Raw genomic sequence first — 144,179 nt, 5'->3', positions numbered from 1 at the left:
CGCCTAAAGCAGTGTTGGAACTGTCGGTGACAATGGAAAAATTTCTGTGATACAAGTGGTGCGTTCAACGAGGCATGTTTCAAATTAACAAATTCAGACTGTTCTTGGATATCCCAGGACCAAATAGCGTTTTCACCCGTCAATTGGCATTATCTAGCGGTGTCTAAAGTAGAGTAATGAATAAATTTACGAAAAAAGTTAATTAATCCCAGAAAGCTGCGTAGTTGTTTCTTCGTCATAGGAACAGTAATGTCACGTAAGGCAGGCGCAAATTGAGACGCGTATAGCACTTGTGACGTGACACGACACTATAGCGCGACACTTACGTGCCGCACGAGTCGCGCGGGTTCAGCGCATATTGCGACGCGTACACCATACTTCGCACGCGCCGACTGGCGACGCTCTACGCTGACAGAACCGAAGCGCGCGACCTGTTATCTTTCTCAAATGATTTTACAGAAACTATTCGCTGAAAATATATGATTTTTGCCTTACTTGTAACGTTATATGTCAGCTTCGTGACGAAGTGCCCACAACTCTCTAATGACCATTCTTATTGTGATATACACATTTTAGCAAGAAACTACGCAAAACTCAAAAAGTTTGCAACGAAAATTAGGGGTCGCTATGATTTTGCGTTTGGTGCGTATTACACCATATGTTGCTGCGTATGAAATTTAGCTAACATGCTCAATCTGCCTCCGATCTCGAGAAAATGCATCCCATGTAGCGCGCTCACTTCTGATTTCACGCCCGCGAGAATGAAATACTCGCAACATCTCTCATATCTCCTAAGCCGCTCGAGACATCGAAACGAAAGTTTGGCAAATGATAGCACACAAGGAGGGGAGTGTTTTGTCAATTCTTAAACACACGGAACTTTTTTTATCTAGGGCGATATATCGGTACTTATACTTCCCTTTTTATTTATTTCACTCCAGTGACTGTAATTTTTTAAGAGTTATCGACAGCAGGCGAAACAAGAGCTTCCTAGTATGAAAAAAAAAACATAAAATTTCTTCTTTTATGTTACTGCAAACTGACACTATGAGGTTTTTCGTAAGCTATTGAGCTCTGTGATTGCCAATTACTTGTTCAATGAGGCACTCCTTTCGGAATTCTGTCTCAATAGCTGCTGTGAGATGAGTTTGGCAAATTATACTGAGACAAAGGAAGTACAATTAAACCATTCACCATGAGAAATATTCAGATAGTGAAGGGAGACGAAAGGTAGTCATGGGTGACTGGAATTCGGCAGTAGGAAAAGGGAGAGAAGGAAACGTAGTAGGTGAATATGGATTGAGGGTAAAAAATGAAAGAGGAAGCCGCCTGGTAGAATTTTGCACAGAGCACAACTTAATCATAGCTAACACTTGGTTCAAGAATCATAAAAGAAGGTTGGCCGGCCGCGGTGACCGTGCGGTTCTAGGCGCTTCAGACCGGAACCGCGAGACTGCTACGGTCGCAGGTTCGAATTCTGCCTCGGGCATGGATGTGTGTGATGTCCTTAGGTTAGTTAGATTTACGTAGTTCTAAGTTCTAGGGGACTGATGACCTCAGATGTTAAGTCCCATAGTGCTCAGAGCCATTTGAACCATAAAACAAGGTTGTATATATCGAAGAAGCCTGGAGTTACTGACAGGTTTTAGACAGATTATATAATGGTAAGACAGAGATTTAGGAACCAGGTTTTAAATTGTAAGACATTTCCAGGGGCAGATGTGGACTCTGACCACAATCTATTGGTTATGAACTGTAGATTAAAACTGAAGAAACTGCAAAAAGGTTGGAATTTAAGGAGTTGGGACCTGGATAAACTGAGTAAACCAAAAGTTGTACAGAGTTCCAGGGAGAGCATAAGGGAACAATTGACAAGAATGGGGGAAATAAATACAGTAGAAGAAGAATGGGTAGCTTTGAGGGATGAAGTAGTGAAGGCAGCAGAGGATCAAGTAGGTAAAAAGACGAGGGATGGAAGAAATCTTTGGGTGACAGAAGAAATATTGAATTTAATTGGAGAAAAGAGAACCACTTCTATGAATATCAAGAGCTTAGATGGAAACCCAGTTCTAAGCAAAGAAGGGAAAGCAGAAAGGTGGAAGGAGTATACAGGGTGTTACAAAAAGGTACGGCCAAACTTTCAGGAAACATTCCTCACACACAAATAAAGAAAAGATGTTATGTGGACATGTGTCCGGAAACGCTTAATTTCCATGTCAGAGCTCATTTTAGTTTCGTCAGTATGTACTGTATTTCCTCGATTCACCGCCAGTTGGCCCAATTGAAGGAAGGTAATGTTGACTTCGGTGCTTGTGTTGACATGTGCCTTTATAAGTACGACACAACATGTGGTTCATGCACGATGGAGCTCCTCCACATTTCAGTCGAAGTGTTCATACGCTTCTCAACAACAGATTCGGTGACCGATGGATTGGTAGAGGCGGACCAATTCCATGGCCTCCACGCTCTCCTGACCTCAACCCTCTTGACTTTCATTTAAGGGGGCATTTGAAAGCTCTTGTCTACGCAACCCCGGTACCAAATGTAGAGACTCTTCGTGCTCATATTGTGGACGGCTGTGATACAATACGCCGTTCTCCAGGGCTGCATCAGCGCATCAGGGATTCCATGCGACGGAGGGTGGATGCATGTATCCTCGCTAACGGAGGACATTTTGAACATTTCCTATAACAAAGTGTTTGAAGTCACGCTGGTACGTTCTGTTGCATTGTGTTTCCATTCCATGATTAATGTGATTTGAAGAGAAGTAATAAAATGAGCTCTAACATGGAAAGTAAGCGTTTCCGGACACATGTCCACATAACATATTTTCTTTCTTTGTGTGTGAGGAATGTTTCCTGAAAGTTTGGCCGTACCTTTTTGTAACACCCTGTATAGAGGGTCTATACAAGGGCGATGTACTTGAGGACAATATTATGAAAGTGGAAGAGGATGTAGATGAAGATGAAACGGGTGATATGATACTGCGTGAAGAGTTTGACAGAGCACTGAAAGACCTAAGCCGAAACATGGCCCCTGGAGTAGACAACATTCTATTAGAACTACTGACAGCCTTGGGAGAGCCAGTCCTGACAAAACTCTACCATCTGGTGAACAAAATGTATGAGACAGGTGAAATACCCTCTGACTTCAAGAAGAATATAATAATTCCAATCCCAAAGAAAGCAGGTGTCGACAGATGTGAAAATTACCGAACTATCAGTTTAATAAGTCACAGCTGCAAAATACTAACGCGGATTCTTTACAAACGAATGAAAAACTAGTAAAAGCCCACCTCGGGGAACATCAGATCGGATTCCGTAGAAATATCGGAACACGTCAGGCAATACTGACCCTACGACTTATCTTAGAAGAAAAATTAAGGAATGACAAACCTACGTTTCTAGCATTTGTAGACTTAGAGAAAGCTTTTGACAATGTTGACTCGAATACTCTCTTTCAAATTCTGAAGGTGGCAGGGGTAAAATACAGGGAGCGAAAGGCTATTTACAATCTGTACAGAAAACAAATGGCAGTTATAAGAGTCGAGGGACATGAAAGGGAAGCAGTGGTTGGGAAGGGAGTGAGACAGGGTTGTAGCCTCTCCCCGATGTTATTAAATCTGTATATTGAGCAAGCAGTAATGGAAACAAAAGAAAAATTAGGAGTAAGAATTAAAATCCATGGAGAAGAAATAAAAAGTTTGAGGTTCGCCGATGACATTGTAATTCTGACAGAGACAGCAAAGGACTTGGAAGAGCAGTTGAACGGAATGGATAGTGTCTTGAAAGGAGGATATAAGATGAACATCAACAAAAGCAAAACGAGGATAATGGAATGTAGTCGAATTAAGTCGGGTGATGCTGAGGGAATTAGATTAGGAAATGAGACACTTACAGTAGTAAAGGAGTTTTGCTATTTGGGGAGCAAAATAACTCATGATGGTCGAAGTAGAGAGGATATAAAATGTAGATTGTCAATAGCAAGGAAAGCGTTTCTGAAGAAGAGAAATTTGTTAACATCGAGTATAGATTTAAGTGTCAGGAAGTCGTTTCTGAAAGTATTTGTATGGAGTGTAGCCATGTATGGAAGTGAAACATGGACGATAAATAGTTTAGACAAGAAGAGAATAGAAGCTTTCGAAATGTGGTGCTACAGAAGAATGCTGAAGATTAGATGGGTAGATCACATAACTAATGAGGAGGTATTGAATAGGATTGGGGAGAAGAGGAGTTTGTGGTACAACTTGAGTAGAAGAAGGGATCGGTTGGTAGGACATGTTGTGAGGCATCAAGGGATCACCAATTTAGTACTGGAGGGCAGCGTGGAGGGTAAAAATCGTAGAGGGAGACCAAGAGATGAATACACTAAGCAGATTCAGAAGGGTGTAGGCTGCAGTAGGAACTGGGAGATGAAGAAGCTTGCACAGGATAGGGTAGCATGGAGAGCTCCATCAAACCAGTCTCAGGACTGAAGACAACAACAACAACAACAACTCACAAACGGTGATGCTTTTTCGAATGAGAAAAGATTAACAAGTCACACAAAAATAGATTGCCAATTCCCTTTGAATTTTGGTGGAATCCACGTAACCCATCGTATTTTTAACACTGAGCGACTGGAATGGAAACTTACCAAAGGATTTTATTCCTTCTCTTGATCTGAGCAGTATTAAAATAACGACGAGCGTTCTTTCAGGGGGAATGATAGGCACATGCCAGATACTGGTTACTCACCTACTGCTTGGCAAACTGACAATGTGTGATCACGAATGAAATAGTTGTTATTGAGAAAATTAAACAACTGATCTGTCGCACAACACAATGGTCAGTGTATTGTCAGCAGCGGAGGATAATGCGCGCGACAGGAATGCCCTGTGAGTTGGAGTTCGAAAAACATTGTCATGAAAGTAGATCTGCCTTTGTCAGCAATACATTTGAACAAATAAAATATATCTAATCAAAACACTCTTTTAGGATATTTCTACTTTCGTAACAATTCCGACCATTTCCTTCATTTGTGTAGCCTGTTGTATAATTAGTTTATTAATGCTGATAATGTGCATGCAACAATTGAAATGGTTTTCCTCATCATGGCGAACCAATTAAAACATTGTTAATTGTGACTGCTTTTCGACTGTTTCTAGCTTGCAGTGAAAATGTGATGTTCACATGCATGTAGAACAGTGTGTCGTATTACATTATTACATCCATATCAGAGTAATCACAGTGAGACTTCTATACTTCAGATCTTGGACGCTTTTTACCGGGAGCTCAAAAGGATCACACCTGTAGAGATTATCCCATTCTAAATTTTTGTAACAGATCGTACAGATACGTCAGCATACTAGGTAATGAGAAGATAACATTATAATATTCCTTGCTTCCTTATTCACTACCCTCTGTCCCTTCTTGCGATCTGAAAACATCACTGAGGCATATGATACAATTCCAGCGGCCAATGACTCATCAGTAACTGAAGTATGCATTTTTCTTGACAGAAGAAAAACAAAACAAAACAAAATTATACAGATATGTTGTTGTTGTTGTGGTTTGATGCAGCTCTCCATGTTACTCTATCCTGTGCAAGCTGCTTCATCTCCCAGTTCCTACTGCAGCCTACACCCTTCTGAATCTGCTTAGTGTATTCATCTCTTGGTCTCCCTCTACGATTTTTACCCTCCACGCTGCCCTCCAGTACTAAATTGGTGATCCCTTGATGCCTCAGAACATGTCCTACCAACCGATCCCTTCTTCTGGTCAAGTTGTGCCACAAACTCCTCTTCTCCCCAATCCTATTCAATACCTCCTCATTAGTTATGTGATCTACCCATCTAATCTTCAGCATTCTTCTGTAGCACCACATTTCGAAAGCTTCTATTCTCTTCTTGTCTAAACTATTTATTTTTCTTTAAATTCAGATGAAAGATTGTGAAAAAGTTAATTTAAAAAAAGATTATTATTAAAAGATTTTTTGAAACATTTACATGGGACTTAATATAACAATAGTACAAATTTTCTTGTAACAAACTACATACGCGCGGCTGCTTTTACCTTATATTACATCGCTCAGGCAGCGCCTTCGCTCCCCACGACCGGCCGAGGCAACTCCATACACACACCTGCTAGCTACTACTACTACTGACACTGCTCTTAACTGCAGCCAACACTGCTCTGTAGTCTGAGATTCTCTTATAGCTTACATATCGCAAGCAGCGCGTGAGCAGTCCATCGAAATTACATCTGCTCGAGTGCGCTAGCAATAAATTACTTAGTCATGGACCTCTTACAACGTACAGGATACTCCACTGAACAATTGGATGTAGGGTGCTTGGGATCGGAGAAGCCACCTTAAGGAGATAATAGGAATAAAATAACATTACTGTGTATTATTTTATTATATTGGTTACAGTTAACTGCAAATACCACCATTAACACAATGAACGTACAATTTGTACTGTATCTTACAAAGTGGCTGAAACTGACGGCCATCAAGCTCAATGCAAGCATAACATCAGCGAACAATATTCTGACGCGCTTTGACAAATATCTCTGGTGTGTTTCGAATCAAGTCATAGGCAGCTACAATTGTGGCAACTAATTCTATCTCCGTATCCATTGGGGTCTCATACGCTTTAGGCATCCCCATAGAAAATAATCAAGTGAATTGAGGTCAGGTGACCTCGCAGGCCATGGAATAGGATCTCTGCTTCAAATCCAGCCACCAGGAAATACAGCACTGAGATGTTTGCGGACATAAACACTGAAGTGAGGCGGTGCACCGTCATGTTGTATCCATATCCTCACACAAACTGCCAACGGTACGTACTCAAACAACTCAGGTAGAACTCTTTGCACGAACCTCAAGTACAGGTGGCCATTCAGACTTCCTAACAATCAGGCTCGTCCTTTTTCCTTGCAGGAAATGGAGAATGCACACCCCTGTAAACTTTTACTCATTCTTCCTCTTCTTCTTTTGCTTTTGCATTTGTCCCACAGTTCTCGCAGGGTCGGCATTGCTACAGTCGGATTTGGCATGGTTAATTGAAAGGGGTGGCTGGATGCCCTTCCTGCCGCCACTCCATACCCCCCAGGATGGAATCAGTATACCCCAGCTGTCTGCGTCTGGTGTAAACCATGAAATAGTGTGAACGTGTATCAAATGTTTGCGAGTCGTGTAACTGAGGTGAGATGTGGCGACCAGTCCGGTATTCACCTAGCGGGATGTGGAAAACCGCATAAAAACCACATCCACGCTGGCCGGCACACCTACCCAAGTCGTTAATCCGCGAGGCGGATTCGATCCAGGGCCGAGGCACCTACCCAAGTCCAGGAAGCAGCGCATTAGCGCTCTTGGCTAACCTGGCGGGTCATTGTAAACTTGTACGCATGGTAGCTGTAAATAAGCTGGAAAAGAGTAATGCTAGACAAAGCGGTTGACAAGTTTACTTCCATGTATCCTTAAGCTAGCTTCTCCGTCCTTAGTTTCCCTATCTCAAATTGTTCAGTTACATTTTTGCACGCTCTAACGAAGACACTCTGATAGCTTATCATCCTGTACTTCAGTTGACCTATTACCAACTGAAGTACAGGACACAATTTTTATGAATGTCCATGCTTTCACCTTCGCTAATAGTAGTATCAACTGAAGGATAGAATACTAGTACTAGCTAAAGCGAAAGAAGGGATAAAGGGAAAATTTGTGTCCCGTACTTCAGTTGAACTATATAGGACAACTGAAGAATAGGATAGCAGTACTAGCGAAGACGAAGAAAGCGACAAACATAAAATGTGTATCCTGTACTTAAGTTGACCTATATAGATCAACTAATGAACAGGATAAACCTACATATGCCAACTGAGGTATTCCATGCCAACGTTACGTGTGTCGGTTTTTTACTTTCGCTAGTACCGGTACCCATTCTTCAGTTGACCTACATACTACAGGATACGGGTCAACTGCGGAGGAAACAACAGTTGGAGCGACTCACTATCAGACAAAGGTATTTGTACACAAATTATTTAAAATTACCACAAGCGACAAAAAGCGTTCGCAGTATCTATCTCTTAATAACATTAATTTATTTTTATTTACGATTATGGCTCTTTGCCACACAAGAAAACCTATCTATTATCCGCGGCTCGAAAATAAAGAAACTGATACCTATTACTAAAATACGACGTCTTTGGCGAAAGCGACGAGTTGTATCCCATTCTTCAGTTGACCCGTATCGGAATCATCGCATCAAGACACTAAGCGAAGTCAAATGGAATTGCAAGTGCTTAAAATGCAAGAAGAATTGCGAAAGCAAACAGAAGAACCACAAGCGAAGTTAAACATGCAGGGCAATAGAGAGTCGGCTCTGCGATTAATAGGGCAAAAATGAAATTCGACGAATGAAGGGTTAGAAGAATATGTAGCAACAGTCAAGCCGCTGGTGAAGGTACACGGTCAATTATAGTGTCAGATTCCACCCGTCAGCTTTGAGCACTGACATATCTAAGGCAAAAACACTACATAGAGGTGATATCTGAAAGCAGCTGATCATATTCTTAAAAAAAAAAAAAACAAATGTAATAAAGCTGCTATTACAGTTCACATGATTATTTACTTAGCCACGAATTGTATCGAAAAGTATTGAAGGTGACGAAAATAAATAAGAACAGAAAAAGAGAAATATACATGTCTGAAATAAATTATTATCGTAATAAATGCTAGTGAGAAAATCACAGAGAATCTTTAAGTCCATTACAGCATATCACATGGTGAAGTAGTAATATTATGAAACAGCATTAGTTTTTAATAGTGATTATTGAATCTAATGGGACTATCGCGGAAAAGTGGTGGTTCCGAGCGTAGAGGGACTAAAATGTAACACAAAAACCGGAAAAGTGAAATAAATAGTGGTAGATATATGAAACGTAAAAAAGAACAGTAGCATGAAATGTGGAAAAACTGACACAGAAATCCTAAAAGAAAAGCCTCTACACAAGTAACAAAAATTTACAAAAAATAACAAATACTGGAATCGGTAACTAGAATTAAGCTGTATAGGTTAGCTCTGATTACCGGTTCCAACCATTCTGTGTTTCATTATTTAGATCGTTTTTGTAGCAGGGGTGTGCACGGAAATGTAATAAGATTTGTGCATTTGTAATCGCTCGTTGAACTCTGCGAAAAAGTAACAAATATTTGAATCTGTAACCGGAATAAACCATATTGTTAACACTATTTACCGAGTCGAGCCATTCCACTGATCGTTACTTTGTCAGTTTTTGCAACAAGTGTCTGACTGTTAAAGATTTCTACGTTTGGTATTATTCTCTTCACTACTAAGACAAAGAAAAAAAAATCTTGGAGTTAGTACCTACAATACCTGTTACTTTTTCGCAGTAGTTCATAGGTCAATAAGAACTCAAGAAATCCTATGAAAACCAGGTTCACACGCTTACTGCAGACATGTCCAAAACTATGAATCATCGAATGGCTGGAATCGGGAACTAGAATTGACCTCATGTACAGGTCAGTTCTAGTTACCGATCCCAACAAATAAATGATTCATTATTTAGCTCGTCTTTCTGGCAGGTGTGTAAACTGAAAAGTAGTAGGATTTCTAGATTTGTAATTGTTTTCTAAAATTCTTAAAAAAATGACAAATATTGGAATCGATAACTACAATTAAGCTACATAAGAGGTCAATTATGGTCACCGATTCCAACCATTGCATGCTTCGTTATTTAGATCGTTTTTGCAGCTCGTGTGTACACTGAAATGTGATAAGATTTCTGCACCTGCAATTTCTCTCTGAACGGCTGCGAAAAAGTAACTAATATTGGAACCGGCAACTGGAATTAACGTTTATAGGTCGATTTTAGCTACTGATTCCAATATTAGTTACTTTTTTGTGAACTGTTGTTATTAGTATCATCATCATCAGTTTTCTGCTATATTAGCAGGTCCTTTGCCTCTTCATTTCCTGCGATCCATTGCTTCCTTCTTAAGGCTGCTGTATGTTGTACCGTCCATCATGTCATCCAGTATCTGAAGTCTCTTCCTTCCTCGCTTCCTTTTTCCTTCTAAAACTGTTTTTATCAGTCCGCCATTCTTTCTTAAAATATGCCCAATCTAATTACGTTTTTCTTCTTTTTATTACATGTAGTAGCTGTCTTTTCTCTCCCACTCTTCTCAGTACCTCTTCATTTTTTACTCTATCCATCCAACTTATTCTTTCCATCCGCCGCCATGTCTACGTCTCAAAAGGCTCCAGCCTTTGTTGTCTTTCTTTAGCAAACCCCATGTTCGGAGCTATACAGAAGAACATTCCATACAAAACATTTTATGGGTCTTTTCCTCAGTTCTCTGTCCAGACTGCTGCAGAAAATTCTCCTTTTATTACAAAATGCCTCTTTTGCCATTGCTATCCTTGTCTTAAGTTCTGTGCTGCACTTCCAGTCGGTGTCTATCCTGCTTCCAAGATACTTAAAATTTTGTACCTGTTCTAATGTTTCTCCATTCGAATAGGTGCAAAATTTTGAGTATCTTGGAAGCAGGATAGACACCAACTGGAAGTGCAGCACAGAACTTAAAACAATGATAGCTGTTAGTATACTGCTTTTTTAAAGGATTTCTGTCTCGGTTTTTCCAAACTTTATGCTACTGTTTCATATTCCTTATTATTTACTTCATTTTCCCACTGTTTGTTACATTTTGCCTTGCCCAAAGCCACCACTTTCCCGCTATAGTCTCGATAGATTCAGTAATTATTATTATAAATCAACGCTATTTTATAATATTACGCCTCCACCACGCGCTATACTCTAATGAAATTTAAAGGTTCTCTGTGCTTTTCTTACTCGCATAAATTACGACAGTAAGTTATTTCACACACACACACACACATATATATATATATACTTCTCTTTTACTATGTCCTTATTGCCGGCCGGAGTGGCCGTGCGGTTCTAGGCGCTACAGCCTGGAACCGAACGACCGCTACGATCGCAGGTTCGAATCCTGCCTCGGGCATGGATGTGTGTGATGTCCTTAGGTTAGTTAGGTTTAATTAGTTCTAAGTTCTAGGCGACTGATGACCTCAGAAGTTAAGTCGCATAGTGCTCAGAGCCATTTGAACCATTTTTTTATGTTCTTATTTATTTCCGATATCCTTAATTCGTTTCGATATAATTGGTGGCTAAGTAAATAATCGCGTGAGTTATGACTGTAATTTTATTGTAAGCTACATTCCTTTGTTTACGGATATCATACGCGCCTGGTATGACATCATTACTCAAAGCTGACAAGCGAAATAGGACAGCAGACTTTAATGATGATGAAGTCCCATACATCTCGACAGAGCGTAGGGGACGATGCGGGAGACCCGCACCGTCGTACTAGGCAAGGTCCTAGCGGAGGTGGTTTGCCATTGCCTTCCTCCGACCGTAATGTGGATGAATGATGATGATGACAGAACAACACCCAGTCATCTCGAGGCAGGTGAAAATCCCTGACCAGGCCGGGAATCGAACCCGGGACCCCGTGCTCGGGAAGCGAGAACGCTACCAATGTAAAAGTCCCACAATTATTACCAGGTAAACCAGATTTACGGTTTGCCATGCTAGATCTGGCGTTCGTGCAGAATGGCCTGACCGATGATTGCACGAAGTTCGCGGTGACGGTCAATAGTGTATATGCAACATCAGAAACTATAGCATCAGATGTCTTATTGAAGCCGCCACCGGACCGACAATACTTCCACCTGACGAAAATGCTAATCAGCCTTCTGTGCAAACAACGGCTGTACCAAGTGCTACGTACTGTTACAACCTCCGAGCTCAGGGGTTGTAATATGTCAGAACGGCCGAGAGCTATGGTCTGGGAGAGAGGGATGACTTACGCCGTAGCGTGCACAGTGTGTCACTGACTTTATTACACCGAAGGAACACAGCAGGTCTTCTGGTGGTATCGGCGATGGTGCCGCACGCCGTGCCAATGCAGGAATCCGCAGCATGGCGGCTGGTCGCACAGCCTTGCTGTCGTAGCGTTACTACTCACGCAACCGTTGTGGTCCGTCGTGTGCGTTACTGGTGCCCGTGTACCAGAATGCGGCTAACTGCTCCCTTAAGCGCGACTCGTGGAACTCATGTAGAGCGCTGAAGGGAAGCAGCCGATCGCCGTCGTTGTACTCGTAGTATGCCTTAGCTGCTACGGCCGTCCACCCAGGGCAGCTCGTTCACTTCACGCAGACAGTTCTGCACCCAGGAGGCCGCAAGCTCGCGCCCTGGACCCGCCCCTGCCGACGGCAGCTTGCAGTCCGCAGGATGATGCCACCCAGAGAGCGGAGGCCAGCAGCCCTCTCGCTCCTCGTGCCGGTGTGGCTCCAAGATGATGCGCGCCCCGCCACAGCAATGACGCGTCCGTGCAGAGGAGGTTCGAGGTAGCTGCAGTGGGCCGGTTGGCCGCCGATTGTTGTTGTTGTCGTCTTCAGTCCAGAGACTGGTTTGATACAGCTCTCCATGCTACTCTATCCTGTGCAAGCTTCTTCATCTCCCAGTACCTACTGCAACCTACATCCTTCTGAATCTGCTTAGTGTATTCATCTCTAGGTCTCCCTCTACGATTTTTACCCTCCACGCTGCCATCCAATACTAAATTGGTGATCCCTTGATGCCTCAGAATATGACCTACCAACCGATCCCTTCTTATAGTCAAGCTGTGCCACAAATTTCTCGTCTCTCCAATTCTATTCAATACCTCCTCATTAGTTATGTGATCTACCCATCTAATCTTCAGCATTCTTCTGTAGCACCACATTTTGAAAGCTTCTATTCTCTTCTTGTCTAAACTATTTATCGTCCATGTTTCAAATCCATACATGGCTACACTCCATACAAATACCTTCAGAAACGACTTCCTGACACTTTAACCTATACTCGATGTCAACAAATTTCTCTTCTTCAGAAATGCTTTCCTTGCCACTGCCAGTCAACATTTTATATCCTCTCTACTTCGGCCATCATCAGTTATTTCGCTCCCCAAATAGCAAAACTCATTTATTACTTTAAGCGTCTCATTTCCTAATCTAATTCCCGCAGCATCACCTGATTTAATTTGACTACATTCCATTATTCTCGTTTTGCTTTTGTTGATGTCTATCTTATATCCTTCTTTCAAGACACGGTCCATTCCGTTCAGCTGCTCTTCCATGTTCTTTGCTGTCTCTGACGGAATTACAATGTCATCGGCCAACCTCAAATTTTTTATTTCTTCTTCATTGATTTTAATTCCAATTCCGAATTGTTCTCTTGTTTCCTTTACTGCTTGCTCAATATACAGATTGAATAGCATCGGGGAGAGGCTACAACCCTGTCTCACTCCCTTCCCAACCACTGCTTCCCTTTCATGTCCCTCGACTCTTATAACTGCCATCTGTTTTCTGTACAGATTGTAAATAGCCTTTCGCTCCCTGTATTTTACCCCTGCCACCTTCAGAATTTGAAAGAGAGTATTCGAGTCAACATTATCAAAAGCTTTCTGTAAGTCTACAAATGCTAGAAACGTACGTTTGCCTTTCCTTAATCTTTCTTCTCACATAAGTCGTAGGGTCAGTATTGCCTCACGTGTTCCAACATTTCTACGGAATCCAAACTGATTTTCCCCGAGTTCGGCTTCTACCAGTTTTTCCATTCGTCTGTAAAGAATTCGCGTTAGTATTTTGCAGCTGTGACTTATTAAACTGATAGCTCGGTAATTTTCACATCTGTCAACACCTGCTTTCTTTGGGATTGGAATTATTATATTCTTCTTGAAGTCTGAGGGAATTTCGCCTGTCTCATACATCTTGCTTACCAGATGGAAGAGTTTTGTCAGGACTGGCTCTCCCAAGGCTGTCAGTAGTTCTAATGGAATGTTGTCTACTCCTGGGGCCTTGTTTGGACTTAGGTCTTTCAGTGCTCTATCAAACTCTTCACGCAGTATCATAGCTCCCATTTCATCTTCATCTACCTCTTCCATTTCCATAATATTGTCCTCAAGAACATCGCCCCTGTATGGACCCTCTATATACTCCTTCCACCTTTCTGCTTTCCCTTCTTTGCTTGGAACTGGGTTTCCATCAAAGCTCTTGATATTCATGCAGGTGGTTCTCCTTTTTCCAAAAGTCTCTTTAATTTTCCTGTACGCAGTATCTACCTTACACGTAGTGAGATATGCCTCTACATCCTTACATTTGTCCTCTAGCCATCCCTGCTTAGCCGGCCGCGGTGGTCTCGCGGTTCTAGGCGCGCAGTCCGGAACCGTGCGACTGCTACGGTCGCAGGTTCGAATCCTGCCTCGGGCATGGATGTGTGTGATGTCCTTAGGTTAGTTAGGTTTAAGTAGTTCTAAGTTCTAGGGGACTGATGACCACAGCAGTTGAGTCCCATAGTGCTCAGAGCCAGAGCCATCCCTGCTTAGCCATTTTGCACTTCCTGTCGATCTCATTTTTGAGACATTTGTATTCCTTTTTGCCTGCCTCATTTACTGCATTTTTATATTTTCTCCTTTCAGCAATTAAATTCAATATTTATTCTGTTACCCAAGGATTTCTATTAGTCCTCGTCTTTTTACCTACTTGATCCTGTGCTACCTTCACTACATCGTCTCTCAAAACTACGCATTCTTCTTCTACTGTGTTTCTTTCCCCGATTCTTGTCAATCGTTCCCAAATGCTCTCCCTGAATCTATCTATGACCTCTGGTTCTTTCAGTTTATCCAGGTCCCATCTCCTCAAATTCCCACATTTTCACAGTTTCTTCAGTTTTATTCTACAGTTCATAACCAATAGATTGTGGTCAGAGTCCACATCTGACCCTGGAAATGTCTTACAATTTGAAACCTGGTTCCTAAATCTCTGTCTTACCATTATATAATCTATCTGAAACCTTCCAGTATCTCCAGGTCTTTTCCATGTATACAACCTTCTTTCATGATTCTTGAACCAAGTGTTAGCTATGATTAAATTATTCTGTGTGCAGAATTCTACCAGGCGGCTTCCTCTTTCATTCCTTCCCCCCAATCCATATTCACCTACTATGTTTCCTCCTCTCCCTTTTCCTACTATCGAATTCCAGTCACCCATGACTATTAAATTTTCGCCTCCTTTCACTATCTGAATAATATCTTTTATCCCATCATACATTTAATCAATCTCTTCCTTATCTGCGGATCTAGTTGGCATATAAACTTGTACTACAGTGGTGGGCGTGGGGTTCGTATCTATCTTGGCCACAATAATGAGGTCACTATGCTGTTTGTAGTAGCTTATCCGCATTCCTGTTTTCCTATTCATTATTAAACCTACTCCTGCATTACCCCTATTTGATTTTGTATTTGTAACCCTGTGTTCACCTGACCAAAAGTCTTGTTCCTCCTGCCATCGAACTTTACTAATTCCCACTATATCTAACTTTAACCTATCCATTTCCCTTTTTAAATTTACTAATCTATCTGCCCGATTAAGGGATCTGACATTCCGCGCTCCGATCAGTAGAACGCCAGTTTTCTATCTCCTGATAACGACGCCCTCTTGAGTAGTCCCCGCCCGGAGATCCGAATGGGGGACTATTTTACCTCCGGAATATTTTACCCAAGAGGACGCCATCATCATTTAATCATACAGTAAAGCTGCATGCCCTCGGGAAATATTATGGCTGTAGTTTCCACTTGCTTTCAGCCGTTCGCAGTACCAGCACAGCAAGGCTGTTTTGGTTACTGTTACAAGGCCAGATCAATCAATCATCCAGACTGTTGCCCCTGCAACTCCTGAAAAGGCGACTGCACCTCTACAGGAACCACACGTTTGTCTGGCCTCTCAACAGGTACCCCTCCGTTGTGGTACGGCTATCTGTATCGCTGAGGCACGCATGCCTCCCCACCAACGGCAAGGTCCATGGTTCATGGTGGGTGGCCGCCGATATCCATCACCAAAAGCTCGTCGTGGTTGGCCTGCAACTTAAACAATCGTCATCCTCTCCGGTTCTAGACAAGGACAAAATGCGAAACGACTGCCCGACTTGAGCCTCTGGGCTCGCTTATTGATGTGTCTTTTCCCTACGCCTTTGAGAGCTCTTCTCAAGGGGACAAGTGGAGTGCTCTTTGATAATTACATCGTCAGCTTTCCTCAGCCCGCTTCGGCCCCTACGCAGAGGTCGTTAGGCGCTGTTGTAACTGCAACGTATGGGTTCTTCACAGCACGTCGGTGCCCTGTACTTCGCATTTTTGTACAGTGCGCGCCGATCCGTGCCTTCTAGTCTGCGAGCGGTGTCGTAAACCTGCCTCCGCACAATCGTTTGCTTGATATCAACACTGCCCTCGCCTGCCATCCAATGTGCCAACCGGTCCTTTAACTACTGCCTTCCAGTAACAGCTACGCGAGATTTGCAAGAATTCCCCAAATCCACTCCTGTACTTATTCGTGGCGCAGCAGTAGTGAGCAGATGAAGGACAGGAAATCTTCGGAATTCTGGCGTCACTTACGGGGAATTGAGTAAGAAATGTCAGATGTAGCGTTACGGCAAGTGTGGACGGCTCAACTTCCAGTAACGGCCAAAGCGGTTGTGGTCTCGTGTGAACTAACCAACGATAAATAGCTATTTGCAGTAGCAGGCAGGCTGGACCTAGCTATCACATCGAGTATGACGAAAACGACCAGGGAAGGCGATGTCTAAGAGACCACAGCAATCTGGATAAAACAACAAGCAAATAGCACTAACCAATTAAGCAGTTTGAACAAGCAGGTAAATGCACTGCAGAAAAAGATAAACTTGCTGGTGAGGGATGAGAAGGCTGCGTCCAAGCAGAAAACTAAGAACAGAGATAAACCGTTTCAAAAGAAACAACAAGATTCAATTTGTTGATGATACCTACGTTTATTTATTTATTATTTATTTATTTACACGTCAAGTTTCGTAGGACCAAATTGAGGAGCAAATGTCCAAGGTCATGGAACATGCCAGTACATGAAATTATAACATGAAAGTAATAACAGATAAAATGTTTATGAACCCGAAAACAGACAAGCTAGAAGTTTAAGTAGAAGCAACCAACAATACAACTAGAACCAGCTTAATTTTTCAAGGAACTCCTCGACAGAATAGAAGGAGTAACCCACGAGGAAACTTTTCAGTTTGGATTTGAAAGCGGGTGGATTACTGCTAAGATTTTTGAATTCTAGTGGTGGCTTATTGAAAATGAATGCAGCAGTATACTGCACACCCTTCTGCACAAGAGGTAAGGAAGTCCGATCCAAATGCAAGTTTGATTTCTGTCGAGTATTAACAGAGTGAAAACTGCTTGTTATTGGGAAAAGCTAATATTGTTAACAAGAAATGACAGTAAGGAAAATATATATTGAGAAGTCAATGTCAAAATACCCAGAATCGTGAACATGAGTCGACAAGAGGTTCGTGAACGTACACCACTTATTGCCGGAATTGCCCGTTTCTGAGCCAAAAATATCCTTTTACAATGGGAAGAGTTACCCCAAAATATAGTACCATACGGCATAAGCGAATGAAAATAAGCAAAGTAGACTAATTTTCGTGTTGAATGATCACTCACTTCAGATACCATTCGAATAGTAAAAATGGCAGCATTAAGTCTTTGAACAAGATCCTGAATGTCGGCTTTCCACCACAGTTTACTATCTATTTGAACACCTAGAAATTTGAACTGTTCAGTTTCACTAATAATATGCCCATTCTGTGAAATTAAAAAGTCAGGTTTTGTTGAATTGTGTTAGAAACTGTAAAAACTGAGTCTTACTGTGATTTAGTGTTAGTTTATTTTCTACAAGCCACGAACTTATGTCGTGAACTGCACAATTTGAAACTGAGCCAATGTTGCACACAACATCCTTTACTACCAAGCTAGTGTCATCAGCAAACAGAGATATTTTAGAGTTACCTGTAATACTAGAGGGCATATCACTTATATAAATAAGGAACAGGATTGGCCCCAACACTGGTCCCTGGGGCACCCCTCATTTGACTGTACCCCAATCAGACTCCACATCACAGCCATTCTCAACACTGTGAATAATGACCTTTTGCTGTCTGTTGCTAAAGTGAAAGGTGAACCAATTGTGAGCTACTTCCCGTATTCCGTAATTGTCCAACTTCTGGAGCAATATTATGTGATCAACACAATCAAACGCCTTAGTTAAATCAAAAAAATATGCTTAGAGTTCGAAATCTTTTGTTTAACCCATCCAGTACCTCACAGAGAAAAGAGAACCTCGCATTTTCAGTTGTTAAACGACTCTAAAGCCGAACTGTACATTTGATAGCAAATCGTGTGATATAAAATGATCAATTAACCTTACATACACAGGTTTTTCAATAACTTTAGGAAACATTGATGGCATAGAAACAGGTCTAAAATTGTCTACATTATCCCTTTCTCGTTTTTTATAAAGTGGCTTTACTACTAAGTACTTTAATTGTTCAGGAAACTGAGCATTCCGAAAGGAGATTTACAAATACAACTAAATACAGGGCCAACATGTGCAGCACAGTACTTTAATATTCTGCAAGGCACTCCATCATATCCATGAGAGTCCTTAGTCTTCAGTGATTTAATTATTGACTGAATCTCCCTCTGGTCTGTATCACAGAGGAGTATTTCAGACATCAAACTCGGAAAGGTATTTGCCAAGAGAGTTGTATTATTCCATGTAGTAACTAAATTTTTATTTAATTCACCAGCAATGCTCAGAAAATGATTGATAAATACTGTAAATACACTCCTGGAAATTGAAATAAGAACACCGTGAATTCATTGTCCCAGGAAGGGGAAACTTTATTGACACATTCCTGGGGTCAGATACATCACACGATCACACTGACAGAACCACAGGCACATAGACACAGGCAACAGAGCATGCACAATGTCGGCACTAGTACAGTGTATATCCACCTTTCGCAGCAATGCAGGCTGCTATTCTCCCATGGAGACGATCGTAGAGATGCTGGATGTAGTCCGTGGAACGGCTTGCCATGCCATTTCCACCTGGCGCCTCAGTTGGACCAGCGTTCGTGCTGGACGTGCAGACCGCGTGAGACGACGCTTCATCCAGTCCCAAACATGCTCAATGGGGGACAGATCCGGAGATCTTGCTGGCCAGGGTAGTTGACTTACACCTTCTAGAGCACGTTGGGTGGCACGGGATACATGCGGACGTGCATTGTCCTGTTGGAACAGCAAGTTCCCTTGCCGGTCTAGGAATGGTAGAACGATGGGTTCGATGACGGTTTGAATGTACCGTGCACTATTCAGTGTCCCCTCGACGATCACCAGTGGTGTACGGCCAGTGTAGGAGATCGCTCCCCACACCATGGTGCCGGGTGTTGGCCCTGTGTGCCTCGGTCGTATGCAGTCCTGATTGTGGCGCTCACCTGCACGGCGCCAAACACGCATACGACCATCATTGGCACCAAGGCAGAAGCGACTCTCATCGCTGAAGACGACACGTCTCCATTCGTCCCTCCATTCACGCCTGTCGCGACACCACTGGAGGCGGGCTGCACGATGTTGGGGCGTGAGCGGAAGACGGCCTAACGGTGTGCGGGACCGTAGCCCAGCTTCATGGAGACGGTTGCGAATGGTCCTCGCCGATACCCCAGGAGCAACAGTGTCCCTAATTTGCTGGGAAGTGGCGGTGCGGTCCCCTACGGCACTGCGTAGGATCCTACGGTCTTGGCGTGCATCCGTGCGTCGCTGCGGTCCGGTCCCAGGTCGACGGGCACGTGCACCTTCCGCCGACCACTGGCGACAACATCGATGTACTGTGGAGACCTCACGCCCCACGTGTTGAGCAATTCGGCGGTACGTCCACCCGGCCTCCCGCATGCCCACTATACGCCCTCGCTCAAAGTCCGTCAACTGCACATACGGTTCACGTCCACGCTGTCGCGGCATGCTACCAGTTTTAAAGACTGCGATGGAGCTCCGTATGCCGCGGCAAACTGGCTGACACTGACGGCGGCGGTGCACAAATGCTGCGCAGCTAGCGCCATTCGACGGCCAACACCGCGGTTCCTGGTGTGTCCGCTGTGCCGTGCGTGTGGTTGGTTGGTTGGTTTGGGGAAGGAGACCAGACAGCGAGGTCATCGGTCTCATCGGATTACGGAAGGAAGTCGGCCGTGCCCTTTGAAAGGAACCATCCCGGCATTTGCCTGGAGCGATTTAGGGAAATCACGGAAAACCTAAATCAGGATGGCCGGACGCGGGATTGAACCGTCGCCGTGCGTGTGATCATTGCTTGTACAGCCCTCTCGCAGTGTCCGGAGCAAGTATGGTGGGTCTGACACACCGGTGTCAATGTGTTCTGTTTTCCATTTCCAGGAGTGTATATCTGATTTATCAGTAAAGAAATATTTTTACTACGAACTGACTTTATATCATCGACCTTGTGCTGCTGACCAGACTCTTCCTTCACAACTGACCCTATGGTTTTAATTTTATCCTGTGAATTAGCTGTTCTATTTGCATACCACTTACTGTTTGCCTTCTTAATAACATTTTTAAGCACCTTACAGTACTGTTTGTAATGGGCTACTGTAGCTTGATTGTGACTACTTGTAACATTTCGATATACTCGTAAATTCCCACTTGGTTCTACATGATATCCTTATCCGACTAGTCAGCCACCCAGGCTGCCTTTTACTGCTAATGCCCCATTTAGAACGTTCTATTGGAAAGCAACTCTCAAAGAGCATGACAAATGTGTTAAGGAAATCATATTTGTCATCTATGTTATCGGCACTATAAACAGCCTGCCACTCTTATTCCTTAACGAGGTTAAAAACCTCTCTGTTGTTGTTGGATTAACTTTCCTACATAGTTTGTAATTGGGAGTTCTTTGAGGGAAGAGAACTAGACAGAGAGGTCATCGGTCTCATCGGATTAGGGAAAGACAGGGAAGGAAGTCGGCCATGCCCTCTCAAATGAACCAACCATCCCTGCATTTGCCTAGAGTGATTTAGGGAAATCACGGAAAACCTAAATCAGGATGGCCAGACGCGGGATTGAACCGTCGTCCTCCCGAATGCGAGTCCAGTGTGCTAACCACTGCGCCACCTCACTTAGTTAGTTTGTAATTATGTGTTTGAAATTATGTGTTTGAGTACAAAAGCCTATTAGTGTTAAAATTTGTGCATTATGGTCTGAAAGGCCATTCAACCTTTTACTAATAGAATGCCCATCTAGTAATGCAGAATGAATAAAAATATTGTTTATAGCTGTGCTACTGTTCCCCTGCACCCTAGTTTGAAAAAAAAAACACGGTCTGCATCAGATTATATGAATTTATATCTACCGACATCCTTTTTCTTGCAGTATCATATACAAATTTATATTGAAGTCAACGCATATAACAACTTTCTGGTACTTCCTATAAAGTGAATTAAGGACCCTCTCTAGCTTGAGCAGAAATGCTCTGAATTCAGAGTTAGGGGACCTATAAATAACAACAATTAGAAGTTTAGTTTCACTAAATTCAACTACCCCTGCACAACTTTCAAATATCTGTTCAGTGCAGTGCCGTAATACGTCTATGGACTCAAATGGAATACTGTTTTTTACGTACATGGCCACTCCCTCACAACGCAAGGAACTCCTTGAAAAACAGCCACCTAATCTGTATCCTGGTAAAGGTAGCCTCTGAATTGTCAAATTATTTAAGTCGTGCTCCGATATACCAATAATTTCAGTGAACCTCTACAAGCAGTTCACTAACTTTATCTCTAATACTTCTTATATTCTGATGAAATATGCTAATTCCTTCTCTCCTTGGAAACATGACGTCCTCTGAAGGTGAGCCCTTAGTTAGACTGACTTCCTTTAAGCGGGTATACCTATCAGCTGACTTCAATCTAAAAAAGGTGCAGCTCAAACACCAACTACTACAGGAATTTTTCCATGAGTGATCCCATCACCAAAAAATTCAAATGTTCAAATGTGTGTGAAATCTTATGGGACTTAACTGCTAAGGTCATCAGTCCCTAAGCCTACACACTACTTAACCTAAATTATCCTAAGGACAAACACACACACCCATGCCCGAGGGAGGACTCGAACTTCCGCCGGGATCAGCCGCACAGTCCATGACTGCAGTGCCTAAGACCGCTCGGCTAATCCCGCGCGGCGATCCCATCACCACCCACTACACTGTCACCTATAAGTTTTGCCAGCCTCCCCTTGCCAAACCTATTGAGATGCAGGCCATGCCCAGTGAAACCCTATCTACTTATAGACTCAACTGGCACCACTGAAATGTGACCTATGCCCTCTCCATTAGTGCCCTCTTCAGCCCCTTGTTAACGCGCCAAACAGCAGCATTAAGAAGAGGCCGATCATGATGCTGAAACTGTAAGGTGTCAGGCAAATCCAACACCTTCCATGAAAACCCTGACATGATAAACAAATCCAGTAGTATGTCACATAGCTCCGAATAAATCGTGACATTAAATTAACCAAAGTAATACGAGTAACGAGTGAGCAAATGGAATACCACAGACTAACACAAGAATGCGTAAATGCATGTCATACCTTCCCACTGTGAGACAGACGCAGTTCCGAGGGGAGAAACGAGAACAGAAGCCGAGAGCAGAACCGTGTTAAGCTGGAAGGCCCTACGATAAGGGACGGACGGACACCCACGTCGCCAGCTAACTGCTAGGACCACACCACCCGCAAGTTTTTAGCGTGAGACTTTTTTCGCGTCTCTGTTACGTCAAGACCAACCCCCAGCCAATGTTAAAAGCTAGAGCCCTCCTGAAGAACAGTATAGATCTTACGATAACACAAAAAGGACCACACCACCCGCAAGTTTTTAGCGTGAGACTTTTTCGCGTCTCTGTTACGTTAGGACCACCCCCCAGCCCATGTTAAAAGATAGAGCCCTCCACAAGAACAGTATAGATCTTACGATACCGCTAAAAGGACCACACCAGCTGCAAGTTTTAGCGTGAGACTTTTTCACGTCTCTGTTACGTTGCAAACTTTAAAAACATTGCCCCACCACGAGAAGTATAACGTTTCTCATTGGACAGACAGAATTTTTGTAGGCAGAGCTTAAGGTTAACATTGAGACCCTGATTGTACAGATGAAAACACAGCCAGATAGTTTTTTTTAAACCAACTTCGGTAAATTGTAGTAAGGAGAAGTTAGGAGAGAGTTGCTTCCGAGAGAGCGAGCTGGACGGAGCTGTGCTGCCCGCCGCCCCCTGACGAACACCGACAAGGTAATGAACGCACGCGATGCCGCATTTTTGAGCGCATAAGGCTTCACTCAGAACTGCAGAAGTCTCATCTGTTACACCCCCTTTTTGCGTAATACTAGTGTCGATCGTCAATTAAAGCTCATGGTGTTCACATTTGCCACTTGAAGTATAAATCTGAAACGCAATGATTTTTCTGTTATATAGTTATTGAGAAGCCACATCAGCCACTGTAATTTACGACAAGTTAGATAAGTAATTAAAAAGATAATTGAGGGTCACTGTAGACCATTTTGATAGTCTTCTCTCTTGTGAAACTTAATTTAAACCTAGATTATAGATATGATATGGCATAGGTCATCCTTCGATCCATTGTAGAACTTGGAAACCCATTCAGGGAATATTCGTTCACATTTTTGTTGAACGCAGTTGGTTTTTACCATCCTGTATTAAAACATTTCCTTTTATCAATAGTGCAATTTATAAACAATGTTTTGTGAGTAGAATAAAGTTTCCAATGGTAAATTTAACTGCTTTTTCGACGTTATTTTACCAGCTAACTAAAAATAGGAAAGCCTTGAACCACTTCCACTAAATTTAGTTAGTATTAAGATTCTTTTACAGGAATTGCAGTGGAGCTGACGCTGAAATAATTAAGTATTTGGTTATATCATCGATGGTCTCACTGAACTCTTCTGAATTCTACATGTCATGTGTGGTCTGACGTCTCCTTACCAGTAACAGGTCCCAGGTTCAAACTAGTCAATTCCCTAAAAAAACATGCTCAGAGCGTCGTTGCGCGAAAGTGGTAGGGAGACACGATATAGAACAAACAGACACCACGCAGAATGTTTAGAAAACAGTTGCAAGAAATGCACGTTAGTGCCATAAGTTTGAGTAGCTATCTTCACCAGGTCACCACCTACATCATATTCCCATCCCTATCAAGACTGCTCCCTGCTCCACCCACTATCAGTACCTGATCCTCCTTCATAAAATTCCTACGTAACTCCCCTATGCTGTCAATCACCTGAGACAACCCTTCACTAAGCTTCACAATGCTGGTGACCTGGTACTCACTCCCCAACACTTCCTGCAACTGCTGGCTCACACCTCTAACGTGCGAACTACCTAGCAGCAAAACCTTCTTCTTTCCGTTAGACTTTGCAACTGACCTAGGCCTCCTAACTGCTGAGGACTGCTGCATGTTCCCTACACCTACAGCTACAAGAGGCTCCTCTCCACTCAATGCTGATGGTTGGTCAAATCTATTGTATATACGCAAAGTATAACTGTCTGAATACCTCCTCCTCCTAGCTTCCTTCTTCCAAACTGCCAGTTCCCATTCCCCAGCACCCTCCACCCTCCTCAACTTATCTAGTTTCTCCTTTTCGTGCTGTAACTGCACATGACGGGCACAGATCATATGCTCCTGCTCCTCTATCAACTTATTTCTACTACAGATTCTGCATTCCCAGGAGAGGATATCGCTAGAATGCCCACTGGCTTCCCCACTGCATTCCCCCTAATGAAAATACTTTGGACAAATCCCACACCGTAACCCACTACTCACAGACCTACGACAGAGACCACAGTTCTCACTCATGGTAAAATTTTACAGTTAGACTACTGAAACAAAACTATACATCTACGTTACGTAGGTTCAGTTACACCAGTAGAGCTATTTATAGAACTAACAATAGCGGTCTCGAAATTCTCTCTCTACTAAGGAAGCAACTACTTGTATAAATGCAACTAAATCACAAGTCATACCAATACCAACAAAACTTCACAATATTACTAGCTAAAACCAAAAATTCAAGCGGCCACTGGAACACTCAACGAAGTTAAAACACTGAATGAAAATTGTACTGAAATATTTCAGTAGAAACAATAAGAAACGTCAGCTGAAAACTAAACCATGAACTTTACTAAACGACTTCAACGCACGGGAAACTCTAAAAAACACAGCGAGCGAACGTTTCCAAAAGTTTATTAAATCGTTATTTCGTCATAAACAGCACGAACACCGCTGAAAAATAACTGTATAACAGTGCACAAATAACTTTCTCAGTACTTAGCTTTATAGCCGCTACAGCTGCAACTGCACGCCTCAAAATGTAAATACACTACTGAGGCGTGAGGCTTGGACGAACGACGTGAGCACACTCACGAATGACAAACCACTCGAGTCAATAACACAGGAAGAAAGGCTGAGATTAATGAAAATCCACTAATCAGTTACTTTTATAGCAAATATTAACACAAATAAATTTTAAAATAAGTAGCTGAAGACTAAAACTTTATAAAAAATTGACGAGCAATTTCAACAGCAGTCGAACACACGTGACGTCACACCAAAGAATGGCGAATGGGCCACAAGATGGACGTCCCTGTGTACCTACCCAAATGGCGTCGGCGCCCAGCAACACGCGTGGTGGGTCGTGTAGCCAACGGAAGCGCCACAACCGGAGAATCGACAATAACCGTGACCACCATACAGGTGAGTAACCATGACAACATGCTAACGTGGTCATGGAGGGTGTATGTCAGAGGCTGTAGGACAGGTCGTTGCTTTCTGGTCGACACCAGGTCAGACGTAAGCACATTGCCAGCCACTCATGGAAAGAGAGAAACATGAACCAGTCTCGTACACGGGATGGCGGCCAACAGTACGGCATGAGACAGAAGTGGATCTCGGGTTTAGTAGAAAGTGTGGGTGGAACTTTGTGCTAGCGTATTTGGTGGAACCCATAGTAGACGTGAATTTCTTCAGTCACTAGTGGTTGGAGGTGGAAAGATTGTGACAGGTTCTTTAGGATGAAGCACTGTGAGCACCATGAGCCTTAGCTGCAGTTTGTATAAACAGGTAGAGGACCCCAATGTTGTTGTTGTTGTGGTCTTCAGTCCTGAGACTGATTTGACGCAGCTCTCCACCCTACTCTATCCTGTGCAGCCTCTTCATCTCCCAGTACCTACTGCAGCCTACATCCTTCTGAATCTGCTTAGCGTTTTCATCTCTTGGTCTCCCTCTACGATTTTTACCCTCCATGCTGCCCTCTAGTCCTAAATTGGTGAGCCCTTGAGGCCTCAGAACATGTCCTACCAACCGATCCCTTCTTCTAGTCAAGTTGTGCCACAGACTCCTCTTCTTCCCAATTCTATTCAATACCTCCTCATTAGTTATGTGATCTACCCATCTAATCTTCAGCATTCTTCTGTACCACCACATTTAGAAAGCTTCTATTCTCTTCTTGTCTAAACTATTTATCGTCCATGTTTACTTCCATACATGGCTACACTCCATACAAATACTTTCAGAAACGACTTCCTGACACTTAATCAATACTCGGTGTTAACAAATTTCTCTTCTTCAGAAACGCTTTCCTTGCCATTGCCAGTCTACATTTTATATCCTCTCTACTTCGACCACCATCAGTTATTTTACTCCCCAAATAGCAAAACTCCTTTACTACTTTAAGTGTCTCATTTCATAATCTAATTCCCACAGCATCACCCGGATTAATTCGACTACATTTCATTATCCTCGTTTTGCTTTTGTTCATGTTCATCTTATACCCTCCTTTCAAGACGCTGTCCATTCAGTTCAACTGCTCTTCCACGTCCTTTGCTGTTTCTGACAGAATTACAATGTCATCGGCGAACCTTAAAGTATTTATATCTTCTCCATGGATTTTAATACCTACTCCGAACTTTTCTTTTGTTTCCTTTACTGCTTGCTCAATATACAGATTGAATAGCATTGGGGAGAGGCTACAACCCTGTCTCACTCCCTTCCCAACCACTGCTTCCCTTTCATGTCCCTCGACTCTTATAACTGCCATCTGGTTTCTTTACAAATTGTAAATAGCCTTTTGCTCCCTGTATTTTACCCCTGCCACCTTCAGAATTTGAAAGAGAATATTCCAGTCAACATTATCAAAAGCTTTCTCTAAGTCTACAAATGCTAGAAACGTACGTTTGCCTTTCCTTAATCTTTCTTCTCAGATAAGTCGTAGGGTCAGTATTACCTCACGTGTTCCAACATTTCTACGGAATCCAAACTGATTTTCCCCGAGTTCGGCTTCTACCAGTTTTTCCATTCGTCTGTAAACAATTCGCGTTAGTATTTTGCAGCCGTGACTTATTAAACTGGACGTTCGGTAATTTTCACATCTGTCAACACCTGCTTTCTTTGGGATTGGAATTATTATATTCTTCTTGAAGTCTGAGGGAATTTCGCCTGTCTCATACATCTTGCTTACCAGATGGAAGAGTTTTGTCAGGACTGGCTCTCCCAAGGCTGTCAGTAGTTCTAATGGAATGTTGTCTACTCCGGGGGCCTTGTTTGGACTTAGGTCTTTCAGTGCTCTATCAAACTCTTCACGCAGTATCATAGCTCCCATTTCATCTTCATCTACCTCTTCCATTTCCATAATATTGTCCTCAAGAACATCGCCCCTGTATGGACCCTCTATATACTCCTTCCACCTTTCTGCTTTCCCTTCTTTGCTTGGAACTGGGTTTCCATCAAAGCTCTTGATATTCATGCAGGTGGTTCTCCTTTTTCCAAAAGTCTCTTTAATTTTCCTGTACGCAGTATCTACCTTACACGTAGTGAGATATGCCTCTACATCCTTACATTTGTCCTCTAGCCATCCCTGATTAGCCATTTTGCACTTCCTGTCGATCTCATTTTTGAGACGTTTATATTCCTTTTTGCCTGCTTCACTTGCTGCATTTTTATATTGTCTCCTTTCATCAATTAAATTCAGTATCTCTTCTGTTACCCAAGGATTTCTGCTAGCCCTCGTCTTTTTACCTACTTGATCCTCTGCTGCCTTCACTGTTTCATCCCTCAAAGCTACCCATTCTTCTTCTGCTGTATTTCTTTCCCCCATTCCTGTCAATTTTTCCCTTATGCTCTCCCTGAAATCTGTACAACCTCTGGTTCTTTCAGTTTATCCAGGTCCCATCTCCTTAAATTCCCACCTTTTTGCAGTTTTTTCAGTTTTAATCTACAGTTCATAACGAATAGATTGTGGTCAGAGTCCACATCTGCCCTGGAAATGTCTTACAATTTAAAATCTGGTTCCTAAATCTCTGTCTTACCATTATATAATCTATCTGAAACCTTTTAATATCTCCAGGGTTCTTCCATGTATTCAACCTTCTTTCATGATTCTTGAACCAAGTGTTAGCTATGATTAAGTTATGCTGTGTGCAAAATTCTACCAGGCGGCTTCCTCTTTCATTTCTGAGCCCCAATCCATATTCACCTACTACGTTTCCTTCTCTCCCTTTTCCTACTATCGAATTCCAGTCACCCATGACTATTAAATTTTCGCCTCCCTTCACTATCTGAATAATATCTTTTATCCAATCATACATTTAATCAATCTCTTCCTCATCTGCGGATCTAGTTGGCATATAAACTTGTACTACAGTGGTGGGCGTGGGGTTCGTATCTATCTTGGCCACAATAATGAGGTCACTACGCTGTTTGTAGTAGCTTACCCACACTCCTATTTTTTTATTCATTATTAATCCTACTTCTGCATTACCCCTAATTGATTTTGTATTTGTAACCATGTATTCACCTGACCAAAAGTCTTGTTCCTCCTGCCACCGAACTTCACTAATTCCCACTATATCTAATTTTAATCTATCCATTTCCCTTTTTAAATTTTCTAACCTACTTGCCCAATTAAGGGATCTGACATTCCACGCTCCGATCCGTAGAATGCCAGTTTCCTTTCTCCTGATAACGACGCCCTCTTGAGTAGTCCCCGCCCGGAGATCCGAATGGGGGACTAGTTTACCTCCGGAATATTTTATCCAAGAGGACGCCATCATCATTTTATCATACAGTAAAGCTGCGTGCCCTCGGTAAAAATTACGGCTGTAGTTTCCCCTTGCTTTCAGACGTTCGCAGTACCAAAACAGCAAGGCCGTTTTCGTTAGGGTTACAAGGTCAGATCAGTCAATCATTCAGACTGTTGGCCCTGCAACTACTGAAAAGGCTGCTGCCCCTCTTCAGGAACCACACGTTTGTCTGGCCTCTCAACAGATACCACTCCGTTGTGGTTGCACCTACGGTACGGCTATCTGTATCGTTGAGGCACGCAAGCCTCCCCACCAACGGCAAGGTCCATGGTTCATGGTGGAGGGGGAGGGGGTGGGGTGGGACCCCAGTGATGGGAGTTGAAGTAAAAGTGCAGCTCATAGCACAGTCCACCACATTAAGACTGTATCCGGCCAATGGGTATCACAGTGGCCACGAAGTTTAACGTGTTAGCATTTTGTTGCAGCACAGGTAGAATTCGAGAATATGCTGCAAGCAAGGGGTTGTGTGTAGGTCAGAAAGCTCGTGAGCATTGCCGATGCATCTAGTCAAGAAAAAGACAGCACATGAAGGCCCCGCAAGGACTACCACAAATTAAATGCACGAACAAATGCAGAGTGGTATCCAGTGCCGACTGTTAGAGATTTCACCTATGCGCTAGCGAGCACCACGATTTTCAGTGTCACAGATTGCAACAAGGCTTACAATCAAATACTGGTGGCGGAATAAGACGTTCTGAAATCCTCCGTAACAACTCCATTCAGGTTATTCGAATAATTACAAATGCTGTTGAGGCTGAAAAACGCCACAAAAACGTGGCAGCGTCCTCTGGGGACTACAGCTCTACTTTATGTACCTCGTCGACATATTGGTATTCTCCACTAATTTGATGGTTCACAAGGAACAGTTCAAAACGGTATTTAACTGGACCGGCAAGTATAGTACAATAATCAACAAGGTAATACTGCTGCAGAAACAAGTAACGTTTCTTGTCTACTGAGTGTCAGGGGTCGGAATTTTTCCTCTAATAGACAAGATCGATGTCAGAAAGGACATGCCTTGGCCGACAGATTATCATCAATTGAGAAGATTCCTTGGGGTCCTCAGCTTCTATTGTTGGCACCGACGAGGAGCAGGAACGTGTGAGCGCCACTGATGGCTTCACCGGCAGACAGTACATGATGATGACTGCTCCCATGGATGTGGATGCAATAGGTTTCTAACCACGCAAACGCCGTCTTAGAAAAAGTAGTTCTTTTGGCCCGTCCCTGTCATCATGTGCTGCTAGCAGTGATAATACACGCAAGGCAACAGGCATTTGTAGTCACTTTCCATCAATTGGTGCAAAAGCAGCGGCAACCATTACAGTTTTTCTCACGCAGGCTCACGTCGTTGCAGGTCAGATGAAGCAGATGTTAACCGTAAGCTACTAGCTATTTATGAAACACTTTCGGCCTATATGGAAGCCAAACCACAAACTGATAAGTTTTGGTTTTGGTAAAAGCAAAGACAGTTCCTCTTCAAAGCAATACCGACCACTAGAATGCATCAGCCAATTTACGACATGACTGACGCACATTAGAGGAGTCGACAACGTAGTGCCCGAATTTTTTCACGTATTGGAGCCATTACATGCACTGTTGATTATGAGCACTCACCAAGGCACAGGCTATCGATGGCCAATTAAAGGACCTTTTGCAAAAGAGCTCAACAGGACTGCAGTTTAAGCATGTACGGCTACCGGGCGAATGTTATGATGTGGTGCAATGTGTCTAAAGCCAAACCCACACCTTTCATACCTGAAGGACTGTGCAAGACAGTTTGATAACTTGACTCACCCTGACGTGAACACAAGCGTAAAACCGATGACAGAGTCATATGGCCCAACATTAAGAAAGATTGCTCTAGGTGGGCGAGAGAGTGCGTAGCATGAAACTTCCTGGCAGATTAAAACTGTGTGCCAGACCGAGAATCGAAATCGGGTCTCGGTCTGGCACAGAGTTTTAATCTGCCAGGAAGTTTCATATCAACGCACACTCCGCTGCAGAGTGAAAATCTCATTCTGGAGTGCGTAGCGTTCTGGCAATGCAAGGTGGGCAGATGTCATCATAAGCAGGTCGGAGAGTTTCCAAAGATTGCAGACCGATTCTCACGGTTCATTTAAATATTGTGATACCACTCCCTCCCTCTGATGGTTTTCGCTACTTACTGACTGCCATTGACAGGCGTACTCAATCGGACAAGGCAGTACCATCGCACACATATCAGCAGAAACGGTAGCAAGAACCTTTTTGTTAACATGGATAGTACAGTTCGGCTGCCCATCGTAGATCAACATGGGCCAAAGACGGCAGTTTGACTGAGTTCTGTTCCTTGAGATGTCCAAACTGTCTGGGTTTTGGCACCATTGTACCACAGCACCCATCGAGTAACAGGATGATGGAGCGATGGCGCAGAACATTAAAGGCCGCGTGCATGTGCCATGAAAACATTTGGACCTTCATGCTGCCACTTGTTTTGTTTGGCCTCCAAACTGCGTGAAAACCAGACATTGTGACTTCCAGAGCGGGGTATACGGAGAGGCTTTGTGCCTAACATCAGAGTTTTTTTCTGTACTGCCCGGACCGGAAGTTGCGAACCTATCACATTTGCTTCAAAAATGGTTCAAATGGCTCTAAGCACTATGGGCCTTAATATCTGAGGTCATCAGTACCCTAGACTTAGAACTACTTAAACCTAACTAACCTAAGGACATCACACACATCTATGCCCGAGGCAGGATTCGAACCTTCGACCGTAACAGCAGCGCGGTTCCGGACTGAAACGCCTAGAACCACTCGGCCACAGCTACTGGATAGCGTGTCTGTGTTCCGAAATAAATATGTAGTCCTGAGGAGTAAAGATGTTGAATGTTAAGAACATTTTTTTATTTAAAAAGCTTTAAGAGTTTTCACACAAAAAATTAGGAGGCCTTACTTTTCAGCACATCCTTATTTGAGTACAAGTGACGACGAAAGTATCTGTTTACAAAATCTAATTGTAGTTCACGATCTATACACATACTGTATTTCCAGTATCTAACACCAGTGGGCCGGCCGCGGTGGCCGAGTGGTTCTAGGCGCTACAATCTGGAGCCGCGCGGTCGCTACGGTCGCAGGTTCGAATCCTGCCTCGGGAACGGCTGTGTGTGACGTCCTTAGGTTAGTTTGGTTTAAGTAGTTTTAAGTTCTAGGGGACTGATGACCTTAGAAGTTAAGTCCCACAGTGCTCAGAGCCATTTTTTTTAACACCAGTGGATACTGAACGCTCACAGGTGGTTATCTGTAGTTTCAAAAAGTGGCAGTCCATACCCGGAAAACTTAATATTGACAGTGGTGGTGTAACAGCTAACAACACTCACGAAGTAGATACGAAGTCACGTCGGTGAAGAGTGAACTTGAGTGGAGCACGAGATAAATACGCCGAGATAACATTTTCTTATGCTGGTACCTTTATGTAACGACCATACGTAGACGGTGGCTTCAGCGACAGCACTCGTTTCTATCTCTTCTTTGATCACCAAGCAACATTATTTCACTGAATCAACTTCAAGTGTCCGATATCGTTAGAACGCGGAGCTCTTATGAGGTTGACTTTCAGTTATAAAGGGTTTGAGAAATCTTCCTTGTCAGCGCAGTCTGAAGTTTCCCACCATCAGGAACACTTCACGCAAAATGGACGGTTTCTGCTTGTCACTTGGTGCCATTTTCGTCTTGGCACTTGCTGTATCCTGTAATGTGAGTATTCAACGCAATATACAAAATATCTTTTCGAATGATTTTGAGACCATGGCGAGACTGACACACAACTGACGGTAAAATAATAAGCACGCTCATAAGGCCACAAAAACAATCATGTACGAGTTTTTTTCTTTCATAGTTTTTAGAAATGGTCGTAGGAAAGTCTTTGAGAGCATATGGGCGGAGGGATGTGTCATGGAATGTGCAGAATGTCCCAGTATTGGTACAAATTATGGTTCTGTCCATACACATAGTACACGTGGAAGGGAGGCAAAAAAATCACAGAATGCAATTCTTCCATTATTTCATGATTTATATCTGTTTTACTGTCATCCAAAGACATTGCTGTACCTTTGTAGATGGAACAGTCATCGAGCTCTATTTGCCTTAGGGATAATGAAGTAGAATCAATAAACCTGAATCTGTTATTATTCGCAATATTTTAAGAAAAAAATGGTTCAAATGGCTCTGAGCACTATGGGACTTAACAACTGTGGTCATCAGTCCCCTAGAACTTAGAACTACTTAAACCTAACTAACCTAAGGACATCACACACATCCATGCCCGAGGCAGGATTCGAACCTGCGACCGTAGCAGTCGCGCGGTTCCGGACTGCGCTCCTAGAACCGCGAGACCACCGCGGCCGGCAATATTTTAAAACTCATCTAATGCTTCTGAATGTTTCAACCACAATATTCTCATATAAAGGATGGAATGTTATTGGAATAGTGAACACAGCAGGTTTGTAGCTTTAAAGTTAGATGTGAGATAGAAAGTAGACTGTACCAGTTCCATGGTGACCGCACTGTAATGGGTACCCAGACTTTAAAGTAATCAGGTGTAATATAACACAAGTCCTATTTGGATCCTTTGTTGTTTCTGACATATCGTACATTTGTGTTGTCAGAGGATTAAAATTTTGTCCTTTCTGCAGACGGTGCAACTATAGAAATGAAAATAGTACCAGTCCTCTAGCTAAAGAGACAGATTATGAAACATATGTCTTACGAAATAAGTGAATGGAAGGCTAGGTTGAAGTCAGTGTGATACTTTTTTTCAAAACACGTTAAAATTGTATTTCCAAAACTCTCGCTCAGTTTAAATACACTGCTCTTTGGAGAAAGTGAAACACCAAGACCGTAAGATGTGATCGTAATGAAATTTATTCCAGCGATTAGGGGCATGACACTACACAAATGATAAGATTTACAGACCTGTACATGCAAGTGGCTCTGGTAATTCAGTACGGACTAGCGGCACCATACGCTTCAATCACAGTCGTTAGACGTCGTGACATTGAATGAGAGAGCATCAGAATATGATGCTAGAAAATGCTCTGCCACGCGGTTTCTAGGCGCGACCACAAAGCTTCAACTGTAGCTGCAAGAGGACCTGAACGAACAAGTTGCCGACCGACCATATCCCAGATACGCTGGAAGTGCGACATGTCAGGCGAACGGGCAGGCCAGGGAAGCAGTGGTACCCCTCATCCTTCGAAGAAGGCTTGCACATTCCTCGCTACATGGGGCCAGGGTTCTCCTGCTGAAATCTGGAATGTGGAACGACCTGTAGAAAGGGCAGTGGCTCGAGCTATAAAACCTCCCTGAAGTGGCTATATCTGTTCAGATTTCCCTCCAGACGAGGGAGGCGGGATCTCTTGTTATAGGCAATGGCGTCCCATACCATCACATTTGGCGTTTGTCCGTTATGCCGCTCAACATTACGGTCCGCCCGATTGTCTTCACTACAGCGGCGTCGAAGGCGAATGAGGCTATCATTGTTGGACAAGCTGAAGCGGGACTTGTCCGAGAACACTACATTTTGCCACTTAGCACGCCAGTTCCGGTGTTCACGTGTACATTGGTCTCTGCGGCGTTGGTGAGTTCTGGTCGATGGAAACCGTCGCAGTGACATGCGTGCCACCAGTCCAGCTCTCAGAAGAGGGCATCGAACCACAGGCACAGACGTGTCCACACCCATTGCAGTGCTTCAATGTCGCGCCAAATGTAGGGACGAAGCTGTTCTGTCCGTTACGGCCAAGCGAAGAAGATGACGTTCATCTTGTGCTGTGTCGTCCAGTACCCTGTAGGTGTTCTCTTCTCCACTGGTTCCACAGACTCCTCACTGTTGGAGCAGCGTGTCCTGTACAGGCCGCAATGCCACAGAATGGCAGACCCTCCTCCCAGTGAAAAATCATTCTGTCCCGCTCGAACGCACTCACATGCCGATACTCCACCCCGTGAAGTCGGCGAGCCATGGTGGTACTTGGTTACAGGATTCCACTTCTTATGACGCCTCCGCACCGACTGAGCGTTGCATAACGCTGACGAGTCCGGTCATACAAAAGAGGGCGCTGTTGGACACACGTGCTTGCAACTTCTCTGCCATTTAAAACACTTATTACGGTTCCTCTGTTCTACACGTCCTCTTATCATGGCGTGTTGCATACCATTGCTTCTGTGTGTCTCGTTATTTACAAAACAGTAGTGGATAATTTTAAAACAGTAAAATGGATGTATTTCATGAACTTCCTCATCAATTACAAAATGTAACAACAATAATGTGTGAAAGACTCGTTGGTAAAACAAGGTTTTCCAGGAGTGCTAGTTCTGCAAGGTTCGCAGGAGAGCTTCTGTGAAATTTGGAAGGTAGGAGACAAGGAACTGGCGGAAGTAGAGCTGTGAGGACGGAGCGTGAGTCGTGGTAGGGTAGCTCAGTTGGTAGAGCAGTTGCCCGCAAAAGGCAAAGGTCCCGAGTTCAAGTCTCGGTCCGGCACACAGTTTTAATCTGCCAGGAAGTTTCCAACCAAGGTTGTTACACAAATTTATAAATCTGAGATTATCCACTTACAGAAAAATACTGCTGTGACATGAATGACGTTAAGCCTCAATTAAAGAAAAAAAATCCTTTGTGCAAAAAAAGACCATTCATATTTATGAACATAGTCAATAAAATTTATATCTTGTCCTCAAATTGAACTCCGATGAAATACAGCAACTGATAAGATTGGAGACAGCACAGTCATAAACTTAAGACAGCCAAGTTGTCTTTGGCCAGCCATACCAACTGTTTCCTGATCACGAACGAAGTGTTTCTGGATGATAAATGAAGCCACCCAGCAGTCCAGCAGGGAGGTACATCACAGTTCACAGGCCAGAGCAGGCGACTTCTAGCACACTAGATCACCCGATGGTGGACGACACCACTGATGGTGCTGAGCCCCCGAACAACAAATATGTCCAACTAGGGCTTTATTGGGGGGGGGGGGGGGGGGAGAGGATTCCACCAATGGTCGCTCCAGGTTTCCAACTGGTGTCGGTAGGATAACTCGTGACGTCACTCCGCAGCAGAAGGCAGGCGCATTTAGGACGCGCGATAGTCGCACCTCCAGAAGTGCAGCGGCAGAGGCGCACGCTGGAGTTCAAATGCATCGCAACAGTAGAGACTTGAAAACATCGAAGATTTATCATTAAATTTGAACAAGACTCAGACGTACAATGAGGTGAGAAAAGTCAGGGGATACCTCCCAATATCGTGTCGGAGCTCCTTTTTCTCGGCGTAGTGCAGCAACTCGACATACTGTGGACTCAAGAAGTCCTTAGAAAACCCCTGCAGGAATATCGAGCCATGCTGCCTCTATAGCTGTCCATAATTACTAAAGTTTGTAGCCGGTGCAGGATTTTGTGCACGAACTGACCTCTCGATTATGCCCCGTAAATGTTCGATCGGATTCATATCGGACGATCTGAGTGGCCAAATCATCCACCTGAATTGTCCAGAATGTTCTTCAAACCAATCGCGAACAATTGTGGCCTGGTGACATGGCGCATTGTCATCCGCAATAATGCCATTGTTGTTTGGGAACAAATGGTCTCCAAGTAGCCGAACATAACCATTTCCACTTAACGATAGGTTCAATTGGACCAGAGGATCAAGTCCATTCAGGATGAACACAGTCCACACCATTATGGAGCCACTACCACCTTGCACATGCCTTGTTGAAAACAAGATTCATGGCTTCGTGGGATCTGCGCCACACTCAAACCCTACCAACAGCTCTTACCAACTGAAATCCGGACTCATCTGACTAGACCATGGTTTTCGCGTTGTCTAGGGTCCAGCCCATATGGTCACGAGCCCAAGAGAGGCGCTACAGTGGCCTGGAGTCCCCATAGTTTTACTACTGCAGGGTCTTTTCCTTCCAGGCTTTCCTTATTAAAGTACCTGGTTGAAGACACAAAGGAATTACAGACATTGGTAGCGAGCAGACATGGATTTAAATCAATGAGGAAGGTTGAATATTTGTGTCGGACTGGGATTCGAACCTGGGTCTGCCGCTTAATAAGCAGATGCCCTGATGACTGCGCCATCCAGGTTCAGTATATATATATATATATATATATATAAGCGAGGACGTTCAATGATCTCTTTCGTGCACATGCACACCAGGCTCAAACTCTTACGGGAGTCGGCAATATGCCTCGAGTAGTGAGGATAATGGGCAAGGAGCACTACTTCAGTAGTGTGTGGATAGGTTGGGAATTTGGGTCTGACGAAAGATGCGCTGAAGTAGTCCGTGCAGGTGCGATGTCCACTGTGTCCAGATGGCTCAGTGGTCACCGAAAAGGCTCTTACACAGAAGATCCGGGTACGAATTTCGGTCCGGCAGAAATTTTCCAGCTTCCCAACCGATTTAAATCAATGTCTGCTGGCAGCCAATGCCTACAGTTAGTTTGTGCCTTAATTCATTCTGGTTGCTGGGCCAAAATGATGTCTGTTCTTGCGGACATGTCCTAAAGGACAGAAACCAAATATATGTATTACTGTCGTTTGTTGGTTTATGTGTGACTCACAAACCGTGTTGCATTTGTTGTTCAAAGCGCGAATGTGAACCTATACGTGGCTGGAATGTTACCGCCCAGTCCGCAAGGCAATCCAAGTGACCAGCCCTTATGCAAGTAACTCAAAAGTACCCTGCGTGAAATGAAGGCTGTAAATCTACAATTCCTTGTTCCCCCAACCGTTCGCTTTTTCGGAATAACAACTGTTTCTCTTTTGAAGGTTAAAGATGCAACTAAGTAACTGCAGTACATATGAAGTACCAACAACGAAGACAGTTCCTCCCGTGCATAGAAATTGCGCAACAAAGTAATACGCCGTTGTTTCTGTAATGAGTTTTTTAATCTAAGAAAACTAGAACTAGGTTTGACGAAAACGAAGAAAATAATTTCCTAAATAATTACTGGCGCACCTGAGACATTGGTATTATCAGCTACATAGCCTGTTAGTTATCAGAATATGAACGTGTGATGCGTCTGAAAAATCTAGTTATCTATTGATAATCTGATGTGATTGAGTAGCAGATGGTCATGTCGTGCTTATCTGAGTCTCAGTCTTGTATTTGCTGTACAAGCAACTTAAAAACTGACAATGAAAAGATGTTTCCACATAGGGGCTCGACCCCTTGATGCTCAGATTTCGTTCTATACTTTTTCCGCTACGCCAGCTGCTGCATGGGAAGTGACATCAATGGTTCAAACATCGACCAATCCGCGCCAAAGCTTTTTTGTAAACGCTTGGCCATTTGGATCTCCAAATTCTGTCAGTTTCATTTCTGCTGAACCCCTGCGTATAGCATAAATTTGGACGAAACTCGTAGGCTGGCGTGGACCTCCCCTCGCAACCCTCTCCTGGTGGTGGCTGATAATGCCCGTGCAAAAGTGGCGATATACACTGACGGAGAAAAATTACAAAAGCACAATACACTTAATTAAGAGTAATGAAATTTCGACAATACATTTGCCTAGGATTTAAGTTCAAAAATGGTTCAAATGGCTCTGAGCACTATGGGACTCAACTGCTGAGGTCATTAGTCCCCTAGAACTTAGAACTAGTTAAACCTAACTAACCTAAGGACATCACAAACATCCATGCCCGAGGCAGGATTCGACCTGCGACCGTAGCGGTCTTGCGGTTCCAGACTGCAGCGCCTTTAACCGCACGGCCACTTCGGCCGGCTGGGATTTAAGTGATTAACATTAAAAGATCACAGGTTAATGTAAGGGCGAGATAAGCCATTTGAAAATGTGAAATGCTGGTACATCAATAAGTGGTGTAACCGCTAGAATGTTGTGTGCAAGCATGCAAACGTACGTGCACAGTATTGTACAGGTGCCGGATGTCAGATTATGGGATGGAGATCCATGCCGCTTGCACTTGGTCGGTCAATATAGGGATGGTTAATGCTGGTTGTCGATGACGCTGGAGTTGTCGTCCGATGGTGTCCCATACGTGCTCGATTGGAGACCGAGCTGGTAATCGAGCAGACCAAGGCAACATGTCGGCACTATGTAGAACATACTGGGTAAAAATAGTGGTGTGCGGACAAGCGTTATCGTGTTGAAAAATACCTCCTGGAGTACTGTTCATGAATGGCAGAACAACAAGCCGTATCACCAGATTTACGTAAAAATTTGGTACCAGGCTGCGTCGGGTAACTACGAGAGTGCCCTTCCTGTCATACGAAATCGCACCTCAGACCATAACTCCAGATGAAAGTTCAGTGTTTCTAGCACGCAGACAGGTTTGTTGCAGGCTCTCAACTGCTCTCCTTCTAACCAAGACACGGCCATCTGTGGCACCGAGGCAAAACCAATTATCATCGGAAAACACAACAGACCTCCATCCTGCCTGCCAATGAGCTCTTGCTTGACACCACTGAAGTCACAAATGGCGATTATTTGTGGACGGTGGAATGCATGCTACAGGGAGTCTGGCTCGGAGCTGTCCTTGAAATAAGCGATTTGTTAACAGTTCGTTGTGCCACAGTGGTACCAAGTGCTGCTCAAATTACTGCCACCGCTGCCAGCAATCGTGCATAGTGGTTACATTCCTGCCAAGTCTTTCTGCAGCATCGCAGAAGGAACATCCAGCTTTTCGTAGCCCTATTATCCCACTTCATTCAAACTCACTTTGGTGCTGGCAATAGCGTCTTCTACACCTAAATGTACACGGGTACTCTGCAAATAACATTTAAGTGCCTGTCAGAGAGTTTATCGAACCACCTTCACAATTATCTATCATTCCAATCTCGTATAGCGCACGGAAAGAACGAACACCTATATCTTTCCGTACGAGCTCTGATTTCCTTTATTTTAGCGTGCTGATCGTTTCTCCCTATGTACGTCGATGTGAACAACATATTTTCTCATTCAGAGGAGAAAGTTGGTGATTGGAATTTGGTGAAAAGATTCCGTCGCAATGTTGAAATATGCCTTTCTTTTAATGATATACAGCCCAAATCCTGTATCATTTCAGTCGCAATCTCTCCCATATTCCGCGACAATTCAAAACTTGCTGCCCTTCTCTGAACTTTTTACATGTACTCTGTCAGTTCTATCTGGTAAGGATCCCACACCCCGCAGCACTATTCTAAAAGAGGGCGGACAAGTGTAGTGTAGGCAGTCTCCTTAGCAGAACTGTTACATTTTCTAAGTGTCCTGTCAATAAACCGCAGTCTTTCGTTAGACTTCCTCACAACATTTTCTATGTATTCCTTCCAATTAAGTTGTTTGTAATTGTAATTCATAAGTATTTAGTTGAACTTACGGCCTTTAGATTTGACTGATTTATCGTGTAACCGAAGTTTAACGAGTTCCTTTTAGAACTCATGTAGATAACCTCACACTTTTCGTTATTTAGTGTCAACTGCCAATTTTCACACCATTTCTAAATCGTTTTGCAATTTGTTTTGATCTTCTGATGACTTTATTGGTCGATAAACGACAGCGTCATCTGCGAACAACCTAAGACGGCTGCTCAGATTGTCTCCCAAATCTACTGAGCGAGGTGGCGCAGTGGTTAGCACATTGGACTCGCTTTCGGGAGCCGGCCGCTGTGGCCGAGCGGTTCTAGGCGCTTCAGTCCGGAACCCCGCTGCTGCTACCGTCGCAGGTTCGAATCGTGCCTCGGGTATGGATGTGTGTGATGTCCTTAGGTTAGTTAGGTTTAAGTAGTTCTAAGTCTAGGGGACTGATGACCTCAGCTGTTAAGTCCCATAGTGCCCAGAGCCATTTTTTCGCTTTCGGGAGGACGACGGTTCAATCCCGCATCCGGCCATGCTGATTTAGGTTTTCCGTGATTTCCCTAAATTGCTTCAGGCAAATGCCTGGATGGTTCTCTGAAAGGGCACGGCCGACTTCCTTTCCCATCCTACCCTAATCCAATGAGACCGATGACTTCGCAATTTGTCTCCTCCCCCCAATCAACCCAACCCCCTCCCAAATCGTTTATATAGATAAGGAACAGCAAACGGCCTATAACACTACCTTGGGGGACGCCAGAAATTACTTCTGTTTGACTCGATGACTTTTCGTCAGTTACTACGAGCTGTGACCTTCCTAATAGGAAATCACAAATCCCGTCACATAACTGAGACGATATTCCATAAGCAAGCAATTTCACTACAAACCACTTGTGTGGTACAGTGTCAAAAGCCTTCCGGAAATCCAGAAATACGGAATCGATCTGAAATCCCTTGTTAATAACACTCAATACTTCATGCGAATAAAAAGCTAGTTGTGTTTCACGAGAACAATGTTTCCTAAACGCATGTTGACTGTTTGTCAACAGACCGTTTTCTTCGAGGTAATTCATAAAGTTCGAAACAATATATGTTCCAAAATACTGCTGCATATCGACGTTAATGATATGGGCCTGTACTTAAGTGAATTACTCCTACTGCCTTTCTTGAATATTGGTGTGCTCTGTGCAGCTTTCCAGTCTTTGGGTACCGATATTTCGTCAAGCGAACGGTTGTACATGATTGTTAAGTATGGAGCTAATGTGTCAGCATACACTGAAAGGAACCTAATTGGTATATAGTCTGGACCATAAAACTTCCGTTTATTAGGTGATCTAAGTTGCTTCACTGCTCCGAGGATATTTACTTCTACGTCTTTGTCATCTTAAAGGCATTCTTGAGTAAGGCTACTTCACCACGTCCAGTTTCAAAGGTAACTAACGCTCACGACCGTTGCAGAATGTATTTAAAGCAAACCTGGTCTGCACCCCCATTGGGGCGCTGCTAGCGCCACTCTTATGTGACTGGCGTGAAATATGAATAGACGTCATCTTTCAGATGTAGAAACACGCCTACCAACTTTTGTTTACGTCGCACAACCCCTTCTTGATGTTGCGAATCTTTTCCGTCAGTGTATATGCAAAGCAGGTCTGTAGTTCTTTTTGAAAAGCTGGGGCTTTTGCCCTCGAAGTCAAACCATGATTGAAGCTCAGGGCATAATCTTTGTGCAACCAGCTTCCCCGTCGTTGGTTGGGTTGGTTGGGGGAATAGACCAAACAGCGAGGTCATCGGTCTCATCGGATTAGGGAAGGACGGGGAAGGAAGTCGGCCGTGCCCTTTCAAAGGAACCATCCCGGCATTTGCCGCAAGCGATTTAGGGAAATCACGGAAAACCTAAATCAGGATGGCCGGACGCGGGATTGAACCGTCGTCCTCCCGAATGCGAGTCCAGTGTGCTAACCACTGCGCCACCTCGCTCGGTTTCCCCGTCGTGTCAGTGGCTCCACAGCTCTGGCTGTGTAATAACTTAGCTTTTCAGAAACGATAATTAATTTAGAGAGATATTCCTCAGTTCTGCCAATACACTTTGTGGTACAAATAAATGTTAGTACAACTGAATCAGATGTCTCTGAATTAATTATCATGCCTCTCAGTTGCGGACGTCCTGCGTACCAAATCTTGTGTTTTCAGAAACGGTTTCTACAGTGTCAGCACAATCAGCTTACAGTGTCTTACGCAAAAGACATCTAACTCGTCCTGAAAAGTGGCTTCTTGCATCAGCTTGGAGTGACTTCTCTGCAAAGTCTTCTGGTGCGAGAGGCGGAACGTTAACGTAACAGAGTAGCGCAGTTTTTTGAAGTGGAATTTCTCCACTTCCGCCAGTGTGCTAAGCCACTGATTCTATTCAGTGGGTCTATTTAGTTTTTCCCTTTCTTCATCCAGAAACCGTACGTTGACTGCGATGCTTGGCGTTTGTATATGTTGCTTTGTATTCTTACTATTCATTCAATGAAGCACGATTCCTCAAAAACAATAATGGACCATTGCAGTTCAAATTTTAACATATGTAATTGTTTAATATTACATTTTCATTTTAATGTGATTAGTTGTGTGCTAAATTTTAACCTGAATATGCAGTATTTTTCATATTCAATGCATTGTATTTCCAACATTTTACTGTCTTCACGTTAATGTCTAGGATGTTCGGAATTTCCCGTTACAAACTGCTGAGACTTATAGAGGGAAGAAGGTAAATATTTTGAATTGGAACCCATGTCCGTAAATGTACCGTTTCCATGCTACAACCATTTTGAAAACATGTTGGTAGTGCGACCACTTTTACAGGTAACTGATTAGGCGTGGCCTAGTACATCACTTGTTTTACAATTCCACTCACTGATAGCCAAAGAAATTGTTCATGTGCTTGTTGATGAGCTTTCTTCAAGGTAATGCAGTACGGCCTCGTGTGTGCGGCGTCTATTTGGAGCACCACAGTCACGGCTGCTGACTGCGCCCCTTTTCGAAGCCGTTAGATGATTGTAGCGAAAAGGGTACGCAATGGAATCGATGGAGCACGATCTTGATAAAGGCGACTTCGCCATTCAGGAGGATCATGTCGGTGTTTCTGGAAACGAGTACTGAACATTTTTGCTGTAACACTCACAGACACATGAGTGAGCGTTGAACCAGGTCATAGAGGTAGGATAGATATCAAATGACGTCAGCCCATCCGACGTAACCACCCGCCACCATGGCTACCCTGTTGCAAACCTACCTAGCAAACATCTTTTCAACCGGCTGTAGCACGGAAACGGTAGGCTTCCGGAGATCGGTTCCTATTCAGAATATTCGTATTCACTCCCCTCTACAAGCCATAGAAGTTTGTAACGGGAATTTCCGAACACCCTCTACATACTGTTCTGTATCACTTTATTTTCCGTTAGGTAGTGCAGTGCTAACATACTGGACTCACTTTCGATTCAGTTCAGATCTCCTGCCAGTCATCCAGATTTACGCTTACCGTGTTTTCCCTAAATCGCACGAGGCAAATTCTGGGATGGTTTTCGTAAATTGGACACAACTTAATTCTTCCCCATATTTCCCCTGTTCCTACCATTTCGTTTTCTATTCCCACAAAGAGGTCATTTTCCTTTCACAGAAAAACAGCTACGACTTTTCTTTCTGAGCTATTCGTTTGTACATATTTTACATTAAGCTTTGGCACCTATTATTGCCGGTACTATTACGAAAGTAACGACTAAAGCCACTTGTACTACTACTACTAGAATTACTACCTCTACTAATGCTACTGAAAATGCCACAGAAGACTCACTTGTTACTTGAATCCATTAGATCAGTAACCACTAGTGATATGTAGGCTACTATTATTAATTGTATACATTTAAAAGAGCTGTTTTACCTTGTTATCATTTGATTTTTTTTGACTATTTATCCTGAAAGTATAGTTTACTAGTGTATTGCCTTGCCTCACGACAATCTTTATCTGTTAACGTGAGTCCGTTTTAGGAGTGAGACAAGTTACTCTACTGTTTCTGTAACAGAATGGCCGCACTGTCGGATCCATCAGTACTTCTGGCCTCCAGATCACTTGACGACGGATAAGAATGTTCATTTCACATTTGATCGAGATTTATTGTTCTCTCTGCGCTCAGCCTCTTTTCATTGTTCCGCTACTGAATCAAGCGGTCGTAGATTCCTGACTGAGGAAAAAGATCACTGTTTTAATGTGTATTTGATTCAAAAAGCTCAGCCCGAATACCATTCTCTGCATTTTTTTCTCTTCTCCCTGAAGCACAATAATTAAAAGGAAATGGTTAGAAGCTGCCATACGACCGCTATAGTTTTACAGAAAGTTGTCCTACGGGCTCGTCCACTATAATAACACCAGTTTGGTACCTGTTGATATCGTAGATGATCTCTGCCGGGCTCGTCCACTATAATAACACCTGTTTGGTACCTGTTGATATCGTAGATGATCTCTGCACTTAATCGTGATTCTTTTTAGGATTTGATTAATCGTGTTGGGCCTTGCACAGTCGAAGGGTTTCACTAGGTCCACGGATGCTATAAAATCATCTTTGATTTTAGTTTTTCTTCCGTTTGTTGATAAACGCCACACTTAATTCTACCCATAGTTTTTATGATGCCGCAAGTATATTCGTTCAGTTACTCTTAGTTTTTTTAAATGTATTCCGCTGTCTATTACTCCAGTCAGTAATTTAAAAGTCTGAGATATAAAAAAGTACTTACCTTTGTTATTGGCTTGAATTATCTTATGTGGTACGGCGATGACATGTCTGTCTCACAGATAATGGATAGCAAATCAAATGGTCATCTAGCTACCACAATGATTTTAGTAACGTTGAAGGTGCCTCAATTACTTGTTTGTCGTTAGGTCATTCAATTCTCTATCTCTGACCATTACTGAAGTATCTATGTCTGCCACGTCGAATTCTTTCTTTTATCTTATCGTACTTGGAGATGACACTACTTTATCTCGACTACCTACCTAGAGTAAAGGTTTGATTGGTTTCCGTAAGCGACTACAAGCGATTACCAGAATGGCTGCCTGCAAAGCACACAACCGATTCCTTCTGTTCCTGTCCTTTCCCTAACAACAGCGATATGGCGAGAGTTAAGCGGTTCCCTTTAATTCGTGGATGAATTATACTTTCGTTTCTTCGAATGAATCTCTGTCTGGATTTTGATTTTCTCACAACTAGTCTTCCGTGATATATCCTTCTCCAGTATCTCCCCATCGATACTCTATAGATTTATTGATAATGCCTGTTTACAACGAATAAAAGGCGATGGTTTACTACACAATATCTGGTCTTTTATTTAAATGCTTGAATTCATTTACATGGGCCACATCTCCTGCATCGAATGTTTGGTCTATGACTCAGCTACAGATAGTTCATACCACGTTTCACTTCGTTTGTATGGTATGTTACTCATATTTTATTTTCTATGTCTTTTGGGGGCCGCATTTAGCGATTTACGTTGATAATAGATGTGAAGTAAATACTTGGAATGATACCAGTAGATAGTTGCCATGCTCTTCCGTCGAAGATTGGTTTTATGCAGCTCTCCGCACTAATCTATCCTGTACAAGTCTCTTCATCTCTGCATAATTACTGGAGCCTAGATCCATTTTAACCTGCTTAGTGTATGCGAACCTTCGGCTCCCTCTACATTTTTCATCTCACACACTTTCTTCCACTACCAAATGGACTATTCCTCCATCACTAAGCATGTATCCTATAAATCGATCCCTTCTTTTAAACTGGTTGTGCCATAAATTTCTTTTTTTCTCCGTTCAACTTAGTACCTCCCACCGAGCGAGGTGGCGCAGTGGTTAGCACACTGGACTCGCATTCGGGAGGACGACGGTTCAATCCCGTCTCCAGCCATCCTGATTTAGGTTTTCCGTGATTTCTCTAAATCGTTTCAGGCAAATGCCGGGATGGTTCCTTTGAAAGGGCACGGCCGATTTCCTTCCCAATCCTTCCCTAAACCGAGCTTGCGCTCCGTCTCTAATGACCTCGTTGTCGATGGGACGTTAAACACTAACCACCACCACCATTAGTACCTCCACATTAGTTTCTCCATTTACTCTTATAAATTCCAGCTTTCTTCTGTATCATGAACTTCAAAAGCTTCTATTCTCTTCTTGTCTGAACTGTTTACTGCCCACGTTCACTTCTGTAAAAGGTTACACTCCAGACAACACCTCCAGGAAAGATTTCCGTACGAACTTGCAGCATGCTGGAGTACCTGCGGATCAGCAACTACCGTTAATCACTACAACTGAAAACCAATCCAAAGTTGCGAATTTTACTTTTTTTTATTCACTCGATGACTAATTTCGGGCCCAGACCGATTTTCAAATCATTCTACAGGACAGAAAACCAAATTTAAGCTCATTTGTAATACAGGTGTTACCAGTTTGTTTTAAGCATGTGCCAAAAACGGAGAACATATCGTTTTTGACTATGTTACGTAAGTCTTGGAAGTCTGGATTTTTGGCATATGCTTAAAAGAATTGGTAATACCTGTATTACAAATGAGCTTAAATTTGGTTTTCTGCCTTGTAGAATGATTTGAAAATGGGTCTCTGCCCGAAATTAGTCATCGTGTGAATAAAAAAAAGTAAAATTTGCCATTTTAGACTAGTTTTTCGTTGTACTGAAGATTTCCTCACATTTAAATTTAAATTCGATGTTGACGAATTCCTTGTTTTCGGAAATACTTTCCTCGTCTTTTAACATCTATTCAAGACACTATTGGTTCCGTTCAATTGCTCTTCTGAGGCCTTAGCCGTCCCTGACAGAACTGCAAAGTCATCGGCAAACATCAAAGTTTTAATTCCTTCTCTTAGAACTTCAGTTTCCGTTCGAAATTTCTCCTTGATTTACTTCACAATTTGCTCAATGTACATGTTGAAGGTTGTATACCTGGAAGAATCCTGGAGATACTAAAAGGTATCAGATAGATTATATAATGGTAAGGCAGAGATTTAGGAACCAGGTTTTAAATTGTAAGACATTTCCAGGGGCAGATGTGGATTCTGACCACAATCTATTGGTTATGAACTGCTGATTGAAACTGAAGAAACTGCAAAAAGGTGGGAATTAAGGAGCTGGGACCTGGATAAACAGAAAGAACCAGAGGTTGTACAGATTTCAGGGAGAGCATAAGGGAACAATTGACAGGAATGGGGGAAAGAAATACAGTAGAAAAAGAATGGGTAGCTCTGAGGGATGAAGTAGTGAAGGCAGCAGAGGATCAAGTAGGTAAAAAGACGAGGGCTAATATAAATCCTTGGGTAACAGAAGAAATATTGAATTTAATTGATGAAAGGAGAAAATATAAAAATGCAGTAAATGAAGCAGGCAAAAAGGAATACAAACGTCTCAAAAATGAAATCGACAGGAAGTGCAAAATGGCTAAGCAGGGATGGCTAGAGGACAAATGTAAGGATGTAGAGGCTTGTCTCACTAGGGGTAAGATAGATACTGCCTACAGGAAAATTAAAGAGACCTTTGGAGAGAAGAGAACCACTTGTATGAATATCAAGAACTCAGACGGAAACCCAGTTCTAAGCAAAGAAAGGAAGGCAGAAAGGTGGAAGGGGTATATAGAGGGTTTATACAAGGGCGATGTGCTTGAGGACAATATTATGGAAATGGAAGATGATGTAGATGAAGACGAAATGGGAGATAAGATACTGCGTGAAGAGTTTGACAGAGCACTGAAAGACCTGAGTCGAAACAAGGCCCCGGGAGTAGACAACGTTCCATTAGAACTACTGATGGCCTTGGGAGAGCCAGTCATGACAAAACTCTACCATCTGGTGAGCAAGATGTATGAGACAGGCGAAATACCCTCAGACTTCAAGAAGAATATAATAATTCCAATCCCAAAGAAAGCAGGTGTTGACAGATGTGAAAATTACCGAACTATCAGTTTAATAAGTCACAGCTGCAAAATACTAACGCGAATTCTTTACAGACTAATGGAAAAACTGGTAGAAGCGGACCTCGGGGAAGATCAGTTTGGATTCCGTAGAAATGTTGGAACACTTGAGGCAATACTAACCTTACGACTTATCTTAGAAGAAAGATTAAGGAAAGGCAAACGTACGTTTCTAGCATTTGTAGACTTAGAGAAAGCTTTTGACAATGTTAACTGGAATACTCTCTTTCAAATTCTGAACGTGGTAGGGGTATAATACAGGGAGCGAAAGGCTATTTACAATTTGTACAGAAACCAGATGGCAGTTATAAGAGTCGAGGGGCATGAAAGGGAAGCAGTGGTTGGGAAAGGAGTGAGACAGGGTTGTAGCCTCTCCCCGATGTTATTCAATCTGTATATTGAGCAAGCAGTAAAGGAAGCAAAAGAAAAGTTAGGAGTAGGTATTAAAATTCATGGAGAAGAAGTAAAAACTTTGAGGTTCGCCGATGACATTGTAATTCTGTCAGAGACAGCAAAGGACTTGGAAGAGCAGTTGAACTGAATGGACAGTGTCTTGAAAGGAGGATATAAGATGAACATCAACAAAAGCAAAACGAGGATAATGGAATGTAGTCGAATTAAATCGGGTGATGCTGAGGGAATTAGATTAGGAAATGAGACACTTAAAGTAGTTGGGGTTGGGGGTTGTTTGGAGGAGACCAGACAGCGAGGTCATCGGTCTCATCGGATTAGGGAAGGATGGGGAATAAAGTCGGCCGTGCCCTTTCAAAGGAACCATCCCGGCATTTGCCTGTAGCGATTTAGGGAAATCACGGAAAACCTAAATCAGGATGGCCGGACGCGGGCTTAAAGTAGTAAAGGAGTTTTGCTATTTAGGGAGTAAAATAACTGATGATGGTCGAAGTAGAGAGGATATAAAATGTAGACTGGCAATGGTAAGAAAAGCGTTTCTGATGAAGAGAAATTTGTTAACGTCGATTATAGACTTAAGTGTCAGGAAGTTGTTTCTGAAAGTATTTGTATGGAGTGTAGCCATGTATGGAAATGAAACATGGACGATAACTAGTTTGGACAAGAAGAGAATAGAAGCTTTCGAAATGTGGTGCTACAGATTAGATGGGTAGATCACATAACTAATGAGGAGGTGTTGAATAGGATTGGGGAGAAGAGAAGTTTGTGGCAAAACTTGACTAGAAGAAGGGATCGGTTGGTAGGACATGTTTTGAGGCATCAAGGGATCACAAATTTAGCATTGGAGGGCAGCGTGGAGGGTAAAAATCGTAGAGGGAGACCAAGAGATGAACACACTAAGCAGATTCAGAAGGATGTAGGTTGCAGTAGGTACTGGGAGATGAAGAAGCTTGCACAGGATAGAGCAGCATGGAGAGCTGCATCAAACCAGTCTCAGGACTGAAGACCACAACAACAACAACATGTTGATTAACATCAAGATTAGGCTACAAATCCTATTCACCCGCTCAGTTACTGCTCTGCTTTCAACTACATCGGCTCTTATTACTTTAGCCTGGCTTCTGTAAAATTTGGAAACAGCCGTTCCTTCCATTTTTTGAAGGTATTCTTGTATCGTACTATATTGCGCAACACAGTTAAATGTTCAATTTTTCAAAACCCTGTAATTCTCTGCCATTGCTGCGCATAAATTTGAAATTTGGTTCAAAGATGCCTATCACTTTCCTCTGTAATTGTACAAAAGCATAGCGTCCTGAGAAGTTATGCTCGGGCTTGACGACACTGAGACAGCAATGTGGTGACATACTTGGAAAAAAAAAGGCCAGTGCTCAGAAGTTCGTGTCAAGTATAAGTTATGGATTAATGATGTCACAGTGGAACCAATTTTCACCACCATTATGCTCAGCACCATCGCGGATGTTTCACACAATGGGAAGGTCGTCAACACTTCCCCCCTGAATGTGATCACACACCTTTGGAGTGCGATGCGACCGCAGTTTTTGGTCTGCTGTACAGGATGTTACTACTAGGGGTCGTTAAAAGCCATTCGATGAAATTTCAAGATGATGCGAAGCAGCAAAAGATGTTTATGATTCTTCGGGCCTGCTGTTCCGTACCCTCCTGCGGATTGCTAACGGAAGAGTGCTACGTTGACATATGAGTGAATAAGGCTCGGATATACGCAACCCCTTGATACCCTTGCTATTCAACATGCATACTAGCAGGCGCAAGGGCAGCACCGTAACCTGCCTGCAGGACCTAGGACTTTCATCATTGGTTGTATCTGTAGAGGTAGGTACATTCTTAAAGTGCTCAAAAAACGTAGACGGGTGTTGCCGATCTGGATCCTCTTCGAGTGACCTTTCGGCTTTTTATTCATGCATATGTCACTGTCGCACTCACCTGGATGATGTCACAAGACGACACGAAACAGAAGGGCTGGAAAAGCAAAGTACCCTTTGCTGCTTCGGAACATGTTCGAATTTCATCGAATGGTTTTGGACGGTTCCTAGTGGTTGCCCCCTTTATACCACAGCAAAAATTGTGGTCGCACTGCACTCCTAAGAGGTGTGATCACATTCAGTGTAGTTGCTGGCCCACGATGCCCTTAGACAAGTATTGAATTGTCCTTGGTGGGTAGGGGGGATAGGAGGGGGGGAGGCGGATGTCAACAGTGTCAAAGATGGTCAAGAACGTCGTCCTGTTGCTTATGACATTACGAACTGTTTTCGACCTCAAAATGTATGGGAACCAACGCCAGAAGTGATGGGAGGGATTCATTGATGCTCTTTATACCTTCGCCCTGAAGTCTTTTCTTGTCGATTTTGAGAGGCGGCTTGTTTGAAATGTTTCCCTCGGCACCTATAAGAAAAAAGGGTGGTGTCAGTTCTGGATGTCGTGCTTCTGACTCACAGGGGCGTTAAAAGAAGGGGTAAAATGTGGGAAAGAGAGGATGCAACGACCGTCCCCTGCCTGACAAGTCCATGGTGGCGTTTGGGAGAGTTGTGGTGAAATTTGGTGCAAGTGCGGCATCACTAACCCATGTTACTGCTCTGGCCTTTCTTTATGTATGTGCATGTGCCGATACCTTTCTATTTGAAGCGTCATCGAGGCCAAGGATGAATATCATAACGCCACGCCTTTTCACCATTTGGTCTAGCGGTTCTAGGCGCGCAGTCCGGAACCGCGCGACTACTACGGTCGCAGGTTCGAATCCTGCCTCGGGCATGGATGTGTGTGATGTCCTTAGGTTAGTTAGGTTTAAGTAGTTCTAAGTTCTAGGGGACTGATGACCTCAGAAGTTAAGTCCCATAGTGCTCAGAGCCATTTGAACAATTTTTTCACCGTTAAGGAGGAAGGTTGTAGACACCGTTGAGCCAAATTTCAAACTTACACGTCGCAATAGAAGGCAATTATGTGGTTTTGAAAAAGTGGTACTTTAATTGTTTTTACGGAGTGGTCTGTATTCTTTTCCATCACAATAAATATTTTTCCACGCTAGGGTGTCAGGTATTGCATTACCTGATAAGTTCACACGGATTTTTATTTTAAACATTGCGCGCTTCCACCGTCATTTATTGGTCACTATCAAGCAAGCTATTAGAGGCCTTCTCTCAGGTATTTAACCAGTGTGATAGCGGATTACAATTGCGGTAGTCATGTAAAACGCAATGCTTATTCGTTTCCAGGCGCAGTACGTGTACGCTACGGTGGAGCAGGGTGAACTGGAAGGCGAAATCCAGCAGACCATACTGGGGACCACCTACCGCCGATTCATCGCCGTTCCGTTCGCTGAGCCGCCCATCGGGGAGCTGCGGTTCGCGGTGAGTAGCAATGCCTGCACTACAACGGCGGCGCATCAGCTGCAATTAACGGGTGTTCTGGGTCTTGTTTCTGGCTTTCCCGGAAGAATATTCGGCAGAATGGCATATCATTTTCCTGCACTTCGTATGGGACATTGGCCTTACATCATGTACCCGACAGAACAGGACGGAGAATTATTAGGTAACTGTGACTTTGAAGAATCGGACCGCCAGACCATACTGTCCGGGAATGTATTCATTCGCATCACCGAAAGTGGAAGAGCTGAAATAGGGAATGGAACAGTATACACTGAGATGACAAAAGTCATGAGACTGCGGTATGCACGTACACAAACTATAAAAGGTCAGCTGTCATTTGTAGTCAGGTGATTCGTGCAAAAAAGTTTCCGACGTGATTACTGCCGCATGATGGGAATTAACAAACGTTGAACTCGGAATGGTAGCTGTAGCTAAATGCATGGGACATTTCATCTCGGAAATCGTTAGGTAATTCAATTTTCCGAGACGCACAGTGTCGAAATGTGCCGAGAATACCAAATTTCAGGTATTAGCTCTCACCATGGACAACGCAGTGGCCGACAGCCTCCACTCACAGACCGAGAGAGAAAAGCGGTATTTGAGAAGAGTTGTCACTGCTAATAGACAAGCAACACTGTTGAAATGTCGCAGCAATCAATGTGGGACGTGCGAAGAACGTATTCGTTAGCACAGTGGGGCGAAATTTAACGTTAATGGGCTAAGGCAGCCCCCGACCTGTCTGAGGGCCTTTGCTAACAGACGACATCGCCTGCAGCGCCATTTCTGGGCTTGTGACAATACGGATTGGACTCTAGATGAGACGAAAACCATGGCTTGTCAGATGAGTTCCGGTTTCCGTCAGTAAGAGCCGCAGGCCCCACAAAGCCCTGAACCCAAGTATCAATAAGGCAATGTGCAAGCTCGTGGTGATTCCATGATGCTGTCGGCTATGTTTACGTGGAATGGAATGGGTGTTCTTGTCCAACTGAACCGATCATTGACTACTTGGAAACCATTTAGTGCCATTCATGGGATTAATGCTCCCAAACCACTATGGAATTTTTATGGATGACAATGCGGCATCTCACTGGGCCACAGTTGTTCGCGACTGGTATGAAGAACATTCTGGACAATTTGAGCAAATGGTTTGGCCATCCAGATTGCCCAATGTCAATTCCATCGAACTTTTAGGGGACATAATAGAGAGATCAGTTCGTGCACAAAATCCTGCACCGGCAACACTTTCGTAATTATGGACAGCTACAGAGACAGCATGGCTAGATATTCCTGCAGGGGTTTTCTAAGGACTTGTTGAGTCCACGGTATGTCGAGTTGCTGCACTACGCCCTCTGAGGGCCTACCCTGGGCCAACAAGGGACTTCATGGATGCGACTAACAGTGCAATCGATTATATTTCTAACCTAGATGTTTGTTTGTGATATTGTAACTGCTTTGTGTGTTATGTACTTTTAGATTTTTCATACGTGATTTGTACTTGCCATACGCTAAATAAATAAACTACGCCGGGAAAAAGGAGGTCGGATACGATACTAATAGGTATGCAGTGACTTCCTTCATCTCACTGTAGAACATTGCATGAAGTTAATCGCTGTGGCGCCAGATAAACAAAGTAGCTAAATAATTGTCCGCGAGGGATTCGGAGATAAACCTCCAGAAAAAGATAACTACGGGCTCAGAATAAGAAATTAATTATAGCAAAAATAGGCATAAAATGTTAAGTAATACAAAATGACAGCGAGAGTATGTGGAGTATACTCCCCTTACTAGTGATACATTCAACCAACAATTTTTTTTGTTCACCAGAAGATATATTTTAGGACATTACATTATGCAAGTTCTTACCTTGCTTAATAGCGATAACTGACAAAGGTGAAATTGTGCAATAACGGTCCAATATACCTGAGCCCTGAAACAAGTAGTCCGCGGGAACAATCTACATATGTGGTTACGAGTTCCACTAATTTCAGTATGAAGTTAATACAAATGTATTTGTAATGTAAACTTTGCGATTAAGTCCCCATGTAATTAGGCTCTAATTTTATCTTGGTTTCCTCTACTGCTTGCTCACTACACAAACTGAGTAGCATTGAGGATAGTCAAGAGCTGTGTCTCTCCCTCGTCAACCACCGCCTCCCTTCCATGTCCAACGTACGACTCTTGTAAATGCTGTCTGGTTTCTGTACAAGTTCTATGAGGGCAAGTCAGTAGGTGAGGACAGTTTATGTTTCTGCTCCACGGGTTGACAGCAAAGTCTCAGTAATTACTTATCTTCTCTTACTGTCGTTCTCGTGCATCAGGTGTATCGGTACAGCGAGTATCTTCATTTAAAAGATTTCAGGGTATTTCGTTATGTGCGACAGTTGTTCGTGTTCTGTAATCTGAAGGGATTAAAGCTGTGGACATTATACACGGAATGAATACGAAGGCTGATGAGAGCTGTGCTAGCGGACTAAAAACTTACCAGTGGACAAATCACTTTACAATTAGAGGTGTATCCGCTGCGAAGAGAGTCCTGGTGTACCTCCGCTTAGAAAAGGGACGGTAACTTCGAGACAGCTGAGCAAATTGTTCTCGTGCCAGAATTTGTGATACAGTGCACGAACTGATCGTTTGCCACACTTCATCACATGCAGTTTTCCGAGTATTTCGTAAGTATCGTAAAGTTTTTACTCTCTGGGTACCACATCAACTGACATACAAACACAAACAGAAACGCATGGAAATGTTGGAATCATATTTAAAGGGTTTTAAAAAGGAAGGATGACATTCTCAGTCGCGTAATAAGCGTCGTTAGTTATGGGTATGTTAAGCAGATTATAGATTAAACGACAGAGTATGTAACGAAAACCTCCATCTCCGCTTTCAGAAGGAAATTTCAAAAGTCAAGCTTCTCCATGAAAGTTGATGATGACCGTGGTTCGGGATATTAAAGATCCGCGGCTGGTTCATTACTTACTTAAAGGTCAAACGGTGGTTAGTGACAGGTACTGAGAGCTAGTATTAGATCTGAAACCCAAAATCAAAACGGAGAGGTGCGGGAAATTTCAGAAGGTGTGATTTTGCTTCAGAATAAGACCCGCCATCATTCAGTTGAAAGAACAATCCATTGCGTTCAAAATCTTCGACCTGGAATACATACCTGACCTAGCTTCAAGTGATTTTCACTATGTAGGCCAGATGAATGTGCACCTGTAGGAGGAGTCCAAGTGTTCTTCAGAAGACGGTGTTGGAAACTTGACAAGAGATGGACCAAGTGAAAAGAGGTTGGCGGAGACTATGTAGAGAAATGAAATTACTTGCAATGTGTTTCTGCAATAAAAATTTAATTCTAAAGAATGCCTTTACTTGTTTATTTGCTCTCACGGTTGGCCTTATAGAGAGGAAAACAATGTCAGTCTTCGTGAGCTCATGTACGAGCGTTAGTCATGAAGATTTGCGCTGTGGAGTCACATTAATGTGACCACCGCCTATGTTAGAAGTGAACATGCAATGACCACTCACAGGCCGCAAGTGGCAGTTCTAGCAGTGGAGCGTATATAAAGTGCGTCAAGGGGACGCGCGAAACAGTGCAGCCGTTGTCGTGATGTGGAAACCGAGCGATTTATTTGACGTTGAAATGGGCGGGATTATTGATTTTCGGGCAACGCGGAACTGTTGAGCAACTAACCGTCCAGATGAACCAACCACTCCTCAACGACCGTCTAGAGAACATTGCTGCCTATGGGCCTCCGCAGCAGACACCTGTTACATGCATCCATGCTGACTACTGTTCATCGGCGACAAATGCTGGAAATTGCACACCAGTACCGCAACTGGATGTCCACGGTGTGGCAACAGGTGCCTTTTTCAGATGAACCACTTTTTATGATCCATCGTTGGCATGTATTGCGCGAAACGTCTGAAAGAAAACACCCTGTATGCGTTATGGTCTGAGGAATATGTTAGTGGCGTTCCCTGGGTGATCTAGTCATTCTGGAAGACACAGTGTACCGACACAAGTGTGCATCTATTCCTGGGAGCCATGTCTCCCCCCCCCCCTTCCCCGCCCCACCTATGCAGTTTATTTTTCGTCGGCATGATGGCATCTACCAGCAGGAAGTCCATCGCGTCACATTGCACACAGTATACATGTACAATTCGAAGAGCACCAGGATGAGTTTAGCGTACTCCTCTGCTCACCAAACTCTCTGGATTTAAAACCAATCGAGAATTCGTGGGATCACCTCGATCCGGCTGTTCGCGACATTGATCCTCCAACTGGCCACAGCACTGCAGTCGACATGGCTCGACATCCGTGCAGCGGTCTGTCACTCCCGCCGGAGGTTCGCGTCCTCCCTCAGGCATGGGTGTGTGTGTTGTTCTTAACATAAGTTAGTTTAAGTAGTGTGTAAGTCTAGGGAACGATGACCTAAGCAGTTTGCCCAAATGTTCAAATGTGTGTGAAATCTTATGGGACTTAACTGCTAAGGTCATCAGTCCCTAAGCTTACACACTACTTAACCTAAATTATCCAAAGGACAAACACAAACATCCATGCCCGAGGGAGGACTCGAAACTCCGCCGGGACCAGCTGCACAGTCCATGACTGCAGCGGCTCAGACCGCTTGGCTAATCCCAGTCTGGTCCCTTAGGAATTCACACACAGCGGTCTGTGCTGCAACAGGTGATTTTTCAGGTTTTTGACAGGTGGTCATATTAGTGTGACTGGACTGTGCTATTATAAACTCGAAGAAATCAAGCTCTGGCCATTAAACCTGGTGATATACGAGGGTAACTCCAAAAGAAATGCACACAATTTTTTTTTAAAATTCATCTACAGTGTGGAGATACATCCTTTAGGAACAGTATTTTCATTTCTCCACATAATTTCCATCCATCTCCACTGCCTTACGCCATCTTGGAACCAGCGCCTGTATACCCGCAAGGTAAAATTCTGGACCAACCTCTTGGAGCCACTGTTTGGCAGCGTGCACTAGGTAGTCATCATCTTCAAACCTTGTTCCACGAAGAGAGTCTTTCAGTTTCCCAAAGAGATGATAACCACATGAAGCCAGGTCAGGACTGTAAGGCGGGTGTTTCAGGGTTGTCCATCCGAGTTTTGTGATCGCTTACATGGTTTTTTGACTGACATGTGGCCGTGCATTGTCATGCAACAGCAAAACATCGTGCTTTTGACGATGTGGTCGGACACGACTCAGTCGAGCTTGAAGTTTCTTCAGTGTCGTCACATATGCATCAGAATTTATGGTGGTGCCACTTGGCATGATGTCCACAAGCAAGAGTCCTTCGGAATCGAAAAACACAGTAGCCATAACTTTTCCAGCAGAAGGTGTGGTTCTGAATTTTTTTTTCTGGGGTGAAGTTGCGTGATGCCACTCCATTGATTGCCTCTTCGTCTCTGGTGAAAAATGATGGAGCCATGTTTCATCACCTGTCAGAATTCTTCCAAGAAATTCATCTCCACCATTCTCGTACTGTTCCAAAAGCTCGCTGCATACCGTTTTTCTTGTTTCTTTGTGAGCCACTGTAAGCATCCTAGGAACCCACCTGGCACAAACCTTTTTTAACGCCAACACTTTCAGTATTCTGCAAACACTTCCTTCCCCTATCCCAAAGTAGCGTGACAATTCGTTCACTGTGATGTGTCTGTCAGCAGTCACCAATTCGTTAACTCTCTGTACGTTGTCTGGAGTGTGTGCAGTTCGAGGTGTGCCGCTGCGACGACAATCTTCAATATTGCCGTGCCCGCTTTCATCGCGTAACCTGCTTGCCCACCGACTAACTGTACTGCGATCGACAGCAGCATCTCCATACACCTTTTTTAACCTTTAGTGGATGTTTCCACCGTCTCGTTTTCACAGCACAGGAATTCTATGACAGCACATTGCTTCTGATGAACGTCAAGTGTAGCAGCCACCTTGAAGATATGCTGTGACGGCACCACTCACGGGTACAGGTTGAACTAAGTTTGAAAACAAGCGGCAAGGATGTATCTACACACTGTAAAACTTTCACACATGCAGAATGAAAACCGTATTTTTACAAAAATAGTGTGCATTTATTTTCGAGTGACCCTCGTACTACGAAATATTGTCTTGCGATGCCTCCTCAAACTTATTTGCTTGGACTGTTGAAACAAGGTCGTCTACGCATATGAAGCTTTTGCACATCTTAGGCCATGGTTGGTCGCTGGTGTATACATTATGGAATACAAGAAAGGAAGGACGATTAAGGTTTAACGTCCCGGCGAGACTGAAGGCATCAGAGACGAAGCAGAAGCTCGTTGTGTTGCAAGGATGGGGAAGGAAATCGGCCGTACCCTTGCAAATGAATCATCCCAGAATTTGCCTACGGCGATTTAGGGAAATCACAAAAAACTTAAATCTGATGGCTGAATGCGGCTGCCGGATGCGGATTCGACCCGTCGTCCTCTTGAATGCGAGTTCAATGAGTTAACCACTGCGCCATCTCGCTCGATTAAAGAGTACAGGACACAAAAATGTTCCTTGGTTCCTCTAACGATTTCGTATTCTTTGAAACTCAACAAAGGACCTTTTACTGTGCAATAAAGTGTCAGTTATATTTGTGAAGCCACAATAATGTCATAATGTAGGTCCTCTGGAGCACTATACAATACTGAATTGCATCATAGGCTGAAGATAGCGTCATAAAAAGAGCTCCGATGGTGTCACCTGTTTGAAGTCCGTCCTCTATGGAATGGGCTAAATTGTGCTGTGCAATTCGTTCTAGATGTGAAACCTGCCTGTCCCGTCTTAATGGATTACGAAACACAGACAGTTCAAAAGAAACCCTTCAGATACCTTATACAGAAGACGGCAAATATGATATTGATGCATAAGTCCTAAGCGTTTTGGTTTTGCATGTTGATATTCCGGTTACTAAGAGTTTATTTACCGCTTGTCATTTTAATATGTAGTACATTGCTGCTATTTGAGTTTATATACTGTCATTTTGTCATTTGGAGATACTGAGTGGAGCTCTGGACGCTGGAAAATGGAGTGACAAGTGGAGAAATCGGAACATTTGCGACATATTCTTCTGTTTGAGTTCAATAAAGGGGTGAGAGAAGCGGAAGCAGCCAGAAACACTTGCGCCATGTATAGGAATACTGCCATTGGACAGAGGATGGCAAGAAAATGGTTTCTCGTCTTAAGGAGGATCGTTTTGACACTAGTTGGCTGGCTCTGAGCACTATGGGACTCAACTGCTGTGGTTATCAGTCCCCTAGAACTTAGAACTACTTAAACCTAACTAACCTAAGGACATCACACACATCCATGCCCGAGGCAGGATTCGAACCTGCGACCGTAGCAGTCGCACGGTTCCGGACTGCGCGCCTAGAACCGCGAGACCACCGCGGCCGGCCTTGACACTAGTGACTCGGTGTTTGATGAAGATCGTTTAAACGCATTTATCCACAATGTTGCACATCAATGTACTCGAGAACTGGAAAATGTGACGAACTGTGACCATTTCACCATTGTGCGACATTTGCATGCAATGGCGAAGGTTAGAAAATCGGGTGTGTGGGTACCGCAAGCTCTAAGCCAAAATTACATAACTCAGCGGGTGGCTATATGTGCATCTCTGCTTGCTAGTCATTAACTGGCTTGTGAAAAACACCGAACATTCCTATCCTGTAAATGGTCTCATGAAGCTAATGTAAGTATAAGAAAGTAATTGGCAGAGCCCAAATAAAAGAGCAACTTCCCGTACAAGAACCTGCCCGCATCCACAAAAGATATCGTTATGCATCTGGTGGAACAGCGACTGTGTTATGTACCACGAATTGCTTCCCCGAGGTGGAACCAGCACTGCTGACATTTATCGTCAGCAACTGAGCCGTCCTGCAGTCGGAATCCAAGAACAACGATCAGGAATACTGAGTGAAGTGAAGCTACCTCAGGATAACGACCGCCCGCATTCTGGTAGAGTGAAAGAAAAGATACAAAGGAGTTGTGTTGGGATGTCATTGAGCACACACCTCATTCACTTATTTTGTGACCTCAGATTTTAACCTTTTCTGCTGTCTATATAACAACTTTCACGGAACATCCTTTCCTGATGAAAATGCGCTTCGAATATGGCTAAGCGAGTTCTTCGCCTCAAAATCACGTGGTTTCTATAATCGCGAATCGAAAAGTAACACCAGCATTGACAAGCTGTTGTAAATAGTGAAGGAAACTACAGAATAATACACTTCTGGCCATTAAAATTGCTACACCACGAAGATGACGTGCTACAGACTCGAAATTTAACCGACAGGAAGGAGCTGCTATGATATGCAAATGATTAGCTTTTCAGAGCATTCACACAAGGCTGGCGCCGGTGGCGACACCTACAACGTGCTGACATCAGGAAAGTTTCCAACCGATTTCTCATACACAAACAGCAGTTGACCGGCGTTGCCTGGTGTAACGTTGTTGTGACGCCTCGTGTAAGGAGGAGAAATGCGTACCATCACGTTTCCGACTTTCATAAGGGTCGGATTGTAGCCTATCGCAATTGCGGTTTATCGTATCGGGACATTGCTGCTCGCGTTGGTAGAGTTCCACTGACTGTTAGCAGAATATGGAATCTTTGGGTTCAGGAGGGTAATACGGAACGCCGTGCTGGATCCCAACGGCCTCGTATCACTAGCAGTCGAGATGACAGGCATCTTATCCGCATGGCTGTAACGGATCGTGCAGCCACATCTTGGTCTCTGAGTCAACAGATGGGGACGTTTGCAAGACAACAACCATCTACACGAACAGTTGGACGACGTTTGCAGCAGCATGGACTATCAGCTCGGAGACCATGGCTGCGGTTACCCTTGACGCTGCATCACAGAACCTGGGTGCACGAATGGCAAAGCGTGAATTTTCCGGATGAATCCAGGTTCTGTTTACAGCATCATAATGGTCGCATCCGTGTTTGGCGACGTCGCGGTGAACGCACATTGGAAGCGTGTATCCGTCATCGCCATACTGGCGTATCACCCGGCGTGTTGGTATGGGGTGCCATTGGTTACACGTCTCGGTCACCTCTTGTTCGCATTGACGGCACTGTGAACAGTGGACGTTACATTTCAGGTGTGTTACGACCCGTGGCTCTACCCTTCATTCGATCCCTCCGAAACCCTACATTTCAGCAGGATAATACACGATCGCATGTTGCAGGTCCTGTACGGGCCTTTATGGATACAGAAAATGTTCGACTGCTGCCCTGGCCAGCACATTCTCCAGATCTCTCACCAATTGAAGACGTCTGGTCAATGGTTGCCGAGCAACTGGCTCGTCACAATAGGCCAGTCGCTACTCTTGATGAACTGTGGTATCGTGTTGAAGCTGCATGGGCAACTGTACCTGTACATGCCATCCAAGCTCTGTTTGACTCAATGCCCAGGCGTATCAAGGCCGTTATTACGGCCAGAGGTGGTTGTTCTGGGTAGTGATTTCTCAGGATCTATGCACCCAAATTGCGTGAAAATGTAATCACATGTCAGTTCTAGTATAATATATTTGCCCATTGAATACCTGTTTATCATCTGCATTTCTTCTTGGTGTAGCAATTTTAATGGACAGTAGTGTATTGACGGCTAAAGTGTCTGTTATCTATATCCGTTGTGCTTATTGAACATATGCAAAAACGCTACGAACTTATGCACACTTCGGTTTACTCCATATTTTTTTGAGGTGGCAATTAAAACCTTACGACTATTCCTCACATCTTGAATAATCCAACAAACGCAGCCTCGTTCCCTGTGGTTCAGAGAGAGTGTGACTGACGAGTCGTCTCTGGTGCAGAGGTCTCGGCCACCAGCCAGCTGGGAAGGCGTCCGCAGGGTGCAGCGCGACTTCCCGGTGTGCCTGCAGGTGGGCGCCGGCTCCGAGGACTGCCTCTACCTGAACGTGTTCGTGCCCCACGAGGCGGCCACCAACGCTAGCGAGCCGCTGCCCGTGCTCGTCTGGATCCCAGGGGGCGGCTACGAAGGAGGCGGCGGCACTCAGGCTGACTTCGGCCCGGACTTCTTCTTAGAGCACGGCATCATCGTGGTCACCATCAACTACCGGCTCGCCGCGTTCGGTGAGTCACTTCTGCAAACTTTCCTTTGTGTCCGTATCGGCTGAGCTGTTGTCACGAAATTCAACATCTGAGCAGAACCTTGGTGAGCAGGAAAGAAGACGACTAGTGTGGCAATGCGTAGTACAGAGGGGCAGTGTACCACGTGACACACCAGCAGCTAGCTTCGCTCTGCCGCGTCTGTCTGTAGCGTGCGGCTCGGGATGCACGTAGAAAATGTAGCGTTGATTTTCGTATGAGGTACCAAATAGCTGCTGCTGTATCAGAGATGCGCAACCCCGATACGTAGATGTCATTTTGCTGGATCGAGAGCCCTGCTGGGATTAGGGCGAACGAGAAAGCTAAGCAGTTGACTAAGGACTAGAGTTGCGCTCTACCGAAACTACAGTTCAGCAATTTCGGGACTGTACATAAATGACGTGGTAAATGGTAGGATTACCACTAGTATTAATAGCATTGGTAGAGAAAGAAACGTAGACGAATGTGCGTAAGAGAAATTTTGATCCGACTACTTCTCTCCGTTTTTTGTTTGTTTGTATTGCACGTAATTAGAACCGCATATCGTACGATGTTAGTCTATTAAATATTTTATACCCTTACACAATATAAATATCATTTTATGTGTAATGCTACTTGGTTGACTGCGTAACTTCTGCGCTTTTATGTAACCAAAGCAATTATTTTTTATGCAAGTACAGTTTACGTTGGCAATCATAAAAATATGTATGTAATTATTGTCATTGCGTTGTACTCAGTAGAATATTCTTCTTTTTGTCAAAAGGTAAGACTTCTTTGTTACTATCGATAAGTGCGAAAGTTGTGTATGCCTAACAGAAACCTGTTTTGTATAATCTCGACGAAGCACTGAAGTGTTTGATATACAGGGTGTAAATTTTAAGTTAACAAGCCAGAATAACTCAAAGCATAAAATTCAAACGAAAAAATGTGTAGAATCCAAAGTTGATTATTCTCGAGGGGGACATCTGCTGGTGCTAAAATTAGCCCCGTGGGAGTGGGGCGGGAGGCAACTTTAAAATTTCAAATGGAAACCCCTATTTTTTATTGCAGAATCAGATTCTACATAATAAACTACGTACATTTTGACTTAAACATTTGTTTTGATTCTTGGTAGTTGGCGCTGTAATTCAAGAAAATCCATGTTCTCATTTTTGCGTGGAAAATGGTTACGGGTGAATAAAAAATACTTATTTACTTCGTAAACTAAAACTCTCCCTCTCTCCCCATAGGGTGGGGTTTGAGAGAGAGGAATTAGAGTTTTACAAATGTTGACCCAATCAGAATCTGCGGAAAAAATTCATATTTGGGTCAACATTTGTAAAACTCTAATTCCTCTCTCTCAAACCCCACCCTATGGGGAGAGAGGGAGAGTTTTAGTTTACGAGGTAAATAAGTATTTTTTATTCACCGGTAACCATTTTCCACGCAAAAATGAGAACATAGATTTTCTCGAATTACAGAGCCAACTACCAAAATCAAAACAAATGTTTAAGACAAAATGTACGTAGTTTGTTATGTAGAATCTGATTCTGGAATAAAAAATGGGGTTTCCCATTTGAAATTTAAAAGTTGCCTCCCGCCCCACCCCCAGGGGGGTTGGATTGGGGTGGCGGGCTAATTTTAGCACCAGCAGATGTCCACCCTCGAAGATAATCAACTTTGGATTCTACACATTTTTTCGTGTGAAGCTTATTTTTCAGGTTATTCTGATCTGTCAGCTTAAAATTTACACCCTGTATACATCTTTTGCCTTTTTTTATTTTATTTATTTTACTCCTTTTTGAGGAAATTGCGTTTTCTACCGCTGTCAGGAGGATAACTTTGCAGGAGAAAAATGTTCTGTAGGTTATGCAGCCGTGTGTATATTCTCACTCGCCGCTCTCGGTTTTTAGGGGAACGTAATAAGAGATTGATAGCATTCGCAAACGGAGCGATCGAAATGAAGTAGCGCACAATAGGTATGCAACACTACTATAGGCAGGTGCTGCAGTTACGATCTTAACTGACCAAAGCTACTAGGAAAACTACCATATTTTACGCTTACGTACGACACTCTATGGTAGTTTCACGTCTCTACTAAGGACGCAACGACAAATGGAGTACAAGAGCGATGCAACCCACCAGATAGTGTCTTTCCAGTAGTTAGAGACGTAACCAAAAACTAATGGAACAGGGCATGGGAGACCGAAGATCTGCATTAGGGCATCAATTACAAACATGTCCATTCGCATCTACTGAAGGCCCAGTGGTATGTTGAATAGCGGGCATCTAGCATAGGTAATGAGATGGGAGGATAATTGCCAGGTCGAATCTCGACCACAGCTGGTACTGACACCACCTTTCTAGACTACTCGTACCATCACCATGTTGCAACTCTGCGGAGCTGCAGGAAATTACATTTTATTCAGCTGCCCTCGATACAGAACGGAAACCGAATGGTAGTTTATGGATGCATCAGGCGCTTCCTTCTCATATGATTATACTATTTTTTCCCAATTTAGACTTTTATAAATTAGCAATAGACAGTTCAGTTGAAGAGGAATGAACTGACATCTCTAAAAACGGCAATCACAGAAGTCGAAAAGAAAAGCATGGGTACAAAGAAGGTAACTGCGAAGAAACTATGGGTAACAAGAGAAAAATTTCAATTGATTGATGAGAGAAGGAAGCAAAAAAATGTTCAGGAAAATTCAGGAATACAGAAATAAAAGTCACTTAGGAATAAAATAAATAGAAAGTGCAAGAAAGTTAAGACGAAATGACTGCATGAAACATGGGAATAAATCGAAAAAGAAATGATTATCGGAAGGACTGACTAATCATACAGAAAAGTCGAAACAGCCTTCAGTGTACGTGAAAGCAAGGGTGGTAACATTAAGAGTACGACACGAATTCCACTGTTAAATGCTGAGGAGAGAGCGGATAGGTGAAAAGAGTACGCTGAAGGCCTGTATGAGGGGGAAGACTTGTTTGATGACGTGACAGAAGAAGAAATAATAGGCAATCCAGTAATAGAATCATAATTGAAAAGAGCTTTGGAAGACTTGGTCGAATAAGACAGAAGGCTAGATAACATTCCATCAGAATTTCTAAAATCATTGTGATGTGTCGGCAGCTGGGCCAACACCTTGTAAATAGAGGTGGCTTAATGCACGCTAGACTAACGCAGACGGGCGTGAAGTACTGCAACAGGATACGTAATTAATGCTATGAAGAAAAGAACGGAGCTTCTCATATACTTATCTTTAATGACTCATTGTGGTACATCGCACAAAGGAGACTTTAATTACAATCACTGTAAGGCTAATGGCGCCTTGCTAGTTCGTAGCCATTAACTTAGCTGAAGGCTATTCTGTCTCTCGGCTAATGAGAGAGAAAGGCTTCGTACGTCTAGTCGCTAGCTCTGTCGTCCGTACAACTGGGCTGAGTTCGAGTCAGTCTCTCGAGACCTGCCTTGTGGTGGCGCTAGGTTTGCGATCACACAGTGGCGACACGCGGGTCCGACATGTACTACAGGACCGCGGCCGATTTAAGCTACCACCTAGCACGTATGGTGTCTGGCTGTGACACCACACATTGCTGGAAGTGTCAACAATTATCCACGTAGGTGTGTGGAATGTATGAATCTGGCGATATACCATTTGACTTACGGAGAAACATCTTCCAGACAATTTCAAAGATTGCAAGGGCCGACAAATGCGAGAATTATCGGACAATCAGCTTGACAGCTCACGCATCCAAGTTGTTGACAAGAATGATGTACAGAGACATGGAAAAGAAAACTGAATATGTGTTAGATGACGGTCAGTTGCTTTGGTTCAAAAAATGGTTCAAATGGCTCTGAGCACTATGCGACTTAACTTCTGAGGTCATCAGTCGCCTAGAACTTAGAACTACTTAAACCTAACCAACCTAAGGACATCACACACATCCATGCCCGAGGCAGGATTCGAACCTGCGACCGTAGCGGTCACTTGGCTCCAGACTGTAGCGCCTACAACCGCAAGGCCACTCCGGCCGGCGTTTGGCTTTGGGAAAGGTAACGGCAGCAGAGAGGCATTTCTGACTTCTGACATTGCGGCTGACAACGGAAGAACGACTAAATAAAAATCAAGACACGTTTATAGGATTTGTCGACCTGGAAAAAGAGGGATCAAATCGCGCAAGATGTTCGAAATTCTGCGAAAAACAGGGGTAAGCTATAGGGAGAGACGGTAACATACAATAAGTACGTGAGCCAAGAGTGAACAAAAGGAGTGGAAAACCAAAAACGAAATGCTCGCATTAAAATGGCTGTAAGACAGGGATGTAGTCCTTCGCCCTACTACACTCCTGGAAATGGAAAAAAGAACACATTGACACCGGTGTGTCAGACCCACCATACTTGCTCCGGACACTGCGAGAGGGCTGTACAAGCAATGATCAAACGCACGGCACAGCGGACACACCAGGAACCGCGGTGTTGGCCGTCGAATGGTGCCAGCTGCGCAGCATTTGTGCACCGCCGCCGTCAGTGTCAGCCAGTTTGCCGTGGCATACGGAGCTCCATTGCAGTCTTTAACACTGGTAGCATGCCACGACAGCGTGGACGTGAACCGTATGTGCAGTTGACGGACTTTGAGCGAGGGCGTATAGTGGGCATGCGGGAGGCCGGGTGGACGTACCGCCGAATTGCTCAACACGTGGGGCGTGAGGTCTCCACAGTACATCGATGTTGTCGCCAGTGGTCGGCGGAAGGTGCACGTGCCCGTCGACCTGGGACCGGACCGCAGCGACGCACGGATGCACGCCAAGACCGTAGGATCCTACGCAGTGCCGTAGGGGACCGCACCGCCACTTCCCAGCAAATTAGGGACACTGTTGCTCCTGGGGTATCGGCGAGGACCATTCGCAACCGTCTCCATGAAGTGTCGCGACAGGCGTGAATGGAGGGACGAATGGAGACGTGTCGTCTTCAGCGATGAGAGTCGCTTCTGCCTTGGTGCCAATGATGGTCGTATGCGTGTTTGGCGCCGTGCAGGTGAGCGCCACAATCAGGACTGCATACGACCGAGGCACACAGGGCCAACACCCGGCATCATGGTGTGGGGAGCGATCTCCTACACTGGCCGTACACCACTGGTGATCGTCGAGGGGACACTGAATAGTGCACGGTACATCCAAACCGTCATCGAACCCATCGTTCTACCATTCCTAGACCGGCAAGGGAACTTGCTGTTCCAACAGGACAATGCACGTCCGCATGTATCCCGTGCCACCCAACGTGCTCTAGAAGGTGTAAGTCAACTACCCTGGCCAGCAAGATCTCCGGATCTGTCCCCCATTGAGCATGTTTGGGACTGGATGAAGCGTCGTCTCACGCGGTCTGCACGTCCAGCACGAACGCTGGTCCAACTGAGGCGCCAGGTGGAAATGGCATGGCAAGCCGTTCCACAGGAGTACATCCAGCATCTCTACGATCGTCTCCGTGCGAGAATAGCAGCCTGCATTGCTGCGAAAGGTGGATATACACTGTACTAGTGCCGACATTATGCATGCTCTGTTGCCTGTGTCTATGTGCCTGTGGTTCTGTCAGTGTGATCATGTGATGTATCTGACCCCAGTGTTCGTCAGGATAGAAGTCAGGAGCGGAGGGCGTTGTAAAATGAAAGTTAATTGAGTGGAATGGACCCAGTTTATTCTTGTAATGATGGTACAGTGGTGCCTACGTAGGGCTGAGCAGCCCCAAGAGGGGTTGCCGTCTGCTCATCAGAGAGGCAGAGACTAGAGGAGCGACTACTCGGGGCCGAGGTCAGAAGCTAAGAGAGCGCGGAGCTGTTTCCAAGCCGCCCTCGCCGCTCCCGGCCGCGTCCCCACGTGATCACACGATTAGTCTCTGATTGGAGGATTGATTCCGCCAACGTGCCTTGCTAGTAGCGTGCCCCCGTCAGCGCAACCAACCCGTGGGACTTGAGTCTGACCGAGGAGCACGTGGCAGGAATGTGCCGACCATGGTCTTCCGGCCAGCACCTTCCACCACAGTATGCCCAAGCCGGCTACGGCCGAACATTATGCATTGAAAAATTTATTTAAATAAAATTTTGTCGGCAATGATCCCTCTTGGGGGTCTCCTCCCTGCACATCCTTTCCCCTTCCGAAGAAGGCTCTCTGGATGAAAATGAATGAGCTTATTCTAATTGATTATTCCATTTAAAAAATATATGATCATTATGAAGGGTCCCATAACATAGTGATATCAATATGTGCAAAAGTTACAAAGTGGCCTGAAGGGCCTGAAGGAAGGCTCTTGAATAACAAACTTGTGAAGTTGGTGCGACGACAGTGGAGCGGCGCCATGCTGTGAGTGTGTGTCGGCGGTATCAGTGGTGGTGGGTACCCAGGCGATGATGAGGGGCACCGGAGCACAGCACACTGAAACACTCCACCCTCGTGGGGGTGAGAGAATGCTCCCAGGCCTAACAGTCGCAAGGGGGTTTTTCCCCGTAATATTACTTTGAATTCTTAAATCTAGGATTACAATGGTAATTGCCCAAGTGGGTGAATGAGAACTTTATAAAATGACAAAAATTTAAAGAGAAAACAAAATGACTTACATGAGGGTTAAAACTCGACAGTTAAATTGTGATTCCATAGACTTTACATAGAAATACAAATCCATTACAAAATTAGTTCATTGACCTGACACCTAGACTACAACTTAATTCTAAGGGGGGGTCATGCCTGATCGCATGCACCAAGGTTGGCAGGTAGTTTCAGGTGTGATATTCACCTTCAGGTTGTGGGGGTGGTACTACTTCTCGGAAGGAAGTGAAACATTTGCAAAACCCTCTTTTACAGAGTATCCAGGATACTATAATCAGAATCATTACAATGATTATTACCGAACCAGCGCTGGGTAATACAACGGTGGTTAATCGCTTGGTTTGGTGCCAATCAGCAATATGTGAGGCCACTCGGTCAAGAGCAACTTGGTTGTGTTCCTGGGTAAGGAGATGATTGATCGATTGGAGTAGATCTGAATCATTGGTATTCGGTAAATTTGGGAATGGTGACATGAAAGGTGGAGTGCAATTGAGCTGATATCCTCATAGAAGCAGCGTATACGTCACATCTTGAACTATTATACACTAGGCCACTATTATTCAGTGTTACCCGGTACGATTCAGTCTCTGACATTGAACGGTGGCACACCAGGGTGGCGGTGACAGTCTGTGGAACAGCGAACAGAAAACTGTTGCCAACAGGCTGAATTATTGGTTGACGAAGTGAGACTAGAACACGAGGACATGGAGGTGTAGTAGTTTCAGCTAAAAACAGTGACATCTCGCACTCAGTAGTGTTAGTGTGTAAAATTAGCGTGGAGCATAAGTAATGTGTTGTATGGAAGCAACTGGATAGTTCAACGCGAGAGAGAGTGGCGTGAGCTTGTCGATCCCGACTAACTATTAAAAATTCTTGAGTCTGCCAAGCAACATGGTGGTGAAGGGTAGCCCAAGAGACTGGAAAAGTGTATATTTCATAGCACTCGTATTCGCAATTTGCGCACGTGATTGGCAACCTCATTCGCATCCGAATACCGTCAGAATTACGGGTAAGTCGGACCTCCAACGCGGCATAGTAAAAGGGGAGGTTGCTTTCCCGCACGGCATAAAGCATTTGTTTAGGGGCCAAAATTTGCGACGACACATTGTGTAGCATTTGCAAGAAGGGCTCTGAGGGTAACAGATGTGGACTGAGCTTTCCTTGCAGTCCGAGTTGAATGGCCGAATGTAACATGTGCACGTGTAACTGTGCTGTGTGTATATTAAATAAAAGAATCTGCGTGGTCTTCACAATGTCCAATGTGATAGATTACGTAATCCCGAGCGAAGATGAGTCCACTCTGCTATGGGATGAAGGCCAAGTGTCGTTAATTAATTTGAGATTTTGTACGGAGAAAGTTTTTTTTTTAATGAATAAAATGAGAAGGAATCCTGTGATCGCGGTGTGAACCTGCACAGCCTAGGCACCTCCCACGCATTGGCCACTACGCAGGGGCACCCACCCCGCTAAGGCTCGACACGGCGAGACAGGTGAAGTACTTCATAAATTTCAGAAATAATATTGAGTGGTTTTTCAGCTGTAGAAAACCCGAATGAGGGTAGGACAACTCAAGTTAACTCAATAATCATAGGATCTTTACTTACAGAAGTGGTCAATAGAGAGATTAACTGTACTGAAGTCGGAAATGAATGTTAGCGAGAGCGAGTCTGTTGCTCGTGAATACAGAGGCTGGGCGTGAAGCAGTGGAGGCGGCGCAGCGCAGCTTGATCAGCGCTGAGCCGGCAGAGTGCTGGGCTCAGATAACAGCGTCAGAGAGCGCTAGTGGCTCTGCGTCCGAGACTTAAGACATTGTAAGTGCAACTTAAAAGTAACAGTTTATTGCAAAGCAATAATACTCGAATAGCTGATGTCACAAAGACGTTTGATTCAATTTTAACAGAACAACTTAAGTGTTCAACAGGTAAATTGACTACGTTGTTGATTAAAAGAAACTGCTACTGAACATGACGTACATATGTACGTACTTCCCTTTCCCCTTCCGAAGAGCGGAGGGCATAAACGATAAAGGCCTTGTTCATATACTTAGTATATGACAATAGAGGTCTGGTAACATCAACAAGTTACACCAAGGTAGTGTGGATATGAACAGTGTGAGTGTGTTGTTAGTTGTTATTGGGCGTATGAAGTGTTGTGTACTAACGGTAGCTGATGGCGGATACGAATTGAAGGCCAATAGGTGCTATCAGAGATACTTCCAGTCGAGAAACAATGAAACTTAAAAGGGAATACCGAATATGACACAAAAATAGCGTATAACCATAAAGTGGACTAACATTAATCATAACTATAAATTGATAACAATAAAACATGACATTGAAGTAATAATAATTGACAAGAAATTAAATAAAGGGAATATTTCCCGAACATAAATTTCCGAATCGGATACGAAATCCGTCAGGGGATGTTGTTTTTTAGTCGGTTGACGAAGTGCATAAGGGACTACGTCAGTAGAATCCGACAGTGTGTGTATATAACAACATTGTTCTTAAAAGTGCAGTTTGCACTGTCAGATGGTGAAAAGCAACTAATCCGTTCAGCAACGGAAAAGGCTGCCATCTGGGGAACGGTATCTGAATCTTTGGCAGAATCCGATGATTTTGCAATGGAATTGCCATCTAGAAGAAAGTGGCGTTGTATAAAATGTAATAAAAGAGCGTCTGGGGCTCAGTTCATTTGTGGTTGAGTGCCAAAGGCGTAGTGTGAGTGCAAATTGTCTCACGGTAATTGATGTATGAATTGTTTTGTGGTCAACCGAGGAGCCTAGGATTCGGTGACGTGTAAGTACAAGTTCGCGGTGCGTATGAGCTACCTGCGAGTGACTCGACTAATAAGTTCAGCAGTGCATTAGCGCAATCTGCAGACTTGGATTGATGATTATATAATTTGCAGGGCAATGGGGCAACCTGCGGACAGTGCTAAGGCAACCTGTCTAATAATTGAGGGGTAGGCAGTGCATTGGAGCTATCTGCGATACCGTGGTTCAGCGGGCCTAAGGGCGTCCGTCTGACTTGATAAGAATTAGTGTAGGCACATGGGTTTCCTGCGATACATGTAATAAAAGTATCAGCGGCGTTATTAGCGACCTGCTGTACTAGGGAAATGTCGACTGTTCAAGCAATAAAAATTAGCTCTGAAGCTAGAATAGCATACATGCGTAAATAGCGTCACTTTTTGTACGCGCAGTACATAACACTACATAAAATGAAAATCATGAACTATAAATCACTAGCGCTAGCATAATGACATAACTAAAAACAATGACATACATTGACAAGAAAATAAAAACACAATGATGTATAATAATAATACTGTAAGTAGTCGGAACGCTTAACGTTAACATTTAACACTGGCCACCTGGGGCTGGCTGCTAGGCTGCGTGTGTGTTAGTTTTAAAACTGACGATAACAAATTGAACTGAAAGGACAACTAGGCACAGTTCCCGTAGCGCTTACATCACCGGCTAATTAGAGGCAAAGTACGTATCTCACAATGGATCATCGGCCGATATTTTGGGGCAAGACTGCAACAAGGGAGAGCAATATCTCGGTGTAAATGGGTGGTAAGATTAAAAGACCGGTACTGTCGGAAGAGGGTACCTAACATGTTGTAGGGGCCTCCTCATCGACAGAAGGAGGAAAATAGGATAGAACAATGACTACGGCGTTAGAGTAAAATAAATGAGGAGGGCAAAAATAACTGCGTAGCAACCAAGGAACAATCGTCCACCGATATACGGCAGCCCGGACGATTGGTCGTTTGTGCCTCGTCAGTAGCGTGAAAAACCCGTGGCATTGCATTGGTTTGCCCATATCTGGCCTTGTCCAAGGAAGATAACGTTAAATGTCCTCATAGTTCGATGTGTAAGAGGGTTAGGGCTGTAGTTTGTAGCTTATACAATGAATCAAAGCAGTAGTGAAACTTCACTTATAGGATTGGCAGACTAAGGTATGCAGAATAATGTAAATCGTAAAGAATTTCGTGTGATTTATCCAGCTAATGTGAAACAAAACAAGGAATCACATCTACTTAATATTTATGTTACGATTTATTGGGATGTTCGAATGAATTTTGTTTGCCGTGTCTTCCGGCTGCACGAAAGAAACCAGCTTGGAGCTGTTAGCGAGCGCGAAGCGCACGCGTAGGTGCGGAGTAGGCACCGGCACGTCAGCGGTTATGTGAGACGGCGTGTAGCCGCGAGAGACCGGTCGCTATTGCAGCGACAAATATCACGCGCTTAGCGTGTACCAGAAATAACGATGAATTAGAAATTGCTAATTATCTAGAATAAGAGTTTTTTAAAAAAGGCTGTTAGTTATATAAAATGATGGTAAATGCATTGTAGTCTGTCATACATGGAGGATAGGGCAGTAATTTGCGGTTTGTTTTTGTAACTACTAGGACGCGCCGCGTGTTGAGACGCTGGAGGCGGCAGCGCACGTGGTGATAAGATACGTCATCGCGCGAAGCGCTGTTACTGGCTGAGAAAAAATGATGGCCGCTGGCCAGTTCTTGGCGAGGAGAAGGGACAGCGCTGAAGAGAGGAGGGGAGGCGACAGCTGATGTGTTGCCCCTCCAACAGCTGGTCCCGTAAACAAAGCGTACGAGGCGTATGCATTTCAAGCCCTGGCTTTTTCTGTTCCGATCACTTACGATTAGCTGCAGCAATTACAGAACTACGACATATAGTACAATACACTAGACGTCAACGTAACAAGTATTAAGAAAAGCTCGGAGTAAAAATACTCCACATATACTGGTTTGCCAAATAGATGGCAATAGAGGACATTGAAGAACATTATTCGGAGTTAGCAGCCGCGGTTCTGCCAACACCAAGTGTAATGGTTGCATTTGAGGCAAGTCAGTTGCGTGACGTCTAATGCGTGGCATTGCTTGCAAAACATAAAACATAATCATACATATAAAAATGAGCTAAAAAATACGTGACAGGACTGGACATTGACAATTGAGAATGGCTGGGAACTCCGTGGTGGCCAGGCACCTCTTGCTTCCAAGTCCCTGGAGAAAATGACTTAAACTAAGCTGCAATAGAACATAACATAAAACTCTAATTAGGCGTGATTAATCACGCGACCTCAACCCATAAGGGTGTCGATTCCGCAAAGGGTATCTACAACCCTGTGGAGGTAATCTCCTCCGTTTTTTCTTTCGTCTTTGTTCTACTTGAGGTGGAGGTGACACAGGCGGATCGGGGTCTGCGACCTGTTGTGGTGACACAGCCCTACCGTGGTAAGGTTGCAGGCGGTCAAAGTGCACTATCACCGTACGATCGGTTAATTGCAGTTCTGCATTGACTGGTGAGGTCAACCGTACAATCCGATACGGGCCTTCAAAGCGGGGAGAGAACTTTTTAGTTCGTCCCTTTTTGATTGCCGGGTTTCGTAGTAACACTAAATCACCTGTTTGATAAGTCGGTAAAACAGCATTTTTGTTCTGCCTGTGCAACTGTTTATTAGTAGCTTTGATATTATTCCTCTTTACCTTGTACCAGATCGCTTTTAGCCGGCGGGCTAAACCTTTTACTTCCTTTATTTCTACACCTTGAGGTAATTTGTCTATTTCGAACGGCGAATTCATCGGCCGTCCAAACACAGCTTCGTAAGGGGTATACCCCGTGGATTCATGTATTCGGGTGTTGTATGCAGAAGAAATATACGGTACATATCTGTCCCAATCAGCGTGCGTTTTTGCAACATAATAGGATAACATTTTACAAATTGTACGGTGTACGCGTTCAACGCGACCGTTGGCTTTAGGATGGAAGGGAGTTGTACGCCATTTTTTGATTCTTAATAATTTACAAACTTGTACAAATAAAGCAGACATGAAGTTGGTTCCTTGATCCGTTAAAATGGCATCAGGACTTCCAAAAGGTAGTATCACACGATTTACAAACTCTCTCGCCACAGTTTCAGCTGTCATGTCGGGGAGGGGAACCAAAATTAGATAACGTGAAAAGTGATCAATAACAGACAAAATGTATTTGTTACCTTGTTGCGACTGTGGAAAAGGACCTTGGAAATCTAAAGCAAGAATTTCGAAGGGTGAAGATGCCTGAGGGAGTGTTTGCAGCGGCACTCGCGGATGCCTATTTTGTGCTCGTTGTGCACACGGCAGGCAAGATCTTACATACCTGTCCACGTCACGTTGTCGGTATTGCCACCAATAACGTGTCGCAATTCGAGCGTTCGTAGCGCGTTTTCCGCTGTGACATGCTTGGATTGTATCATGGCATTGCAGTATTATACGTTGCTGCAAGCATTCGGGTATTACCAACCGATTTCCATGGGGAGTTCTTCGATACAAAAGGTCGTCTATTACTTCAAATTCTGGCAAGGTGGCGTATCTTTGACACTGAACGTCCACCTGCTGTGCTTCTTTTAACTCTTCAATTGATACCTCATCTGATTCAATGACACGCACTTTTCTACTTAACGCATCAGCATTTTGATGCAACCGACCAGGCTTGTGCCGAACTTCAAAATCATATTCTGACAGTTTCATGGCCCAGCGCATAAGTTTGCTGCTAGGGTCTTTAAGATTCAATAACCACTGCAGAGCAGAGTGATCGGTAAGAACTGTAAACTTGCGACCATAAAGGTAACATCTAAAATAATTAATTCCAAAAAGAAGGGCAAGCAATTCCTTTTCTGTAGTACTGTAATTAGTTTCTGCTTTATTCAGTTGACGAGAGGCATACCCAACAGGTTTTTCCTCACCATCTTGCACTTGGCTTAGGACACATCCTACAGCAAAATCAGATGCGTCACAAGATAAAATAAAAGGTTCAGCGAAGTCTGGGTAAACAAGTAGAGGTGATCTAGTTAAAATAGTTTTCACTGTTTGAAAGGCGGTCGAACATTCATCCATCCAAACAAAAGGAGTATCCTTTTTCAACAATTTAGTAAGTGGTTTGGTAATAGTAGCATAATATTTAACAAAACGGCGGTAATAATTTGCAAGGCCAAGGAAGGATTGTAATTCCTTTAAATTTGTTGGAATAGGAAAAGTGTCTACTGCTTCAGTTAATCGTGGATCTGGTTTGACTCCGCTGGAACTGATGACATGACCTAAATACTGCACTTGTGATTGAGCAAAAGAACATTTTTCTAATTTTAAGCTTAAATTAGCATTTTGCAAGCGCAACAGTACACTGCGTAGATGTTCAGCATGTTCAGCAATGGATTTTGAAAATATAATTATATCATCAAGATACACAAGGCACATAGTAGGTTTCAACCCACGTAATAGCAGATCTGCAAATCGCTGAAAGGTTGCTGGCGCGTTGCGAAGCCCGAAAGGCATCCTTAAGAATTCATATAAACCACCAGGAACTACAAAAGCTGTCTTAGGTCGATCTTGAGGAGCAATTGGAATTTGATGATACCCACTGCGCATGTCTAATGTTGTGAAGTACCGGCAATTGCCCAGACGATCGAGTGTTTCATCGATCCGGGGTAATGGATAATGATCTGGAGTAGTAACTTTGTTTACTGCTCGCATGTCTACACAGAGGCGATAGGATTTTTCTCCGTCTATAGATTTCTTTGGAACGACTACAATGGGGCTAGACCACGCACTAGAAGAGGGTTGTATTATTCCTGCTTCTAGTTGCTGTTGTACAGTTTCCTCTACCACTGACTGAAGATGGTAGGGAATTCGGTACCCTTTTTGAGCTATTGGCCTAGCATTTCCGGTTGGAATCTCATGTTGGATTAGATCTGTTGCTGGTAAATATTTCCTGTCCTCAAACAACCATGAATACTCATTCAACACTTCATTTATTAGCTTTTGTTCATGCAATGGGAGGTGACTAAGCTTAGCTTTAAACTTATCTGTCAGATGTGACGTGATTGTCAAAAGGTGTTGAGAGGCGGCAGCAGTCTTTTTCTTTTTCAGAGAAGGGGTTCTCTTTGACAACTCATCTTCTGTGATAACCTGTAAGCTGGCTAATACTGTACCACGCGGTATTAAAGCTTGCTTGTGACTAAAATTGTCTAAACACACGGGTACGCAATTTTCTTTCTGAACTTGCTGTGCTTTGCACAGGCTACGTTTTACGTGGACCTGCATCTGGTCAAGAGTATCATTCTGGCAGAGTGGATCTACCAAGAAATGAACCTCTTCGGATTCACGTATCCCGACAGGCACCCAAAGGATCTTTCCTGTGCCTTCTGGTATCTCCACGGGATTATCGGCTTTTAGCATCGTTACGGGAGACTCCGAAACTTGGGAAACGGATCCTTTTTTCCCAGCTCCGCTCGCCCGCAACGTGCAGTCACGTCCAAAACGGTGCACGTTGTCGCCGAATTGGACGGTATTTAACCTATAGTCAATAACCCCCTGGAAATGACGCAGAAAGTCACTTCCCAGGATGATGTCGTAATCCGTGCGCCTGTTCCGTACAACCTCCATCGTAAAAGCATATTCTGTGGAGTCCAACATGAATTCAACGCAACAGCTGCCATCAGGTTTCACTATGCCGGGACCAATACCACTGATATGGTACCGCGGCGGTTGCAATGTTCTTTTATCTCTCTTCGATAAAAATGCCAAGCTGATCTGTGCGCCTGTGTCAATTAGCACGCGTATTGGTTTGCGGCCTCTAACACCATCGACAACCACGCTTGCCACCTGTGTGATTCCCTTATCAACTAGGGGGGTCACTATTTTTAACGGGGGCCGGGAGGGGTGGCACTTCCTGCCCCGCGGCCGTTTCCCGAATTCTGTGGTTGGTTTGCATTTCGCCTGGAATTTGCAGGCGGTTGTGGCCTACTATTTGGACAATGCACGCTTTGGTGACCCATGTTCCTGCACTGATGACAATATGGCACGCGACATTGCTCTGCCACATGTCCTTGTCTATTACAGCGCCCACACTTAGTATCGTTCGAAAAGACACGTCGGGGCTCGCTTTGCCGCGCGGAGACGGCCACAAATCGGCTCGCCTCCTCTCTCAAGAGTGCTAATCGCACGGCTTCGTGTAAGGTGCGGGGGGAAGCTACCTTGATTTCGCCCCCTATTTGAGGGTTTATGCCACGAATAAACACGTCTATCGCACGACATTCTGATTCTTCCAACAGAACCTCGTTACGAGCAGAATTGGCACTTAGTGCGTACGTGTGACATGCGACGCTTCTAATCCTGTCCGCGAATGCTTCTAAATCTTCACCCGTTTTTTGCTTAAGGGTGGAAAGCAAGTCGCGATAGTAACTAGTACCACGTTTGTCTGTATACCTTTCAATCAACCCTGTTGCAAGGGACTGGAAGGTAGGGGCATTTTTCAAGCTCTCGACCAACTGCACGTAGTTCCGCGCTTCGCCGGTGAGTTTCATTTTCATCACGCTCAAGAGAAATTCATCTGGCCAACCGCAAAGCTTTCCGATGTCCTGGATATTCTGCACAAGCGTTTGAATATCCTCGTGCGGCTTTCCAGCGAACGCCGGAATAAACGCTACTGCTGGGAAGCTCTGCACCAAAGTAGAGGTGGCTACTGCCACAGGTGATTCTGCACTAGTCAGTGGTGGAATCACCTGCTTCGGCTGTTCTTCAACTAGCACTGGCTTAGCAACATTAGATTGCGGAGAAGCCATTTTAAGATCATCTAGCTGTTGCTTAAGCTCCGCGTTAGTTAGAATTAAGTGGTTTACCTGGGACTGCAGCGCCAAGAGGGGATCTTCATCCGCTCCGGCTGCTCCTGCCTCCGATTGCTGCCTGGTGATCGGCATGTTACAATAGTATGGGCATCTACACCACCGTAGCGTCGCGAGCGACTTACATTATTTGGTGGCGTGCAGACGACGGACGGCGGCGGTGTCGACGAGCGGCGGCAGGCGCGTTGATCACGCGTGGGCGCAGCAGGCGGCGGGCGACAGCACGGACAGCTGCGACGGCGGGGCGGCGCGAGGGCCGCACCCCGGACCCTGGCGCAGGCGGTGACCCGTGGCAGCTACGGACAGCAGCGGCGGCGGCGGCGGCGTCGGCGAGCGTGACTGCATCGCGGACCCTCCTCGGCTCGCGTCCGGCGGCGAACTGCGTCACGCTTGTGGCGCGCTAGTGCGCGGCCACGCACATTCTGCAACGCAGGCGACCGGCTGGCACGCGCATGGCGCGCTGCAGCCTCGCCACGTTCGGTCTAGTTTCCCTTAATTGCTCAGATTCGGCCTCTTCGTAGTACTCATAACTGATGAGTTGATTTTACAACCGTAAGGTGGGTCGCATCCCACTTCTGACACCATTTATTCGTCAGGATAGAAGTCAGGAGCGGAGGGCGTTGTAAAATGAAAGTTAATTGAGTGGAATGGACCCAGTTTATTCTTGTAATGATGGTACAGTGGTGCCTACGTAGGGCTGAGCAGCCCCAAGAGGGGTTGCCGTCTGCTCATCAGAGAGGCAGAGACTAGAGGAGCGACTACTCGGGGCCGAGGTCAGAAGCTAAGAGAGCGCGGAGCTGTTTCCAAGCCGCCCTCGCCGCTCCCGGCCGCGTCCCCACGTGATCACACGATTAGTCTCTGATTGGAGGATTGATTCCGCCAACGTGCCTTGCTAGTAGCGTGCCCCCGTCAGCGCAACCAACCCGTGGGACCTGAGTCTGACCGAGGAGCACGTGGCAGGAATGTGCCGACCATGGTCTTCCGGCCAGCACCTTCCACCACAGTATGCCCAAGCCGGCTACGGCCGAACATTATGCATTGAAAAATTTATTTAAATAAAATTTTGTCGGCAATGATCCCTCTTGGGGGTCTCCTCCCTGCACACCAGGAATGTGTCAATAAAGTTTCCCCTTCCTGGGACAATGAATTCACGGTGTTCTTATTTCAATTTCCAGGAGTGTATTCAGTATTTACATCAAAGAAGTAATGACGGAAATAGAAGAATGTTCAAGTGTGGTATTAAACTGCAGGATGAAAGAATATCAATGGTGAGATTCCCTTATGACATTGGTCAGTGGAAATGAAGAAGACTTACAGTATCTGCTGAATGGAATGAACAGCCTAATGAGCGCAGAATATGGATTGTGGTTAAATCGAAGAAAGAATCGAAGAAAGACGAAAATAATGAGAAGCAGGAGAAATGAGAACAGCGAGAAGTTTAACATCAGGATTGGTGATCACGAAATAGATGAAATTAAGGAATTCTGCTATCTGGGGAGCAAAATAACCCATGACGGACGGAGCATGGAGGACATAAAAATGCAAACTAGCACTGACAAAAAGGGCATTCCTGGCCAAGCGAAGTCTACTGACGTCAAACATAGGCATTAATTTGAGGAAGAGATTTCTGAGAATGTGCGTTTGGAGCACAGCACTGCATGATAGTGAAACATGGACTGTGGGAAAACCCTAGCAAAAGAGAACCGAAGCATTTGAGGTGTGATGCTACAGAAAAATGTTGAAAATTAGGTGGACTGTTAAGATAAGGAATGAGGAGATTCTCTGGAGAATCGGTGGGGAAAGGAATGTGTGGAAAACAGTGACACGATGAAGGGACAGGATGGTAGAATATCTGTTAAGATATCAGGGAATAACTTCCGTGTTACTAGACAGAGATGTAGAGGTTAAAAATTGTAGAGGAAATCAGAGATTGGAATACATCCAGCAAGTAATTGAGGGCGTAGGTTGCAAGTGCTACACAGGAGAGAAATTTATGGTGGACCGCATCAAACCAGTTAGAAGACTGATGAGTCAAAAAATAAAAAAGTACCGATGGATCAGGTTTTAAAAGTGTAAATTAAACTGTAACTATAAAGCTTGGGCACGAGTCGTGTATAAGCGTGAGGTGTACTGGTGTTTTTGTGTGTTTGAAATCTGACTGTCGTCGCAAGGGGCCGAAGTATTTCTGCCTGTATTATTATGCTAGAACTGTCCATGACATTGTATTTTCGGTTTCTATATCATTCACCAAGGACCTACAGCTTTTTATCTTTTTAAGACACTGTGTTTGGACTGACTGTTTGCATGCAACCAAAGTCCAATAAATAAGTAAAAAGAAACTTACCCAGGTTAGATCTTCTTGATTTCCTACCTTTTTACAAACTCTTTACTAGTAATGTACAGCTCAAAACCAATAAATTATGTCCGAGTTCACCTTTACCATTGGAAACGTCTTACTGTTTCAAATCTTGTTCTGGTTCAAAAATGGCTCTGAGCACTATGGGACTTAACTGCTGCGGTCATCAGTCCCCTAGAACTTAGAACTACTTAAACCTAACTGACCTAGGGACATCACACACATCCATGCCCGAGGCAGGATTCGAACCTGTGACCGTAGCGGTCACGCGGTTCCAGACTGCAGCGCCTAGAACCGCACGGCCACACCGGCCGGCTATCTTGTTCTGGGATCTCTACCTTAACATTATACAGGGTGTTACAAAAAGGTACGGCCAAACTTTCAGCAAACATTCCTCACACACAAGGAAAGAAAATATGATATGTGGACATGTGTCCGGAAACGCTTAGTTTCCATGTTAGACCTCATTTTATTACTTCTCTTCAAATCACATTAATCATGGAATGGAAACACAATGCAACAGAACGTACCAGCGTGACTTCAAACACTTTGTTACAGGAAATGTTCAAAATGTCCTCCGTTAGCGAGGATACATGCATGCACCCTCAGTCGCATGGAATCCCTGACGCGCTGATGCAGCCCTGGAGAATGGCGTATTGTATCACAGCCGTCCACAATACGAGCGAAGAGTCTCTACATTTGGTACCGGGGTTGCGTAGACAAGAGCTTTCAAATGCCCCCATAAATGAAAGTCAAGAGGGTTGAGGTCAGGAGAGCGTGGAGGCCATGGAATTGGTCCGCCTCTACCAATTCATCGGCCACCGAATCTGTTGTTGAGAAGCGTACGAACACTTCGACTGAAATGTGCAGGAGCTCCATCGTGCATGAACCACATGTTGTGTCGTACTTGTAAAGGCACATGTTCTAGCAGCACAGGTAGAGTATCCCGTATGAAATCATGATAACGTGCTCCATTGAGCGTAGGTGGACGAAACTAAAATGAGCTCTAACATGGAAATTAAGCGTTTCCGGACACATGTCCACATAACATCCTTTCTTTATTTGTTTGTGAGGAATGTTTCCTGAAAGTTTGGCCGTACCTTTTTGTAACACCCTGTATAAGCAGTCTAAAACCTTCCATGTTTCCTGGCCTCTTCCACGTATAGAGCCATCTTTCACGATTCTTTAACCAAGTGACAGCGATGATTAAATTACACTCTGTTCAAAACTCCTTCCTGTGCTGCCACATGAGATAGCCGCGCGGTCTAGGCGTCTTGCCACAGTTCGCGTGGTTCCCCCTCCCCCCCCCCCCTCCCCATCAGAGGTTCGACTCCTCCCTTGGGCATGGGTGTGTGTGTTGTCCTTAGCGTAAGTTATTTAAGTTAGATTAAGTAGTGTGTAAACCTACTGGGGACCGATGACCTGAACAGTTTGGTCCCATAGGAACCTACCACCACCAGCTTCCTGCGCTTCCTGTTCCATTTCTTTGCCATCAATCCACTACTGTTTCTCCAGTCTACTATTTTTCCTTCTCTTCCTGTTGCTACTATTAAATTCCAATCCCAATTAAATTTTATTCTCCCTTAATAATATGAGGGCAACGGCCTTGCCGCAGTGGATACACCGGTTCCCGTCAGATCACCGAAGTTAAGCGCTGTCTGGTGTGGCCGACACTTGGATGGGTGACCATCCGGGCCACCATGCGCTGTTGCCATTTTTCGGGGTGCACTCTGCCTCGTGATGCCAATTGAGGAGCTACTCGACCGAGTAGTAGCGGCCCCGGTATAAGAGAACCATCGTAACGGCCGGGAGAGCGGTGTGCTGACCACATGCCCCTCCTACCTGCATCCTCATCTGAGAATGACACGGCGGTCGGATGGTCCCGATGGGCCACTTGTGGCCTGATGACGGAGTGCTTTAATAATATGAGTAATTCCTTTTATAACATCACACATTTTTCAATCTTTTCTATGGGACTAATACTGGATGAGTTAGTGGGTCAGTCAAATTGCTGTAGTGTTCTCGAATGTTCCATAACCTGGAAGCATAAGCGCGAAACCTACTTCACACGGTTGTCATACCGGAAGATGGAGAGCCCCGAGCATTCTCATAATGAAGATGCAGAAGAAAGGGCAGCACTTGGTCATCGAAAAAGTTGCAATAAACATTCTGATTATTGACTTTCATGGTAACATAAATGAGTAAACTCAAGCCATGGTCAGAAAAAACACTCCCAAAAAAGCGGCTGGCTTGAACTACATTTTCTACACACTCTGGTAAATTGTCTTATCAGTCTGTCGGTGCACTCGACGCCTCACAACATTTCAAAAGGAGCGAAGTCGCTACTTGTTCAAAAAAAATTGCCTCAAATGGCTCTGAGCACTATGGGACTTAACATCTGAGGTCATAAGTCCCCTAGAACTTAGAACTACTTAAACCTAACCAACGTAAGGACATCACACACATCCATGCCCGAGGAAAGATTCGAACCTGCGACCGTAGCGGTCGCGCGGTTCCAGACTGAAGCGCCTAGGACCGCTCGGCCACACCGGCCGGCCGCTACTTGTTAGCCCACACTACATGCCTCCACTCAGCTGCTTTTGAGTTTATTCATTGTTGAGTACTGGAGTTTTTCGAGGTATTTCAGTCCAGATGTGGACTGCATGCAATTTCCTTCACGATGTCCACCTGTAAACTGACTGAAATTGACCTGTGATCTCTGAGAGCACCAATTCCTGCCGGGTTTGAAGCCACTCGACATTGATGGTCTCTGGTCTCCTGTAGGTTGACATGGTTTTCTGACCACTTAAATCACACCATATTAAAGGCTACTAGTGGTGCACCATTTCTTGTAGATGTATTGGTCAGTCCACATCGAAGCAAAAACAAGCTGAAAAGCTTTATTTACTGTGTGGTCTTGAGAACGTCCAAACACGATAGCGCTACTGTGCCACATCTCCAAGTCGACCGACCTTACTGCTGTGATTCCATACAGTCAACTGGCACATGCGCACCACTGCACTGTTATCACCACTTTGTGCCAGTTCTGACAAAAGTAATGAGACCGGCAACACTGTGAGCGATTTGCCAACGCTGTGTTGTTCTGTTTGAGTAGACTGGTGTGTTCGCTCCATCCAGATGCTCTCTCGGAATTTCAACTCCATGCAGCCATCACGTGATTTTTGAGAGCACCATTAGTCAAGCTGTGTTACTGTTGATGTACGAAAATGGAACAGCAGAATTTAGAGCAACATTATGCAATCAAATTTTCTGTTAAACTTGGGAAATTCGCGAGTGCGACCTTTGAAAAGTTGAATAAGGCCTATGGGGAACATTCTTCATCAAGACCACAAGTTTTTCGCTGTCACAAATAATTTTTGCAAGGCAGAGAATACGTTGAGATGAAACTCGTTTAGGGAGACCTTCAACTTCAAAAACAGACGAAAGCGTCGAAAATGTGCGTGCTCTTGCGAGATTGGACGGACATTATCGATAAGGATTACAGGACAGCCGGCCGATGCTGCCCAGCGGTTCTAGGTGCTTCAGTCCGGAACTGCACTGCTGCTACGGTTGCAGGTTCGAATCCTGCCTCAGGCATGGATGTGTGTGATGTCCTTAGGTTAGTTAGGTTTAAGTAGTTCTAAGTCAAGGGGACTGATGACCTCAGATGTCAAGTCCCATAGTGCTTAGAGCCATTTAATTACAGGAGACCTGTTAAGCTTAAACACCTTCATTGTAAATCAGATTTTGACTGAAGATTTGAAGATGCGAAAGGTTTGTGCCAAAATGGTGCCAAAGAACTTCACAGTTGAACAGAACTACAATTGAAGAAACGTGTGTGACTATCTTCTTGAGAGTATTACCAATGACCATGAATGGTTCAGTTGTGTGTTCCCAAGTGATGAATCCAGGATCTCTGGGTATGGTCCTGAGACAAAGTGGTAAAGTGAGGAGTAGTGGCATTTTGAGACATCTCCTCGACAGCAAAAAGCTCGAATGAGGTAATAAACAATTCCCTTCACTTTTAAGTAAAAAGTTTCTGTCACCATCTGCCAACAGGGTTCCTAAGCTTGGAGGATGAGGTGATACCAGGAAACGCGGGCCTCAAGGACCAGCAGATGGCGCTGCAGTGGGTGCAGCGCAACATTGCGGCCTTTGGTGGCGACCCTGCCAGGGTCACCATTGGAGGCGAGAGCGCCGGCGGTTGCTCTGCCTCGCACCACTTCACCTCTCCACAGTCTGCGGGTATGCTGGCTCCCATTGCCACTCACACTTCGGAAGCGCACTGCTTTTAGTTAATCACTGTCTACGTTGATTAGGATGCTCAGCAAGCTGCATAAGACTACTAGTCCTTCCTCTGCGAGTCAAACATCAGATTCTTGGGTGGTTACCGTTACACTAGCCATTTCCTTGTCCAGTGAAATGACTTCCAGGTTATCTGTTTACAGAGGGTGTATTTCTTCAAGATGGCTTGTTGTGCGAAAATGAAGGTAGAAACTTTGATTAAATCTGAACTTACACATAGGAATATTGGTACGCATTACTGGCATAAGGTTGCCTGGGAGTGGAACGACTGGGCAAAATAAAGGTTGAACATTATTGATATTAAGATTTTTATTAGTGCTCTTTCGGGCATGGGTGTGTGTGTTGGTCCTTAGGATAATTTAGGTTAAGTAGTGTGTAAGCTTATAAACTGATGACCTTAGCAGTTAAGTCCCATAAGATTTCACACACATTTGAACATTTGAACATTAGTGCTCTTCAGAATAAATAATTTTATCAATTAGGTCAACAGGACCTTGACATACTAAGACAAACCCAATAATTACATAAAAATTTAAGAACAACTGATGATAATCGACCAACAATGTTATCAAATATTTCAGTGAGATCAAATAACAAGTTGTAATGTTAATTGAAATAATTGCTCTCAACTCTCCAAAAGTCATTCATGGAAATATGAAGTATGAAAGTTTAAATTTACAACAAATGTTATTCTCTTTCCAAAAAGTATGCAAACTGTGTGTGTCACTAAGAGAAGCAAGATAATATTTCATCAATTGAAGTTACATAACAATCTCTTTAAAGGTTCTAAAACTACAATCTTCAAAATAGGCAGGTCAATAATATCTTTAGAACGCATTTGACTAAAATAGAACAAATAATTCAAATTTTCCTGGAAAGGAGGTCATTGAAAGGAAACCAGAATAATTAAAGGTGCTTGGCATGAAGCCACCATGCTTCAGAAAATGTGGTGCGGATGAATGGATCAGAAATTACTTAGGGCAAGCCCGATACGCTGCTCACCACACTCCTTTTCTAAGCCACCAATGAGAACAAAAACATACAATGACAGGCTGATGAACAGAGAACTAATATTTAAGCAAAACGAGTAAAAACGTAAATTACCAGATTACAGGCTGGCAGCGTAGACGAAACAGTTGTGAAAAGTTGCTGAAAGATAATAGGGCAATTGGACAAGGCCGCTACGCCCACTTACACCTGATAGTAAAGAAGTTCAGTGGCCAACCGAGATTCAGCTACAAATCACGCCACGAGGCGGAAACGGTAAATACTTAACCGTCGCACGGGACAGAAAACATAGGTGGATGGAAGACGTGAACGATTGGCTGCTACTACTTAACATATTTCTGAGACAACATTCAGATTTGATTTCACTTTTGATACATCGATATGTTTATATTGCAATGGTATTATTCTTATGTGTATTCTTTTTTTTGTCACTATGATCTTTGACGTACTTGTAACTCTGATTTTTGGGCGCGTAAGCGATAGTTAGTTAGTTGTTAACTTGTTAGAGAGTCGGACGTTGAGAAAGTCAGGTGTTGGACGTCGTGTTGGAAAGATGCATATTGTAGTTGGCTTCTAAAATGTAGGAAGATGTTTTCAAGTATGTTTTGTATTGTGAAGTGATGCTTGTGTGTCACGTGATATTGCAATTAAAAGGAAGTGTAACTTAAATTCGGAGTGCTGATTATTTTTTTACATCACTATTGTGCTAACTTTGAAAGGTTTAATCTCCAAGAATGGTTTGTGAAGCGCATCTACAAAACTTTTGAATATAGCAGGATAAAACCTAGGCCTCTTTGCATCCGAGCTTGGAATCATAATCACCTAGATTTTCAACGATTGAGCCGTGGTAATACGAGACCAGCGTGGGAAACACAAAAAGATAAGTGCCTAGTTTTTTTCATTATTACATGAAATGACTATTAACAGTGCTCTAATGACACCTGCCACATAATATGACTGATGTTGCTCGAAAATGCAGTACTTAGCAGCGTGAGCAACACCACAATCGTTATTAAAATTTTGACCTTTGTTGTGGTAGGATTGTTACAACTTCCGTTTCCGGTGCACGTTTCTCGTGGCCGAAAGATGCTCAGCCAGGCCAACTTGGAAGTCACACGGCCTGTAGAACAAACAGCTGGGCCGTTGCCCTGCATACTTGCGCTGCCCGTGCTGGTTCACTGACTGCCTCTCCTGGGAAACGGGCTCCATGACATTTGCGGCAAACGTGCCACGTCCCTCTTCACGCCAAAGATTCTGTTCGAGGAGACGTGGCGCGAGTTGCCGATCGTGCAACGGTTCAAATACAAAGTTACTTTCAGCAGAATCACCCGATTTTTCAGGGGTACATCTTTTAGATGCATGCTTATATAACGTTGTGGTATTTTTTAGATTACGTTTAGTATCAGAGTGAAATGGTGAGGATGCGGGGATCCGGGAGTGGTAAGCTGCCAAGCCTACACTCAGCAAAATGAAGTTTCACAATTTATTTCACACTAATAATTTCATACAAGGCGCGCGCTGATAACCTGAGCACACTTGGTTATAAACACTTATAAGGTAAATGCTGAGAGGTTTAAAATAACTAACAAGTAAATCAGACGCCTTAAATATCAGAATATTTTTTTCTTAAAAGGATCTCTGTGCCTCAGAGTTCAATTAATTCAGAATTAGTAGCTGACGAAATTCCGATTAGAAGTGTTATATTGCAGTCAACAACTTAATTACAGCACCAGAACAGCAAACCAATATCTGACGAAAGAAGTTAACAGACTCACCCCTGAAAAACTTCGTCCAGAAGTTGATGTAAGAATTATTTACATTCACCACAGGTCTAAACAGGCCTTTCGCACATTTAGACAGGTGTAAAGAAACGATTAGGTTTTAGAAAAAAAACACAATTGCCAGGCATGCCATAACATCTTAAAACAGTTACATATAATTTAAGCGAAGGTACCAGAGTTGCACCTTATTCACAAATCAATAGCAAAAATCAATTCATTATATCAGTGTTCCGGTAAGTCGATAGATCACAGGGCCCCTTTAGCCCAGTCGCGCACATTTAAACTGGGTATCAGGTGGTTAGGGAACCGTACCTGGGGAACTGTCTCTCAAATGGTGCCGTTAAATAAATTCAACCCCCTGAGATAATCCATATCGACAAAAGATAACCGTAATAAAAGAGGAACTTTACCTCAATCAACGGCCACTTCAGCCAGTTCAAAAGAAAGTGAAGTTTGCAGTAAGATCTCACCCATGGGTGCAATATCTACAGATTAAATTAAATTGCAGGAGTGCACAAATTACTGTTGGCGTTCTCTTTATAAAAGAAACACGATTTAAAATATTGAACCACAATACTTCGCACCTGATTTCTAAACGTCGAACACATAATCACTTTTCGTCTACACGTAAATGTTGGGGCAGCCGACCCTGCACAAGCACTATCAAGATTTACGCTCGCGAGTAATATAGGGTGACAATTATAGAACTATATGAAATAAAATTGTCATAGCTCTTGAACGGTTTATGTTAGGACGTTCAAACTGCACAGTTGGCCGCAGGATATGATGGGAATTAGTATGGACATTATGGGTTGGTTTAGCGACGAAGTCCACTTTCATTTGGATGGGTTCGTCAATGAGCAAAATTGGCGACTTTGCGGGACTGAGAATCCGCATTTCGCGATCGAGAAGTCTCTTCACCTTCAAAGGGTGACTGTGTGGTGTGCAATATCCAGTCAAGGAATAATCGGTGTAATATTCCTTGACTCCCGAACAGTGCGCGAAGGTTTTGGAAGATGATTTGATTCTCATTATCCAAAGTGACCGTGATTTCGACAAGCTCTGGTTTGTGCAAGATGGAGCACGACCCCTCGACGCAGGTGAGGGTTTGATGTCTGGAGGAGTACTTTGGGGACCGCATTCTGGCTTTGGGGTTCTGGGGACTCCAGAGCCAGAATGCGGTCTGGCATGGGCCTCGATGGGCCACCATATTCTCCGGATCTAAATATATGCGACTCACTTTTGTGGGGCTATATTAAAGACAAGGTGTGCAGCAACAACCCCAAAGCCACTTCTGAGCTGAAAACAGCCATTCAGGAGGTCATCGACAGCAACGGTGTTCCGACACTTCAGCTGGTCATGCAGAAGTTCGCTATTCGTCTGCGCCACATCATCGCCAATGATGGCAGTCATATCGAACATGACATAACCTAAATCCGAATATCTGTAGTGATGTTTACATGTTGAATAAATTGTGTTCACGCAGTAGTTTGTAACTAATTTACGTTTCTCCCCCCTGTATCTTCGGTAGGTTTTGTGCAAGTAACAATGGAAGGCCACGACGTTCGGATCACAGATTTACTTCAAATTTTGTACACTTTCAATGGTCCATTAGGATACATAGTGTGCAAGTAGTAAGACGTACTAGTTACGCGATTTCGAGAAAATCGCAAGAGAAGTTTTTGACAAAGAGCTGACGGCGATTATGTGCTTAGCGTCCAAGCTCCGTAATGGGTGGATCGCTGGATCGAGTTCCGCTCATCTTTTAATTTATATTATTTTCAACACTATTCGTATTAATTAGTGCATATTAGATTTGAAAGATAGTGTGATGAAAACTCATGTGTATTTGCACGAACTGTTATTGAATTTCCAATGTTATTTCCTTGTTTACTAATTTTTATAGTTACAAGAAATATTATACGAATTTTGTTTCTACAGGCAAGCTAAAAACTTTATCCAGCGCCTTCAGTCATGTACATATTTGAGTCACAACGAATGAGAAACTGCCTCTTTTGAATAAATGATTATGAATCGAAACCCTCGGCTGCCTACCGGTGTTGCTGATACACCTCAATGGGGATATCTGAAAATGTGTGCTCCGACCGGGACTCGAACCCGGGATCTCCTGCTTACATGGCAGACACTCTATCCATCTGAGCCACCGAGGACACAGATGGATAGAGCGACTGCAGGGACTTATCCCTTGCACGCTTCTCGTGAGACCCACATTCCCAACTATCCACAATCTACATTCGTAATGTTCGTAATAGATATTAGCCCATCCGCTAATTACTCGCGCCAGCTAAGGTGACGATTCCCATAAGTGTTCGGGAAACCTGTGCGCATTCGCACAGACGAAGGTCAATGGCCGGGTAGCCTTTAACTATATATGAAGATAGTAACTGCTGCCTAAAGAAAAGATACCATAGATGACCGTGCAGCTTCTCTAGAACAAATGATTATGAATCGAAACCCGCAGCTGCCGACAGATGGATAGAGCGTCTGCCATGTAAGTAGGAGATCCCGGGCTTGCGTCACACATTTTCAGCTGTCCCCATTGAGGTATGTCAACAACACCTATCGGCAGCTGAGGGTTTCGATTCATAATCATTTATTCTAGAAAAGCTGCACGGTTTTCTATGGCATCTGTTCTTTCGGTAACAGTTACTGTCTTCATATATAGTTAAAGGCTACCCGGCCATTGACCTTCGTCTGTGTGAATGAGCACAGGTTGCCCGAACTCTTACGGGAATCGTCACCTTAGATGGAGCGAGTAATGAGTGGATGGGCAAATGTCTGTTACGAACATTACGAATGTAGATAGTGGACAGTTGGGAATGTGGGTCTCACGAGAAGCGTGCAAGGGATAAGTCCCTGAAATCGCTCTATTCATCTGTGTCCTCGGTGGCTCAGATGTATGCCGGCACGGTAGCTCAGCGTGTTCGGTCAGAGGGTTAGCTGCCCTCTATAATAATAATAATAAAAACTGAGTGAATGAATCAATAACTAACTTCAACGGGCGTCAGAGGACGTCCGCCACGAACATCAGCAACGAACTATAACGAACAAATTGAGAGTAAAAAAAAAAAAAATAAAAAAAGATGGATAGAGCTTCTTCCCTGTAAGCAGAGATCCCGGGTTCGAGTCCCGGTCGGGGCACACATTTTCAGCTGTCCCCATTGAGGTATATCAACAACACCTGTCGGCAGCTGAGGGGTGGTTCGATTCATAATCATTTATTCCAGAAAAGCTGCACGTTCATCTATGGTATCTGTTATTTCGGCAACAGTTACTCTTCTTTTCAAGATGCTATGAAAATACATTCAGTTGTACTTCGACAAATTAACACATCAGTATTTACGAAAATGTTTCGTTACGCATGGTTTGCATCCAAACAAAGAGAAATTTTTCAAAATGTCTGCGAGCTTTGTTTTTCCTGGAGCCACATTTGGTCTATGCTTACATAGTTTGGAAGGAATGGGGATTGTCCCTTAGGAAGCAGTCAAGAGGGCTTTCGAGACCTTAACTTTTCCCGACGGATTGAATGTTCAAATAACTTATGGGTTTGCTGCTGGGTGACGTCGTCGAACACCGCCAATATGTCGACAGGAGCGCACCCTGCTATTCTCAAGGCACAAATGCAAGGAAGAAGAAATGTGCAAGGAAATTTAATACCTCGGTTCACAGAGGAGAAACAAGGAAGACAGCACACACAGAACAAGTGGCAACACAAACAAAGATAACCAACATCAGAAATATCGATAATTACTATTAATCAACAGGTGAGGTAGCACTAATTCTGTCCCTCTGTATTTTGATGAGAGACAGAGCCGGATTCCAAGCAGCATTTAAACAAAATCCACCATCTCTGTTAATAAGGTTGCTTGATAGTTTGATTTCAACAGCTTCCTTAATAACACTATCCCAATAGCTGGACGTGCAAGCCAGAATCTATGTGTTGTTGTATTCCATAGGATGACCGGTGTCAAGGCAATGTTCTGCAACAGCGGATTTGCTCGGCTGTTGTAAGTGTGTGTGACGCTTATGTTCAATACACCGGTCTTCCACAGTCCTGATTTCTGACCAATATATGACGTGCCACAACTGCAAGGAATACGATGGACCCCAGCCTTACGCAAACCAAGATCATCTTTTACGGACGCCAACAGGGCATTAATCTTAGAAGGTGATCGAGAAACACATTTCACATCATCTTTCCGCAAAATACGGTCAATCCTGCTGGAAACGCTTCCTGCGTAAGGCAAAAAGGCCGTAGACTTAGGTGCCACTGCGTTGCTATCGTCACTCACCCGTTGCACAGAAGGCTGATAGCGCAACGCTCGTTTGATCTGCCTCTCACTATAACCATTCTGACGAAAGGTGACATCGAGATGTGATAGCTCAGCCGGACGGAGTGGCCGAGCGGTTCTAGGCGCTACAGTCTGGAGCCGCGCGACCGCTACGGTCGCAGGTTCGAATCCTGCCTCGGGCATGGATGTGTGTGATGTCCTTAGGTTAGTTAGGTTTAAGTAGTTCTAAGTTCTAGGGGACTGATGACCTCAGCAGTTAAGTCCCATAGTGCTCAGAGCCATTTGAACCATTTGAATTTGTGATAGCTCAGCTGCCAAACTTTCAGGGTCTGAGATAACGTGGGCCCTGTGAACCAAGGTGCGAAGTAATCCTTCACGCTCAGCTGGATGGTGACAACTATCAGCTCGCAGATACAAGTCAGTGTGAGTAGGCTTCCTATATACAGAATGTCCCAACGTACCATCAGTCTTCCTTCTGACCAATACATCAAGGAAGGGAAGGCATCCATTCTTTCCCACCTTCATAGTGAACCGAATATTCGGGTGGATTGAATTCAAATGTTCCAAAAACCGGTTTAAATTCTCGCTACCATGAGGCCAAACAACAAAAGTATCGTCTACATATCTGAAAAAAACAGGCAGGTTTCAAGGTCGCTGACTCCAATGCACGTTCCTCAACGTCCTCCATAAACAAATTGGCCACAATAGGTGACAACGGGCTTCCCATTGCAACTCCATCAGTCTGTTCGTAGTGCTGACCATTGAATAAAAAGTAAGTGGAAGTCAGCACTTGTCGAAACAAATTTGTTATCAGACTCTGATATTTTAGTCACTTTTGATGTGGTTTTTCTTTTCACTCGCGTTCCTCTCTCTGATTCGTTGCAGCTAATTGAGGTTAAGTTTGGTGTCGAGTTAATAAATTTGTTTCGACATATGCTGACTTCCGATGTGGGTTGCAGGGATAATTTGGACTATGTCGTTTGGGGTGAAGCAGCTGCTGCCTTAGAAGCCGAACGTGTGCGCAGGTCTGTTCCGCGGGGTGATCATCCAGAACGGGCAGTCGGTGTCACCGTGGGGGATCTTCCCCAACGCCCGCGACATGGCCTTCCGACTGGGTGCGCTGCTCGGCCTGCAGACCAACGACTCCCAGGAGCTGGCGGCCTTCCTCAGGGCGCAGGAGGCCAGCGACCTCGTCGACCGCGGCAACGAGATCCTCACTGACGACGTGAGTATAGCTGGCAGCCAGGATGCGCAGCGCTGGCTGTCGTTGGGCCCACTGACGTCCCAGGAGGTCTAGCATCCTGTTTGGAACATCAGTTCTCCGACCGGTTAGGTACTGATGGAAGCTAATCCCTAATGTCCTAACTAACGCTGTACTTTCTTCTAGTTTCTTCCAAACAGTCATTTCCTCGGCAATTCTGTGAAGAACCTTCTCGTTCCTCCCTTACATAAGCTTCAGCGTAGTCTGTAACTTTTTATACCGACCCTCCCTCCTAAGTCGTTCAGGCGTATTTTCTGTGATGTTTCAGCAACCATCTACAGTCTCGTTCCTGCCGTGTGTCACTGGAATCCACCCAAGCAAATATGGCTCTTGTCGGTATTTCATGAGACATTCAGTGTCGACGATAAGCGTCAGTTTGTTTAGCGTTGCAAACAAAATGATTTTTAATGCGAAATTTTACGAGGTCATTCGATAAACCGGTTCCAAATTAGTATAGTGCGATATCTGTTTTATCGACATACATATTAACAGGGACAGTAAAACACCAAAAATAGCCGGTACTGCAGCAGCGACGAAGCAGCTCTGCTGCTTGGCGGTTAGGGTGTCCCTTATTTTTCGACTTAAGTATATATATAAACAAAGACTCTGTAGCTTACCAAACGAAAGCGTTGGTATGATAATAGAGACAATAACAAACACAAACACACACACCAATTTCAAGCTTTCGCAACCCACGGTTGCTTCATCAGGAAAGAGGGAAGGAGAGGGAAAGACGAAAGGATGTGGGTTTTAAGGGAGAAGGTAAGGAGTCATTCCAGTCCCGGGAGCGGAAAGACTTACCTTAGGGGGAAAAAGGGACAGGTAGACACTCGCGCACACATGCACATATCCATCCGCACGTATATAGACCCCGCTGTTTAGCGCCCGTAAGCCTCAAACACACACACACACCCACATGTATACAGACACCATCAGAGATATTGGCCTTTACATATGTCTGCTTGTGTCTGTATATGTGCGGATGGATATGTGTGTGTGTGTGTGTGCGAATCTATACCTGTCCCTTTTTCCCCCTAAGGTAAGTCTTTCTGCTCACGGGACTGGAATGACCCCTTACCCTCTCCCTTAAAACCCACATCCTTTCGTCTTTCCCTCTCCTTCCCACTTTCCTGATGAAGCAACCGTGGGTTGCGAAAGCTTGCAATTGGTGTGTGTGTTTGTGTTTGTTATTGTCTCTATCAACATACCAACGCTTTCGTTTGGTAAGTTACAGCAGTTTTGTTTTTAGATATATTTTTCCCACCTGGGATGTTTCTCTCTATTATATATATATATATATATATATATATATATATATATATATATATATATATATATATATATATATATAAAATTCTGCTGAGATCGAAACAATATAACCCCGGCCGACTTGAGTGCACTGAGTTTAGTATTATTCTAATTACCATTTATTAGTGATTTTAATTCGCTAATTACATTGTCCTAATGCACTCTCATCTTCACTTCAGAGACTTCGTGTCAATCAAGAGCAGAGGTCTGTTCTCTTGCCTGAAGATCATGAACACTAATTTTATTCAAGAATGCCCCTCGACAGGGATGATCAGCACCTCAGATTTGGATAGTAAAATGATAGTTAAGGACTTGTAAGTTGTTACTGACTCTGCAGAAACGTGCATTAAATTAACGCAAGATTTAGACGGACTATTGACTGTAGACGTGGCGCAAAAAGAATTTGTATTTTGTTGCGTTCAAGAACATCGTACACTGTAACTAGATGGCAAGAAAGAATCACTGAAAAGAAAACATTAAACGGATCCTGAGACATAAAAAGGCGTTTAATTTTCATTCTATCCAGGCATTACTACCTATTACACTAACGAAAAATTACGAAATCTAAAATTCTGATGTTAAAACATGTCACTCTAGTCGACAAGGGTGTCATCCCACTGAGATGAATTTTTTCCCATAGTAGATGTAACCCAAGAGAAAATATTTAAAGGATGAGCATGAAATTTTTCGAAAAGAAAGATTTTGGTGGGAAAATAAGGAACGTCCTAATGGCGGTGGCAGTCAGTGCAGGCCAGGGCGGCACTGTAGCTGCTGGAGTGCTGGTTATTCTTGGTGTTTTACTGCACCAGTTAATAAATGTAGATAAAACTAATATCACGCAAGAGTAATTTTGAACCGTTCTATCAAATTGGAACATAAGATTCCCCTTTAAAAATCCTTTTATTCGTAACGCAAAACAAATCAATATTTTCCCTCAACGCTGGGCTTCGCTTGAAAGACGCGATAAGAAGTATTTGTTTTGGTTGGCCCCAGCTACGCACTGCAAAACCGAAATTTCAGATACATACAGAAAAATTAGAGAAAATACGCCTGACGTCTCTTAGTGACGACGTCCTGTATGAGTTTTTTTTCTAAGTTGATTTTTTTGTCATGAGGATTTGAATGGTGACTAAGGTCTGTGTATGTGGGATGATACTGTACATCAGTGAATATTATGCTTCTGAAAATCTCAATAGATACAAACATTGTACACAGATTATTTTTAGATTTTTCCATGACATACAAACGAACGTTCAAAGATCTTTGAGTCGATAACTCTGCCGTTGTTGTCTCTGATGTATACGTAATGAGGTATTACAATCAGTGGTGTGTAAAATGTGGTTGACGTTCGTTAGTAAGCAGGGATCTGTGAGAGTGACAAACACAACCAGTTACAAACATTATTATCGTGACATGCATGTTGTAGATACACTTTGTCGATACCATAGAATGTTGACAACAAACCCCGAATTGTCACTGATGTGAGTGTAAACAATGGCAATACTCAATAAATGGTTCAAATGGCTCCAAGCACTATGGGACTTATCTGAGGTCATCAGTCCCCTAGACTTAGAACTATTTAAACCTAACCAACCTAAGGACATCACACACATCCAAGCCCGAGGCAGGATACGAACCTGCGACCGTAGCAGCAGCGCGGTTCCTGGCTGCAGCGCCTAGAACGGCTCGGTCACAGCAGCCGGCCAAGGGCAGTACTCCCAATCAGATATCAGGCATACTTGTCTACAATCACAACTAGGGAAATGACAACTCCATTCCCAAAAACACATTTCTTATCCAGTGAGACACAAATATTTATCTTCAAGAGATTGTTGTACAATATTCCTAGCCTGTGACAATCATGGTCTGAGGCTAAGTTAGTTGGTTGTACGGTACAGACTAGTACGCAGCTTAGGCACTGCTGTGGAGTGTCAGGTGTAGTCCACGAGTGGCGGATACTCTTCAGATGGCTAAGGTGCAATGACTGGATCTGTAGTGGAGGCTACAACTGGAACTGGAACTGGCGGTCAATCGAAACCTCACTGGAACTCTCTCGGTTTAAGCTGCAGAATGCCCAGTAACCTGGAGCCCAGTGATACAAAGTTCCGCACTATCAGTTCCGCGTAATGTGAAACATACACTACTGGCCATTAAAATTGCTACACCACGAAGATGACGTGCAACAGACGCGAAATTTAACCGACAGGAAGAAGATGCTGTGATATGCAAATGATTTGCTTTCCAGAGCGTTCACACAAGGTTGGCGCCGCTGGCGACACCTATAACGTGCTGACATCAGGAAAGTTTCCAACCGATGTCTCATACACAAACAGCAGTTGACCGGGGTTGCCTGGTGAAACGTTGTTGTGATGCCTCGTGTAAGGAGGAGAAATGCGTACCATCACGTTTCCGACTTTCATAAAGGTCGGATTGTAGCCTATCACGATTGTGGTTTATCGTATCGCGACGTTGCTGCTCGCGTTGGTCGAGATTCAATGACTGTTGACAGAATATGGAATCGGTGGGTTCAGGAGGGTAATAAGGAACGCTTTGCTGGATCCCAAAGGCTTCGTATCACTAGCAGTCGAGATGACAGGCATCTTATCCGCGTGGCTGTAATGGATCGTGCAGCCACGTCTCGATCCCTGAGTCGACAGATGGGGACGTTTGCAAGACAACAACCATCTGCACGAATAGTTCGACGACGTTTGCAGCAGCATGGACTATCAGCTCGGAGACCGTGGCTGTGATCACCCTTGTCGCTGCATCACAGACAGGAGCGCCTGTGATGGTGTACTCAACGACGAACCTGGGTGCACGAATGGCAAAACGTCATTTTTTCGGATGAATCCAGGTGCCATTGGTTACACGTCTCGATCACCTCTTGTCCGCATTGACGGCACTTTGAACAGTGGAAGTTACATTTCAGATGTGTTACGACCCGTGGCTCTACCCTTCGTTCGATCCCTGCGAAACCGTACATTTCAGTAGGATAATGCACGACCGCTTGTTGCAGGTTCTGTAAGGGTCTTTCTGGATACAGAAAATGTTCGACTGCTGCCCTGGCCATCACATTCTCCAGGTCTCTCACCAATTTAAAACGTCTGGTCAATGGTGGTCGAGCAACTGGCTTGTCACAATACGCCAGTCACTACTCTTGGTGAACTGTGGTATCGTGTTGAAGCTGCATACCTGTACACGCCATCCAAGCTCCGTTTGATTCAATGCCCAGGAGTATCAAGGCCGTTATTACGGCCAGAGGTGGTTGTTCTGGGTACTGATTTCTCGGGATCTATGCACCCAAATTGCGTGAAAATGTAATCACATGTCAGTTCTAGTATAATATATTTGTGCAATGAATACCCGTTTATTATCTGCATTTCTTCTTGGTGTAGCAATTTTAATGGGCAGTGGTGTAGTTGCGCTGCGCTAGCAACCTCAGCACCAGGCCGCTGAAATTTGCCGGCGGAGTCGCTTCACTTGGGCGTGCAGGCTGTTTACCCTCCGTTGCTGGAGTGAAGTGTTGCGACTTGAGGTAGCTGCAATGTATGATATACCAGTTGTGTGCGAAAAGCAATGAGTCAGAATTTTTATCTACCTAAGTTTTTATTTTTTTTTTCAATCAACAATATTGTCCACTTCAAAGTAGTTCCCTTCGGCAGCTATATACCGGCGGAGTCGTTGTTCCCAGTCTTGGCAGGTACACTGAAAGGCTTCATCTAGTAGGGCATTCAACATGTCAGACACTTCTTTTGAATGTTCTTGAGAGTCCTAAAATGAGGTCATTTTAAGATATTTATGAATTTCGTGAAAAGAAAAAGTCACAAAGACTCAGATCATGTGAACAGAGGGTCTGTGGAACAACAGGAATGCTTTTTGAGGCCAGAAGTTCCGTGATGGAAGTGGCCGTGTGACATGGAGCATTGTTATGATGCAGCATCCAATTGTCCGCAGTGTTCGGTCTCACTCGTTTCACGATTTTCCTTAGCCTTTAGAGGATATCACTTAGTAGACAGTTTGTCCCGGAGGAACAAATTCTTTCTGCACTATACCCCTACTGTCGAAAAAGAAAATCAGCATTGCTTTGATCTTTGATTTGCTCATTCGAACTTTTTTCGGTCGATGAAGTGTCTCAGTGCGCCATTCCTCACTTTTCCGTGTTGTCTGACGATCTTACTAAAAAATCCAGGATTTATCATCTGTGATGACTCAACTGAACCATTCGTGGTCATTGGCAATCTTCTCAAGAAGCTCAAATCATACATTTCTTTGACTGTCCTTCTGCTCAGTTGTGAGCATATACGGCACCATTTTGCCACAGACTTTCTAGTGTTATAGATTTTGATATTCACACACATTTAATCAAATATAACAGTAATGATGATAATGTCTGGCAGTGTGACTACGAAGGCTTTCCCGGCGTAATAATTGATAATATTCTTCTCGGGTGTGCAGCCGGATAATAACGTCATTTTGACACAATATTTCAACGGTCCACCTGGCCTCCATCTTCAGGTGAGGGTGCTGGTACACGATCTAGCCGGATGTCAGTTCCGGCGAGATCGTGTACCAGCAATCTCATCTGAAGATGGAGGCCAGGTGGACGGCTGAAATATTGTGTCAAGATGACATTATGCTTCGGTTGCACACCCGAGAAGAATATTATCATATCTGGCAATGTTTGCCGACAAGATAAAGAATGCAACCTATGACACTAGACTGCATACTTACCGCAGTTCTGCTTTGCCGTTTTTTGGTACGACTTGGAAAGAGAAAAAAATTAATGGATGATCACCGATTCGTCGGTTTCCGATTGTGTTCAGCAGACGTAACGTTTGATTACGCGAAGGTGGTTTCGTGACTGACCTTCGACCCGGATTGCCTTCACGCAATCAGAATCTTCGATGAAAATACCTAAGGGACCTATTTGAATAATAAAAAAATGAAAATGAATGCAAAATAGTGAAATTTTGTAAAATGTTATCAGATTGGAAATTGAACACATTAATGTCTTCCCGAATACAATCGAGATACCACGATGAAGAGCGAACCTGTAACAAAGCTTACATACACTGAAAAATCATGGTGAGCTTAAAGAAAAGAATAAGCAGAGAATTTCTGTAAAGTGAAGCATCAGTATATTCTCAAAGAACAAAGGCATTAAACTAGTAGACATTAACAAATATCCAATGAATACAAAACTTACCTTTTGATGTTTTTCTCACACATGGAGCAGTTCAAAAATCGCTGGTTTTGTCTGTCCGAGATTTCTTAAAAATTGTATGTTCTGGCGTGCCCATAAATACTTTTAATGTCACACGGTTTACCGAAGCGTTTTTCTTGGTGATTCACATGGTTTTTGACCCTAAATAAAATATAACTTGTAGCGGTGCTACATAACACGCCTCTACAAGTCGGCGACCGCCGGCCGCTGGTGGCCGAGCGGTTCTAGGCGCTTCAGTCTGGAACCGCGCGAGCGCTACGGTCGCAGGTTCGAATCCTGCCTCGGGTATGGATGTGTGTGATGTCCTTAGGTTAGTTAGGTTTAAGTAGTTCTAAGTTCTAGGGGACTGATGACCTGAGATGTTAAGTCCCATAGTGCTCACAGCCATTTGAACCAAGTCGGCGACCACACACAAATAGGGTAATGAAGTCTCTAGAACTTTTTCTTATCAAATGATGGATTTTCTTTCAAATGTTTCGCAGCTTATTGCTATAGAGCGCTGTGGCTATGATTTAAATATTTGCGCCCAGCGGGTATTCTGTTTATTTGAAATATTTTAACGCTGGACGCGCGTCTTGGTGTAGGGGCACATTATAAAATATTTTGTCTCTTTACACATGCGCTATAATGCTTAATATCTTTACGAACTACAGCCCGATGGCTGTTCCTCTCTTTTATGACAAATATCTCATTTGCAAAGTATCTGAAATCCAATAATATTAGCCGGCCGCGGTGGTCTCGCGGTTCTAGGCGCTCAGTCCGGAACCGCGCGACTGCTACGGTCGCAGGTTCGAATCCTGCCTCGGGCATGGATGTGTTTAATGTCCGTAGGTTAGTTAGGTTTAAGTAGTTCTAAGTTCTAGGAGACTGATGACCACAGATGTTAAGTCACATAGTGCTCAGAGCCAATAATATTGCAACCTGCAGCATGTGCAAAACTTCTGTGAAAATTTGATATATGATGAAAATGTTTAACAGGTCACCCGTTAGCTTTTTGTTAAACGTCGATCTGATCTCACAAGAGCACGCATATGTTCGACGTTTCCGTCGGTTGTTGAAGTTGTAGGTCTCCCTGAGCGCGGTTCATTTTCACTGTGTTCTCGGCCTTCCCAAAATGATTTGCACAAGCAAAAAACTTGTGCTCTTGATGAGGAATGTTCGCCATAGGCCTGTTTCAACTTTTCAAAGCTCACACTCGCTGATTCCCCAGGTTTAACACAAAACTTGATTGCATAGCATTACTCTAAATTCCACTGTTCCATTTTTATAACACACAACAAAAACACAACTTCACTGGTTGCGCTCTCAAAAATCACATAATGGCTGTATGGAGCTTAAACTCGGACTGAGCACCTAAGAAGGATGAATACAACGGTCTACACAAATAGAATAACGCAGCGTTGCCAGATCGCCGTAGTGTTATCTTTCTCATTACTTTTTTCACACACCTCGTAAAAGGCAAAAAAAAAGGTTCGGTTTGGGTTCATTCCTGCAGCATATATGCAACGTAGAGCAACTATAATGCGAGTGAATAAGCACCGACGTATAGGCAAGGGATTACTGTGGCATTCGTGTCCTTACGTCATACGTTTGTTAAATGCGGCGACGTTACTACCAAAAGCTTTAAAACAGGACCAACATGCTGTTATCCTTTTCTTGGCTGGTGGAGGACACATGGCATTCATCGTAGAATGAAGAATCTGTATGGTGCACCATGACTGTTGAACGGCTTCCAAGAGCCAGAGTGGAGGATTTGGACAGGTACATTTGTAAAGTGCTCCACTAAGGTGCGTGAGTCTCACCCAGGGTGTTGCCAAACTTGAGGATGTTAGAGGGGACCCTTTGCCATTTTATTCACGCACATCTCAATGGTGCATCCCTACCTCCCCCTTCCCCCCCGTGATGACGCCACAAGATGGCGCGAAAAAGAAGGGATGAAAATGCATAAGTGCCCTTGCCTACCACAGGTCACGTCCAAATTTCGGCGAATGGTTTTGAACAGTTTCTAAAGGCCCCAAACTGTACACAAGAGCTTAATTTACGGTCGTGCTGCCGTCCAAAGTTGACAGAGCACGTTTAATGCGAATGCAGCCTCACGACGTCTTTAGATAGGGGTTGGAACTTCCGATGGTGTCATCAGAGTCCGTCGTCGAGCCCGAAAGTGACGCACCATTAGGGGAGAAGATCGTAGGCACCTTTCAACCAAATTTCAAACTTGTGTTTCGCAATGGGAGACAATTACGGGGTTTCGAAAAAGTCATTCTTTCAAGGCGCGTAGTACTACATGGACAATATGGATAGATTTCTATTAGATGTATCTTAGGATGTGAAACAATGCGGCATACCACAAGTTTGTGATAATGTTCTTGACCTACTTTATAGATGAAATCTCATTCTATTTTTTTTACAAAGTAATTTGCATTTATGGCTGGTGTTTCAGGAGAAGGTGAAGCTATCGCATTTGGCCTTCGCTCCGGTTGTCGAACCAGACGTGGAGGATGCGTTTGTGAGAGAGCACCCTATCACTGTACTCAAAGAGGGTCGCTTCAACAAGGTGCCGGTTCTCACTGGAGTCGACTCGGGCGAGGGCGTTCTCTTCATATTCCGTAAGTCTGCTGTCGGATACGTTTTGTGGAGGTGTCGGACTCAGACCATTGACTTAGAATCCTGAATCCTGGCCGGTGAGCGTTCTACAAGGCTTTTCTGCAATTATTAGTTGGTCATAGACACTACTGATTCCATCAACAATGGACATTCAGGTGAAAGAGAACCTCACACCTCAAATTTTTCGAAATCACAAGGAACATCTGACATATCAGTAATTATCAACGACACATGAATAAACATTAACGTCAGAATAATTAGCTGAGGTATAAAATTTAATAGTTGATTAAAACCATGTGTCGACGTATTAATTTTCGGGTAATAATTTTAAGGTGATGACTTGTTTGTAATTACTAATATCGTTGTGTCTGGACTTCATACAATATTTACTTCCCAATTAGAAGTTATAATGGCAACACAGAGCACCATAAAAACGTAAGAAACTTCAGCACCAACAACTAAATTATAGGTTAATGATTTTGCTTTCACATTCCTATGGAATAAATTCCACTGAATACCTATATATAATACTAATCTGTATTGGAAATGAGATAAATGTCGAGATGGGAATACGATTAGTGATGGAAAAAATAGCTTTTAGGAAGAAATATGTAACATCAGCCTCAGGCCCAAACAGTTTACAATGCTGATGGCGACTCGTAACATTGTGGTCTTTAACAATTATGAAAAGATCTTTGTAATAGAAGTCATAAAATTTCTGTAAATATGGGCTTTCTCTAATTTTGACGTCTTTATGTTACAACTGGCAAATATCTTTCCTTCATTCTGAGTGTTCCCTTTCATGAAGTACTAATTTTTTTCTTTACATAGCCGGCCGGTGTGGCCGAGCGGTTCTAGGCGCTTCAGTCTGGAACCGCGCGACAGCTACGGTCACAGGTTCGAATCCTGCCTCGGGCGTGGATGTGTGTGATGTCCTTAGGTTAGTTAGGTTTAAGTAGTTCTAAATTCTAGGGGACTGATGACCTCAGATGTTAAGTCCCATAGTGCTCAGAGCCATTTGAACCATTTTTCTTCATACATATTTGCAAGCATAATCATTAACTGACTAGTTGTGTGACACCTTTTGAACACATTAAACACCAGCTTGAATACGAACGCTGGGTTATATTCACTTGTCATCGGGGGACATCTTATTGGAATAATCTTGAATACTAGGGAACTGCATTGATACTGAGATAAAAAATTGTGACAAAAAGCAACCAATGGTGAATTTTTTATGTTACATTACATTATAATACACTACCTTAATACTTGTTCCATAGATCATGAATATGACATTTCGTAATGATTTGGAACGTGTCACTTTGACATAAGCTTCCTTTACACAATATTATTATTTCTTTTTCACTTACTACTTCACATCTAAAAATTCATCTATTGTCATTCAGAAATTCTTTTAATTTGTTTTTAAATGTTGGTTAGCTATCTGTCAGACTTTTAATGCTATTTGGCAAAAGACCAAAGATTTTTTCGGCAGCGTAATTCACCCCTTTCTGTGCCAAAGTCAGATTCAGCCCAGAGTAGTGAAGATCATCCTTTCTTCCAGTGCTGTAGCTATGCACTTGGCTGTTATTTTTGAACTGGGATGGGTTAGTAATAACAAATTTACTAAGTGAATATACACACATCAAGAAAAGTTTTGCATCACCTCGGCTCCGAGAGTTCCAGAACCTGTACAGAAAATTGGAATAGAGATCAGCATAAACATCATTTCCGCCCTTTTTATTGCTCATGAAAACCACACATTGCGTGTTGTACCACCATACAGCCAAACCTTCACAGGTGGTGATCCAGATTGCTGTACACACCAATACCTTTAATACCCAGTAGCACGTCCTCTTGCACTGATGCATGTCTTTATTTGTCGTGACATACTATCCACAAGTTCATCAAAGCACTGTTAGTCCAGATTGTCCCACTCCTCAATGGCGATTCGGCATAGATCCCTAAGAGTGGTTGGTGGGTCACGTCATCCATAAACAGCCCTTTTCAATCTATCCCAGGCATGTTCGATAGGGTTCATGTCTGGAGGACATGCTGGCCACTCTAGTTGAGCGATGTCGTTATCCTGAAGGAAGTCATTCACAAGATGTGCACGGAGGAGGGGGGGGGGATAGGCGAATTGTCGTCCATGAAGACGAATGCCTCGCCAGTATGCTGTCGATATGGTTGTACTATCGGTCGGAGAATTGAATTTACGTATCGTACAGCTGTTACGGCGCCTTCCATGACCACCAGCGGCGTATGTCGGCCCCACATAATGCCACCCCAAAACAGAGGGAACCTCCACCTTGCTGCACTCGCTGGACAGCATGTCTAAGGCGTTCAGCCTGACCGGGTTGCCTTCAGACTCGTCTCCGACGATTGTATGGTTGACACTCATCGGTGAAGAGAACGTGATGCCAATCCTGAGCGGTCCATTCGGTATGTTGTTGGGCCCATCTGTACCGCGCTTCATGGCGTCGTGGTTGCAAAGATGGACCTCGCCATGGACGTCGGGAGTGTTGTTGAGCACCATGAAGCCTATTGCGCACCGCTTGAGTTGTAACAAGACTTACTGTGGCTGCACGAAAGGCATTATTCAACATAGTGACGTTGCTGTCAGGGTTCCTCCGAGTCATAATCCGTAGGTAGTGGCCATCCACTGCATTAGTAGCCCTAGTTCCTGTCTCTCTGTATCTCCTCCATGCTCGAACACCATCGCTTGGGTTCATTTCTACACACCTGGACACTTCCCTTGTTGAGAGCCATCCTGGCACAAAGTAACAATGCGAACGCGATCGAGCCACTATATTGACTGTCTGGACATGGTTGAATTACAGGCAACACGAACCGTGTACCTCCTTCCTGGTGGAATGACTGGAACTGATAGGCTGTCGGACCCCCTCTATCTAATAGGTGCTGCACAAGCATGGTTGTTTACATCTTTGGGTAGGTTTAGTGACATCTCTGAACAGTCAGAGGGACTGTGTCTGTGATACAGTATCCAGAGTCAACGGCTATCTTCAGAAGTTCTGGGAACCAGGGTGATGCAAAACTTTTTGATGTGTGTATGTATTGAGGAGGTACTGTGAATATTCCAAGTTACTTAGATAAATGTCTGCAAGATGATCTTCGGTGGGATCCAGCGGTTATTATCATTACACGCTTTTGTGCAAAGAATACTTTTTCTCTTAATGATGAATTACCCTGCCATATGAAATCAGCGAATGAAAATAGGCATAGTAGGCTAACTTCCTGATATGTTTATCACCAAAATTTGCAGTAACCCTAACAGCATAAGTAGCTAAACCTAACCGTTTCAGCAGATCAGCAATATGTTTTCACAATTCAATTTCTCATCAATGTACACACCAAGAAATTTTGTATATTCTGCCTTAGCAACAGTCTTCTGTTCATATTTACATTTATCAGTGGTGATATGGCATTTGCTGTAAAGAATTACATATACTGTGTTTTCTCAAAATTTTGTGAGAGTCCATTTGCAGAGAACAACTTCATGATTTTCTGAAAGACTATATTTACAATTTCCTAACTTGTTTCTTGTTTGTTGGGTGTGATTACTATACTTGTATCATCAGCAAAAACAACTAGCTTTGTGTCCTCATGAGTATAGCGTGGCAAGTGATTAATGTATATTAAGAATAATAAGGGACCCAAGACTGAATCCTGATACCTCCCAAGTTAGAGAACTCTGTTGATTTTTGCAGATTACCTGTACTGTTAACTTCAACCTTCTGCGTTTTTCCAGTTAATTATGAATTAAACCATTTGTGCACTGTCCCATTCATATCACAATGCTTAAGCTTATCTAGAAGAATTTCATTATTCATACAGTCAAATGCCTTTGAGAAATCGCATAATATTCCTGTGGTTGCTGTTCGGTTATTTAAAGCATTTAATATTTGATCAGTGAAAAAATATATATAACTTATTCTATTAAAAAGCTTTTCTGAAAATAAAACTGACATTTCGTTAGTACTTCATTTTTACAAAAATATATTATGCTACTCCTGCATACATTACTTTTTCAATAACTTTGGATAAAGCTGTCAGAAGTGAAATATCGCCATAGTTGTTAGCATCAACCTATCCACTTTTTTTATGCAACGGTTTAACAGTAGCATATTAGAATTTATCTGAAGAAATGCCCTATTTCGGTGAGCTGATATATATATATATATATATATATATATATATATATATATATATATATATATATATATATATATATATATATATATATATATGGCTGAGAAAACTACTCATCTGTTGTGAACAAGCTTTTAGTACTCTGTTAGAAATGCCATCAATTCCGTGTGAGCTTTTACCTTTGAGTGAATTTATTATTTTCCTAATTTCTGTAGGTTAGGTGAGTTGAATTTCAATTTTAACAAATTGCATAGGTACTGCCTCTTCCATATATTGCCTTGCATTTTATGATGAATAGCTGGATCCTATTTTCTCTACAAGACTTAAAAAATGATCATTAAAATGTTTTTACGTCTTACTTTTTGTTAACAATCTCTTCACTGAGTTTGAGAAAAATACGGTTTTCCTGTGCTCTCAGTTGTCTGTTTCCCTTTTAATTTTATTATCAGATGTGCTAATCTCAGATGTAATGCGTATAATTCTGGACTTTTAATAACTTTTCTTAATACAGTGCAGTAGTTTCTATAATGTTTCAATATTTCTGTATCATTTCTCCTCATAGCTATAAGCTACATTTCCCTCTTCTGTTTACAAATATTTTCATCCCTTTAGTAAGTCATGATTTTGTAGATGGTTTCATACAATTATATTTCACTTCCTTATTAGGGAAATAGTTTTCAAATATACTCAGAAACGTATCATGAAGTAGGTTAAATTTTAAATTAGCACCAGGTTCGCTGTACACCTCATCCCAGTCTAACTGTCACAAGCTTTCCCTAAAATTTTCAATTGTTATATTGTTAATTGAACGCACTATTTTGGAGGACTGTTTTGCGTTACTATATGGAGTTATGTCATATATTGTACAAAGCTGTTCATCATGATCAGACAGACCATTCTTAACAGAAAAAGTATTTATTTGATTAAATTTATCTTGATCTATAAAAACATTGTCTATCACTGCGGTCCTTTCCTGTACCATCCAAGTAGAAAAATCAGTAACTGACGTCAAATTGAAAGAACCAAATAATACTTCAGTGCCAATATTTCTATCGCACTCTTACAGAAAATCTACATTCAAATCCCCACAAACAATCATTTTCTTCCCTCTGTCTGACAGATAGCACAACAAATATTCCAAGTTTTTCAAAAATAGCTGAAAATTTTCCAATGGGGACCTGTACACGGCTAATGTTATAGAATTACCATTATTTAGTTTAAGATCGCACGCACATGCTTCTATATGTTGCCCTACACAAAATTTCTTAGTTTCCAAATTTTTCAAACTATGACAGATTTTAACATATATGGCAACCCCCTCCTCTTTCCATAGTGTCTCTACTTAAATGTGTTGTGTGATGTCCTTAGGTTAGTTAGGTTTAAGTAGTTCTAAGTTCTAGGGGACTGATGACCATAGATGTTAAGTCCCATAGTGCTCAGAGCCATTTTTCTACTTACATGTGCTGAAAGCATTTACCCTCTTACATTTACGTTTTCCATACCTGTGATTATATGATATTCACACAGCCCCTTAGTTTACAAATCGTATAAACGAACAAGAAGCTCACCTACTTCATTTTTTAATCCTCTGATATTTTGATGAAATATATTAACATTATTTTTCACTGTGATTTTACGAGAATCTCGTGACATGCTAACATTATTTTTCACTGCACTTTTATGAAAATCTAGTGATATTTTAATATTTCTATTAACTGCCTGCCTGAACTTCTCATTAAGCTAAATTTGATTCAAAGTTGAATCATTGGACACTGATATTAGCCTAAAAAAGAGGTACTCCCATGAGTTTCAGTGTCCCACCCTTCAAAATACAGAATTGACAAAAATGTTCTTCGTTTTTTTCCAACTTAAGGGATTTGCACACACATTCCGACAACTGGTTAATGTGCTCAGTATGGGGTCTGGCTACCTCTGGCAGCAATACACAGACCAGACAATGACGGGCCATGCTGCGAATGATGTCACTAGTCTCGTGTTGAGGCAATAACGCCCATTCTTTCTTTAGGAACTGCTCACAATCTTGGAGAGTGGTTGGTGGATGCTGACTTGATGCAAACCGTCTTCCTAGTGAATTCCAGGCATGCTACTCGTATATGGGGTTCAAATCGGGAGAGCGAGCAGGCGACGCCATGCATGCAACATCTTCCGTTTCCAAGAAAAATCAACCACCTGTGCTATATGAGGTCGAGCATTGTGGTCCACCAGTAAGAAGTCTGGGCCCACGGCACCTCGCAACAACCGCAAACGAGATCCCAAGATCTCGTCACGATACCGGAGAGCAGTTAGACCTTGCCGATTCACCCGTATAATTTCGTGAAGAGGTGTTCTAGAGGTAACTATTACAATATTAGGGATCCTCCACGATACCAGTCTCCTTCCACAATATTTGGGTCCCGAAATCGTGTTCCACATTCCCTCTACGTGCGAATCCCTCGAGAATCACTTTCCAGTCCACTGTTAGAGTGTCCAAGTGGCATGTTGATGACTCCATTCTAGACGTATTCCACTGTGAAGACGCATAAGAGGTACACATACAACAGGTCTCTGACAATAAAGGCTGTTCTGCTGAAGCCTTCTGCAAACCCGTTTACCTCGATACAGCACGTCCAGTAGATGCTGCGAGGTCATATGCCAGTTGCCGTGCAGAATTAAGTCGGTACTATCCTGCCCTTACAACGAAAATACGGTCATCTCTTCTGAAGTCACACGTGGTCGCCCTGCCTTGGTCTTCGGGATACAGTTTCGGTCTCTATAAACTGTCGCCACATCCGAGGAACAAAGAACGATTCACATTAAGACATGAGGCCAAATCAGTTTGCGACTGTCCTGCTTCCTTTCTTTGTATGGCCTTCCACTGCAGAGAGTCTGGTAGGAATCTTCTCTGAGCCATCCTGCACCGCCTGTGACTGTGTACACAGCGATTGTGGATATCGGGCTACCCGGCAACACTACCTAGTTTCGTAGGTGCCCTGACATCATCGTTGGCACGGTTGTCCGTTGACTGGAATGCCATCTTCCGCGCAGAACACCATCGAACGGACTTCTGGTTGAGAGTTCGTACAGGGTGTTTCAAAAATGACCGGTCTATTTGAAACGGCAATACAAACTAAACGAGCAGCGATAGAAATACACCGTTTGTTGCAATATGCTCGGGACAACAGTACATTTTCAGGCAGACAAACTTTCGAAATTACAGTAGTTACAATTGTCAACAACAGATGGCGCTGCGGTCTGGGAAACTCTATAGTACGATATTTTCCACATATCCACCATGCGTAGCAATAATATGGCGTAGTCTCTGAATGAAATTACCCGAAACCTTTGACAACGTGTCTGGCGGAATGGCTTCACATGCAGATGAGATGTACTGCTTCAGCTGTTCAATTGTTTCTGGATTCTGGCGGTACACCTGGTCTTTCAAGTGTCCCCACAGAAAGAAGTCACAGGGGTTCATGTCTGGCGAATAGGGAGGCCAATCCACGCCGCCTCCTGTATGTTTCGGATAGGCCAAAGCAATCACACGATCATCGAAATATTCATTCAGGAAATTAAAGACGTCGGCCGTGCGATGTGGCCGGGCACCATCTTGCATAAACCATGAGGTGTTCGCAGTGTCGTCTAAGGCAGTTTGTACCGCCACAAATTCACGAAGAATGTCCAGATAGCGTGATGTAGTAATCGTTTCGGATCTGAAAAATGGGCCAATGATTCCTCTGGAAGAAATGGCGGCCCAGACCAGTACTTTTTGAGGATGCAGGGACGATGAGACTGCAACATGGGGCTTTTCGGTTCCCCATATGCGCCAGTTCTGTTTATTGACGAAGCCGTCCAAGTAAAAATAAGCTTCGTCAGTAAACCAAATGCTGCCCACATGCATATCGCCGTCATCAATCCTGTGCACTATATCGTTAGCGAATGTCTCTCGTGCAGCAATGGTAGCGGCGCTGAGGGGTTGCCGCGTTTGAATTTTGTGTGGATAGAGGTGTAAACTCTGGCGCATGAGACGATACGTGGACGTTGGCGTCATTTGGACCGCAGCTGCAACACGGCGAACGGAAACCCGAGGCCGCTGTTGGATCACCTGCTGCACTAGCTGCGCGTTGCCCTCTGTGGTTGCCGTACGCGGTCGCCCTACCTTTCCAGCACGTTCATCCGTCACGTTCCCAGTCCGTTGAAATTTTTCAAACAGATCCTTTATTGTATCGCTTTTCGGTCCTTTGGTTACATTAAACCTCCGTTGAAAACTTCGTCTTGTTGCAACAACACTGTGTTCTAGACGGTGGAATTCCAACACCAGAAAAATCCTCTGTTCTAAGGAATAAAGCATGTTGTCCACAGCACACTTGCTCGTTGTGAACAGCACACGCTTACAGCAGAAAGACGACGTACAGAATGGCGCACCCACAGACTGCGTTGTCTTCTATATCTTTCACATCACTTGCAGCGCCATCTGTTGTTGAAAATTGTAACTACTGTAATTTCGAAAGTTTGTCCGCCTGAAAATGTACTGTTGTCCCAAGCATATTGCAACAAACGGTGTATTTCTATCGCTGCTCGTTTAGTTTTTATTGCCGTTTCAAATATACCGGTCATTTTTGAAACACCCTGTACGATTACATCGTGAATTAGACATAGGGCGGGGAAACAGCTTTAATTTTGGACTACAGTGTATAATATGAACAGAAATGGTCTTATAATATTCTCTTGAGATATGCCAGAAGTTTTACGTCAAGAGGTTTATGCTCGTTAAGAATTATATACTGACTTCTAGTTGCTGGGAATTCCTCAATCCAATTACAAACATGAACTAATATTTTATACGCTGATATTTTCTTCACTAAGCGATAGTACGGAAATGTATCGACATCACATGGGCGCTGGTATATACTGCCTTTAGGGTCTCGTGGAAGAGCATAGAGAGCCAGGTTAAACACGTTCATGATATGGAATCCATACAATCATCGTTAGAGATAAAGTTGGTGACAAAGTGATAAATACTTAAAACAGTACTGAGATAAAATTTTGTGCAGGCTGTTCCTTCTTAGAATGGTTGAGATCACGAAGCAACCCTTCTGTCCTTCCTTCCGTCACTTCCCTTCATCCCTTACCCAGATCAAATGATTTCGTGATGTATTTCTGTTTGTCTACTCTAAACTGTAATTTTTAATTTTTCTTCAGGAGGTCACTGCTATATCGTGTTCTGCGAATATTTTTGTTAATAACGCTCTGTTGACCTTTCCAACATCCCAACGCCACTACCACTACGCCACCAGGTGACTTGTAACAATACATAGTTTTTCTAATGGCAGTACCCAGTCAGTTGCCCGCCGGGCTAGCCGCGCGGTCTAACACACTGCTACTCTAGCGGGAAGGCGTGCCGGTCCCCGGCACGAATCCGCCCGGCGGCTTAGTGTCGAGGTCCGGTGTGCCGGCCAGCCTGCGGATGGTTTTTAAGGCGGTTTTCTTTCTGCCTCGGTGAATGCGGGCTAGTCCCCCCTATTCCGCCTCAGTTACACTATGTCGGCGATTGCTGCGCAACCACTGTCTCCACGTACACGTACACCATAATTCCTCAAACACGCAAACATTTGGGATTGCACTCGTCTGGTATGAGACATTCCCAGGGGGGGGGGGGGGGGGGGGTCCACTGGCGGCCGAAACGCACAATAACCCTGGATTCGGCGTGGGGCGGCGGAGGGGTGAGTGGAATGCTGTAGCCTGTTCTGGGGTTGTGAACCACTGAGGTTCTATGGCGGGCGAAGCCTCTCTGTCGTTCTAGTACCCGGTTCAACCCCTAATACACCCTGTCAGTTGAGCAGCAATGTCAAGACTGAAATTATGTGACATCATATCCTTTGTGAAGTCTTCTTTTGTCTGGTAAGTAAACTGTTTTGACACTACGTTAATTGTAATGTTGTTCAGATGTTGTGTTTTCACTTTTATGACAATTGGTGATGCTTTTGCCAGATATTCTGAGCAGAGACTATGCCCGAAACGCATAAATGAAAAATTCTCACTCTGCAGCGGAGTGTGCGCAGATATGAAACTTCCTGGTAGATTAAAACTCGAACTCGGGACCTTTGACTTTTTCGGACAAAATTTGTTTTCTCCTCAAAACTGTATTTGACAAAATAACGTTACAGAAATATATCACAGTAACATATGAAAAAAATAATCAGTTTATGAATTGTTATGCACATTTTAACGTATTCACACTCGAGTGTTATGTGTGAACAGGTAAAAGTTCCGAATTCGAGTCTAGTCCGGCACACAGCTTTAGCCTGCCAGGAAGTTCCACGTTAGCGCACACTCCGCTGCAGAATGAAAATTAATTCTGGAAACATTTCCCAGACTATGGCTAAGCGTTGTCTCCACAGTATCCTTCTTCCAGAAGTGCTAGTCCTGCAAGTTTCGCAAGAGGTTTTTTGTGAAGTTTTGAAAGTAGGAGATGAGATATTGGCCGAAGTAAAACCGTGAGGACGGATCGTGCACCGTGCTTGGGTAGCTGAGCTGGTAAAGCCCTTACCTGCTAAAGACAAAGGTCCTGTGTCCTAGACTCGGTCTAGCACACAGTTTTAATCTGGCTCGAAATTTCAAGAGAACTGCGGACACTTATTTTCAGAGGCCAAAAATCGGTGAAAAAGGCGTGATCAGTATTCACATAATGGTCACAGGCGTCCAGTACGACTTTTTTTTACAACTTAAACTAGATCTGATTCAAATTATTCAGGACGTTCTAGAGTTATGACCGTACGTCACCAGTTTTTGACCTCCTCTCACAAATAGGGGCTCATGGGGAGGGAAGGGTTTCACGTCCCGTCGACATCGAGGTCATTAGAAATAGAGCAGAAGCTCGGGTTTTGTCAAGGGTGGGGAAGGAATTCGGCCATGCACTTTCAAAGGAACCATCCCTGTGTTTACCTGGAACGACTTAGGGAAATTACGGAAACCCTATATCAGGATGGCGGGACACGGGTCTGAAGCGTCGTCCTGCCGAATGCGAGTCCAGTGTACTAATCACTGAGCCATCCCGTTCGGTAGAGGATCCATTGGGTGTCGTCCCCTTACGATAATGGTGTTCTAATACTGTGTCGTATACATACCATGTTAGGTTGAATTTAATCCAGAGCTATACCGGAATACAAAAGCATAAACTCTCTCTTTCTCTCTCTCTCTCTCTCTCTCTCTCGCCTCGCCTCGCCTCGACCGCGTCACGTCGCAATTTTCAATTCTGAGCATGCAGTGAGTACGTAGAGTACCCCACGACGTGCGAAGTGGTACTGAGGGGCTCCACCTCATTTCGTGCAGCCTACATAACGTAATTGCATGTGTTTCCTTCTTCATGAGAATGTTCGGCGGCACACTGCTGGTGGAACAGCGACACTTCTCCAGCGTTTTCGATGGGAAATGTTTGACCACGCATCATACAGCTCGGATTTGGCTCCCTCTGATATTCGTCTCTGCGCACATGAACCGCTGTCTGTGAGAACATCATTTTGGCAAACACAGCGAACTGTAGACCAGCGCAGGAGATTGACGGAAAGCGCAGGTGGCTGCTTTCTATGACGAAGGTACTACGCTACGACAAATGTCTAAGTCAGGGCGGCGACTACTTAGAGAAGCAGTTGGAAGGTTGTAGCTAATGTGGCAAATAAAACATTTTTGGTTTTAACTGTGATTCCCACTTCGCGACCGATCGGAGGGTGAAAAAGCAGTCGTACTTTCACTCTCTCTAAAATACTTTAGATAAGGCCAGATGTCTGCGAATTTCTGTGCAGAAACGAAGTTGCGTGTGAATGTTAAAAAAAAAAAATACAACGTATCGAACTTGCTCCCAATTATTTTTTCTCTGAAGCTAATATGAACAGTGTACTGTACCCGTCCTCTGATCTACAGGTGACGGCTACCTGACAGAGCCGGAAGTCCTGAGAACGTTCAACGAGAAGTTCGAGGTCGCCACGGCGCCGGACATCCATCTGCCAACGGAGGAGGAGCGGATAAACGCCACGCGGGAGCTCCATGACTTCTACTTTGGGGAGGGAGACATCACACTAGACGATGCGCAGTCGCTTGTCAATGTGAGCAGACTCCAGCGAATCTTCTCTGCTCTTTGTTGCACATCTTCTGTGGGACCTTGGTCTTCATTTCTTTCAAACTAGACACTGATGGTAGTTTGTACTCTTATTATACTCTTATTATCTTATTATATTAGATACAGGCTACCAGGTATATGCCATTTTCCTTGACTTCCGGAAGGCGTTCGATACAGTTCCGCACTGTCGCCTGATAAACAAAGTGGCTGGATTGAAGAGTTTTTAGCAAACAGAACACAGCATGTTGTTCTCAATTGAGAGACGTCTACAGACGTTAAAGTATCCTCTGGCGTGCCACAGGGGAGTGTTATGGGATCATTCCTTTTCACAATACAGCCGTGCGGGATTAGTCGAAGTGGCGTCAAGTGGCGCCCGGAGAACGGTCTAGTCACACGACACAGTGCTGAAAGCAAACTGCAGTTTTTCGTTATCTTGGTTACATGAGACTATGGTCACTTAGGGTGCACGACATGTCGCATTACCAACCAATGTGCAGTCCTGGTTGCCACTCGGTAGCAGATTACGGGTGATATAGGCAGATACCAAGCGAAAAGGAAAGATAGGAAGAAAAGTAAGAAAGAACAAAAAAGTGAGTACGATATGAAAATGACGCGCCGAAGTTTTTGAAATAAAAAAAATATTTAAATGAATTCATTGAATAAAAGTTGTAATCCAAGTCTTTTGATTAGATTTAGAAATAAAAGAAAAATTCGTGGTGTTTGTGTAAAATCTAACCCATGATCTGCTACACATCAGGTATATGCGCTAACCACTACGCTCCGCTACCACGTGGTTGGAGATTTTGGTAGTTACTTTCTTCCAGTTACGATAAGTGAGAATAACAAGGCACGAGATAACCTAACATGCTACCTTCTTTTACATACTAGCAACGACTAAACGACCAAGGAATAAACAACAAAACCTGTTCATCAGATTTACGAGTCCTTGACGTTATAACGCAATACTCTCGTTTCTTTAGCCGCAACTCTGTGGCGAAATATTAATGCCACCACAAAGTTTTATTTATGAGTCTAGTGACTCAGTCGCAACGATGAATTGCAGGCTCCAAAAATTCGACTTCACTTAGTGTCATGCGAAACTGATCTGATGTAAGCCCATCTCTGTGATTATAATAAATGTACATGTGATACTGAATGGCGTTTTGTGCGAAAGGATCGAGTAGTGTTTGGTTGGTGCTTTGGATGAAACGTGTATATTTCATTAGAATCTTTGTGTATGTGTTGTTTATGTGTGGTTTAGTTGTGTTTATCATGTGTGATGGAATACGAAATAAAAGGACCAGATTTGGGATCCAAACACAGGAAGAAAGAAAGCTGGACAAATAATTGGAAGTGAACTGACCAACTGTAGTGGCAGTTTGGCAACAGCGAACAGTTTTGGTGCGACCTTGAGCGTCCTGATAGGAGGAAACCAGTTCCAACGCATGAAATGTCAGCTATAAAGTAGTTTTAATCGGACTGTAGTTACTCTGAAGAATTATTGTATTTACCAAACGCACTTGGATCCCTGCCACCGAAAATAGTTGCTGTTATGAGATCACCAGCTTACATGCAGCAACTATACAGCCCCGTCACTGGGACAAATAAGGCTAGGCAACAGCTATGGAAAAAATAGATGGCAATACAGATTGGCAACATCTTGCAATGATTTAGCGAAAGAATTTTTAAACTACTTAGCTGGAGTGTGAAGATTGTGCGATGCAATATAGGTCAGTGTTCACTTGCACTGTTCTGTCTTTAACACTAGCATAGTCCTAGATCCAGTGAATGGTGACTGACATCACTTGTATAACATCCAGTTTGGAACCTCTTGGCGGCGCCTGTAGAGGTGTCGTGAGTATCTCGCAACACAGTCCTCTGTTGAGGTACTGCAATATTATGTCGAGGTTCTGACTACCACCGAGGGCAGGCCTCTGTGGCCGAGCGGTTCTAGGAGCTACAGTCTGGAACCACGCGACCGCTACGGCCGCAGGTTCGAATCCTGCCTCGGGCATGGATGTGTGTGATGACTTTAGGTTAGTTCGGTTTAAGTAGTTCTAAGTTCTAGGGGACTGATGACCTCAGATGTAAAGTCCCATAGTGCTCAGAGCCATTTGAACCATTTTGAACCAACGAGGCCACATAGCAATCGTTTTTTTCTAATTTTTTATATTTATGGTACGTGAAGTCAAGAACTAAGACATCAGTTCCCTGAAACATGTCGATACAACTGTAACAAATTATCTAGAAAATCGACTTTGAAGTTTCTGAGAGCATTTAACACGCGAAAGTAAGGTAGAGTTTTCGACAGACAGTGTGACTCTGTGGTGGAATACCCACCTGTACCGCAAGGTTAAATTTTGAAACAAGGTGCATTTTTTACGAGCATTTAGTGAAGCATGATAGACATAAATATCGAAAAAATCAGTAGCGCTCGAGACTGCTTATCACTCGAACGTTCCATCAAGCCTCGTTTTGTGGTCATTACTTTTTCCGTTTTTCTTCTGTTCAGTTCGAATGTCTAAGATTTTAAATATAAAATTCACTGAATATATGCTAATTAACACATATAATTGCCATTTTTATGACAGATGCACATCTTTTTATTTCTAATTACGTGTCTCAAACAAAGATAAAATTTTCGTAGCAAATACAAAAACTTAATTACCAATATTTTATAAAAGATTGTTAGTAAGGATTCTTTAAATTAAAAGAAACACTACAAATTAAATTGATTTTACACTTCACAGCCAGGAATTGAACCAGAGCCACCTACGTGGCACGCGAGCATTCTACCACAGAGCCAATAGGCCCATCGAAAGAAAAAAGACCCTCATTTAAGATATTAAAAACTCTCGGAAATCTTGAAAGTTGATTTTCTCGCAAATTTTTGAGAGATGCATGGCCTTTGATGACTGATTATTGAGTTCTGAAGTTTACGCACCATAAATACAAAAAATTACAAAAATTTAATTGCTGTGTGGTTTCTTTTTAAGTGGAGCTGTGTTTCTGCTTACGTCCACGTTTCGTGGATAGATGTACACTTGAGGGCTATTTGTGTGGCGTAAGTGACTATTACAACTCCATCTATCACAAAGCGAAAAACTAAAACATTCATATTTCTTTACGTACTACACGAATATGTAATTAAAAATGGGGGTTCCTATTTTAAAAAACGCAGTTGATATCCGTTTGTCCTATGGCAGCGCCATCGAGCGGGCCTACCATAGCGTCATCTGGTTTCCCGCTTCAAGCTAGACAAGTTTCGTTCTTTGCAATTTTTTTGTTTGTCGCTTATTTCGTGAGATATTTGGCCCGGTCACGATAGTGGACCACCCTATATACCCGAAAATCACAAATGAACGACAATGATTATCGAATTGATTCAGTCGCTGTGTGTCAAACATCGGATTTTGCCACTTACTGTAAGACTGAATTTTCTATTTATAATGTCTTTAGTTATGGAGAACAAATACAGTAACAACAACAAAAATCGAGAGCCCAATATAGAACGAAGAGATATGTGTACTCTCAGTACAGAGGTAGATTTATATTAACAGAGCAACGAGCAAATATTGATGTTAAAATACTGAAAGAGTTAAAATTACTAGCATTCAGGACAATTCCTAACTTAACAAATTTAGAACGTGAAAAGACACAGGTGTGTAGTTCATTCTGGTCTCATCTTTTTCTGATCCATGGCCGTCGCAATGAAATGTGAGTGCCTATTTTATCAAATAACTGAGGATAAGAAAAAATGTGAGAGATGATCCTAATTATTACTGTATGAGAGATGGACTACTTTACGTGACCATCTTATGAAGAATGCCCATTGATTACACGGAGGGAAACTGCCGCATCCTCTTACGTATTTGAATCTGCCGATGGGCAATTGACAGGATGTCAAAACTAGCTATCTTTCTAACAGAGATTTCAGCTCCATCTGGCCGCGTGGTGACCGTCAAGCAACTGTTGCCTGAAATCTAGAAATGCGGATACATTTATACTCTGCCAATCACTGTGGAGTGTGCCCACACGGTGAAAAGAGCTCTTGTTCAATTGGCGGCTACATTAGAGAAAGAAGCGACTCCCTTAAATCTCTTCGGTGACAAGCGAAGACACAACACAGCAGACACGGATCAGGGGTTAGGTTCTGCAATGACACGAACAGAGTTGGCACTTCTATACAAAGACGATTATTACATTCATGTCAACGCTACTCATGATGGCCTCCTGAACAATACAAACGGCGCGCTATGGTTCTTAATATGGTGTATGATCACTACGGAGGACAGGGGTAGCAAGGGGGGTTTTCATTTTATATTTTTTAAGTAGCCTCGCAATTTTGGCCGAGAGCAGTCCCAAGTACGAAGGAAAGCGGATGTCTTGTCTTCTTCTTCCTCTTCGTGGATTCCAACTTCTTGTATATTCTTGAATGCCCCACTAATCTACACTTTACTGTACCAATTTTTGCGGAATGCTTCCTTCAGGTGTTGCAGTTCGTCTGACAGGTTTTCTTCATCGCAGATGACGCCTGCTCTATATACCAGGGTGGTCAGCACGGTCTGCTATTGCACTGGATCGTGGCAGCTTGTTGTAGGCACACGTCTATATGTGTCTTCCTCCTATCCAGGGTGCTCGGAAATTCCCGTTACAAACTTCTGTGACTTGTAGAGAGGAGTGAGTAGATAACATTTTGAACAGGAACCCATGTCTCGAAACGTACCGTTTCCGTGTTACAGTCGTTTAAAACACGTTTCCTAGATGAGCATGCAGCAGGATAGTCATGGTGGGAGGTAGGCATGTTGGGAGGCGGTTACGTCGGATCAGCTGATGTCATTTGACGTGTATCTTGCCTCTCTGACCTGGTTCGTGACTTATTCACGTGGCTGTGAAGGACAGTGAAAATACAAATAGGTGAGAAAATGTTCGACATTCACGCATGATCACGGAAGGTGGAGGCTTACCCGCTCTGTACAGCAGGACAGGCGAAGACTTGCTGCAGATCTGACCATAGAGTACAATGCTGGTGCATGGACAAGTGTCTCGGAGCACATCGCTAAGCGCACGCTGTTGATCATGAGACTCCGGAGCAGACAACCCGTATTTTGACTCAACGACTTCGTCAGTACTATTGGATTGGCCAGTGGATCATTGAGATTGTACTGAGAATCAATGAAAATTTGTCACCTACTCGGAGGAATCACCTTCATTGGTACACCAGATCGATGGTCATGTCGAGAAACGCCATCATCCTGAGTGAAACTTATTGCGAACCACATGCATCCCTGCATCACTGATATCTTTCCCTGAGACGATGGCATCTTCCACCAGGATAATTATTCGTGTCATGCGCACACAATCGTTCTACTGTTGACTGAGTAGCGTGGTAATGACGTTGATATCTTGGCCACCATATTCGCCTGACATGAATATAATAGAACACATCTGGGACAGCCGGCCGCTGGTGGCCGAGCGGTTCTGGCGCTACAGTCTGGAACCGCGCGACCGCTACGGTCGCAGGTTCGAATCCTGCCTCGGGCATGGATGTGTGTGTTGTCCTTAGGTTAGTTAGGTTTAAGTAGTTCTAAGTTCTAGGGGACTTATGACCTGAGCAGTTGAGTCCCATAGTGCTCAGAGCCATTTGAACCATTTTTTGAACATCTGGGACACTATTGGGCGCCAGCTCCGTGGACCAACACGCTATGAAGCTGTTCATTTGGCTACATCTACATTTACATTTACACTCCGCAAGCCACCCAACGGTGTGTGGCGGAGGGCACTTTACTTGCCACTGCCATCACCTCTGTTTCCTGTTCCAGTCGCGTATGAATCGCGGGAAGAACGACTGCCGGAAAGCCTCCGTGCGCGATCGAATCTCTCTAATTTTACATTCGTGATTTCCTCGGGAGGTATAAGTAGGGGGAAGCAATATATTCGATACCTCATCCAGAAACACACCCTCTCGAAACTTAATAGAGGGCATAGGAACTTTCAAATTATGCCACATAACGATTAATTTTTGTTTGAAGTCATCAAAGTCGATTTCTGGAAGACAGTACGTTTACCTACCTCAAATAAACGTTAATTAATGGCTTGCCTTTAATTATTCAAGCAGGCTGTAATATATCATGCTTATCATATTGACTACTACATGCGAGCGAAGATATACCTATGTCGCCGAGACATGGCCAACGCCCGCTCAGGGTTTAGTATATGTAACTAAATTGTCCAAACAGCAGCTCCCTGTACGACGTATCGGCCAGAGAAATTCTACAGTGTCGCCACTACAGCCTACTGGCAACGAGATAGAGCAGGCATATGGCTGGACCACAGAGTTAGCTCACAACATGTCTGAATTGATCGAAAGACATGTAGGTAGCATAATTATAATATTTTAGTAATGCGGTGGAATGAACACTCCACTACGAAATAATATTTTCCTCGTCCCCGTCATCCTCTGACCAGAATCCTGTTTGGCTGGTCTCGTACACTGTCGAGAGAGAAGTTTCTAGTAACCTGAGGTATCCCTGTAACGGCAAATCGATGCTGTCCTCAGCCTACATTGTAGTTGTCTTTAATTCATTTCCCCATTAAGAATAACTGTTGCAAACATTACAGGTAAATATTTTTTTCCTTCAGCCTCTCTAGCGACACATACCAAATGTTTGCACTTCTGCCTGGAATCGTCTATCTACACAGTGGAGTTACCTGACATGAGGGTGACTATTTATTACTGAACGCAGACTTTCCAGCTTGTATTTATCCTCGCGGACTCCCAAAGTGTGTTGCAGAAACTACAACATCCAGCGTTTGATAAACAGGACGTAATAGACGTGAAGGCACTGGCCTTTGACGTCCACTTACTTTGGATAAAAGGGCACCAAAGCATTTTCCTCGCTGAGAGAAGTATTACGGAAGTACAGTTCGGCGCAATACCAATCGCTTGTAAGGATTTCATCCCGATGGTCAAGAAAGCTGCTTATCACGTCCAGAATTGTGAATGGCACATATTCCAGCACTACAAGAACGGCCATCTGGTGGCCATACAATCGAATGTCTCTTCTCTGCCATGGTTCACCTCTTTGATGCTTTGTAGACGTTATGTACATCTCTCATCAGCATGAAGCTTGGGTGCGGGTGTTACCCCGCCTACCTACAACGACTGAAAATCTTAGCTTCTCGGCACTATGATCAGAGTATAACGGTGGTAAAGGATCTGAATCACAGGTGGTCTTGTACAAAACATTGGTTACGAGCTGGTACTTCCTCACCTGTTCGATATAAACACTGACCAAAAAGAACTCAACAACAAAAAATAATTAATGTAGAGTAACGAAAATACCGGTATACATTTGTCTAGGTAACATATTTAAGCGAATAACCTTGCAAGATCACATGTTAACGTAACCGGGAGACAAGCAGTTGCAAATGTGAAATGCTAGTACATTAATAATAGGAGTACAGCCAGAATGTTGAACGTGAGAGTGGAAACATGCATGCATGGTGTTACACGGCTGCCGGATGTCTGTTTGTGGGATGGAATTTCATGCCTATTCCACTTGGTCTATTAATACAGGAATGGTTAACGCTGTTTGTGGATGACGCTGGAGTTGTCATCCGAAGGAATCCCCATAGGTGCTTGACGGGAGATAGATCTGGTGATCGAGCAGGCCAAGGCAACGTGTTGATACTGTGTAGAGCATGTTGGGTTACAACAGCGGTATGTGGGCGAGTGTTATCAAAAATGGTTCAAATGGCTCTGAGCACTATGGGACTCAACTGCTGAGGTCATAAGTCCCCTAGAACTTAGAACTACTTAAACCTAACTAACCTAAGGACAACACACACATCCATGCCCGAGGCAGGATTCGAACCTGCGACCGTAGCGGTCGCGCGGTTCCAGACTGTAGCGCCAGAACCGCTCGGCCACCAGCGGCCGGCGGCGAGTGTTATCCTGGAGGAAAACACCCCATGGAATACCGTTCATGAATGGCAGCATGACAGGTCGAATCACAGATTGACGTAGAAATTTGCAGTTAGGGTGTATGTGATAACGACGAGAGTGCTCCTGCTGTCATGCGAGATCACACCTCAGACGATGGCTCCAGGGATAGGTCCATTGTGTCTAGCAAGCAGACTGGTTTGTTGCAGATCCTCAACTGGCCTTCTCCTAACCAATACACAGCCATCACTGGCAGAGAGCCAGTGCCAGCTTTCATCAGAAAACACAGTTGACCTCCACTCTGCCATCCAATGAGCTCTCGCTTGACACCACTGAAGTCGCAAATGTTGGCGGTTTGGGGTCGGTGGAAAGCACACCACAGGGCGTCCTGGCTCGGAGCTGTCTTTGAAGTAATCGATTTGTAACAGTTCGTTGTGTCACTGTGGTGCCAGGAGCTGCTCAAATTGCTGCTGCAGCTGCATCACGATGCGCCAGAGCCATAAGCCGAACTCGCTGATTTTCCGTGTTGGTAGTACCACGTGGCTGTCTGGAGCCCGATCTTCTTGCGACTGTACAGTCCCGTGACCACCGCTGCCATGAATTACATAAAGTGGCTACATTCCTACCAAATTTTTCTGCAGTACTGCACACGGAGCATGCAGCTTCTCGTAACTCTATTACACTACCTGCAAAGTCAGTGAGGTGTTGATAATTACGGCTTTGTCGCCTTAAAGGCATTTTTGAGTAACATGAACTCAGCACGCCCAGTACCAAGGGTTACTAACGCTCACGATCGTTACAGAGTGTATTTAAAACAAATCTGATTTGCATGCTCATATTTGCGCTACTAGCTCCAAACCGCCAGTATAGCTGAGAGGGTTCTAGGCGCGCAGTCCGGAACCGCGCGACTGCTACGGTCGCAGGTTCGAATCCTGCCTCGGGCATGGATGTGTGTGATGTCCTTAGGTTAGTTAGGTTTAAGTAGTTCTAAGTTCTAGGGGACTGATGACCACAGCTGTTAAGTCCCATAGTGCTCAGAGTCATTTGAACCATATAGCTGAGAGTGACTGGATTTTTGGAAATACCTCAATGACCGTCATTCTGTCGTTGTCCGTCACCCAAAATACAGACAATTTTTCTCAAATTTCCTTGGGAGTGCTTTCCACGACCCGCCTCGCAGCTGGAATGTGTTCAGCCAAGAGAGAAGAAGGTATCCTGTTTGAACCAATGAACATTTCTGAACAATTGAACGGAACACATCAATTTCGAGAAGACGTGACTCAACATATTACACAACAAAAATAAACAAAAAAAATAAAAATAAAATTCAGAAAAAGGAAGATTTTGTTTTGTTTGTAAGGATAGCCCTAACCTTGATTTCCCATATTTCCCCTGGTATACAGGCAGCTCTCTGGGGTAGGCTTAGTCAGGAGCCAACGCCTGAAGTGGACCAGATTTTGTTGTTGTTGTTGTTGTTGTTGTGGTCTTCAGTCCTGAGACTGGTTTGATGCAGCTCTCCATGCTACTCTATCCTGTGCAAGCTTCTTCATCTCCCAGTACCTACTGCAAACTACATCCTTCTGAATCTGCTTAGTGTATTCATCTCTTGGTCTCCCCCTACGATTTTTACCCTCCACGATGCCCTCCAATACTAAATTGGTGATTCCTTGATGCCTCAGAACATGTCCTACCAACCGATTCCTTCTTCTGGTCAAGTTGTGCCACAAACTTCTCTTCTCCCCAATCCTATTCAGTACCTCCTCATTAGTTATGTGATCTACCCATCTAATCTTCAGCATTCTTCTGTAGCACCACATTTCGAAAGCTTCTATTCTCTTCTTGTCCAAACTATTTACCGTCCATGTTTCACTTCCACACATGGCTACACTCCATACAAATACTTTCAGAAATGACTTCCTGACACTTAAATCTATACTCGATGTTAACAAATTTCTCTTCTTCAGAAATGCTTTCCTTGCCATTGCCAGTCTACATTTTATATCCTCTCTACTTCGACCATCATCGGTTATTTTGCTCCCCAAATAGCAAAACTCCTTTACTACTTTAAGTGTCTCATTTCCTTATCTAATACCCTCAACATCACCCGACTTAATTCGACTACATTCCATTATCCTCGTTTTGCTTTTGTTGATGTTCATCTTATATCCTCCCTTCAAGACACCATCCATTCCGTTCAACTGCTCTTCCAAGTCCTTTGCTGTCTCTGACAGAATTACAATGTCATCGGCGAACCTCAAAGTTTTTATTTCTTCTCCATGGATTTTAATACCTACTCCGAATTTTTCTTTTGTTTCCTTTACTGCTTGCTCAATATACAGATTGAATAACATCGGGGAGAGGCTACAACCCTGTCTCACTCCCTTCCCAACCACTGCTTCTCTTTCGTGCCTCTCGACTCCTATAACTGCCATCTGGTTTCTGTACAAATTATAAATAGCCTTTCGCTCCCTGTATTTTACCCCCACTACCTTCAGAATTTGAAAGAGGGTATTCCAGTCAACATTGTCAAAATTTTTCCCTAAGTCTACAAATGCTAGAAACGTAGGTTTACCTTTCCTTAATCTATTTTCTAAGATAAGTCATAGGGTCAGTATTGCCTCACGTGTTCCAATATTTCTACGGAATCCAAACTGATTTTCCCCGAGGTCGGCTTCTACCAGTTTTTCCATTCATCTGTAGAGAATTCGCGTTAGTATTTTGCAGCCGTGAATTATTAAACTGATTGTTCGGTAATTTTCACATCTGTCAGCACCTACTTTCTTTGGGATTGGAATTATTATATTCTTCTTGAAGTCTGAGGGTATTTCACCTGTTTCATACATCTTGCTCACCAGATGGTAGAGTTTTGTCAGGACTGGCTCTCCCAAGGCCGTCAGTAGTTCCAATGGAATGTTGTCTACTCCGGGGGCCGTGTTTCGACTCAGATCTTTCAGTGCTCTGTCAAACTCTTCACGCAGTATCGTATCTCCCATTTCATCTTCATCTACATCCTCTTCCATTTCCATAATATTGTCCTCAAGTACATCGCCCTTGTATAGACCCTCTATATACTCCTTCCACCTTTCTGCTTTCCCTTCTTTGCTTAGAGCTGGGTTTCCATCTGAGCTCTTGATGTTCATACAAGTGGTTCTCTTATCTCCAAAGGTCTCTTTAATTTTCCTGTAGGCAGTATCTATCTTACCCCTAGTGAGACAAGCCTCTACATCCTTACGTTTGTCCTCTAGCCATCTCTGCTTAGCCATTTTGCACTTCCTGTCGATCTCATTTTTGAGACGTTTGTATTCCTTTTTGCCTGTTTCATTTACTGCATTTTTATATTTTCTCCTTTCATCAATTAAATTCAATATTTCTTCTGTTACCCAAGGATTTCTACTAGCCCTCGTCTTTTTACCTATTTGATCCTCTGCTGCCTTCACTACTTCATCCCTCAAAGCTACCCATTCCTCTTCTACTGTATTTCTTTCCCCCATTACTCTCAATTGTTCCCTTATGCTCTCCCTGAAACTCTGTACAACCTCTGGTTCTTTCAGTTTATCCAGGTCCCATCTCCTTAAATTCCCACCTTTTTGCAGTTTCTTCATTTTTAATCTACAGGTCATAACCAATAGATTGTGGTCAGAGTCCACATCTGCCCCTGGAAATGTCTTACAAGTTAAAACCTGGTTCCTAAATCTCTGTCTTACCATTATATAATCTATCTGATACCTTTTAGTATCTCCAGGGTTCTTCCATGTATACAACCTTCTATCATGATTCTTAAACCAAGTGTTAGCTATGATTAAGTTGTGCTCTGTGCAAAATTCTACCAGACGGCTTCCTCTTTCATTTCTTAGCCCCAATCCATATTCACCTACTACGTTTCCTTCTCTCCCTTTTCCTACACTCGAATTCCAGTCACCCATGACTATTAAATTTTCGTCTCCCTTCACTATCTGAATAATTTCTTTTATTTCATCATACATTTCTTCAATTTCTTCGTCATCTGCAGAGCTAGTTGGCATATAAACTTGTACTACTGTAGTAGGTGTGGGCTTCGTATCTATCTTGGCCGCAATAATGCGTTCACTATGCTGTTTGTAGTAGCTTACCCGCATTCCTATTTTCCTATTCATTATTAAACCTACTCCTGCATTACCCCTATTTGACTTTGTGTTGATAACCCTGTAGTCACCTGACCAGAAGTCTTGTTCCTCCTGCCACCGAACTTCACTAATTCCCACTATATCTAACTTTAACCTATCCATTTCCCTTTTTAAATTTTCTAACCTACCTGCCTGATTAAGGGATCTGACATTCCACGCTCCGATCCGTAGAATGCCAGTTTTCTTTCTCCTGATAACGACATCCTCTTGAGTAGTCCCCGCCCGGAGATCCGAATGGGGGACTATTTTACCTCCGGAATATTTTACCCAAGTGGACGCCATCATCATTTAATCATACAGTAAAGCTGCATGCCCTCGGGAAGAATTACGGCCGTAGTTGCCCCTTGCTTTCAGCCGTTCGCAGTACCAGCACAGCAAGGCCGTTTTGGTTACTGTTACAAGGCCAGATCAGTCAATCATCCAGACTGTTGCCCTTGCAACTACTGAAAAGGCTGCTGCCCCTCTTCAGGAACCACACGTTTGTCTGTCCTCTCAACAGATACCCCTCCGTTGTGGTTGTACCTACGGTACGGCTATCTGTATCGCTGAGGCACGCTAGCCTCCCCACCAACGGCAACGTCCATGGTTCATGGGGGGGGATTTTTTTGTTATGGGATGAAAAGTGGCGGTGGCACTTAGTTTTTGTTGGTAGTTCCATTTTCCTAAGGGGCTTTAAAATAAGAGGAAAAAAGGGGGAAAATTAAAAAAAATAGAAAAAAAGGGGTCGGAAGTTTAAAAAAAAAATAAAAAAATAAAGAGAAAAAATAAAAAATAAAAAATAAAAAAATATGTATAAAAAAGTTGGCAGGAAAAAAATAAAAAAAATTAGGTAAAGGCTTATCAAGCAGCGGACCCGGGTTCGATTCCCACTGCTCGCAATTTTTTTTTCATTTTATGTCTCATCCCCGCAATGTTAAACTATTAATTATAAAATTTAAATATACTTAAATAGGTCATAAAAAAAGAGTGCTAATGCGCTGCTTCCTGGACTCGGGTAGGCGCGCTGGCCCCGGATAGAATCCGCCTGCCGGATTAACGACGAGGGCTGGTATGCTGGCCAGTCTGGAAGTGGTTTTTAGGCGGTTTCCCACATCCCGCTAGGAGAATACCGACCTGGTCCCCACGTTCCGCCTTAGTTACACGACTCGGAGACATTTGAAAACGTTCGCACTATCATGGTTTACACTGGACGTAGACAGCCGGGGCGCACTGATTCCGTCCCAGGGGGTTCGGGGTAGCGACGGGAAGGGCATCTGGCCACCCTCTGCAACGAACACCGCCACATCCGTAGTAACAAGGCCGACCCCGCGTTGAAGCGGGACAAAGGCCCAAAGAAAATGATGATGAATGATTTGCGCCACTAACTCCACTCTTATACGACTGGCGCGAAATTTGAATAGACGTCGTCTTTCAGATGTAGAAACATGCCTACCAACTTTAATTATGTCGCGCAACTGTTTGTTGATGTTGCAATTTTTTTCTGTCAGTGTGTAGGAATCATTTGTTCGCGAAATATTTAAAAGACACCGATGTCCAACTTTGATCTATAAGTTGTGTGGATCTTGTCCTCCAATGGGACCAGCTCGTTCGTAAATTGGAACATCATTTTGTGTTTTTACTTTGCGTTAAGAACTTATCGTTGTAAACGACGCCGTTGTCCAGCTTTGGATTATAAGTTGATGTGGACGTCATTCTACTCAGCAACCGTCCCAGTTCGAACCCTGGGTCGTACTTTTGCGGTTTTTTAAATTTATATGGTGAACTTATCATTGTACTTCACACTCTTATCCTTGTTCTATTGTGAAAATTGCACTAATGTTAACTTGGCACTATTGTAAATACTGACGGCTGTGGTGTTCGTCTTTGAGTGTTTTTATTTTACATTAAGAACTTATGTTTGTATATCGAACTTTTTTTTTGTTATACTGTGGAAAATGCAGTAATGTTAATATGGTACTCTCGTAGCCACTGTTGGCTATATGATGTTTGCTGTCCAAAACCAAAAATAAATAAATAAACGAAAGCACTTTTGCGTGTTGCAGCTAGCGACTGACCAGCACTTCGCAGAGCCGACAGACTCTCTGGTGAGATACGTGTCGCAGCTGTCCGACCAGCCAGTATTCTACTACCTCTTCGACTACCGTGGCTCCAATGTAGGCAACGCCACTTACGGTAAACAGCCCATACTTCCTTCCTGTCTACCATTTGTATGTAGCTGGTAATGGACCTTTGAACAAATGTTAACCCACAAACGTCTGTGCGTTACAGCATTTCAGTGCGTGCAAGTGCTTGAAGTTGCGCGCGGAACAATCTGATTGGCTGACTTAAATGCGTTAGAAAGGAACTCGCTTTCATAATCTCTCTGTTGCTCTCTCTTTTTAATCAATTAGTATCATATAGAAATCATCATTACCGTATGTTGAAACATTACGGAACTAGAGAAAAAGCTTGTAATGGTTTCAGGTTTGCTCATTGCTCACTTACCCCAATAAAGTCCACAAATTCGCTGTCTCGTGGAGGGCAATAAGCAATACAACCCATTCAAAAATAGCTGTAATAATTGAACGCACTGTGCGTCTCCCTAAACATATTTTACCCGTTAGTCTGTTGTATGTTTGTTCTACAAGTCAAATCTAGGTTGTCCAAATAAATAAGGACAGCTCTTTGCCAAAAAAATGTACGGTATTTTCATATAGAAAAGTCAGATGTACTGAAGCCAAGACAGGGCTAAGCAGCAAGTATACCTTTCGAGCACACTGTTATTGATACGAATATTAATATTTCTTTTTCTATTCTCTTCATTCAACCTAAACATTCTTAGTAACAGACATCACCCTCATGGAAACAACGACCTACAGAATAGAAATAGCAAAATAATAAGCCTGTTAACAATTAAATATTCGCATAATATTCGTTTGTCACTGACCTAGTATTTCTAAGCAGAGGCTGATGCACAAGATGCAGCATACAATGTCACTTATAGTAAAAAGGGCAGTTTCTATTTGGCTAATCAAACGCTCAGAAAATTCGTAAAAATAGGATATTAACGACCATGTCCTCTATCATACGTTTACTTGCCAGAATAAGTGCTGAAACTTTACCAAAATTTTCAAAGCAGCGCAGGCTCATCTGTCCTCTTTGAAAAGTAGACTCTCGTATACGTAGGTACTTCTCCTGCCCGACCTGTCTTAAACCTTTAGGTCATATTCGAAGTCCGCCAAATTACAGGCTCGATGGAACCCAAATGATATTTGAATATCTTTACGTGTTGCAGGACTAAATTGAAGATATTACTTCCTCAGTATGTGTACAACAACTGTCTTACAAAATACCTTTCATACGCTGCACCTGATCCACTACATGATTCCACAACATTATATAGAGGCTAATACACTGGAGTGGCAAAAGTCATGGGATACGTCCTAATATCCTGTCGTACCTCCTTTTGCCTGACGTAGTGCAGCGACTCGACGTGACATGGACTCAACAGGTCGTTGGAAGCCCCCTGTAGAAATATTGAGCCATGCTGTCTGCCTGTATAGGCGTCCATAATTGCGAAAGTGTTACCAGTGCAAGATTTTGTGCAGGAACTGGCCTCTCGATTATGACCTGTAAATGTTCGATGGGATTCATGGGTGATCTGGGGGGAAGGCAAATCATTCGCTCGACTTGTCCAAAATGTCCTTCAAAGTAATCGCGAACATTTGTGGTCCGGTGACATGGCGATTGTAATGGCATCCTGAAGTCAATGGATGGTTGCAAACTGTCTCGTAGGTAGCCGAACATATCCATTTCCAGTCAATGATCGGTTCAGTTAGACCAGAGCACTCAGTCCATTCCATCTAAAGACAGCCCACACCATTATGGAGCCACCACTAACTTGCGCAGCGTCTTGTTGACAACTTTGGTCCATGGCTTCGCGAAGTCTCCACTGCACTCGAAACCTAGCATCAGTTCTTACCAACTGAAGTCGGGACTCATCTGACCAGGCCACGGTTTTCCAGTCGTGGAGGGTCCAGGAGAGGCGTTGAAGGTGATGTCGTGGTGTTAGCAAAGGCAATCGCGTTGCTCGTCTGCTGCCACAGTCTACTGACGCGAAATTTCGCCGCACTGTCCTAACGGATAGGTTCATCGTATGTCCCACATTGATTTCTACGGTTATTTCATGTAATGTTGCTTGGTTGTTAGCACTGACAACGCTAAGAAAACGCGGCCGCTTTCAGTCATAAAGTGAATCTGTCGGCCACTGCGTTTTCCGTGATGAGAGGTAATGCCTGCAATTTTCTGTTCTCGGTACACTCTTGACACTGTGGATCTCGGAATGCTGAATTCCCTAACGATTTCCGAAGTGGAATTTCCCAAGCGTCTAGCTCCAACTACCATTCCAAGTCTGTTAATTCCCGTCGTGCAGCCATTGTATGCCTTGTGTAAACGGTAGAACCGCCATCTGTATGTGTGCATGTCGCTATTCCATGACTTCTGTCACCTCATTGTAAGGGCTGAACTACTTTCCATTTATGAATCTCAACCTGGATCGAGAAGAATGTTCCGAAATATTTTCGATGCCCTAAGTCTTATTTTTGCCGTTACATCAATGTTTCGAACATTTGGCAATAATTTGTATAGCTAGATTTTTTTAACGATATGTATACTGTTTCATACAAGTGCACCAGTAGACGATTCCGAGGTCGGCTCGGATAGCTAAGCGAGCGTCAGTAGGTTGCCTCCGGCGTTGGGGGAGAGGCGCTGGTCCCGGATGGAATCCATCCGGCTGATTATGGACGGGGGTCGGTGTCAGCCAACCTGGATGTGGCTTTTAGTCGGCTTCTCACATTAGTCTTGCTGAATACTGGACTGTAACCCATGTAGCGTCTCAGTTACACGATTAGATGGTTCAAATGGCTCTAAGCACTATGGGACTTAACATCTGAGGTCATCAGTCCCCTAGAACTTAGAACTAGTTAAACCTAACTAACCTAAGAATATCACACACCTCCATGCCCGAGGCAGGATTCGAACCTGCGACCGTAGCGGTCGCGCGGTTCCGGACTCAAGCGTGTAGAACCGCTCGGCCACAGTACACGATTAGAAACATCTCGAAGACGTTCACCCTCTTTCACATGTGACAACACTAGATGCACGGAAACGGGTTACAGAAATTCAGTCCGGGTGAGGGGCTAACTGATAGCGACAGGAAGGACATACGGCAACGTCTGTCACTAAGGTTGCCACATCAATATAAACATAACGACCCTGTGAAGACAGCGGATAATACCGGCAAAAATAAGAAACAACGAAAGAGTTTACGAATCCGTGTGCAGGAGTGTAATTTTCATATTTTAGTAAATTTAAAATTCTCAGCAACTACACTGCTAGCCACTAAAACAAGAACAGTAAGTAACTAAATTTTACTTATGGTGTGTATACCAGGAAGAGTTTACCAGGAAGAGTTTGTGTTTATATCTGTAGGTGATTTAGGGGTATAGAGGATGTGAAAAATTAGGACAAAAGGTTGCTACCTATGGCAGCAAAACTGGCTCCAACCTGTCTGGGCATCGAATCAAACTGAGTTTGGGTGACAGATACGGGTACGCCATTCCACGCTGATTCATCCGTATGCCAGCGCTCATCGGTCGTAGTGGCTGACGAATGACATTGTGCCCGTAACCCATGACCAGATGTTTTCAATGACAAAGATATGGAGAACGCGCTGATGAGGGAAATAGCCGAAAATCCACGGTATAGAGGTAGTTCTACACAGTGTAGGCAACATACGAACCTGTGTTGCCTTGTTCAAACATAACGTCACGGAGAACTGAAAGGTAGGGCACAACCAACTGCGTTAATGTCAGAAGTGTAAAGTTTGTTGTCCAAATTAGTGTTGTGTACCCAGTGGCGTTCCATACTCTCAGTCGATGAAAAAGACGAATGCACTCTGGCAACATTTTTTCTCATCGGTGCGGGTATGTCTATCGTGATGCATTAGGAAGAACTGGGACTCATCTGAGAATACGGCGGGGAACTATTCATGCGTGCAGTGTTGTGGGGCGCACCACTTTCGGCTGCCTCTCTCGGCATATATATACGGGGCGAAGAAAAAATGCAGGAGTTTTGGAGATCGCAATGCGATTCCTCATCAAGATTCAAGGCAAACGTTTATCTAGTGCAATCAGAGCGGGTGCACTTTGAAAACACATGTATGAAAACTAGACTCCTGGAAATTGAAATAAGAACACCGTGAATTCATTGTCCCAGGAAGGGGAAACTTTATTGACACATTCCTGGGGTCAGATACATCACATGATCACACTGACAGAACCACAGGCACATAGACACAGGCAACAGAGCATGCACAATGTCGGCACTAGTACAGTGTATATCCACCTTTCGCAGCAATGCAGGCTGCTATTCTCCCATGGAGACGATCGTAGAGATGCTGGATGTAGTCCTGTGGAACGGCGTGCCATGCCATTTCCACCTGGCGCCTCAGTTGGACCAGCGTTCGTGCTGGACGTGCAGACCGCGTGAGACGACGCTTCATCCAGTCCCAAACATGCTCAATGGGGGACAGATCCGGAGATCTTGCTGGCCAGGGTAGTTGACTTACACCTTCTAGAGCACGTTGGGTGGCACGGGATACATGCGGACGTGCATTGTCCTGTTGGAACAGCAAGTTCCCTTGCCGGTCTAGGAATGGTAGAACGATGGGTTCGATGACGGTTTGGATGTACCGTGCACTATTCAGTGTCCCCTCGACGATCACCAGTGGTGTACGGCCAGTGTAGGAGATCGCTCCCCTCACCATGATGCCGGGTGTTGGCCCTGTGTGCCTCGGTCGTATGCAGTCCTGATTGTGGCGCTCACCTGCACGGCGCCAAACACGCATACGACCATCATTGGCACCAAGGCAGAAGCGACTCTCATCGCTGAAGACGACACGTCTCCATTCGTCCCTCCATTCACGCCTGTCGCGACACCACTGGAGGCGGGCTGCACGATGTTGGGGCGTGAGCGGAAGACGGCCTAACGGTGTGCGGGACCGTAGCCCAGCTTCATGGAGACGGTTGCGAATGGTCCTCGCCGATACCCCAGGAGCAACAGTGTCCCTAATTTGCTGGGAAGTGGCGGTGCGGTCCCCTACGGCACTGCGTAGGATCCTACGGTCTTGGCATGCATCCGTGCGTCGCTGCGGTCCGGTCCCAGGTCGACGGGCACGTGCACCTTCCGCCGACCACTGGCGACAACATCGATGTACTGTGGAGACCTCACGCCCCACGTGTTGAGCAATTCGGCGGTACGTCCACCCGGCCTCCCGCATGCCCACTATACGCCCTCGCTCAAAGTCCGTCAACTGCACATACGGTTCACGTCCACGCTGTCGCGGCATGCTACCAGTGTTAAAGACTGCGATGGAGCTCCGTATGCCACGGCAAACTGGCTGACACTGACGGCGGCGGTGCACAAATGCTGCACAGCTAGCGCCATTCGACGGCCAACACCGCGGTTCCTGGTGTGTCCGCTGTGCCGTGCGTGTGATCATTGCTTGTACAGCCCTCTCGCAGTGTCCGGAGCAAGTATGGTGGGTCTGACACACCGGTGTCAATGTGTTCTTTTTTCCATTTCCAGGAGTGTAGTAGCTGGCAACTGTCAGATCGTGCAGCGCATCAGGCTGTACAAACAAACTTGTGTTAGGTGCGCTACCGTACCAGCCGCCGTAGCTCACTGAGTAGACTACTGCAACATCAGCGCACCTCCATCATTGAGTTACGGTACAAATCCTCGTCAGGTTCTTTTTTTTATTCTTTTGTATGTCTGTTCCCTAGCTCTCGTCGTTTATAATTAGGACATCATTTTGTGACATGACAATAGCCTAGCACATGACAGTGGGATCTATTAAACTGAATGCATGTGTCTACTAACCGCGCAGTGCACAACCATAATTGGTCCTATCAAGTTCATGTAGGGCGGCTTCCCAGTGGAGAACACAAACGATGAATACGTCCTTACGATTTGGAGCTGGGTGCAACCGACAACCAAGCTGATGCTCCTGCTCGTGCGTGTGGTGCGTGGTACCATTAAAGACGCCATTCTGCAAAGAAAGTTTTTTCGTCGTTTGGATCAACGCCTTCGGGGAACAGGTAACCTTCGTACGCAAGTAATGGACAGAGGTCGTTCAAGGTGTAGACGTACTCCAGAGAGGACACAGGTCTTGAAACAGTTCACCCATAAATTCGGCTAAGTACTCGTGAAATTGCAAGGCAATTCGAGATATCTCCAAGACTGGTTGTCGAAGTGTTTCACGAAGAAGAACTGAATCCATATCACTACACGTTAACTCAACACCAGTGCCAAGAAAATCGCATACAACGGGTGCAGTTTTGTGAATGGTTTTTGCGCGAAGTGGAAGACAACGAATGTTTTATATATAACGTGATATGGACTAAAGAATCTAGCTTCACTCTTGAAAGTATTTTCAAACTTCCCACAACAGCTATTACTTTTCGGAACACAACCCATGTATCATCCGTCAATGTGGCTTTCAAGCAGGCTTTGGCATAAACTTGTGTGCTTTCGGGTCCTCACCTATTGCTGGAAAAGCTGAATGCGCTCCCGTACCGTGCGTTTCTTTGCATTACTTTGCTCAACGCATTAGAAAACGCTCCAGTTCGTGTTCGGTGAGAGGTATGGTTTCAGCATGACCGTGCGCGGCCACATTTGGAATCAATATGGATAACTATTTAAATGAAGTGATTCCAGAGAAATCGGTTTATTTCTGGGACAGGGGAAGGAATTAGTTTATAGTACTCCATCCATGGATGTACACGATCTCATGGTTCGCGTGCATGCCGCTTCGGCAGTGGTAGAAGCAGATGTGTTGCGTAGGGTCCAGCAAAGTATGATCTTGCGAGTGGCGAAGTGTTTGCAAAAGAAAGGGAGTCGCTTTTACATATTCTATAAAAAAAATGTTGCTCGAACGTGTACGTACCTGCTCTATCAAGTAAACCTGGATATCAAACGTACAGAATGCGATTACTTGGTCAGCACAATGTGCATTCTAGCGTAGCATAACTATTGTTTTTTGTACCTCAGTGGATACAGAAGATGTTGCTGTATCCACTATTATTTTCTATTGGCTGTTTTCGTGTCGTGGATGAAACAAAGTGGTCGTTTACGTCTGCAAGAAGTGCATGTTAGGTCTTAATGTTTAAATAAAGGTACTAGTAATAGAAATAAATACACAAATACCGCATTGTGGAGGTGTAAACTGAATACAATTTGAAGCTTCAGCTAAAAAAAAGAAAAAAGAAACGTTAGGACCCTGCCAGAACCTCGTTTCTTAAATCGAATTTTTATCAAACCTACTGGCGGGACTAGGTTTTGCTAGATACACTTTTGTCTTCAATTGGGATGGGGAATCGCATGCCAACCGCCAATGGCGGCTTCTTTCCTTCACTCTTTTTACGCCGCTACAATGGTCGCCTTGATCACATTCCATGGTGTTCCAGAAATGTCGCACTGTCAGTGTGTATACTTGTCTTGCTCCAAACAAATCCATTTCCTGACTCAAGTTACATGATGAGACTGTACGATCCTGCACAGTCCTCTTGGGCGCTAGTCGCGTGGGCCTTTGATATCCTATATGGCACTAGGCATGGTCCTTCTGGAGCCGTCAGTTCCATATCTGCATGATAGCGATGGGGCCCTGGTCAATGCGAACGGCAATATCTTGCAGCCATTACCTGTACTCTCGACAGATCAGGATCTTACCACCATCGAATTCAGAAACAAACTGGTAGAGATTTTTCATTCTTATACGAGGTCTAACAGGATCTTCTCTCAACAACCAACAATCAAATAAGGTTTCTGAATGATAAAAAAGCAGTGTTATCTTCCCATATGCACAGAAAGTAAATGGTGTTACAGTTGCCTGCTAGCTGCACTAGCGGCGAAATGATGATCATTTGCATATCCAAGTACGTAGTACACTATTTTCCAGTTATGTATCAGTTTTAATGATCAGTTTTGTGTTAACTATCCTTGTTGTTGTGTATAACTTCACACAATAGTAAGGAGAGGTGGGCTACAGAGTTGTGCGGCAGTTGTCGTGGTAAGGTGGACAGGAGCAGTAACGGTTAGTGAGCAAGTAAGTCAGCAAAATGAAGACTTACTTAACTTGTATTTCACCAAGCATACATAGACTCGTTGCAAATGATGGAACAGGAAATAGAATCCAGTTTATAATGTCCACAAGGAAGAGGCTTCCTGTCTCCCTGTGCTACAGTACGAACTATAGTGTCGACTAGGCAGGGTCTGCGAAACAACACGTAGTGAAGTGGCTCTGAACGCGATTTGGCTGAGCCGCTACTGATGGCCCTCCTGTATTGCGGTGGCAGAGGGCGCACGTGGTAGCTAGCTTCTGGAAGCATGGCTCAATGGGTGTACCCCATTTGGTCCGCTGGATCTCGCACAACTGGTAGTGTTGGATGGAAACTAGCAATTCTGTTGCCAACTTGATACATCAGTGAGTTGATATCGATACATGATATCGCACTTGGTTCAAGAATAGGAACTCAAAGTTCAAATCAATTCATGGTACAATCTTCTGTTTAATGTGTGACTGGTTGCAATCTCCATTTTTATTTTTTAGCTCAGTGGTCTGGGTTCTATGTGTAGGATCCGGTTTCGATTGCTGATTGTGCCAGAGGTTTTTTCCTTGGTGGGAAGACTACCATGGGGTGCACTCGGCTTAATGACGCCAATTGGAAAGCTGTATAAGTGAGAAATAGCGGCTCCAAGGTCTACAAAGTCGACAGAGGCCGGAGGAGCGGAGTGCTGACTCCTGTCCTTCCACAAGCACACAAATGACGTCACGGACGACTCGGCGGTCGGACGATTGTGACTGATCCATTTGGACGAGACAATGGGGATTTCATTTTCTGAGCATGCTTCATGGTATCTTGTGAAGATTTGCTCATAACGGCAGGTTATGATGCTTATTGCATCTGGTCGTCAATTTATTGTTGGATAACACATTGCCTGTCACCATTCTGGCGACAATGTAATTTCCTTATGATACATATACAAAATTGCGTGATTACTGTATCATGAGAAATATAGCCGATAATTTGCCTCAGAATCCAGCATACATGTAATTCTCCATGCACTAGAAAACTATCTTTTACATCTTCTTTAAACTATTGCATGTCTCTTTTATGAATGCTGTGACTAATTCAGTTAGTAATTACCAGTGCAAGACCGAAGCGAAACTCATGACCACCTCATTTGTAGCAGCAGGAAATGTACTATGGTGCAAAGTATTTAAAAACTAGGAGTATATATTTTTCACCTTTCAAAGAACCTAGCTCCTTCAAAAAATTTTTAGACCTTCCACTGTATGTTTATTACCCCATTTATTTTTTCCAAGGAATCATCTCATGGTGGTGTAATACACTGAAGAGCCAAAGAAACTGGTACACCTGCCTAATATCGTGTAGGGCCCCCGCGAGCAGCAGCAGTGCCGCAACACGACATGGCATGGACTCGACTTATGTCTGAAGTAGTGCTGGAGGAAACTGACACCTTGAATTCTAATCCGTAAGAGTACGAGGGGGTGGAATCTCTTCTGAACAGCACGTTGCAAAGCATTCCAGGTATGGTCAATAACGTTCATGTCTTGGGCAGCGGAAGTGTTTCAACTCAGCAGAAAGTTCCTGGAGCCTCTCTGTAGCAATTCTGGACGTGTGGGGTGTCGCATTGTCCTGCTGGAATCGCCCAAGTCCGCTGGAATGCACAATGGACATGAATGGATGCAGGTGATCAGACAGGAAGTGTACGTATGTGTCACCTCTCAGAGTCGTATCTAAACGTATTAGAGGTCCCATATCACTCCAACTGCTCGCGCCCCACACCATTACAGAGCTTCCACCAGCTTGAACAGTACCCTGATGACACGCAGGGTCCATGGTTCATGAGGTTGTCTCCATACCCGCACACGTCCATCTGATCGCTACAATTTGAAACGAGACTCGTCCGACCAGGCAACAAGTTTCCAGTCATCAACAGGCCACTGTCAGTGTTGATGGGCCCAGGCGAGGCGTAAAGTTTTATGTCATGCAGTCACCAAGGGTACACGAGTGGGCCTTTGGCTCCGAACGCCCTTATCGATGATGTTTCGTTGAATGGTTCGCACGCTGACACTTGCTGATGGCCCGCCACTGAAATCTGCAAAAATCTGTGGAAGGGTTGCACTTCCGTCACATTGAACGAATCTTTTCAGTCGTCGTTGGTCTCGTTCTTATGATGTCAGAGATTTGACGTTTTACCGGATTCTTGATATTCACGGTACACTCACGAAATGATGTACGGGAAAATCCTCACTTCATCGCTACGTCGGACATGCTGTGTCCCATCGCTGGTGCGCCGACTATAACGTTCAAACTCACTTAAATCTTGTTAACCTGCCACTGCCTGTTTACATATCTCTGTGTTTGAATATGCATGCCTCTATCAGTATCTTTGGCGCTTCAGTCTATGTTATAATGAAACCTTGTGTGTCTGAACTGTTGTTTTAGCTTTCATTTTAGTATAAATTTTGTGAGACATAATACACATTTTTTTCAGAGTTGATAGACTGACATTCTGTGTATGAGTGCTTGTGTGTGTGTGTGTGTGTGTGTGTGTGTGAGTGAGTGTGGGTAACAGAAACCATTCTCATTATCGTCATGTATTACTCAGCAGTTTTTCTGGGTACCACCTTCCATTGGCGTGTTATAGATGGCTGTAAATCCTAGATACTCTTTTAAAATGTATCCAACGATGAGCAATTACAACGTCATTTCATGCAAATTAAAACAAAATTAACAGTACTAAGATTAAATTGCTTGGTAAGATGTATAGAAATGTCAGTGCTTCAAATTTCTTTTGTAGGTACTCCACACGCAGCAGAAATAGCGTTTATCTTCCACAGAAACGATAGTGCTATAGAATGGGAACCAGGAACAGTAGAAGGCGATCTTAGCCAAAGAATGGTGAACAGCTGGAGCAGTTTCATCAAATATGGGTATGTTTACGTCAAAGACGAGAAAAAAACCAAAGCCAGAAAACCATGTCCACTAGTATGTAGCTGAAAGCTGACTATTGCTTTGCCGGAAGTTGTTACACAAATAGAAGTTCAAACACTGTCAACTTGCGTAATAGTTACCGAAATGTATCTATTTAATTCTAGTTTAATATTAGCACCATATATTCTGAATTTTGTGAGGAAATCGGTTTCCAAATAGTGCATTAGAAGTATTTGAGAAGGGACGTGGTTATTCACAGATTAACGCGTGGAAGTGTTGCGGCAAGTTTCTAACAGTTAATGGTTGCTCAACAACTAGTGTAGCGTGTCTACTACTGTTAGCAGTTTGAAATGTCATCAATACTTTACAAAAACTGTTTCGCCATCTCCTGATATTTTCTAGTCTTTTCTTTATAGAGCTTTATGGTCATATAGTAAAAACATCTTCGTGCGTTCATAGAATGAAGGCTTTCGCGACCGGATGACATAGCTGCTGGTATTGTCTTCATCAGAAGCATAAAGATGTTTCGTCTCCTGTCACAACTGAATGGAGAAAGACGTCACCTTCATTCTCGTAACGCAAGGGGAGTTCCTGGCTAATTTCAAGCCTGTGCGCTTTCATTTCAGGAGACAGCATCCGGGGTACCCATCGTGCACAGATCTTCCGATAGCCAAGCAAAGCAATAATGTGACCCACACGTTCTTGTGAAATGCCGATTGTGCTTGCAGTTTCTCTCTGAGTGATACGACGATCGTCCTGAGTCAATCTGTCAACATATTTCTTTTGAAACTCGATGGTTGCTGTCACAGAACGTCCAATTCCTTGTTTGTCACACAGGTCAGATCTACCCGCCTTAACATCTTCAAAGTTACCCGCCCAACGACGCACACTACTCACATCAACACAATCACCATAAACTACTTTCATTCTCTGATGAATCTCCTTTGGGGTGACACCTGCAGCTGTCAAGAATTCAATTACTGCACGTTGCTTAAATCGCATTGGCCGACCGTCTGCGCAAGGTTCCGTACTTTACACTGTAACAACACAACCGTTCAATGCTAAGGCTTACGGCCAACTGGAACTGTTGAGACGTGGCTACGGAACAAGCCAGTACCTGCCGCAAACAAATGCTGCCAACTGTTGAAGAGTTACGAATGTGAAGGCATTATTTTTCAGTCAACCCTCGTATAAAATCAGGTCGCTGCTCTCCGTAGACTATGGCGTCAAAATTTAATTTACAGTTCGTGTAACAGATACAGGTTTACTTCTCCGTACATGTTATGCGTGTAATGAATGGAAAAAAGAACGGTATATGGATTCAGAAGTACAATTTCGTAGTTTACACACTTCACCTGAAAGATATTATTTCTGATTCTATTTCTGCAACAATTTTCCTCTCAAAATTGAGTTTTGTTGAACGAATCCATGCGCTAATTAGTTTCTGATAATGAGACTAATGTAATGTTTCAGAGATCCAAACTATGGTAACGACAGCGTCGTGTGGGAGCCTTTCAGTGTGTCGTCGACAAACTACTTGTACATCACGACGGACTACGAACTGAGGCAGAACAAAGACCAGGAGCGCATGGAGTTCTGGCACGAGAACATTCCTATGTAAAAGAGTGACTTGAAAGTTATCTGCGCTCAACGAGTTCGTCCGAAAGATCACCAACTGATGACTCTTATCTTCAGCACAATGAGAGATGCGAATGATAGATTTTCCAAAAATTACATTATTTTGTAAAACTGTCTCAGATAATGTGGCTTACTAGAACATACTGTGAATAAAAATTAAATTACTGTAATATGGAATTTTATTGGTTTTGTATCACCTTCCTTTAGTAGTAAATTGAGAGTTTTGTTTTGTGCCAATATTTTGCTGTCGTGCACGTTTCAGAGGATTTACCATCCTCGCTCTACCATATACTCATCTTCAAAACTTGACTGAAAATCAATGTATATTTATAACAGTGTAGGGAACTAGGCAAGCTAGACAAAACATTCCAAATTTTTGTGGAATGTATTGACGAAGGAATTACTTTCGACTGTGTGGTCTAAAACGGAATAGATTCTGAACTGCTTTACATTGGCTAATAGAGACAGGCAAATATGCACCTACTGCAGCAACTAGGTTAAAAGGCCTGTGTTTGGCCTAGGTGCAGCTTTCCTTTTAACATCTCAACACCTAAGATGTAGTTATAAAAATAAATATGAAGAAACGTGTGATAAAATAATAGCTTTAGACGGGATAAACATGCAGAGTCTTAAATTCGCAGACAAATTAACAGTTATAGCTGAATAAAATTAAATTTTCAGAAGGCTATGGGTTGGAAGTATAACAGATTTTCAGAAATATATAACCTGAAAATATATAAAAAAATGTGATATTTTCGTAGGTTTATAACAGATTTTCAGAAATATGTAAAATGAAAAATATTTAAAAAATGAGATATTTTCGTAGGTAACTCACAGTTTCCGTGCAGAACTCCTTATACTAAAACAGCATAAGACAAAAAGAAGAAAGTACAGATACCAAACAACATTAGTACTTACATCAAGAAACGACTTATAAAATAGTGTAATTAATTTGAAGCTTTGGGCCTCGTTCACACATAACGGGTTGTAGGAGTCCTGAGAAGAAAAGGCTGCATTGCCTCTAACACAAATCTATTGATACGTTTTGGTGGTTGCTCTGGATGATCCGTAACATTAACAGCAATTAGTAACACGGAACTAAGAGTGTGATATCGATAGCTATGATGCCACGGCGTAGGTAAAAGTTCTTAGGTTGGCACTACGACACTGACACCGATGACAGTGTCCTCTAGCCGGCGCTGTGCAGCTCTACGAGCGCCGCTCCGGATTCAGCCCATTTGTTTGCGAGCTGACGACCAACGAACATTGCTTCCTTTTCATAGTGGGCGAGCCACTACAGATTTTGCCTGTGTAACTTCTGTTAGCTTTGATACATCCGGCTTCGCACCTACGTGCTTCTCAGTACGATGATATGTATATAAGTTAATATTGTGTTGTGATATAGTGCCATCTGGAAAGTAGGAATAGTAGATCATTGCGTCGCTAGGTAGCAAGAGCTGCATATCTGATGAGTCAGTGAGCGGAGTGGCATTCAGCTGGGAGGAATGCTGCGTGCCCACAATGATTTCCGTAATACTCTGTGTCTGGTGTGTGGCGATTTTACAATGGATCCGCGAACAGAAGAGCGCGTGTGTATCAAATTCTGTGCGAATCTCGGGAAGTGCTAGAGAGACCCTTGCAATGATTCAACAAGTGTTTGGGGGACAGGGCATGACCGGTATGCATGTGTTTGAGTGGCGTGCTCGGTTCAGGGCCGGCTGCACAGACGTCGAAGATGATGCTCACAGTCGCAGATTCGAATCCTGCCTCGGCCATGGATGTGTGTGGTGTCCTTAGGTTAGTAAGGTTTCAGTAGTTCTAAGTTCTAGAGGACTGATGACCACAGAAGATAAGTGCCATAGTGCTCAGAGCCATTTTGATGCTCACACTGTAAGGCCCGTCAGCTTCACAACGCCAGGCATTGTTGCCAAACTTCAACAAGTGGTTCGTGTGCATCGATGCCAAACCACTCAAGGCCTTGCGTATGAAGTGGGTATTGGGTATGGGACATGTCAACGAATGTTGACTGATGAAATGGGCATGCATCGCGTCGCCACAAAATTTGTGACAAGGATCTTGACTGCCGATCAGAAGGCAAAGCGTGTTGAAGTGTGCGCGGACCTTCGTCACACCGCATCTGATGATCCAACCTTCTTGTCACGGGTTATCACCGGCGACGAGAGCTGGATTTAAGGTTATGACCCAGAGACAAAGCAACAATCACCCCAGTGGAAGAGCTCGGGCTACACAAAACC

At 43.8% G+C, this 144,179-nt stretch overlaps 1 protein-coding gene and 1 pseudogene across 1 annotated transcript; both read left to right on the top strand.

Moving 5' to 3' along the window:
• The first annotated feature begins 32,729 nt into the window (after positions 1–32,729).
• Positions 32,730–142,094, top strand: LOC126198498 (venom carboxylesterase-6-like). The gene is made up of 10 exons (XM_049934872.1): positions 32,730–32,876; positions 52,120–52,254; positions 62,103–62,382; positions 85,087–85,272; positions 93,460–93,659; positions 102,668–102,833; positions 114,922–115,103; positions 129,268–129,397; positions 140,153–140,285; positions 141,760–142,094. The coding sequence occupies exons 1-10, from the start codon at positions 32,814–32,816 to the stop codon at positions 141,905–141,907; spliced, it is 1,623 nt and encodes a 540-aa protein (XP_049790829.1). The 5' UTR covers positions 32,730–32,813; the 3' UTR covers positions 141,908–142,094.
• On the top strand, positions 82,624–82,741 carry LOC126200040 (5S ribosomal RNA; annotated as a pseudogene).
• Positions 142,095–144,179: the final 2,085 nt, after the last annotated feature.

Source organism: Schistocerca nitens, chromosome 8, assembly GCF_023898315.1.
Source record: "Schistocerca nitens isolate TAMUIC-IGC-003100 chromosome 8, iqSchNite1.1, whole genome shotgun sequence".
Taxonomy (NCBI): domain Eukaryota; kingdom Metazoa; phylum Arthropoda; class Insecta; order Orthoptera; family Acrididae; genus Schistocerca; species Schistocerca nitens.
The sequence above is the reverse complement of the archived record's forward strand: the minus strand, read 5'-3'. Positions and strand labels throughout refer to the sequence as shown.

Bases quoted from the DNA above. Each gene is read 5' to 3' on its own strand.
- LOC126198498 (XM_049934872.1), top strand. From the start codon at position 32,814: ATGGACGGTTTCTGCTTGTCACTTGGTGCCATTTTCGTCTTGGCACTT. The intron at 102,834-114,921 runs GTAAGTCTGCTG...TCTGATCTACAG, and splicing joins GGGCGTTCTCTTCATATTCC to GTGACGGCTACCTGACAGAG. The intron at 140,286-141,759 runs GTATGTTTACGT...GTAATGTTTCAG, and splicing joins AGCAGTTTCATCAAATATGG to AGATCCAAACTATGGTAACG.